This window comes from Canis lupus, chromosome 26 (assembly GCF_048164855.1).
Source record: "Canis lupus baileyi chromosome 26, mCanLup2.hap1, whole genome shotgun sequence".
Lineage (NCBI taxonomy): Eukaryota > Metazoa > Chordata > Mammalia > Carnivora > Canidae > Canis > Canis lupus.
Genome location: NC_132863.1, coordinates 28,121,333 through 28,264,066, shown reverse-complemented (window position 1 = coordinate 28,264,066; position 142,734 = coordinate 28,121,333). Strand labels below are relative to the sequence as shown.

The window sequence follows — 142,734 nt, the reverse complement described above, 5'->3', positions numbered from 1 at the left end:
GAGCAAGGACTGGGAAATGGATGAGTCTGTTTATGAAGCCCATAATGTTGCCAGCAAAACAAGGCACTCAGCAGAGCAGCTCGGCGCCTCTAATGGGATATTATTTATGTCATTTTCCTCCTGGCGCTGGAGCCATTACCGTCCTGGATGGCGTCCCGTCACCCTCCACTCCCCCAGCAATGCTCCAATGTCACGCTGAAGGATGTGCGCTGCTGTCCTCACGGCTGGACCTGCGGGAAGGGGTGCTGGGGGGAGCCAGTAGGGCAGCCCCCGACCTCGCCAGTCAGAGCTCACTGGGCCCACTCCCCCAGCGGGACCTAGCATGTCCTGAGTCACGGTGGGCGCGGGTCATCCTGCCAGGCGGTAAGAATCCTCCCATGGCTCCCCACTGCCCTGCAGATGAGGTCCCCCCTCCAGTCAGTCAATAGGCCTCTCTGGGCTTGGGTCCACGCCCACCTAGCCAACCTCAGCTCCGGCCACTGCTCAGGAACTTCTGGAATCAGACACACACCACGCACCAGACCCAATTTAGGCATCTTCACAGGCTGACTCGGTCCTACCTGCCCCCTCTTGCTCAGGGCCGAGCCTGGCCTCTGCCTTGTGTCTCATCCTCCAACCCCACGGCCTCAGCCTCCCCAGGGTGAAGACCAGCCTTCAGCGTGGCCTCCATCAGGCTGAGCTGCGGCAGCTGACCCTTGGGTCCAACCTAATCCAAGGGAGGCTCTGGCTCCTTCTGTCATTTTCGAGTTCAGATAAAGCACCAGCTGTAGGGCTTGGGGTCCAGATGTCCCGGGGGCTTCTGGGAGGTGCCCAGTAGTGGCACCCATGGAGCAAGCTGAGAATCCTCAAGTCAGGAGAGAGGGAGAGCCGTGTCCTCAAGGACTGTTCCAAAGGATGGAGGGTCCGTGAGGCTGGTGCAGGTGCCACCCACATGATCCAGCACCCCACTTCGCTGGAGGGGGATGCCCAGTCCTCAGCTCCCATGAGAGCTGCTGAGGTGGGTGGGGCTCTTAGGTGTCCCCAGGCCACACTGGGCAGGCTCCCAGCTTCATACCCACATGGGGCCAACAGCCTGCAGGGGGAGAGGTCGGCTTAGGGCTGGTCTATGGGGGTTCAACTAGAGGTGGAAATAAACCAGGAGAGGCTTCAGGGATGCTCACTGTCAGGCAGCAGCAGTCAGTGCTGGACTCCGAGGCACTCAGCAATACAGGGCTTGGGCGCCTGAAGGGAAGCTCAGCTGAGGCTCAGACCCAGTACACAGTTAACGAGAGTTAACTGGGAACTCGGAACAGCATTTAAGAGCCTTTGCTTGACAGAAAGGATGCTCAGGATCCTGAGATAGTAGGATGTGCCATTTTACAATGCAAAAAGCATTGGCACATACGATCACGTTGTTAGAACCACCCCCTCCCACCTCTGTGTCTCTCTCGCACACACACACGAGCACAAGCAAAACTGGGGAAATCTGTGTAAGATCAGTGAATTGCATGTCAAATCCTCATTATGATATTGTGCTATAATTGTATAAGATGTTATCATCTGGGAAAACTGGAGAGAGGGTATATGTGATCTCTCTATATTATTTCTCACAACTGCATTTGAATGTACGAGTATCTCAAAATAAAAGGTTTAATTAAAAACAGATGAGAGAGACTGGACCCTGGACTCCTAGGCTCAGATCCCAGCCCTGCTGCCCTTTCTCATGTTCTGGTCTTGGGCAGGTCCCTTCGCCCCTTTGACCCCCAGTTTCTTTATTTGTAAAATATGGATAAAATATGAGCCACTTAGAACTGAAAGGTAATGACAGTATGTCTTATTCAAACTGGTGGCAAGCAGACACGATAGTATTCATAGGAAAATGTTTAGCCTTTAATGCATTTGTTAGAAAGCAGGATTTTTAAAAACCCTCATTAAAATGTCAATTTAAGATGCTAGAGCTGTAACAAAATAAATCCAAAGAAGGAAGGAATTAAAAAGGTAAAAGCAGCAAAGGACAGATCAGCAAATCTGATGGAGATGATAATCCTTATAATCCAGGGTGACAGCAAGAATTAAATCAGCTAATCATTCATTTACTCAAGAAAAGGAAGTGCCCTCACTATCTGCATACCACATACCCTATTCCAGGCACTTCACTGAGTACTAGTGCATTTAAGGGGAGCACAACCCACAGCCCTGCCCTCGGGAAGTTTTAGGTCTGGCAGGAGAGGTGAACGGTGCAGTGAAATCAGGGAGGAAGCCAAGAAGACCAAGAAGATGGGGAATCCAGAAGAGAGCCCAGGATGGGGGGGGCGGAGCAGAGAGTCCTCCCCAGGAGACCACACCAAAGGTCAACATGAAGGACCAATGGAGATGTTTAGAGTGCTCCCAGCAGGGAAAACAGCATGAGCCAGTGTCTGCTCCCAGGAAGTGGGGCCCCAGCCCGGGCAATGCAAGCTCTCCGATGCTGCCACAATCCTCCAGTTATAGTTGAGGAACTGAGGCTCGGAGAGGTTCCTTAACTTGTCCCAGGTCCTTCAGCAAGATGAAAGGAAGTTGCAGTTGAATCCAAAGGCAGAAGCAAAGTTTTCGAACTTTCTGGGGGTGCAATCCTAGGGCCACAGGAATGAAGGGGAGATGGAAGTGAGCTGGGGAGGAGGGTAATACAAGGTGGCATGTTCCTGAACTGCCCAGATGTGAGCCATGCAGCAGGGTGCTGGGTTGTGTGGGTGACACCTGCACCAGCCTCACGGAGCCTCTATCCTTTGGAACAGTCTGTGAGGACGCGGCTCTCCTTCTCTCCTGACTTAAGGATTCCCAGTTTGCTCCATGGGTGCCACTACTGGGCACCTCCCAGAAGCCCCCGGGACATCTGGACCCCAAGCCCTACAGCTGGTGCTTTATCTGAACTCAAAAATGACAGAAGGAGCCAGAGCCTCCCTTGGATTAGGTTGGACCCAAGGGTCAGCTGCCGCAGCTCAGCCTGATGGAGGCCACGTTGAAGGCTGGTCTTCACCCTGGGGAGGCTGAGGCCGTGGGGTTGGAGGATGAGACACAAGGCAGAGGCCAGGCTCGGCCCTGAGCAAGAGGGGACAGGTAGGACCGAGTCAGCCTGTGAAGATGCCTAAATTGGGTCTGGTGCGTGGTGTGTGTCTGATTCCAGAAGTTCCTGAGCAGTGGCCGGAGCTGAGGTTGGCTAGGTGGGCGTGGACCCAAGCCCAGAGAGGCCTATTGACTGACTGGAGAGGAGGGCAGAGACTCCAGGTTTTCTTTCCCCTTCCCTTGCCTGGTATCCTCTTGCGGAATAGGGGCAGGGGCCGGTGACATCCCAGGATGTATGAGGCAGGAATGTGGGTCTGAGTGTCCCAGACCCCGGCTGCCTCGCTGGCATTCTGCAGAGCTTCAGCTTCTCCCACCTGGAATATCAGCCCCTGGTTTAGAAGCCCTCTCCGCCATCTGTCCCACTGTCCCATGCCCCCAACCTCATATAGATGTTTAAAATCCCAGAATCTGCCATGTTCCACCCCTGCTCAAACCCCTTCAGTAGCTCCCACACCCCTGGGATAGGGTCCAAACTCCTCCTCTCAGCATTCAAGGATCCCTGATGTCACTCCCCTCCCCTGCCTCCTCCACCTGACCTCCCCGCACTGGCACACACATACCCCAGGAGCCCACAGCTCCTCTGACACCTCTCTGCCTCTGTTCCTGCTGTTTCCTCCACCCAGAACACAGGGACACAGAGCTTCTGGACCCCCTGTTTACATGCTGCTTCCTCAGGGACTGCATCCTGGACCTCCCCCATCAGGATCACTAGCTGCAGGAATTCCTAGCAGCCCCACAGCACATGGTTTCTTCTGTCATCAGAGCACACGTAGCAGTCATCGTAGGGCAGTATCCACTGTTTGCTGAGCCATTCTGGTAGCTGGTGCTATGCTAAAGCACATTTGAATACATCCCTCATTGATGCCTTATACCTCTGGCCATCCCCAATTTTACAGATGAAGAAACCGAGGCTCAGAGGTATAGGAAATCCTCCCAAGGCCGGCCAATTTAAGGCCAGGCATTCTGAGTCCAGAATGAGTAATCATACCTCTTCTGCTGTGCCGCTTTGCTATGAGTGCCCCAACTTCATGGGGGGGAGGGGGAGAGGACTGCGTGGTCCACTGAGATTCCACCAGCATTTAACCCCGGGCTCAGGAGTGGTAAGTGCATTTATCAGCATCAAGGTGCTTCGAATGGGGGCACCTGGGTGGCTCAGTGGGTTAGGCACCTGCCTTCGGCTCAGGTCAGGATCCCAGTGTCCCGGGATTGAGCCCCATGTCTGGCTCCTGGCTCAGCGAGGAGTCTGCTTCGTCCTCTCCCTCTATCCCTCCCCCTGCTCTTGCTTGCCCTCTCTCGTGCTCACTCTCTCTCTCTCAAATAAATAAAATCTTATGAAAAAAAAAGGTGGTTTGATGGAGTAGGAGATAAAAAGTGGCTGAGTCAATGCATTCTGCACTTTCGTGAGCACCTACTACGTGCGGGGCACTGTTCTAGGTGCTAGGAATAGGGTCATAAGCAAAACACAAAATTCTCTGCTCTTGGGGAGTCTGGTGACGGGGGACAGCCTGCTGGAGAGAAGCAGGCCCCAGCAAAAATAAGCGACTAAGGGCTGGAGCTCGTCAGATGGCCAAGGGGTAAGGAGAAGGGTAGCAGCATGATCAGGGCTGTGTCCCCAGCGGAGGGGTGAGGCAAGAGAGCAGCTGGGAGGGATGGAAGGAGGAAGGGTGGGTGGGCCCGCGCCCCTCCCCCACCCCTGCCCTGCACCCTTCACCTCCCTGCCTGGCATCCAACAAGCTCCGAACAAGAACAAACCACGGAGGAGCCGTCCCACCGCCCCCGCCGCAGCCTCGCCAGTGACGCTCGCAGCACTAAAAGTAGCAGCGTGACGGGAAATGGTTGCCGGATTACTGCTTCCTCGTTGGTTGGCGTTATTTATGGCCCTGGCTGCCTTTGCTCCTGCCCTTCAGCCCCAGCCCACAGGGACAGAGGGCGGGCCTGCTCTGACCTGCCTGGTGACCTTGGGGACGCTGTCCCGAGGAGCGGTGGGTTTGGGGACCTGGGTGACTGCGGTCAGCCCCGGTGCTAAATAAGGTCACTTCCATCAGGAAGCCTCAGATGTCTCAGTTTTACTCAGGAGGGGAGCCCAGAGGGGCCGGCCCTTTGTCGAGACCTCTGTGCCAGGCGCTTCGTGCATCCTATTGCTTTATTTTAGAAATGAGGAAACTGAGGCTCAGAGAGGGTAATGGATGGGCCCCAAGTCACACAGCAGGTAAAAGGCAGATCAGGATTGGAACTCAGGGTCTGATTCAAAGACTTTCAGTTTTCCCTCTAGAACTCTGGGTTCCAAGGTCACTTTTTCTGTCTCTTGCAGCTCCTAGCAAAGGCCAATGCAAATCATGAGCGGGCTGCTGACGGGTATAGAGGGGTCTCATCGCAGCGTGGGCTGTGAGACGAAACAAGCCTCAAGTTCTGGTCTGGACTGTGCACATCATGGCCCTGACACCCCAGGCCAGTCTCTTTCCTTCTCTGGGCCTTCCTCCACCTGTAAAGCGGACGTGATAATATCCTTCCTCTTGACCTGTTGCTAAGGGTGGACGAGATGCCAGGCAGGAAAGTCTTTGGAGAAGGCGCCACCTGGAAACAGTGCAGTCATGGCACCATCTCAATCCAGGAGAGAGTTAAAAAAAAAAAAAAAAAGAGGAGCTTTTATTGTTCGAGCAGCGGTGGCAGCATCTTTGCGGCAAACTTCACCTGTTTACAGTCCATTAGAAGCCATTATTGCTGTGTCTGGGGCAGATGCACACCCTGACCTTGACGCGTGTCTGACAGCCGCAGGCAGCAATCTGGGGAGCAGGAGTCATTTTGGCAGCATTTAAAGGGCCACAGGGGCCCGAGGCCTTTTCCAGCGCCCTTGCCTCCCCCCAGGTCCTGGGCCCCAACCTCTGCCGGCAGAGAGCTAAGGAAGGGGCCCACCTGGGCTCCAGCTGTTCAGGTGCCCCCAGCCCCCCTGAGGGGCCTCCAGGTCACCAGCTTGAATTTGTGACCCTAGCGGGGCAACAGGGAGGGAGGGAGGAACAAATATCGAGGACTGCCAGGACCTCAGAAGAGTCGGGTCCAACTCCCTCCTGTGTGCAAGAAAGGAAGGGGCAGGGACGTGCCCAAGGTCAGAAGGAGAGAGCCAGAGGGAGCTCCTGGGACTCCCAGCCCAGGCTTTGAGGTGCCAATGGGGGGAATCTGGGGCGGTGGCATGTTGGCAGCAGGATGGGGCAGAGAGGAGGCTTCCATATCATGTTGCATAAGCAGCTGCCACCTCTGGCTTCCAGAAAGGCAGACCAAGCTTCTTCCCACCAGCTTCCATGGCCTGTGAGAGAGAGGAAGAGAGGCCACGAGAGAAGGTTGGCAGCTGCTGCAAGATGCAGAATCAGCACATTTTTCTCAAAACTCTTACTTTCCTTTTCTGCCCAGCTCCCCCCTTCTACTTTTTTAAAAAATAACTTTTCTCCAAAGTATTCAGTCCCCCCAAGAGTTTCTCTTCATTCCCCTTCAACAAACTCTTTTCTCAGAAAAGAATTTTAAATTTCATTCATACTCCAGTGTAAATGACTGACAATGGCTCTAAGGCCGTGGCTCTCCCTTATATTGCAGCAGAACTATAAGAAAGAAGTAGGAAGGGCAGCCCCGGTGGCTCAGCGGTTTAGCGCCGACTTCAGCCCAGGGCGTGATCCTGGAGTCCCGGGATCGAGTCCCGCATCGGGCTCCCTGCGTGGAGCCTGCTTCTCCCTCTGCCTGTGTCTCTACCTCTCTCTCTCTCTCTCTCTCTCTCTCTGTGTGTGTCTCTCATGAATAAATAAATAAAATCTTTAAAAAAAAAAAAAAAAAGGAAGAAGTAGGAAGAGAGCCACACATCTCCCCTACCCCACCTAATCACAAACCTATCTTTCACTGGTAACCTCTCATCCTTCAGACCTATACTCAGAAGTCCCTCCTCCAGAAAGCCTTCCTTAACTCCACAGGTGGAGCTTGGTCCCTCTGTTACACACCCTCACAAAGCTGAGTTCCTTCTCTTCAGGGACCTCTGTCTTTTTGTGTGACTATTGGATGAGCATTGTCACCTGCGCTAGACTATGAGATCCCTAAGGGCACCTTTTTTGCTCTCCAGTGCATCTCTAGGGCTTAGTAAAGCCCCCAAAACACAGGAGATGCTCAATCAATATCTTCTGAATGACTAAATGAATTACCAAATGAGTGAAACTTGAGGCAGCTACGAAGTCTGGACCCTGCCTTCATTCCGTGAAGAAGAACCTCTCAGCCTCCTGAAAGTATGACACTGTGGTAGGTTCTGCTGTGCCCCATCCAGACCCTTCCTCCCAGGCAGGCACACCTCCCCCGCTGCTCCTGAAGGGTTGATGCCTCCTCGAAAGCTACTCCCTTCTCTGCAAAATTGCCCTTGCTGACCAGGGCCACCTCCCCTGGGGGTTATAGCCTCCATCTCGTACCCTGGGGCAGCCCACGGCAATGATGGCTGACAATGCTGCGCAAAAGGTTGGCCCCCTTGTCTTAAGTCAGGGACAACAGTGAGGTGCCCACTGTGGGCCAGGCCAAGGGTAGACCTTATCTGGGGTAGCATCTCTGCCTGTCCCCTTCCCCTTCTCTCTCCTGCCTCCCTCCCTCCTTTACTGATTTTTTTCAAAGAGCCCTTTGTCAGTCAATCCCATGTACCAAATCCCTCTCAGGCTCTGCCTCTAGGACGGCCTGAGACAGGCACTTCCTAAGTCTTCCATGCACTCTAGGTTAATGACATGTCCCGACTAGGAATTGATATTCATTGAGCACCCACTGTGTGCTTGAATCTGTGCTGGACACTTTATATTTATCAGGTAATCCTCACAACCAGGTAATTATCATGCCCATATGATAGGAAAAAAAAACTGAGGGTCGGACCACGTACATGACTTGTTCAAGTTCATACAGTTGACAAATTGTAGAATAGGGATTTGAACCCCATTCTGGCTGGTGGGGTAATGACAGCTACTTATTGCACTCTAGGGTGACTACGGTTGTAATAGCGTGCACACACGTGCACACACACACAAGAAACCAACACTCTCAGGAATCAGGGAGGGTGGTGAGGAAGGTTTCTCAAAAGAGAAAACCTCTGAGTCTGGGGGAATGAACAGGTGCTCTTCGGGTGGGTGAAGCAGAGGGAGCACACAAGACAGAGGGAACAGGTGTACAAGAGCAAGGATGCAGAGAGAAGCATGTCTTCTGTGTGGTTCCAGCAGAGTGTGTAGTACATGGAGGGAAGTGCTGTGGGCATAGGCTGGGATCAGATCTGGAGAGGCTTTGGGTGTTCAGATAAGGAATCCGGACTTAGTCCTACCGGAAGTTGGATGCCACTGTTGGCTTTTAAGAAGCAGAGTAACATGGTGTCTTTCTGTTTAGGAAAATCACTCGTATCCAGGAGCGTTGTATTTTAGGGCTATGGGCATAAAGAAGAGAGAGTGATAGAGGAGATAAAAATGGCAGGTTTGGGGGGCTGGACATGGGAGGTGAGGGAGAAGGAGGGGTCAGGGTAACGATGCCCAGCTGTCTGTCGGGGTGGGGCCACTCACTGAAGTGAGCAAATAAAGGTGGGTTGAGGAGGAGGATGGGGAGCTCAGTTTGGAACCTGCCCAACCAGAGGGTTCCTCAGGGGGACTGCTCAGGAGGCAGTGGGTAAGTGGCCCATCTCCCCCGTCGCTCAGGACAGAGCTGGAAGTTGAGGTTAGTATCAAAACCTCTGATACACTTTGTGAGGTTGTAGACACGGAGGGGGCGGGCAGCAGAGGAAACCTTGGTCATAAGTATATTGAGGGCCACCAGTCTTACCCAATCTTTGCTGTTGAACTTTTCTGTCTCAGGTGAGCTGGCCAGAGTTGAATGCTTTCAAATTCAGCTCTTTGGACTTCTCCAAATTCTTTAGGATCATAGCTTCCTGCTGCCTGGTGCCACCCGGAGCTCCCTACGCTGCCCCCATCCTTTCTCCACCCCTCTCCCACGTCGCTTTTCCAAAAAAAGAAAGGAAAAGGGGGGGAAAAAAACCCAACCCGGTGGAATGGATGATTTGGGAGCTGAAAACCTCCAAATGGGGAGGTTATATCCTGGAGACAGCAGCATCAATCACCACATTTTCATTATTAAGTAACATCGCGGTATGCTGGGCTGATTCTGCACCTTATCTGAACCTCGCAGCTGTGCCCTAAATTCCAGCCGCGGCGCCTGTCTGCAGGAATTCAGTTGCCTGTGTTTAAAATGAGTGTTAGCATCTATCATTTCCCCACACCAAATGGTTTTGTGTCGGTGGTTGGCAGGGCTAATCTGTCACTGGGGTACTCCATTGCCCGGCTCGATACCCTTTTGGTCGCTGTTGGTGGGGAGAGGACCGGGAGGCCCCCAGGATGGGAGAAATGTCACTGTGAGGACAATTGCAACATTTGGGACTCTTTTACAAAATAAGTTGAGATGGGGGAGGAAAGCCATCTGTGTCTACTGCAGGCTCTGACTTCTATCCCACTGATTCTGGGCACTCCGAGATCTTCCATCCTCCATTCTTCGGGTCAGTATAGAAGTGGTGGGATTTTGTTGCAGAAGGCTTCAGGTCTTGGCTCCGTCCAGGGTTCTTCAGCTCCCAAGGGTGCAGAATTCCAGCATGTGTGTGCTGAAGAGAACCACAGACCATTCTGGTCTGGTATGTCTCAACCTCTTTTGGGAGTCAAAACTCTTTAGGACCCTCTAACCCAGAAAAATATGCAAACCTTGCTAATCCATACCAAAATTAGCCCATTATTTTATGGGGTTCACGTACCCCTGCTTAAGAATCTCAGAGGTAGTTTAACCTCCTCTTTTTACAAGTGGAGAGGCCTAACCTCATGGCGAGGAAGCTATCTGTCAATGTCTTCAGAGTGAATAGTTAAAATTTGGGGCAGGGTGAATGACTCTAAGGCAGTGAGGTAGAGTTGAAAATATGAGGCCTTAACAGCCAAAAGGACCCGGGGTTTGAATCAGCTCCACATCTGTTCCGTTACCGGTTGTGTAGCTGGGGGTAAGTGAGGCACCCTCCGAAATGCAGTTTTCTCGTCTGTGAAACTGGCTAAGGGCATCTAGAGTGCAGGATGCATTGAGGATTCACGTCCATGGAGGCAGCATGCTGTGGCAGATGCTCTGATGCACACCCACAGCCCCCTTCAGAACTGAAGGGTTTATCTCGCCAATGGGGGTGCCATTGACAGCAAGCCACTGGCTCTTGGTCCCCGCTGGGGATCAGCTAAAGAGAGCTACTTCACTCAAGGTGGGCAGCCTGCATCCAATAACTGGTTCATACGGCAGCGTATGAAGGACTCACCCCAGCTCTGGACCACTCTGAAATCTTACCCCTGCTCAGAACCATCCAGAGAGTTGGCTGGGGCCTCCGTGGAGGCAGTATGGCAGCTCAGTCTTCCCTCTGCCCGGTCCCCATTCCATCCACAAGGGCTGACTGTCACAGAGCTCCCCAGCAAGCACCCGGCAGGCATGCCGATCTCCATTTCAGAGGCTGCCTCCCTGGGAGCTCATCTCTGGGTCTCGTGATCCATCTGTGACCTATCTGAGTATATGTGTGATCTACGACTAGATAAGATCCTTTGGTCAGAAGGCTCTTGGTATTTTCCTGACATTCTTGCTGTGATTGGAATTTAGAAGCCAGGACTCCTGACTCCCGTTTAAGTGCTCTACTGGACCAAAAAGCTATTAGTTCCAGTCTTTGCACCACTCCTGTCCTCTTCTCTCCCAGTCCACTGGCTTGGCGGCTGGTAGAAGAAGATGATACATGAGCTACTGTCAGATTTTCAGTTCAACCCTCTGCCTCCAGGCATCAGAATGCCTTAAAGTGACCAGGCAGAGATGCCTGAGCTACTTGGCCAAGTGTCAGTAGGGTGGCCTCCTCACTTTGTTCCCTTCCCCCTTGCATATCCACTAGGTTCTCAAGCGATATGTGAGCAGTCAGAGCAAAATCTGCAGCCAGAAAACTCACATATTCCACATTCAGCCAATGGGTGATGAGCACATGCTGTGCGTAAGGCTCTGCGCTCCGGGGAAAACTGTGTCTAGTCTTTCTCAGGGGCGCCAGGAATACATACACTCATTCATTAAGTTAGTTGCTCAACCAATGTGTCACGAGTCAAGCCCTCTGTTGGGCCCTGGGGAGATACGGTGAACAAAAAATGATGTGATCCCTTGGGGTGTCTGGTTCAGTCGATGGGGCATGTGACTTTTGTCCTCGGGGTCATGAGTTCCAGCCCCACATTGGGTGTAGAGCTCATTATAAATAAATTAAATAAACACATTTAAAAAGAAAGAAAGAAAGAAGAAAGGAAGAAAGAAGAAGAAAGAAAGAAAGAAAGAAAGAAAGAAAGAAAGAAAGAAAGAAAGAAAAGAAAAGAAAGAAAAGAAAAGAAAAGAAAAAAAAGAAAGAAAGAAAGAAAGAAAGAAAGAAAGAAAGAAAGAAAGAAAGAAAGAAAGAAAGAAAGATGTGATCCCTGCCCTAAAGAGATCATAGCCTAGGACCTCCTATTCCAATAGGATTTTTCCCACCAGCTTTTTCCCCTTAGGTGTCAAGGACTCTTCCTTCTGCTAATCACAGTCCCTCTGACTCTAGCTTAAACTTGTCCTATGATTATTTTCCCATCCACTGTGGCTCTTATCTCACTTTTGAAGAACCAACTCCCCACCAAGCCCTTACATATCTCTCAGCTACTCCTGTTTTTAAAACCTGGTTAGGATAACTCTAGGCTGAATCAGGCTGAAAGAGGCCAAGGTCAGGGGGGAAAAAAAGAGGCCAAGGTCAAAAGACCATTCACCACGGTTGCTTTATTGGCATCACTTGGTGACCAGATGGTGCCTACTCTTAATCTGTGCCCACCCTCCAGGTTGAACCCAGAGGGCAGGAGAGGCTGCCCATCACTGGTGGGAAGCATCATTTTCCATTATGAAGGGCTGTCTTGCTCTGCTTGCAGTGTCCCTCTGCAAGGAGTAATTATACTTCTATTATGAAGATTGGAAACCCAAAACACAATGTTGAAAAACGACTTGACCAAGGTCATACTACTCTCCTGAGGTTCAGATTCTTCTAGTGAAGCAAAAATGAGAAATTGACACACGATAGCACACAGACAAGAAGTGCAAGCGACGGACCAGAAAAGAAGCAAAGACAGGAGTGGGGGGGGGGTGGAGGTAGAGAGAAATGTGGATGAGGGGCAGAATGAGGTGGAGGCAGAGGATATAAGAGAGAATTCAGCTCCCATGATGACTTCTTTGCTTTCCAGAGGCATTTATCTTTCATTTGACCTTATAAGAGTCTATTTGTGTTGAGATTTTAAATTGAGAATTTCTTCTTTTCAAAAAACATCCCTGTGCAGTTAGCACGGCTCTATATTAATTTCTATTCATGCCAGTGGCTTCAGTATTTATTCTCCTCCAAAATCATTGAGTTGGAAGGGACAGAGTGAAAGTCATTTGGCTTGTGTTTGTTTGGATTCAGAGCCTGAGGCCCAAGGGGCGGGGATGAGGTGGGGTGGGGGTTGGAGTCAGTGCCTCAGCCTGAAAATCTAAGGGCTATGCCCACAGTGTCCTCTGGCACCTGACTTCTGTCCAAACCATATCACATCCTGCATTGTCAGCTCTGAAGTCCCAGGGCAAGGGGGCTGGTGGATAGGCCAGAGCTCCGAATCCCCCAGGATTCAGCCATTCAGCATCCTGGAGGTGTTTTTTGAATTGGATCTTAAAGCTTTTGGAACCTGAAAGTCACTGTAACCAAAAGGTTGAGTTTGGGCCTGGGCCTCTGACTGCCTGGGCGAGTGTGTGTCCTCATGTCACCCCACTTACTGGCTGCATGATTTTCACTTCACTTCTCTGGGCCTCAGTTGTCCTCGTTCGCAAAATGGGCTCAGTAAGAATGCTGACCTCCTAGAGGATTCAGGAAGTGATTGTTCATGAAGACCCTGGCACAGTGCCTGGCACCCCAAACATTTGTGCATTGAATGAATATAGTTCATGCACTTGCATAGGAATCCTGCAAGCAGAGAGGCTTGGAGAGGTGACTAGGAACATGGGCTCTGGAAACAGACCTGTGTCCAAACCTATTGTCTCTTTCCCTAGTGGCTGAGAGTCAAACTGCCTGGATTTGTGTCCTGGCTTCACCACTTACTGGCTGTATAACCTGAGACCAGTCGACTTACTTCTCTGAGTCTCAGTTTATTCATAATTAAAATGAAGAGGATAATGCCCACTCTGTGGTGTTGCTGGGAAGACAAAATTAGAACATACATATGCAGAGAAACGCGATGGCAGACTTGGAAAACAGATGGAATCATAAGTGCAAAGGCCCAGAGGCATGAACAGGCACAGTATGATAAGGAGACTGGAAATAATAAGACTTGACTAAGCGCAAAGAGTGATGGCAGGAGGTGAGCTGTCCATGTAGGCAGGGGTGGCCATGAAGGGCCTTGAATGCCAGTCTAGGGGGCTCTGAGTCCTTCCTAAAGGCCACGGGGAGCCACGGACGGTTAAGCAGGGAGAGAACATGATTCTGTTTGGATAAACTGAGTTCTTAGTCCCTGTGGTTGTTGCCAATATGGCTAGGAGGGCTTTAGCAACCAGGGTGAGATGTCTCACTACATGGATGGGAAAACCAAAGACCCATATGGGAAAGGGTTTACCCAATTCCTAGAGGGCAGCCTCAGTGGATCCAGAATCCTGGGCTTCAGCCCAATCATTTCTCTTCCCACACTCCTGGGCTTGGGTAAGGCCAGAAAGGCCCAGCATCCAGGGACACCGTTAGAGCAAGGGACTGGGTGCTGCATAACAAACAGCCAGAAAAATCTCAGTGGTAAACAACAAGGAACATTTAATTAGCTTGCAAATCCATGGGTCAGCTGGGGTGGCTGTGCTCTGCTCTTTCCTCCTCTCGGGACCAGCAGGCCAGGCTGGGGATGCTCTTGTGGCGATGGCAGGGGTACAGCAGGCAAGCCCGACCACAGGAGCGCTTTTCAAGCCTCTGCTTGCAGCACCGCTGCTAGCATCCCACTGGCCAAATCAAGTCAGACAGCTGAACAATGTCACATCAAGTCACAGTGGCCACACGGCAAAGTGGCCAAGGGTGTAGACATCTAACTGCGTGTGTACTTGGGAGGGTAGCAAATAGTTGAAGCCTAATCCAGTCTACCACAGGTGCTTTGGGAGGCTGTCTAGGGCTCCGGGGCCCCTTCCTGCCCTCAGACGCCCATTTCAACACCCCAGCCACAGCCTTGAGAACAAGTGCAGGGAAGGCCACAGCATTTTCTGACCATGCATGCCGAGTGCCGTGGTATGTGCTCTGCAAGCGGGTGTTTCATGATGCCCACCACCCTCCCCCCAGCCTCTCACGCCACGCCTCCCTCCTCTGCCTGTCGCTCTCTAGCTTCCCTGCTACTCCAATGTGCCAAGCTCTCTATGTGCCTTCGCACTGTAGGACCTCTGCCCACACCGCCCCCTCTGCCTCCTGGCCCCTGCCCCTTCCAAGGCTAACTGCCTCCGGTTTCCTCTGAGATACCTTCCTGACTCCCCTGTCGGAGTCTCTGGTTATTATCCGTCACTGAAGCTTGTTTATTTTCTTTACAGCTCTATCCATTGTCTGCAAGGTGTATTAATTTATTGGTTTTGATCCACATCTCTCTCTCAAGACTGTAAGCTCCTTGAGGGACCCTATCTCTAGGACCTTGTAGAGGACCTTCCACAGAGTAGATGTTCAATGAATATCTAAAGGAAGGAAAAAAGGGGGGAGGGAGAGAGGAAAGAGATAGATCATGAGGTAAGAGTTCTTTGTGGCCATTTTACAGATCTAAAGACTGATCCAGCAAGTGAGGGCCCTTGTCCATAGCCCACAGCCATACCACTAGGAGGCTGTGACAGAAACCCTGGCCTAACATTCCCTCAATCTTCCTTCTAGACTGGTGACCAAAAATGATCTTGACCATACAAATTACATAATCAATTATGTAGTGAATGTCCATGTGTCCAGGCTGTAGCTTAAACAATAGGACATCATGCAGAACTTTGAGATCCCCTGAGTTTTCCTCCTGCATCCCATCCCTTCCTCCCTGCCTCCCCAGAGGTAACCACCATCCAAAACCAGCTGTTGAGGGCACCTGGGCGGCTCAGTGGTTGAGCATCTGCCTTTGGCTCAGGGCGTGATCCTGGAGTCCTGGGATTGAGTCCCACATCGGGCTCCCCGCAGGGAGCCTGCTTCTCCCTCTGCCTATGTCTCTGCCTCTCTCTCTCTCTGTGTGTCTCTTATGAATAAATAAGAAAAATCCAAAAAAAAAAAACAAAAAACAAAAAAACTGGCTGTTGAGTATTCATGTGCATGTTTTTATACTTTGACTCTGGTGTGTATGTTCAAGCAGTTCAAGTATTGCTGGATTTTTTTGTTTTTGTTTTTGTTTTCTTGAAGGCCACTGACTTTACTGATTTTACAAACTTTATAAAGGCAGTGACCGTTCTGCTAAAAAAAGGAGGCAAATGGCACAGAACAGACCAGAGGTGAGGTGAGGGTGAGGGAGGCGGCCAGGAATCCACTCAGAAAAGCTAGTAAGTGTTGACAGAAACTGGCAGGGGAAGGAGAGGAGAGATGCATGTAAGACTGAGAATCCCAAAGAAGCTGGAATGGTGAGAGGAGAGATCACCCCCAAGACCTGGGAGGCCAGTGGAGGCCAGGACACCAGCAATCTTCCCTTAGAGAGACGGCGGAGGAGACCCCCTCGCTGCACACTCCGGAGACTCAGTGCCGGGCCTGGGATCGGGGGCCTACAGGACGGTGTGGCACTGCGCTCCGGGCACCTGAAGTGGCCTGGGGTCTGCCTGCCGTTGGCACTGTGTGTGCCTCAGCCATTTCTGAAAGAGGTCTCCAGCTCTCGTGAGCACCAGACACTGGCCAAGGACCACAGAGGACTTGTCAAAGCCTGCTTCCCCCAGCTTCGCCTGGGACTTCACCACCCCTGGGGCAGGCTTTTCCCAGCGTGGGCTCCACCACGAGGTGCCTTTGGGAGGCTGTCATCCTGCCCAGGCTAAGTCCCCTCTCTGGTTCCCCCGAGGGCTGCTCCCACCCATCCCCCCTCAAACAGTATTGCTTTACATTTTTAGACTTTATATAAACAGTATCATCCTCTGTGTATCTTTCTGCAACCTATTATTTTTTAACAATGTTAGGCTGTGAACTTCATCCCCGAGTCTCTATTTCATTCATTTTCACTGCTGTGTATGGTTCCCTGTATGAGTAACCCATGGTTTATTTATCTCTTCTCCACATTGATGGACACGTAGGTTGATCTCAGCTCAATGCAATGTGTGAAACCTTCTTCAAAAGAAGTCTTTTGTGGAAACTAAACATAAAAAAGCAAATAAAAGCAGAGCTGCCCCGTTTGCATTGGAAAAGCCTGCCCAGGCCCACAGTGGAGATCTCCATCCACCCACCCAGGAGGCCTGCCAATATTCCAAGGACCTGCCTTCCCGGCGGTCAGTCACAGGCAGTAGGCCGGAGGCGAGGCAAGGTGAGGTGAGAGAGGCAGGATGGTAAGAAAGAGGCTGACACTGCCTCCGATTTGAGTCTGCAGATTCAGAGGAGGGCCAGACATTCGTTGTTGAGTCTTTTCTGGGTCAATACACAGATACACACAGACGGACACACACACGCAGGCAGACACAGGTGCACGCACATGCACGCACATGCTCATTTCCTGCAGAGACTTTGTCATTGTCTAATTATGTACTTCTCTCGTTTATTAATATCAGCTTCCTGAGGGCAGGGGCTTCTGTCTGCCTTACTCACTGCTGTATACACGGAACCTAGAACAGTGCCTGGCCCCAGAAAGAGCTCGATATATATCTGTTGAATAGATGGCTTTCAATGTCTTCATCTGTCAACTGGAAACACCTCCCTAGGGACACCTGGGTGGCTCAGTGGTTGAGTGTCTGCCTTTGGTTCAGGGGGTAATTCTGAAGTCCCGGGATCGAGTCCTGCATCAGGCTCCCCTCAAGCAGCCTGCTTCTCCCTCTGCCTATGTCTCTGCCTCTCTGTGTCTCTCATGAATAAATAAATAAAATCTTTTTAAAATAATACAAAGAAATACCTCCCTAAATCATGGAGCTATTATGAGGATCACATGAGTTAACAAAAGTAAAACGGTTCTTGATCAATGCCCCCTCCACTTCATCTAGTTCCCTGCGGACTCAGAGATTCTACGAGAGGTCTATAAGGACTATAAGGAGTTGGTCTATTGTGAGTCGCTACCCTTGCAGTGGCTGCTGTCCTAGTGGCAGCTGTGGGAATTACAGGCACAGCGCCCTGGAAGCACTAACCTGTTGTTGGGAAGAAGCCCAGGAAATCCTCTCTTAAAGCTAGCAAACACACCCAGAACTCCTGGGCAGGGCTCCCGGGAGCAGAGCAGCCACCGAGTGTCTCTCTCTCCCACGTCTCTCTGCCGTGGGCTCCACTCTCCCCAGCACCTGCCTCTCATTCCTGGGTCTGGTTTTTAATTCCGTCTCGCTGTCTGCCTTTGCCTTCATTATCCTCTGCCTGCCATGGAGGGGTTAGTTAAAGTGTCGGAGCGATGTCATTTACAGCCTCCTGTTGCTAAGCAACGGACCCAGGTGAGCCCTTGAACTTCTTTCTTAGCAGCTGAAATGTATCTGGTGGAGTGATGGGGTCCCTGGTTGAACTATTTCATCACCTGGGACAAGCTGCCAGCCCGGCGGCCCTATCCCTTTTGGGACCCAGACAAGACTGACCCAGGTCTCTGGGCCCCACAATCCTCAGCACCCCCTAATTAACCAGCACTGCTAGGGCCTCCTGGGTATCCAGCCCCAGGGTGTACATTCCCAGCAGAGATGCCTTCCAGGCCTCCTTGTCTCATCGCAGAGAGAGATCCCCAAAGAGGTCACTTCAATCCGGGGTGGGGCATCATCTGAGGGAGTCAGACTCACTCTGCCTGCCTGGGATGCTCTAGAGAAAGTGACTTTGTTTGGGTCTCAAAGGATGAACAGGAGTTGGCCTGGGACAGTCAAAGGGAAGGCTCCCTCCACGGGAGGACACCGTCTATACATGTAGCCAGAAGTAGAAAAAGCTTTTGGGCTGCTTTGGGCCCAGGCTCACACCCCAGAGTAGTGGGAACAGGAGAGTGTCAGGACTCTGGGATCCAGCACTGGCTCTGCAGCTGACTCTCTATGTGACTTCAGCTCTGTCCTTGGTCTTCTCTGGACCTCAATTTCCAAAGGGACCTGGCAGGGGCGCCTGGGTGGCTCCTAAGTGTCTGCCTTCAGGTCTGCTCATGGTCCCCGGGTCCTGCTCAGCAGAGAGTCTGCTTCTCCCTTCCGCTCTGCTCTTCCCACTGCCCCCCCCCCATCCCTGGCTTGCGCACCCTCTCACTCTCTCTCTCTCTCTCTCTCGAATAAATAAATGAAATTTAAAAAAAAATACAATCCGACCTGGCAGGGGCAGAGACAGGATAAGATCAGCATTGTGTGCGTGCTGCTAGGGGGTACACGTTAGGTGTTGTGTATTTGGGGATCAGACCTTTTTATTTGCACAGCTTTGAATTTACTCTACAGTGTTAGAAAAATATACAACTAGTACATCAGACAAGTGATGTGACATGATTCCTCTAAAATAATTTTAAGTTTTTTGCAAGCACATTATTTTAAAGAACAATATGAAGTAGCGGTGCAGGTGATACCTAATGGGAACCACCGGGAGCTCCGGGAATGCTCAAGATTTCAGAAACACTACAGCAATCTTCGGAGGGTCTTTCCTGCTCTGCCCGCCACAGGAGCACTCGTGCTGCCCAGTGTTCTCTGTTAGTCCTAAACCACAGCCCCTGGGGCATGCCAGCCGAGATTATCACCAGCATTTCCCAGGGGGATCCCATAGGCCCAGAGGGGTTACTCAGCAAGTGTGTGGCTTGGAGAGCTGGGCCCTGAGCCTGTGCTCATTCTCCACGCCACCCTGACGTCACTCACTGGTCTCGTCCAGCCTGCACTCCCAGCACAGGCATACACTGTGCATTTTCACTGAAGGTATCCAGAAGCACATCTGCAAAGTCAACCAGGCTGGAGACAGGCTGCCATGAGACCTTGAGCCTGTTGTTTCTCTCTGGACCTTTGTTTTGCCATCTGTACAATGTGAGCATGCTCAGTGAGATTGGGTGGTGGTCAGAGTCTTTTCTAGCTACATGTTTGTAGAGTCAGAGTTTGTAAGAGCCCCTAAATGTCTAGAGAACTGAGGGAGGCAGCTCAGCACCTCAGGCCTCATTTCTGTGCAAATTGCTCTGAACTGTAAAGGGCCTAAAGACCCAGAAAGATGTTTCCCATCACTGTCTTGTCTAGACTCCTCCATCTCCCTGGGAGATCTGGCTTATTTGGGCCTGATTTATGGGGTCTTCTGAGGATACTTCTCCCCCCCCCCCGCCCCCGCTGCAGATATGGGTGCTCCCTGATAGGACTGTCCAGTTTGCCTGGATCCTACAGATTCCTGAGGAGTGAGACTTTAAGTTTTAAAACCAGGATGCTCCTAGGACAAGTTATCTCCCTACTGCCTCATGCCAGGCTCTGTGCTGAGAGCCTGACTCTCATCTCCTCCTGGAGTTCTTGTTTTCCAGATGAAAAGAGCAGAGGCTCAGAGGGGAAATGACTTGCCAGGCCAGGCTCAGAGCTGCTAGTGAGGGAGCTGATTTTCAAATCCAGGTCTGGGGTCACAGGGGTAGAAGCGCCTGAGTCTAAGCATTAGTGCACAGGTCAGGATGAGGTCAGGAAGAGGTCAGTGACTCTGAGTCAATATCAAGTCCCTGCTTTCTGGGACTCTCTGTGTCCAAAATGACACTGTCCTCTTTTCCATGAAGGTCAGAGACCTTGGCTGTGGTGCCAGCCCCATCCTTAACTCGTTGGGTAAGCTTGAATAAATTACTTACCTCTCTGGGTCTCAGGTGCTCCTTAGTAAAAATGGAAAAGTTATCTTGGACCCTCTTTTTTCCTTTAAGATTTTATTTATTCATTCGTGAGAGACACACACAGAGAGGCAGAGACATAGGCAGAGGGAGAAGCAGGCTCCACGCAGGCAGGGAGCCGGACGTGGGACTCGATCCCAGGTCTCCAGGATCACACCCTGGGGTGAAGGCAGCACTAAACCACTAAGCCACCAGGGCTGCCCATCTTGGACCCTCTTTAAGACTATAAGGCTATAAAAGAGGCTTAGAGATCACAAGGTTGAATTGCCTCTCCATTTTATAAATAAGGGAAATTGAGGCCCCAAAAGACTAAGTCTTGTAATTGCCCTTGCCTGTGGTAGGGGAAAATCTGATCAAAACTCCAGAAGAAGCAGAGTCGACATGAAGAGAGAGTAACAGAGTGAGAGAGAGGGGAAACGGGAAAAGGGAGAGAAGAGAGAGAAAAAGAGAAGGAGAGAGAGAAGCTAGAATTAGGAGATGACCTTATTTGGTTTCTGGATCCAGCTGTACCTGAAGTCCATAGGGCATCTTAATGATTAAGTCAAGAAAATGCCTTCTTTTCCTCAAGTCACCTTGAGATGTGTTTCTCTCATTTATAACACAAAGAGTCCTAAGCAATTTATACCAGTTCCTATATCCTTCCATTCAGGGATCTGGGGATGCATGTTTTAAATAATTAATTCACTCACCCATTCAACAGATGTTTATTAGTACCCACCATCTCATAGGTACTGTGCAAGGTACATAGTGTGGATATAGCCGTAAATAAGATATGGTGGGAGGGGGTGCTCAAAGGACTCACAATCCAGCTGGGAGGGGCATATAGAAATAAATTAGTGTGATAACATGTAATGGAAATCTGCAGAGAGAAAGAGACCATGAGCAGAGAGGGAGAGGCCGAGGCACCACGGTCGCCCAATGCAGGCAGGCAAGGAGATGGAAACCATGGTATGCCCTGTGGGAATGATGTAAAATGGTTAGGGAGGTAAAAAGGGGTGAGAGGGACCAAGGGAAGAAGAGCCTTCTGTGCATGGAGGCGATTTAAACACAGATGAGCCCTTGCTCTGTTACTTAGGCCTGGGTGGACCTGGGGGTTTCCAAGATGAGTAAGATATGATCCCTCCCGGGGTGGTAGGGGAGCCAGAAGCCCGAAAATCAGGGCACTGGGATGTTAGAGTGTGGCCAACTCTAGCTGGGGGAAAGGGCGGCAGACAGATGGGCTTATAAAAATGATCTAAGCTGGGTCATTTAAAGGAAGGTGAGGTAAGCACGGTTGGAGTGTATTCCAGAAAGGGCTTCAGGGGCTGGATGGGCAGGGGCATGGAGCTGGGAAACAGGCAGCCCTGCAAGCAGCCCCAGACAGGCAGACAGTGCAAATCCCACTCTGCTGCTGCTCCGTGTGGGTTTTCCTCCAAGTAGATCCTGAGACAAGGGTTTGGGCACAAGCGGTGTCTCCAGGAGGTGATCCCAGCACAGCAGGGGGCATGGGGATGTGAGACACCCCGCCCCCCCCCAGAGGAGAAGGAAGCCAGTACAGGGTGTGTTCATGGGTGGACCACTGCTGTGGATGCCCGGAGTTCAGCTCTGCTGAGACCTCACCGAGTGTGCAGAACGCGTTGGGATCATCCCTGGGAGGGGGCGAGGAGGCTGGAATCTTTCCTTCATTGATTGAGGGCTGCCCCTGGGGCTTTAACTCCCCGCATGTCCTTCCTGGCCCTGATGTCTCAGCACCCTCCAGGAGGCCAGACAATACTTTTGGGCAAGGCCAGAAGATACCTTGGATCTGTCTCCAGGTAACCTCGCCCCCACCACCGGGGCAGGGCACTAAAGCACCTGTCTCCACCATGCACCAGCTGTATGAACTCAGCCTCTCTGTGCCTGCTTTTCTCACCTGTAAACTGGGCTGATAATGATACTTCCTGCACAGACATCCTGAGGCTGTAAATGCTTAGTCTAGGGACATGGAAGTGGCTCAGAACATGATAACTATTTAAAAAAAATATTTTAGTTATTTATTCAAGAGAAACACAGACAGAGAGGCAGAGACAGAGGCAGAGGGAGAAGCAGGCTCCCTGCGGGGAGCCCAACTCGGAACTCGATCCCAGGACCCTACCTGAGACAAAGGCAGACGCTCAACCACTGAGCCACCCAGGTGCCCCAGAACATGGTAACTATTAGCATTTTTAGGGAACTGAGAATAGCTCTGCGTGTCTGGGATAGAGAGGGGGCAGCAGAAACATCAAGAAACGGGTGGCAAGGGGGAAGCTGAGGTGAACAGGATGGGCCTTAACTGTCAGCACAGGTGACAATGTTTGAACTAGAACAGTAGCTGAGGAGATCTAGGGAGGGGGATGAGCAGGCCTTGGGGGCAGATGGCAGGGAGAGAGTTCAGGATGGCTCCCTGGACAATCACCTGGGCCAGGCCTAGGCCTTTGTTCATCCACAAAGGATCTCCTGTGATTTGTCTGTATGAAGCACTCGCCTGGGAGGTGAATTCTGGCCTGTAAAGAGCTCTTCGCACAGGCAGGGAGAGAACACTTGAGCAGAAATAATGAGAAGTTGGGTAAAAGCCGTCAGAACAACCATCGGAGCAGGACCCAGGGGCTGAGGGTGCTCAGGGGGAGGGACGCATCACTTCTGGGTGGAGAGGTCAGAAGGGGCTTCTTTCAGTCGAGAGAGTTGGGTAATATAGGATCTCGGCCTTATGGGAAGGGACACACACAGACAGGTGAAGTAGGGGGAAGGTGCAACTGAGGACAGAGAGGTGGGAGTTCTCAGGGGTACTGACCAAGGGGCAAGTGAGCAAGTGTGACTGTAGCTCCAAAATGCTACACCTCACTGTGGAACCCTCTTTGGAATCCTTTATCTTGATATGTCTTGTTTAAGATTTGTTATATGAGCAAGGCTGTGGCCAGGAGCCTAAGTACTGGCCTCCAAAGAAGGTGAGAGGTGTGACCTATTAGAGTCAAAGCTCACAGGGGCACCTGGGTGGCTCAGCAGTTGAGCGGCTGCCTTTGGCTCTGGTCATGATCGTGGGGTCCTGGGATCGAGTCCTGCATTGGGCTCCCCATGGGGAGCCTGCTTCCCCCTCTGTGTATGTCTCTGTCCATTTCTGTGTCTCTCACGAATAAATAAATGATCTTTAAAAAAAAAGCCCTGGGCAGCCCGGGTGGCTCAGTGGTTTAGCGCCGCCTTCGGCCCAGGGCATGATCCTGGAGACCTGGGATCGAGTCCCATGTTGGGCTTCCTGCATGGAGCCTGCTTCTCCCTCTGCCAGCGTCTCTGCCCCTCTCTCTCTCTCTCTCTGTGTCTCTCATGAATAAGTAAATAATTTTTAAAAATTATTTTAAAAAAAAAGCCCACAGTAGTTGTGGGGACACATGCTCAACCAGGAAAAGCGATCCAGCAGGATCATAGTGAAGCTCTCACAGTGTCCCCTACTCGGGGGTGTTTGAGAAACATTTGTCAACATAAATAATGTCAGAACCCTTTATCCTTCAGTCTCACTTCTAGAAATTTCTCCTACAGACACACTAAAGAATCAGCCTACTTTTCAGTGGGGTCTGCATTATGGTCCATTGTGGTCATTCATATACTGGATTATTACACAGCTGTTAGAACTGATATGAAAAGATCTCCCAGGTATAACATTAAGTGAAAAAAGCAGGTGTAAAATATTGACTGTGTGGGCGAGGAAGGAATTATTTGTATATGCCTGTACTCGCAAAGGGATGGAAATTTCCAGGTAAGATAAATTATTATCAGTGAAAAGGGAACTGGGAGCCTGGGGCGGGGGCAGGGAGACTTTTCATTCTGTCTTTGGTAATAATTGAATATTTAATTGTGTGCATATGTTACTTTTGTAATAATTTCTAAACTGATTTTCAAACAAAAGAGACTGAATCTGGTAACTCAAGTCCCTGGAAACCACACATATGTTTGTGACTCTTCCAAGCGCCTGACCCCCACGCTCTGAGGACCCAGCGGAAGTGGTTTCTCATCCAGCCCAGAGGTCGTCATTGGGAAAATTTTAGTTTGGTTCAATGACATTGTTTCATCTGTCTCATTTGTTTCTGCTTCGTGCTTTATAATTTACTCTGAAGATTAGATTGTATTTTATATCTCACTCTAAAATTTTTATAATAGCCATTGGCCAAAAGCATTAACGATCTGATTTTGACAGCTGTGTAAATTACCAGCCTGCACCAGCCTGTCCCTGTCTGGCCCCATCTGGGTCGTCCTCCCCACCACCACCCCTGGAGCTGTAAAGAGCAAGTCCAACCCCAGGACCCCCACTGCTGCTGAAATCTCCCCAGGATTGTCACTTTGAGTTTTCACGAAAGTCCTGGGAGGCAGATCATCTAAGCCCTTTTAAAAATGAGGAAACGGAGTCACAGAGAGGTGAAGTTGTTTTCCAATTTCATACAGCCAAGATCTGGCTGAGCCCAAATCCAAAATCCTATTTGGTGCAAAGGGCTAGATCTGTGTTGAGAAAGCACAAACAAGGCTGGGGAGGTCAGTAGGACCAGCCCAGGAAGTGCCTTGAATGCCAAGGCTGAGGATTACAGGAAGCAAGGAAAGTTTTATTCTGTCTCCTCTATTCTCTGTTTAGAAGGAACTTAGGTGTCCTCTTAAGACCTTCATGGTCTGGGACACCTGGGTGGCTCAGGGGTTAAGTGTCTGCCTTTGGCTCAGGGCGTGAGCCTGGGGTCATCAGGCTCCCTGCATGGAACCTGCTTCTCCCTCTGCCTGTGTCTCTGCCTTGCTCTCGTGTCTCTCATGAATTAAAAAAAAAAAAAAAAAAAACTTAAAAAATAGTGTTTCTTGGTTGTCTAGCCTATGAGTAAGGATTCATTCATTCATTCAACAAATGCTAGAAATTGTGGAGTCTAGGGACACAGGCCCACATCACCCATGATCCCACTCCCCAAGGGTTCTCAGTGTCAACCAGCAGTGACAACTCAAAGATCCATGTTTTGAGCTGGAGGAAGCTCAGGGAGTCATAGGAACACAAAGGAAATAGCTAAACAGTCTGGGGAGAGGGTAGTCAAAGAAACGACTGAGGGGTTTTAATTTGGGGAGCAAAGGAAGTTCCTTGGTTTGATTGGTTTTAAAAGACCCCCAGACATACCATGTGGACAGTTAACTGGAGAGGACAAAGAGGAGGCCACAGACCAGTGAGGAGGCTGATGCTGTCATCCAGATAAGAAAAGATGACTTAGAATCTGACCTTCTAACCAGCTACCACACTGTGCACCTGCCCACTCAGGATTCCTGAGAACCCCAGAACCTTGCCCAGTTCAGTTCCATCCTCCAGGTTGACTTCAACTGGCACAGAGGAAATCCAGATATCACCCTCCCAGATCCAGGCCCTGGACCCCTAGTAATGCAACCAAAGATGGCACTCGTGTGCAAGTGAGCATGAGGTCTTCTTCATACCTTTCGAACTAACCGAGCTACACAGCACATCAGTTATTGTCCAGAGAAGCAGAAACTAGATATTTCAAACAGAGAGAAATTGAATGCATGAAATTTACAACAAAGATGTCAGGGAGCAGAGGCAAGATAAGACCCACTTATCCAAAAGCTGCTACCCCTGGGGCAGGGCTCACAGGCCAGTGCTCACTGCTGAGTGGCCGAGGGCTGCCATCGGTAGGAGCCACCTCTCTGGCCACTACTGGAGTAACCGCTGGAACTCACGTTTACCGTGGTCAGCTGAAGCTGTCTGTTGCTGCCACGACTATATTTAATCTCCTGCTAGGACCTCCCCTTGGCAGGACCTACTCCCCCTGGCTGAGGAGCTGATCTGGGAAATGTATGTGCAGGCTTCTAGCCCCAGCCGTAACAGGAGAGTAGAGAAGAGTGAGGGGGGCTGAGAGCCCTCCACAAATAACTGGCCCACAAGACCTCCCGATGCATTGAAGCAAATAACAGAAGAGCCCCTTTGATGACATCAAACAGAAGCAGAAGGATTTATGTCACTTGAAGCACTAGAGTGGGAGCCAGACAAAACTTTGAGCTGGATGAGTCCTTAGGACTACGTTTTGTGTTGTTTTGTTTTGTTTTTTTAAGGAGCAGGAAAACTCTTTTCCCTGATGTGGCGGCTGCATGTATTTCAGAAAGCAGCTCTGGTGGAGGCCAGGGAGGAGACCTGAAGCACCCCCTCGAGCCCCCTGTCTGCAGCTGGCCCCTCCTTGCGTGGCTCCCCTGGCAGCCCTAGGGGACTTCCCATAACCACCTGACTCCGAGGGACTGGCTTGTGGCTGAGGGACTGGCTTGTGGTCTTAATTTATAAAGATGACTGGGTGACAACACAGAGAGGTTAATGCCCCTGAAAGAAGAATTTATTACTCGTGGCTCCTGATGGAAGGGAACATGCCATGCCACACGGGGCCACATGAGGAAGCACCAGGGTTAGCAAGAGGCAGGAGGAGTGAGGGGGAGGCATAAGCCATGGCCATTACTGGAGTTTCCACAGGCAGGGCAAGGCAGGCCAGAGTAGACAGCTCAGGACGGGTTAGTCTGCATAATTCCAGTGGGCTTGGGCCACAGGGGCTGTCCTTCGTTGTCTGGTAGCCGGTCCTGGCTAATTTAGGGCAGGGGAAATACTGGCTTGGTGCGTGTGACAGCTGGATGTAGGAGGTGCTTCAGAGCATGGGCTCTGGACCCCACAGCAGACGTAAAGAACATTGGCCATTAGTTTGGTTCTGTGACTGATGGATGCCAAATAGACAAATTCAGAATCTAAGAAAACAGAGTTAGAACAAGAGCCCAGTGGGAAACCACTGATCTTGTCTTACTCTCACACATATACCCATTTTACAGTTGGGACAGGGAAAAGGACCTCCCCTAAGTTCTACACTGAGTTTGGGTGGAGACAAGAACTGAAGCTACCTCCTGTCTCTGCCCAAGCCGCCTTTCCCTGACTCCCGCAGGCTGTTAAGCGTGGGGGGGTGTGGGTGGGGAGGTGGTATCTATAGGGCGAGGTAGATCTTCTTGCACCTTTTGTGGCCCTCCCCTCCCCACGCCAGCTGTCTGCACTGAGCCTCCAGCCTTACCAGCTTTCTTGCCCCTCTGCAAACTAGCCAAGTCCCACTTGGCAGTCTGCAAGAAATCACCTGTCCAGTGGGGGTTCTGTATCAACATGGCTCATCCATCCCAGGAACATGTGAGTCCAACAGAGCCAGCTGCAGAATGACATGCACAATAGGGGACCACTGTCCAGCAAGACTCTTTCTGCCCACCTCCCCTCCTTGGAGAGGAGGCCTTCCCTTGCCCCTTTCACACACACACCACCACCACCACCACCACCACCCCCCCCAGTGTATCTCCTCCCTCAGGCCTCAGCTCCCAAGTCCCTTGCCCAGACAGCCCCTGGAGGTGTGATCTCCCACACATCTCTGGGAGATGTCTCTCTGGGCACCTCTCTAGTAGTTGCATTTGTTGGTTTTCTCCCCTCTGGCTGCTCGGTTCCTGAGGTCGGGACCGTGCCTGCCGATCGCAACTCTTCAACTCCATCCCCGTGCCCGACATACAGAAGGCCCTCAATAAATGAGTGTTGAGAGTCCGTGCGGGAGTGTGGGAGTGAGCGGAGAGAATGGGACTTGCGGGGGAGAACTGCAGGGCCTGCGAAGGCTGCACGGCCAGGGCAGGGCCAGGGCAGATGCGGGGCTGCTTCTCCCCGAGCTCACCTCACGCACCGGGGCGGGGATTCAATCGCGGGGCTCCCCGTGCCCCCCACCCCCGCCTGCGGTCTCCCATCCCTGAGAAATAGGAGGGTCCAAGGGTCCTCCCCGCGACACCTGCCCCTGGAGAGCCCCCACCCATACACACACAGAAAGGGGGGAGAGGGAGAGCGCGCAGCGCCCCCCCCCCCCCCCGCGGGGAGGCCCCGCAGCCGCAGCCCGACCGCAATTAGCCCGGGGCCCACGCGCGCCAATTACCGCGTCAATCACCGCGCGGGAGGCAGGGAGGCCGGCGGCGGGGGAGCGCCGAGGGCAGGGGGGGCCCGGCCGGAGCAGCCCCGCGGGCCCTGGACGGGCTGAAACCGGTCGGGACTCCCCGGGAAGAGCTGCCGGGGCCCTCCTCCGTGCAGCCCTCAAGCTCCAGCGGCCTCTCTCACCGCTGATCTGGGCCCCTCTGAGATGATGGAGCCCGGGGGCTTCCCCCACCCAAGCGCACCCACCGCCTCGTGCCCCACGCCTTGCAACGCCTTTATAAGCCTCAGTTTCCCCATCCGGGAGTGGTAAGCTCAGTTAACGAGAGCCAATGTCTTGCCCGTCTTGCACACCCTAGACACTCAAGAGTGAATAGTGACAAATAAAAGGGCAAATCTGTTAATATAACAATTAAAATAATAGCACAGAAGGCAGTTGTTCATATTGTTAAAAAGAAAACCATAAATAAATAAAATCTTAAACAACAAAAAAGGGGTGCCTGGAAGGCTCAGTGGTGGAGCACCTGCCTGTGGCTCAAGTGGTGATCCCGGGGTCCTGGGATGGGTCCTGCATAGGTTCCCCAAAGGGAGCCTGCTTCTCCCTCTGCCTATGTCTCTGCCTCTCTCTGTGTGCCTCTCGTGAATAAATAAATAAAATCTTAAAAAAAAAAAAAAAAAAAAGGAAAAAAGAACCTTACAGGCCCAAAACGGAGTTACTTGGGCTTGGCCCACATCACCGAAGTGGTCTTAATACCTAACCTAATTGCAGTTTCCACCTTCCCCAGGACTGTGATCTTAACCAGTCACTCTGGAACTGTTCGTCGTCGTGGCATCAGTGAGGTAATCCGCATAATAAAACCCTTTTATCCCCCAAATGGAGATGACCCTACCCGAAATAATCCTTTTTGCTTGTGTGTTTATGACTTCCTCCTTCTGCTTTTTCACACCTTTTCCCTTTCTGTAGCCCTTTGGAGCTCTTTTCTATTGCTAGATGGGATGCTGCCCAATTCATGAATCTTTGAATAAAGCCGATTAGATCTTCAAATTTACTTGGTTGAATCTTTGTTATTTAACAGGATAAAGCAAGATGTCTAGAGAATTATAGAGAATTGGCCCACAGTGAGTGCTCGAGAAATGCTGTTATCATTTCTATCCATTTAGTCAAATAACAGCTAATAGCACCTTCTTTGCACCAGGCTCTGGGCCGGATGCTGGGGCTGCAGCCAGGCTAGCCTGATATACGCAGGACTTCATGGTCTGCTAGTTTTGACTAGACTGTTAAGGTTTGTATTCTCCACATGATGCCTCTTTTTCAAGCCCCAAATCTTTTTTGACCTTGAAAAATATGAGGTGGAGGCACAAAGGGCGGGATAGAGAAATAAGACAGGCAGGTTAGACGGCACCAAGGAGATAAAGCATTTGCCACCCCACAGGGCAGACAGCACACAAGGTCCCCTAAAGTTGTCTCCCCAGCATTCTTTTTGTCTTCCTTTTTCTGGTTCCTTTGGGGAACCCCTTCCCTCCCCAACTCTAGGCTTCTGGAGGAGTTGTAGTCGAGATACTGCTCCAGCCCATGACCAGGCTGGCCACTCAGAATCCCCATCAGCCTAGCCATGGTTATGGGTCCAAAGGCAACAGGTAACCTGAGCACAGCCAGTCAGAGTTTGCCAGGGCGTTGCCATAGAGCCCTGGTAGAAAGGCTCTCAGCTAACTTTGCTGAAATGGGGCTTACATCTAGAGTTGCTAGTAGCCATAGTATTGGCCAAGGAGAGAGCCTTTTTGCATAGACAAAGCCACACCTGGGAAAGATGAGAAAGAGAGAGAGAGAGACATTGTTTGAGTCCCTCGTTCTATCAGTTACCTGAGCCAACACATTGAGTCTTGCTCAAGCCAGCTGAAGTTGGGTTTCTGTCAACTGCAACCAAGGGTCTTTTGTTTTCGAATTTCCACAATGGGCATGTCTCATTATTATAATAAAAAAAATTTGAGAGGATCCTCTTAGAAGTACTCAGGTACAAAGTTGATAGCTATTGCTTTCTTTTCTGTTCATTTGTGTTTTGTAACGTTTCTCTAATGGCAAGTGTTACTTCTGTGTTAAGGAAAAAAAAGGCAATTATTTAAGGACAGATAATTTGCCTCTAATATTGAAACACAATAATGAATGAAAGAAGGCAGGCCCAGAAGTTCATACTGTATGATTCCATTCATGTAAGATTCAAGAATAGGCAAACTGTGTCTATGGTAGTGTACCAGAGGTCAAGAAGAGGGGTTACTCCTGGGAGGATATGGACTAGGTAGGGCACAAGGGAACCTTCTAAAGTGATGGAAACATTCTCTATGTTGATCTGGGTATTGGTTACATGGATGTGTACATATGCAAAAAGTTCCTGAGCTGTGCATTTAGAGGCTTCTGTATTTTACTGGGTGTATATTAGACCTCAATAAAAATGTGTGGTTTATTATTTTTTTTTAGATCTTATTTACTTATTTTTTTTAAAAAGATTTATTTATTTATTTATTTATTTATTTATTTATTTATTTATTTATGATAGACACAGAGAGAAAGAGGCAGAGACACGGGCAGAGGGAGAAGCAGGCTCCATGCCAGGAGCCCGACGCAGGACTCTATCCCGGGACTCCAGGATCACGCCCTGGGCCAAAGGCAGGCGCCAAACTGCTGAGCCACCCAGGGATCCCCCTACTTACTTATTTTTTTAGGTAATCTTTACCCTCAATGTGGGGCTCAAACTCGCGACCCTGAGATCAGGAGTTACATGCTCTACTAGCTGAGCCAGCCAGGTGCCCCAAATAAAAATATTTAAATAGGCAAATAACATGTGTTTATATCTCAGAGCACTTAACAGCTCTACAAGCTTCCCTTACCACACAAGCCCACTGTAATTTTATATGGAAAATAAGTCTTTTCTTCATTGGGATTCTGAAATACAAGGACAATTTAGGTTAAACATTAAAATAATTAAAGACACTATCACGCGGGCCCTAACCTTCTCTCATCACCTCTGGAAAGCCTTTCTCCCCTCCTGAGCCCTCCAGGTATTCTCATCGCCCCTGAGGTACTATCTCAGAGGAAGATGTGAATAAGAGGCTAGCAGAGGCAACAGCATGCATCCTCTTAGAACAAAGAACAGCCTGGCATTTGAAACAGAAGAGCCTTGCTTCCCCAGCAACTTGGCAAAAGTGATTTCTAGCATTAATGGGTGGAACCTTCTCCTGGATTGATCCCCCTTTTCACAGGACTAATTATAGATTTATTAATATTTATGGGCCTCTCGTCACAGCCGATAGCTCTTGTTTGAGGACATTAAGCCTTATCTCACTACCTCCAGGAAGGGGCATGTGAAGCCAGCTCTAATTGGGTGACCCGCAATCAAGATAGAAGGGAAAAATGACAATAGCTCGCCTGTTGCCATATATTAAAATACGATCCGCCCAGCTTAATGATTATCTTTAGAATTAATAATCTTGCTAGCCCAGGTTTGGGCCCTAATAGTGGGAAACCGTATTAAATACTTTGCTAAGAGCAATCAGCTTTTTGATAAGGCTAATGGCCCTGCCTCTGGATGTTTCTCATCTCTGAGCTCTCTGTTTTCCTTCCCCAGTGGAAGGCCACTTTGTCCATATCACTTGTCATCTAAGTCAGCATCACCTGGTGCTGTCTCCTGATGGGGCTCCTGCTGCCTCTCACCCCTGTCCAATCCATCTTAGGTGCTACAATAAGATTTATCATTGGACACTGCAGCTCTGGCCCTGCCCATGCCCCTACTCTACAATCTTTAGTGACTCCCCATTGCCTACCATATGAACATCCTGAAAGGGCATTCGGCCCTCGGCAATCCAGCCCCGAATGCTCTATATTTTGTTCCCTCAAGGATCCAAATCTTTAGCCACACTGGCTAATCACTTCTCTGTTCCCAGGCCACACCCCTGGTGTCAGAGATATGACATGGGTTTGGGAATCGGAACACCTAGAGCACTAACGCTACCACTTTCTAGCTGTCTGACCTTGTGCAAGATGCTCCACTGCTTCGGGCCTCGGTTACCACACCTGAAAAATGGAGAGAAAATGTCAATCTCACATGGTTAGTTACGAGGATTGCATGTGATCGAGTGGGGTCCGGCATACCTCCAGAACTGGTGCGCAGCCTATGTTGTGTGCCCACCCTCTCTTCCTACTTCTGCCACTTTAGATCCTTCTCCTCAGAGTGCAGAAGACTGCGGGGCTTCAGAGCTGAAGTAATTGAGAATTCAAATTCCCGCTCCCGTGATCTTGGCATGTGTCTTAATTTCTTTCAGCCTCAGTTTCTTTATCCACAAAACCAGTATAATTGTCCCTACTACCTACTGCTAGTGTGAGTTTTATTTTATTTTTTTAAAGATTTTATTTATTTATTCATGATAGACATAGAGAGAGAGAGAGAGAGAGGCAGAGACACAGGCAGAGGGAGAAGCAGGCTCCATGCAGGGAGCCCTACAGGGGACTTGATCCCAGGACTCCAGGATCGCGCCCTGGGCCAAAGGCAGGCGTTAAACCGCTGAGCCACCCAGGGATCCCCTAGTGTGAGTTTTAAATGACAATGCAGACAACTTACCTACAATGCCTAGCACAGAGGGAGTTCCTGATAACAATTATCATCCTATTTTTGCATTCCAGGTCATCAAGGTATCTGTCAAAGGGAGCCCTTGAACACCTCACTTTTTTCTGACCATCTTGTAATGTTTGGTACTTTCCATGGAGTCGTTTGTTTGGATGGTTCCAGCCCCACCCTCCGCCAGCCCCCAACTGGGCCCTGAGTGCTTAAGGACCAGAGCATGCCCAGTTCTGAACTCCCTGAGGCCCTCAGTGTCTGGGATGAAGTTTGGCACAGGGCAGACACGGAAATGTTGGTTCAATACGACAGCGATTACAGCTAAGTACTGAGCGCTCACTGTGTACCAGGCACTGTGGTGGGTCCTTTACAGATATTAATTCTTAGAGCAATTGATTTTTAACATTCATAGCAATGAACAAATAATTCACTCCTATGGCAATTGATAACAATTCATTCTTACGAACAACCCCACGAGGTGGGTTCTATTAGTATTTCTGGTTTCTAGGCCAGAAAACCAAGCTATAGAGAAGTGAAATGACTTGCTCAGGATCACACCGGAAGTAAAGGAGTCAGGGGTCAAGTGTAGGCTAGGGGTTACAGGAGCCCTTGCCAGTATGAGTTCAATGAGCAGAAGAGGGACCCCAAAGCCCTGGAGGGAAGGGAGTAGGAAGTGCAGGGAAGCATAAGCAAGTGGGGTTGGGGGAGGGTGGTGAGGCCAGAGACAAAGCCTCTGAGATCAATCCACTAAGGTGGAGTGGGGAGGGGTCTGTGGTTCCAGATGTACAGGAACCAGGGCTCCCCCTTCCATGTAGAGGTGTCAAGGAGCAGTGGAGGGAAGAGCCCTGGGCCCCAAGAACAGCTGCCCCACATCACCTTCTCCCTCCCCCCTAGCAGCCGTCACCAGGACAGCGATTAGGTGCTGCCGACAGGTGCCAGGCAAGCTCCCGCTATCACTGGCAAGGCCCCTGACAGCTGCTCCAGCTGTCTCTCATCAGAGAGAACACACATCTGAGACCAGACTGATGAGGTTGTCTCCAGAGAGGCAACCGTGGAGGGAGAGGGAGATGAGCGCTATTACAGTGTACACCCTGCCCATCTCCCCAGTAGCACCCAACAGGAGGCTCTCAATCACCAGAGAGCATCAGGGCCCTGCCTGGACCCCCTTGACCTCACTGGCACATGCATGTGCATAAACATGTCCTTAAACAGTTCTGAGAGCCCATCTGGGCACCACAGGACAAATATATACATGCACATAGACACTGGTGTGCATGAGTGCCCAACAGATGCATCTGCATCAGTGTAAGTGCGCACAAGTGGGTTAATGACATGTACCTTCACACCGATTCTCTATATTCACACCAATTCTCTAACAGAAGGGCTCCCACAAAGTGCAGCATTCATGCTTTGATTCCTTCACATTCAGGGTCATGAACATGTGTGCACCCACTTTCACACATGTACACACAGCATCTAGATCTGTGTTCTCTCAAAGGAAGACTCTAAGACGGGGATTAATTTATTTCTTTTTTGTTTATTTATTTATTCATGAAAGACGCAGAGAGAGAGAGAGAGAGGCACAGAGACATGGGTAGAGAGAGAAGCAGGCTCCATGCAGGGAGCCCGATGTGGGACTCCATCCCAGGTCTCCAGCATCACGCCCTGGACCAAAGGTGGTGCTAGACCGCAGAGCCACCCGGGCTGCCCTAAGACGGGGATTTAGATGCAAGTAGTTGCTTTGAGATCCCAGAAAGCACAGTAAGGAAGACAGGAGAGGAGGGTGTGTTAGTGAGTGTGTTGTCACTGGGGGAACTTGGGGTGCAGGCCTGCTAGACAAGGCTCTGGGAGACTGTGTGGCATGCACTTTGATGTTATGCCACTGAAGGGCGAAGAATTCAGGTCGGTTCTCTGAAATTATTGACCCTCATTGGTTGAATGTGGCTCCTGGGCATTAACTCTCCTGCACTTCTAGGCTGAGCACCCCAGGAAATGTGGTTCGAGGAGACACAGAAAACCATAGCATGTGCGAGAGCTCTTCATAGGGCACCTACAAGGTAGGCCAGGAATACTAGTGGGATGCTCAGGGTGTCCACCACCCACAGCATATACCCCAGTTGCTTTCAAAACCATGTACAAAAAGGGGTGAAAGGGCAACCTGGGTGGCTCAGCGGTTTAGCACCTGCCTTCAGCCCAGGGCCTGATCCTAGAGACCCGGGATCCAGTCCCATGTCGGGCTCCCTGCATGGAGTCTGCTTCTCCCTCTGCTTGTGTCTCTGCCTCTCTCTCTCTCTCAATCTCTCTCTGTGTCTCTCATGAATAAATAAATAAAATCTTTTAAAAAAGGGGGGGGGGTTAAAAAAAAAAAAAACACCTCATGAAACAATGAGATATCCCTTCCTGCCTGTTAGAATGGCCATCAGCAAAAAAATAAGAGAAGGGCACATGGGTGGTTCAGATGGTTAAGTGTCCAACTCTTGATCTCAGCTCAGGTCATGATTCCAGCATTGTGAGTTCAAGCCCTGCATTACTGGTGTGGATGTGAAAAAAAAAAGGGACCCTTCTCCACTATTGGTGGGAATGTCAATTTGTGCAGCTATCCTAGAAAACAATATGGAGAGGCACCTGGGTGGCTCAGTGGTTGAGTGTCTGCCTTCAACTCAGGGTGTGATGCGGGGGTCCTGGGATCGAGTCTCGCGTCGGACTTCCCACAAGGGAGCCTGCTTCTCCTTCTGCCTATGTCTCTGCCTCTCTCTCTGTGTCTCTCATGAATAAAATAAAATCTTAAAAAAAAAAAAAAAGAAAACAACATGGAAGATCCTCAAAGAATGAAGAATAGAAATAACATATGATCCAGCAATTCCATTTCTGGGAATATATCCAAAGGAAATAAAAACACTAACCCCAAAATATATTTGTACCGCCGTGCTCACAGCAGCATTATTTGCAGTAACTGGATACAACCTAAGTGTCCATTGATGGCAGACTGGGTAAGAAAGTTGTGGTATATAGATACAATGGAGTACTCTTCAGCCATACAAAAGAGGAAATCCTGCCTTTGCAACAACATGGATTGGTTTTTAGGGCATTGTGGTAAGTGAAATAAGTCAGAATAAAAAGACAAATACTGTATGATCTTACCTATATGTGGACTTAAAAAACACACACACACACAAAACAAAAAAAAAAATCATAGAAAAAGAGAACAGAGGGGCATCTGGGTGGCTCAGCAGTTGAGCATCTGCCTTTGGCTCAGAGCATGATCCCAGGGTCCTGGGATCATCCCGCAGGGAGCCTGCTTCTCTCTATGCCTGTGTCTTTGCCTTTCCCTGTGTCTTTCATGAATAAATGAATAGTCTTTAAAAAAAAAAAAAGAAAATAAAAGAAAAAGAGAAAGGGAACTTATTTGTGGTTACCAGAGGGATTGGGGGGGGGGGAGAAACTGGAAAAAATGGTCAAAAGGTAGACTTCCAGTTTCAAAATAAATAAGCACTAGGGATGTGATGTACAGTGTGATGACTGTAATTAACGCTGCTGTATGACATAGGAAAGTTGTTAAGATTAAATACTAAGAGTTTTCATCACAAGGAAAAGAAGAATGTTTTCTTTCTTTTTTTGCTTTCTCTTTTTATTGTATCCTTAGGAGTCGATGGATGCTAACTAAAACTTATTGTGGTAATCATTTCACACTACATGTAAGTCAAGCCATTGTGCTGTATACCTTAAACTTATACGGTGACATATGTCAATTATATCTCAATAAAACTGAAAAAGAATAAAAAGACCGAGAAATCATTAAAGTTGAAAAACATGAAAAAGACACACTGTATGCCCTGCATCTAAGAGGTGCATTTTAAGCATGCTAATGCCTTCCAGTAAAAAGAAGCAGGAATTTTCAGATTGCTTTCTGGTACATAAAATGTTGTTATATGCCATCGTTGACAGAGTCTTAATATTTATTGGAATATGATATATTCATATGTGCTGCCATGTGCCTAGAGTATCTTTTGAATGATACACAAAAACCTAGGGAAATGGCATAAGAGGGACACCAATGTGTTTTATAACAGCTTTATGGAGATGGAGTTCACTTGTCATAAAATTCATTCTTCCAAAGTAGACGTTCAGTGTTTTCAGTGTATTCACAAAGTTGGGCAACCATCAGTATTATCTAATTCCAGAACAGTTTCATCCTCTGTCCCAAAGAAACCCCATACAAATGATTCAGTCCCTCTCTGCTCGCAGCCCCGGGCAATCACTAACCTACTTGCTGTTTCCAGAAATTTGCTTATTCTGGATATTTCATGTGAAAGTAAACATATGGTATGTAGCCTTTCGTGTCTGGCATTTCACTTAGCGTAAGGTTTTAAGGTTCATTTGTGTTGTAACATGTGTCAATACTCCGTTCCTTTTTGTGGCTTAATAATATTTCACTGTATGGACACACCACCTTTTGTTTATCTGTTGATGGATATTTGTGCTGTTCCCCTTTTTTATGTCATGAATTATACTGCTATGAGCATACAAGAACAAGTTTTTGTAGGGACATATGTTTTCATATGTCTTGGATATCTACCTATGAATGGAATCATTGAACCATATGGTAACTTTAGAGTTAACCTTTTGAGAAACTGCCAAATTGTTTTCCAAAAGATTGCTCCATTTTACATTCCTATTAACGACATATGAATGTTTCCATTTCTTCAAATCCTGGCCAACACCTTTTATTATTCTTCTAAAATTATTATTACTATTATCCTAATGAGTATGAAGTGATAGCTCATTTATTTCCTCTCTAGTTTTATTATTTACTTCCTTCTGCTTGCTTTGGGTTTACCTTTTCTTCTCTTGCTAGTTTCTTATGATGTAAGGTTAGGTTTTTGATTTGTGAGCTCTTTTTCAATAGACGTGTTTACAGCTATAAATTTCCCTCTAGGCACTGCCTTAGCAGCATCCCATAAGTTTCGTTATGTTGTTTTTTCATTTTCATTCACCTAAAAACATTTTCCTAATTCTTCTTGTGATTTATTCTTTGACCTATTGATTATTCAGTAGTGTGTTATTCAATTTCAGTGCTTGTGATCTCCCTAAGTTTTTCCATTATTAATTTCTAATTTAATTCCCTGTGGTCAGAAAATATATATTGGGGCAGCCTGGGTGGCTCAGTGGTTTAGTGCCTGCCTTCGGCCCGGGGCATAGTCCTGGAGACCCGGGATCCAGTCCCGCGTCAGGCTCCTTGCGTGGAGCCTGTTTCTCCCTCTGCCTGTGTCTCTGCCCCTCTCTCTCTCTGTCTCATGAATAGATAAATAAAATCTTTTAAATATATATATATATATATATATATATATATGTTGCATGATGTAGATTCTTTTAAATTCATTGAGATTTGTTTTGTGACCTAACATTGTGTCTCCTAAAGAATATTCCATGTGCACTTGAGAAAAATGCTGTTGCTGAGGGCAGTATTCTATAAATGTCTGTTAGATCACTTTAGTTTACAGAATTGTTCAAGACTTTTTTTTTTAAGATTTATTTATTTATTTATGATAGACATAGAGAGAGAGAGAGAGAGAGAGAGAGAGTGAGGCAGGCAGAGACACAGGCAGAGGGAGAAGCAGGCTCCATGCCGGGAGCCCGACGTGGGACTCGATCCGGGGACTCCAGGATCGCACCCTTGCACCCTGGGCCAAAGGCAGGCGCTAAACCGCTGAGCCACCCAGGGATCCCCTGCTCAAGACTTTTATTTCTTTGTTGATCTTCTGCACAGTTGTTCTACCCATTATTGAAAGCAGAATACAGAAATTTTCATCTATTACAGTTGAGTTGTATATTTCTACCTTTAGCTCTGCTTTTTATCTTCATATATTTTGGGGCTCTACTGTTAGGTACATACGTGTTTATAATTGTTATGCATTCCTGATAAATTGAGCCTTTTACCATTATAAAATGTCCTTTTTGTCTCTAGTAACAATTTTTCTCCTAAAGTTTATCTATGAAAGCCTCTCCAACTCTCTATTGGTTCCTGCTTGCATGTTATATATATATATATTTTTTTTACTTTTTACTTTTTACTGATAAACTAGGATATATATCTGCTATTTTGCTTTGTTTTCTGTATGTCACATATCTTATTGTTCCTCTATTCCTCAAATACTGCCTTCTTTTGTGTTAAACAGATAATTTCCAGTATAACACTTCAATCCTCTTGTTTCTTTTATTACTTTTTAAAATTCTTCTTCAGTGGTTTCCCTGGTGATTACACTTAACATCTTAAAAACAATTTAGTTTGGATTAATACCAATTTAATTTCCATGGTGTACAAAACTTTGCTCAGTGTAGCTCCATTCTGTCACTTCTTCTTTATACTATTGTCATACAAATTATGTCTTTATACATTATAAGCCCATCAACATAGTTTTATAATTATTGCTTTACATAGTTGTCTTTAAATCAAGTAAGAGAAGAAAAAAGTTACAGATAAAATTACATTTATATTGTTATATACAGTTGATCCTTGAACAACATGCAGGTTAGGGGTGCTGACCACCCCCCCATAGATGAAAATCTGGGTGTAATTTTTACTTCCCCAAAACTTAACTACTAGTAGCCTACTATTACCTGAAAGCCTTAGCAATAGAATAGTCAGTTAACATGTATTTTATATGTTACATGTATATATACTATATTCTTACAATAAAGTAAGCTAGAGAAAAAAATGTTACTAAGAAAGTCATAAGGAAGAGAAATATATTTCTAGTACTGTACTGTGGAAAATCCACATATAATGGTCCATGCAGTTCAAACCCATGTTGTGCAAAGGTCAGCCGTGTTTACCTATATACTTATCATTCTTTGTTTCTTCATACAGACTTGAGTTACTGCTTAATAACTTCATTTCATTTCAGCCTAAAGGACTCTTTTTAGTATTTCTTGTAAAGCAGGTCTGCTACTGATAACTTCTCTATTTTTTTTTTTTTTAAATCTGAGGATGTCTTAATTCCTTCTACTTTTTTGAAGGATAGATTTACTAGATAGAGAACTCTGAAAATCGTATCTCCCCTCCCAGGGCTTTAAGTTGCTGCTGCTGTTGTTTGCTTGCTTAATGACTCTCCTGGACTAATTCTGTAAAGTATCCTTTGTCATTTATGGCCAATGAAGTCTCTGCTCAGTTAGCTCAGTGGTCTGCTCATGATTGGACAAAGGTTTTCTTAAATGCCCTGAACCAATAAGTCTCACAGCCTTTGCCAAGGGGCTTTGTGTATATGTTGGGGGAATTTAAATTCTGCCTTGGCCTTCACTTCTATACCAAGCCTTGAGTCAGCCAGAGATGAAAAATTATGGCCTTGTCATGTCTTTCCTAGGCATGCACAAGCACATAGCATAGAAATGCATAGATTCCTAGGAATATGTAAGCACTTTCAAAATCCCTTATTCATTCCCTCAGTTTCAAGATTTTTGGTTAGTCTCCTCTTTGTTCCAACTGGTAATGCAGCATCAGGCAGCTGTGACATTAAACAATTGCCTCCAATTGTTGTCAACAAATGTCCTTGGACATAGACCTTTTGCACAGAGAAAGCCCTAATTCAGATAAAATAAAGCAAGCCCTGAAAACGAAACTTTTGAGTAAGCTGCCAGACTGGTCAAATAATGAAAGTTTTCTGAGGATAGGGGTACTGGGGAGCTCCAAACCCCCTCTGTCCCCTCTAATGGGTGCTAGGCTGCTGGTTAACAGTTACTGTGTTTGCAAGGCCCTTGGTTTTCAAGTGTACTGTGTAGCTGGGGAGAAGGGATGAGATTAAGGCAAATTAAAACATAAAACTCACTATTCTTTTCAAGATTCAGCCATTTTTCTTGAACAAACACTCCTTGGATTGTTTTAAGTCTTTAGTTAATTTCCAAAATAACAAAAAAAGTGTTTCTGTGTACTTCCAATGTTCTTGGGGCTTTCATGCAGGAGTAGCTTTTTGCAAGTCCTTCCTCTACCATTCCAGAAGTCAGCCATTTAAGACACTGGCTTTTCCTATGCATCTTTTTGCATTGTATGAAGTTTTTACCATGTGCAGGTGTACCAAATCAAATAGTAAAAAATATATATATGTAAAGGCAAAAAAGCATATGCATACACATAAACATGTGCACACACATTGGTGCAGAAACCCACATGCATAAGCATATTAATCTATGATAGATATTTATTCAGTCATGTAGGGGAGTGACAGCATCAATTCTGTGCTTCAGAAAGATCTACCCCCCTTCTGCTTGTAGAATGGAGCCCAGAGAGAATGAGATGGGAGACAGAGAAGCCAGGAAGAGGCTAGGAGTCATTCAGCAACAGTGTGGCCTGGACTAGGTCCAGGAGAAGCTGCACATGTCCATAACTAATTATCTCTGGATAATGGAGAGGACTCCATGTGAACACAGGTCCAGGCACATGCATATGTAGGTACATGGTCCATGTGTTCAGGTATGCATGCATCCTAGAACATGCTATTGATATTAAGAGAGATGTGGTACATACATGTCTCAGAGGGCTGGAAGACTGGACTGTGAACCATAGAGGACTTGATGAAAAAATAAAATTCTGGAAGGGAAAGGACCAGAGAGGTGTGGCTTTCCAGGCCTGCTGCTCTGGGTCTACCAGCCTCCCCTCTGTCAGGCAGGACTTATACCACATTCTGCTCTGGGACACCTTTTTCCTCTATGCAGACCCCATCTGGGTCCTTCTAGAAATCTATCTCTAGGGCACAGCTTTAACAGCCACTAGGAATCCTTTCTTGCCCCCTCTCCTGACTTGTTATCAACTCTCCCTATATCATCCTAGGTCACCTCCATCCCTGTGAGCAATTTCTACAGATGAGGGTTATGTTTGTTTCTTGACCTGATTGACCCTTGAGTTCATCTTGTCTTCAGCTCTGGGCCACCCCACTGTAGAGAGTACACAAACAGAGGCTAGAAGCCATCTGGGTGAGCTCTCGGGTATAGACACACTACATCATCTCAAACCTTCCTGACACCAAAGATCACAGGTCTTCTAAGTCCAAGATGCTACAACTCAGGATTTTTTAAAATACAATTTCTCTCTATTACAAATTATTTCAAACATTGAAAGAATAATATAATGAAAACAATGTACTCACTACCCAGTTTAACTTCTATCAAAACCATGCCTGACTTGCTTTAGTTCTGACCTTTTATTTTTGCAAATTTCTTTCATCAGCAAATGAATATATTCATCCACTGTCAGGCTGGTGAGCATTGGAGTTGTTTCCAGGCTTTTGCTATTGTAGGTAGAAAAAGCTACAAGCGTTCTTATCATGTGTCCTGTTGTGTATGTGCAAGTTTTTGGGGGGTATACATATGCCTGAGTATCCAGCTTTATAAGAGACTGCCAAACTGTTTTCCAAAGTAGTTGTATCAATTTGCACTCCACCAGCAGTGTCTGAGAGGTCTTGGGGATCTGCAACCTCTGGCATCTTTACACAACAGAATGCTATCCAGCAGCTAAAATGAATGAACAAAAGCAGCAAGCTACAATAAATATGAGCCTCAGCAACTCAGAGTGAGCGAGAGAAGGATACATAGAGCATGCCACTCTTTAAACAGCTTTATAAACAACTTACATACACAAACATTCTGTATATATTTACATATATATGCATTTTATTAGTTATATTTTTAAAAGATTTTTATTTATTTATTTGACACACACAGAACACACAAGCAGGGTGAGAGGCAGGCAGAGGGAGAGGGAGAAACAGGCTCCCTGCTGAGCAGAGAGCCCCAACCTCAATCCCAGAACCCTGGGATCATGACCTAAACTGATGGCAGATGGTTAACCCGAATGAGCCACCCAGGCACCCCTAGTCATTACCTTTTAAAAGAAATGAAGTGTCACAACTACAATTGAGGGGCCTGCATATACCAGCTCCCAAGTCATTTCCTTTCTCTTTCTCCCCAGCCCAGAGGGAGAGGTGTGTAGCCTTCCCATCCCCATTTTTAAATTTTTTTTTAAGATTCTATTTTTAAGTAATCTCTACACCCAATGTGGGGCTCAAACTCACAACCCTGAGATCAAAAGTCACATGTTCCACCCACTGAGCCAGCCAGGTCCCCTCCTTGTTTTTAGACTTTATGGCTTATGAATACATCTACACTTTGGGGGAGATATTTACATAAGTGGTATCAAATCATAAGCAGTCTTCTGCCATTTGCTTTTTTCCTTCTATTCATCATCATAGCTTTGAGATTCAACCGGGTCAATACATGGATACGGGTAGATTCAATTTACGAATTTGCCATGCTTGATATATCCATCCTCCCATAGATGGGAATTAAGTAATACTTAGGTTTTGTGAATTTTTTTTTAAGATTTTATTTATTTATGAGAGACACACAGAGAGAGGCAGAGACACAGGCAGAGAGAGAAGCAGGCTCCATACAGGGAGCCCAACGTGGGACTAGATCCCGGGTCTCCAGGATCACGCCCTGGGCTGAAGGTGGTGCTAAACAGCTGAGCCACCCCGGGATCCCCCTGGTTTTGTGATTTTTAAGATTCTGAGATCTCCAAACTGTATCCTTCTAATATTTCAATGCCATCAAATGTTCCTTTTCCAAAATATGAATCCATTTTCTTATCTTTTTATCCTTATTCTTCCCACCATCCCCCCCCAACCCCCACCCCCACTTCCATTGTCCAGTTGGTTTCCTCTTGGTCTTGAGTTTGCAAAGCCACAGCCCTGAGGGGAAGAGGAGGGATTGGAATTGAAGACAGTTGGGGTAGGAGGGAGACCCACCCACAGTATAGGGAGTGACCAGGCCCTCAGTCAGCCTGGGTGATTCTAACACAGTCCCCTCATCAGGACTTTGGGAGAAGAGTCAGAGGGAAACCAAAAGCCCTAGAGACTGCAGGCCTCTGAGAAAGGAGTCTCATCCTGGTTCTAAGGTTGAGGGTGATGATAGAACCCACAGCCGGGCCTAGAAAACCTGAGAGCAGTGGCTATATGTGCCCCGCTCCAGGCTGAGCCCCAGAGAAGAAAAGTCTGGGTCCAGAGGCCTGAAATGGCCTCACAGAGACCCCTGTGGCCGGTGTGTACAGAAGCGTAGGGAAGACTCGCCAGACCCAGAGGAACCTGGAACACAGCAGCTCACCGTGGTGACCAGCCACAGAGGGGTTGTGTGTCCAATGAGTGGGCAATGACTGAGGGCCACCTAGTCCCCCCATGACCTGTGTCAGTCCCAAAATGTACTCCAAACCCATGAAAGTGGGACCCCAATCTGCCTGGGTTTCTTCCACTGTGGCAGAACAGGGCCTCCAAATGGAAATGACATTGTATTACAGAAATGCAAAGGAAGCGATGTTCCTTGCACACCTGGGTGGGGGTGGAGAATTATACCCACTGCACTCAGATTCGAGGAATCTGGGTCTCTAAGATAATAAACTTTTCAGGTTCTAAGATTCCAACCTTTCCAAACATTAAGGCCTAAGGATGATTTGGAAGTAGGGAAAATCTAGCTTTGGGACTCCCGAGGCCTCTGCCAGGGTTGTGTCCACTTTCCTGACCCTCTAGGCCCCTTCAGGACAGCTAAAGAATCAAGAGGCTGGGCGGGGAGGCCCCTGATCTTCTTGCCCCAACATTTTGCCAGGCCTCAATAAGGCAGGGCCAGAGACCCTGGTCAGTCAAGCTCTAGAGCCTTTCCTTACAGAGTTCCTGGTCTGCTCACCTGCCAGAGGGGAAACTGAGGCCCAGAGAGGGCCTGATTTGTCCTGGTCACACAGCAGCACAGATCCTTACACGCACATCCCTCCCCTCCCACCATCACTCCTTCCCAGTCCCAGCTGCCACCTGGGGTGGGAGTTGGAGGTTGGGCTGGGGATGTGCTCCCCGCTGCCCGGGCCTCCATGGCCGCTCCCCTGGCCCCGGGCCCTCTCACTGCCGAAGGTTGCCATCCATTTTCTGTCCACCTCATTTGTCTGCAAACCATGAAGAAAAATCACTCCCATCTCTCCGCCTCAGCTGCTGCTGTGATATATGGCCTCCATCAGAGCCCCCTTCCCCAGCTGGCACCCTCCTTTCCCCCAAACTCCCCAAGGCTGAGGGTTGGGGGGACGGAGCGAGATTGGGCCAGCTAGCAGGGCACGCTTTCAGAGACTATTCAGGAGATGAGGCCCCTGCCTTGTCTTTGTGGAGGAAAGGCAGTGTAGACATCACTGATCATTGGTGTGTGGCCTTCGGCAGTTCATGTCACCTCTCTGTACAATAACTCTCTCTCCCCACTGCACCACCTCCACAAGCCACGTGAGACTGTATACAACTCCTGCTCCATTTGCTCTTTCCACCATCTCTGCAGGGTACCAGATGAGAATAATCTTAGTTTCTGTTTACCCTTTGTGCCAAGCCCCACACTGGGCGCTGGGGACCCACGGCCACTGCCCTTGATGAACTTTGGCATCTCACGAAACAGTCAGACATGTAAAAACTAAAAGCATCACCCCAGTGCAGAAATGCAATAATCAAAGTTTTCCTGAATACACAGATGCCTGAGATGAGGAAGGGGGTCTCTGCCACGAAGCCAGGGTTATGAGAATGGAGAATCATGTGTGTAGCTGGCAGGGAGCTCCGAGGAGGTGCTCTCTGAGCCAGATTCTGAGGCTCTGAGATTAGGATCAGAGGCTCTCCAATTGGGCTGCCTTTACTGGCACCCTGCTGTGTGACCCTGGGCAATTCGCTGGGCTTCTCTGAGCATATGCTGCTTTCTGGATTGCTGGTAATGGGAATGAGTAGAAAGGGTCTCTATTAGGAGAGTGGCAAGGTCACATTGAGTGTTGGAAAGACTCCAGGGATGGGGGTGGGGAAGAGAAGTTGAAGGGGTCAAGCTGGGATGCCTCTGCACATTCCCAGTTAGATGTCAAATCCTTTGTGTCAACCAGAGCCTGATCTTCCTGAAGGCCCCAGGCACTGGCAAGGTTCCCATCTCAGATATGCATGTTAGGGTGGGGGTAGTGGAGGAGTCCGGCCCCCAGCAGGAGGGATTGGAGTCCATGAGGGGGTGGGGGGCTGGGCAGCCTCCAGCTCAGCTGGCCCCTCCAGTGCTGCAGGCACGGCAGGCAAGCACCGGTCAAGCGTTCCTCCTTAGGAGCAGCAGCGGTGGCTGTCAGGCGTGTCCAAACCGCGCTCCTGGCTGCCTCAATTTCGCATCCCCTAGGTAGCGCAGACACCGTGAATGGACCGGAAATTGAATGCAAAATCAAAATGCAGCAAATAAATGGATGCAAAAGTCATTTGGAGCCAATAATAAGAACCACCTCCGGACTCGAAAGCTGAGAAACTTCCGCAGAGGCTGAGCTGGCCTGGCTGAGAGGGCGCAGGAGATGGGGCACCTCCGCCCCACATCTTCCCTGGCCCCAGCTCTCCTCCCACTGACCCACGTTGCTGGGGGAATCTCAAGGTCACCCGTGTGCTCCTCAGCTGTACAAACAAGGACACACTGAGGCTTGGGAAGAGGACAGGTCACTTTCAAGGTCCCCAGATAATCAGGGTCCTGGTGTCGGACAGCGCTGGGTTGTTTTTTTTTTTTTTGTTTTGTTTTTTATTTATGATAGTCGCACAGAGAGAGAGAGAGAGAGAGAGGCAGAGACACAGGCAGAGGGAGAAGCAGGCTCCATGCACCGGGAGCCCGACGTGGGATTCGATCCCAGGTCTCCAGGATCGCGCCCTGGGCCAAAGGCAGGCGCTAAACCGCTGCGCCACCCAGGGATCCCGGCGCTGGGTTTTGATCTGGCTCGTCCACTTTCTAGCACACGTGACCGTGAGCGGGTCACCTGATCCTCAGTGTTCTCATCAAACAAATGGGGAGAAGAAAGCCCTCCTGGGTTCTGGAGGCCAGATTGAAGGAGCGATGCTGCGTGTGGAAGAGCAGCCAGCTGGGAACTGAAATGGACCACTGAATGTGAGCCCCCTGGAGGGTGCTGTCCTGCTGGCCTCGTCCACTGTGTGCCCAGCACCCAGTAGGTGCTCACAGCAAATCTGTCGAGTGCTCGGATGCCGGATGGTGGAAGGGCTGCCAGGGAAACTGGAAGCAGTGTTCTGCTTGCTTTGCTCCTATACTCCCCGAATCTTGAACAGCACCTGGCACATAATAGGTGCTTAATGATGCACACATGGATGGATTTAATTTTAAACTTCAATTTCTTCCGCCTCTCAATTCCCCACACTGAAGAGCGCCAGCACCCCGAGTCCCTGAGCCTGAGCTCCCTGGCCAATGCAAACTGACTTTTTCATTCCCCCAGGGCTCAGCTCTGGGGGGGGGGGGTGGGGATGCAGGGAGTGCTGCCCTAAAATCTCATAGGCACAGACGCCAGCGAGGCATTTAACCGATTACAGGGCATGCTCCTATGGCATGCATCAGGCCCCTGCCAGCTTCATAGATGGAGAAGGAGAAACTCCGAGGACCTGCAGACGTGACTTGCTCAGGGACACACGATGTTGAGCAGGGATGGCAGGGATTAGTATGCCAAATTCCTTTCTCTGTGTCCCTCACTCCTTCAGCAAAGGTACAATAAGAACCTGCTGGCTGGGTCAGGCTTAGGACTTGGGAGCATCATGCAGACCCTGATCTCTGCCCTAGGGGCTGCGAGGGTCCCAGGTCTGCAGGCTGAGGGCCACAGCCCACCCCGGAGCCACCAGGAGCTGTTGGAAAGGAGGAGTGAGGGACAGCCTCTTGCTGGGGCACCACCTAGCCAGGACTCAGCAGGAAGAGGAGGAGGGGCAGAGCAAAAGGCATTTATACCAGAAACACCCACTGCATCCCAGGCCCAGGCAGCCAGGCTACAGCAGTGAGCACAATAAATGAGACAAAAGCAGGCACAGAGCTTACGCTCTGGTGAGGAGACTGACTTTAAATGATCCCTCTGATTTGTAGTCGTACCTCACACATAGAGGTGAGAGTTCTCAAGGGAAGGAACATGGCTCTAGGAGTGACACAGGGACATAAGCTGGGCCTGGGGTGGGGGTTTGGGAGGGCTTCCTAGAGGAGGAGGTAGTGCTTGGGCTGAGAGGTGGAGAATGAGAAGAGAGGGAAAGAGGAAGGGAAAGAGAGGCAGAGACAGAAGAGGGGGGACAGAGGAGAGAACCAGAGAGCCAAGAGTGGGAAAGACAGTCAGAGGAAGAGTTTGAGAGAAGGGGTGGGAAATGAGAGAGGCACGTAGACAGCGACACAGGGAGAGGTGAGCCAGACTCAGCCAGCTGGACAGACTGACAGGGAGACAGAGAGCTGGGGAGTGAGTGGGCTCACAGAGAGACAAGAAAGCCGAGAGGAAGGGGGGCGAAGGGAGAAACATGCGAGCTCCCCATCCACTGGCGCCTGGACTTTCATCTCTGACATGAGGGGAGCCTGAGCACCCCTCGGGGAAGAGTGGGGCGTTTAGGCTGGGGCTGAATAATGCATTTCACGTTCCAGTACTGTTTCATCTTTCCCTTTGTAAGCTGGGACTCTGGAGTGGAGCTCAGCTTGGCTGCAGCCAGGGCGGCTGTGGGGTGGGCGGAGGGGTGCTGCTGAGGGGGGGGGGGCGGGGGGGGCGGGCTGGCGGACCAGGCCTCCAGGGCAGAGCCGGGCCTGAGCATCCTCCCCTTCCTCAGCACCCTCAGAAAGCACCTCGTCGTCCTGAGTCTCCTCTGCGTTTGAGTTCCTGCCAAAAAAGTGGCTGTCGACTGAGGTGCTCGTTGCTAAGTAGCGTTAACTGTTAATAAAGGAGTTGACTGTTAAGTAGGATGTGTTCACTGTTGACTGGAGCGTTCATTGTCAATCAAGGTGTTTGTTAAGCAGCACATGTGAGGTTTACCGGGATGTTAGCTGTTCATAAAATGTATGCCGTTAACCTGAGTGCTCACTGTTAACTAGGATGTTCAACATCAATGAAGGTGGTTGTCAGTGGGGGGTTGCTTCAGCCCCAGCTTTGGTGCTTGCACGGACAGAGCCCTCTCTCCTCCTCACCCCTCCAGACACTGGAGTGCCTCCCTTCTCCCAGGCTGGGGCTCCTCGGTACCAAGGCAAGGACTGGCTGGCCCTCAGGGTGCCCCTGCCTGCCCACACCTTGAACTGGTTCCATAAAGAGTCCCAGCCACTCCCTGGTTCTAATCTTTTTTTTTTTTTTTTTTTTTAAGATTTTATTTACTTGAGAGAGAGAGAGAGCACACGCACTAGTGGGCAGAGGGGCAGAGGGACGGGGACAAGCTAACTCTCCACTGAGCCCGAAGCCAGATGCGATGCCAGGCGGGACCCCAGGACTCAGAGATCAGAACCTGAGCCAAAGGCAGACATTTAACGGGCTGAGCCACCCAGGCACCCCTCCCTGGTCCTGATCTTACTTGACAACCAAGAATGGAAAGTAGAACACTTCCTGGGAAGACCTACATTTTCTTAAAGGAACACCTGAAATACACACATAGCCAAGTGACTCAATAATAGTGGAGTGACGGGAGAGTGGAAAAACTGTTTCTCGGCCCTGGAATTCCAGAGAATGGACAGGCTGTGAGATGGAGTGGTGGGACTTCTATGTCATTTCAGGCTTGGAGGCATACCTGTGGATCTGCCAGGACACCAGGAGGCATTATCTATCGGTCTTATCCCAGCCTGAAGGGCTGGAATATTCTGTTGGGTGATGCCCAGAGAACGGGAGCCTCGTGCTGATGTTCCAGGATTCCTGAGAGGCCCTGGGTCAGGCGCCAGAGGAGGTCTGAGCTCTGACCTCTGAGCAGTCACTCGCCTGCTGGGCAATACTCCTCCGGTCACTGCCCTTGTTGGGCCTTGGGTATACAGTGGGGTTTGAACCAGCAGATGTTTGGAGGGTCCAGCCAACTTCATCTTATGGGGCTGCTCACAAAGGCCCATTTCACAGATACAGAAATAAAGGCCCAAGGAGACGGCTTTGTTCTTGGTGTGTACTTGGCTCCCTCTAGACCCATCCAGCTCTAGTCACCATCCTTGATCCCCCCAGCCAGGCAGCTCTCTAGACCCTGAGAGCTCCCCCGCTCCCAGGACAATGGTGATGATGGGATGGACTCTGTAGTCACCAGCCCTCTTCCTCGGTCAGGAAATCAGCCATCTTGAGTGGAGGCTGGACGGGTTGCTAAGGCCGCCCCATCAGGCTGCTGCCCAGGCCCTCCAGCCCCTCTGCCACCCTAGCCTTCTGGATTTGGGCCAGACACACCCACACATTTGGAAACACACACTGAGACTCTTGGGGCAAAGACCAAACCCTGCCAACTTCCCCACCTCAGTCCACTCCCCATCTCCCCAACTCATCAGCCACACCAGCCTCCTCATAGAGTCTCTTGAGATCCACACTTCTCCAGCCCCAGGGCCTTGGCACATGCTGTTCCCTGGCTTAAACATATATCCTGGGGATCCCCGGGTGGCTCAGTGGTTTAGCTCCTGCCTTTGGCCCAGGACGTGATCCTGGAATCCTGGGATCCAGTCCCACATTAGGCTCCCTGCATGGAACCTGCTTCTCCCTCTGCCTCTCTCTCTCTCTCTCTCTCTCTCTCTCTCTGTCTCTCATGAATAAATAAATAAAATCTTAAAAGAAAAAACATATATCCCTCCCCACCCTCTTCTTTGCCTCTTGACTAACTCCTACTCAACTCAAATGTCAGTTCTCTGGGAAGCTCTCCTTGAGCCCTGGTCCAGCTCAGCTCTTTGTTTTATGCTCTCCTTGGAAGCACTGAGTAGGGTTGAAATGACTAGTGATGTGATATGGGCTGTTTTCCTCTCATCTCCATTAGAGACAGTGTCATTCTGGGTCTCCTTTACATCCCCAGGCGGAAGGGCATAAGGCATGGCATGGGGGGGCACTTCATACTCACTTAAGCAATGAGTGAATGGATAAAGGAAGGAATGAATGATGGTCAAGTATTCCTTACACACACCCAGAGAGAGAAGGAGAGAAATGAGCAAACACACACGCAGGGCTTGGAATTAGGACACTTGAAATCAAACCCTGCTTGCTCCTTCCTGACTTGGTGACACAGAAATGACTTCACTGCTCCGAGCCTCAGTTTCCCCATTTGTAAGATTGGGATAAATAAATAACCCCCACAGTGAAGTGGGGAATGAAAGACACCAGTGAATGGGATGTGCACCCAGAGCTGGTCTCATCACAGGGGCGCTGCCCATTATACACACACACACACACACACACACACGCACACACACACAAGGACGCAGGCGCGTGCGGGGCTAGGACAGCCTCATTCCCAGGCCAGAGGCAGAGCTCACATCTGGCACCCCAGCTGGTGCCTCTTGGCCAGCCAGAGAGAACAGCTGTGATTGTCAGTCCTCACTGTGGGCCACCCCGGACCAAACACTTGATGGACACTTTCTTATTTAACTTTCTCAACAGCATCATGAGGGAACAGGTACCCCAACTCACCCCATTTCACAGGGAAAAAGACTGAGACTCAGAGAACTGGCCTAGGATGTTTAGGGGAGGGGAGAGGGCCCTGCATGAGCCCCTCCCCTGCAAACCCACTCTCATACTTCCTTTATGCTCCTTTCTCTTTCCTTCTCCCTCCTCTCTTTCTCCTTCTCTCCCTCTCTCTCTCTACTTCAATTACCTTCCTCCCTGTCCAAACAGATCTCTCAGCCTTCTCTCATCCTACAGCCACCACCCTGCTGCTGCCAGCTCCCCCTACCTTCGGCCACCCTTCCCGTACCCCATCAGGCACCATCTTCCCTTCCTCCCAGAAGAGATCATGGGAGCTGAGTCCAGGCCTCAGCGTGGCCAGGGCTCTGTCCAGCTCTGACATTCACTAGCTGTGTGATGCTGGGCACATTGTGCCTCATTGTCCCCTTCTGCAAAGTGGGGGTGATAATACCACCTACAGTTGTTGTAGAGAATAACTAGGCCATTGCCAGCGGAGTGGACACTCTTGATGCCCACCCCAGGCCCCTTTAACTTGTTTTGGTGCCCGTATCCCTCCTCCTATGGGTTTGCTGCTAATAAGCAAAGCTTTTCAGAGGCCTGACCTCAGAGCGTGCCCTCTGAAGGCCCTGAGAGTCTCTGTAGTCCTAGAGCGGCCACAGCCAATAACTGACAGGTGCTGTGGTGGGAAAGCTGACTCTGGAGCGCTTTTTATATTCCAGGGGTCCCCAAAGGATCAGGATGCTCCCTTACCAGTCCCTAGATCCAGGTACACCTTCTTAATAAATCTCTGGCATGGGAGTCTTTATCTCCAGGTCAGCTTCTGGGAACCCTGGCCTAAGCACCAAGGCAAGCTCTTTAACATGGGCCTGGCTCGGAGTAAAGGCTCTGGCCATATTAGCTACTATCATCTTAGTTGCGGGTAACTGGAAACAAACAGCTTTGCCTCTCTAGGTCTTAATTTCCTCATCTGTAAAATAGGCACAATGATAAATCTACATAAATGTCTACATAAATCTTCAGTGACTATCTGAGTGAAGAAATGGACATGTCTCACCATAGCTGAGGTCTTGGGTGAAAGAACAGTTTCTGTCCTTCCTCACCACCCCTACCTCCCAGCTGCCTTCCCATCCCCGCAGCTAGGAATACCCGCCTCAGCCCCGTCATGCTTCCCTAGCTTAGAGGAGGAAACGCAGCTCTCTGATCCCCTCCCACACAAGCAGGGAAGCTTCATCAGACTCCAGATATTATGTCAAGATCAGCCATTGGCCATTGTGGGAATATTTACACCATGGAAACCAACAAATGCTACAAATCAGGCTTTTATTGGAGAGCTGGTTTATCAGCATGCAACTGAATCCATCCCTTTATCAGACCCCTATCCAAGCCCCAGTCCTATCTGGACATTTAAAGCATTTTGTATTTTTCTTTTTCTTTTCTCTTTTTTTCAAATGTTTTTTTTTAATTTTTGAAAGATTTTTATTTATTTATTAGAGAGAGAGAGAGCACACAAAGGCAGGGGGAGCTGAAGGCAGAGGGAGAGGGAGAAGCAGGCTCTCCACTGAGCAGGGAGCCCAAAGTGGGGCTCAATTCCAAGACCCTGGGATCATGACCTGAGCCAAAGACAGACACTTAACTAACTGAGCCACCCACGCACCCTGTATTTTCTAAATTAAAAAAGCTAAATCACTTTGCTTTCTGTATGTGCTCTCTTCTGACCATGTGGGACACAATTCTTTTCTGTGGGTAGATGGTTCATTTTAAGAACAAATAAAAAGATTTCATACCCACTTCTCAGCATCTCAACCCCCAACAGACATTCCTCATAGGAAAGCCCATCTTGACCTTCTTCTTAAAGATTTCCTATCTCACAGAATCTTAGATATGTTGACTCCCAGAAATGTCAAGTTCTAGAAACTTTAGATTCTGGAATCCTGAACCTTAGACTCCTGGATCTTCGTCTCTGAGCATCCCAATAAGGGAGTCATAGTCTATTTGGAGATTTGATTCTAGAGTTAGCAGGTTAGCAAATATTCTAACCTAGTGCAGTCACAATCCTCCTTGCCCCCATCCCCAGTGAATCCTTCAGAGAGAGACCCTTTGCTGGAGACAGCCATTGCTCAGTGAATCCAGGAATGAAATGATCTCTGCCTCTTAAGCTGAGCAGAAGATCAAGGATTTGGTATGAGTTTAGGGGCTGTGATACAGTAAAATATGGCATTTCAAAAAAAAATAAATAAATAAAATAAAATAAAATATGGCATTTCACTCAAGATGGCAAGATGCCTATGCCCACACACCCTCCACGAGAAGGACCTGGAAGGCAAACTACATACCTGCCATTTTACATTCTCTCAATATACACAGAAACCCAAACTGCTGGCTCTCTCTCTCCTACTCTTCCATCTCTGTTACAGTTGAAGTCCTATATAGCCTTCCATCGTAGAAAATTAAAATCACAGGAATTTGGGGTTGGAAGGCACCTCACAGCCAGACCCTGTCAAATGCTGAAATCTCCCTTATGGTATTCCCCCAAAGAGTTCATTTGGCCTCGGTTTGAATTCCTTCAGTGGCAAGGAGCTCATCACCTAGCAAGACAACCCATGTCACTTCTGATCACCTTTATTTCTATCTTTGGGACAAGTTGTATCTTCCTGTGTCTCTGATCATTAACAAACATCTCAAAATGCCTCCCCTGCAGGAGTTGGGACATAGAGGAAATCAGGCTCTGCCTGGGTGGGGAGTCCTAAAGTGCCAGTGCTGAGACAGAAATAAATGTTCTGGACACTCAGAGAAAAACTAGTCATTCTAATGAGCCTGACAACCCCTCTGACCCCACCAATTCTGTATGTAATTTCTAAGCCTTCATGGACCCCAAAATCCCATGATCTGGCCCAAATCTTTTATAGTATAGATGAAAAAAATGGCAGCCCAGAGACCAAGAGACTTCCCAAGGTCAAGGTCACACAGCATCTAAGAGACAGAGTCAGGATCTAAACCAACACTTTCTGCCTGGCAGATCCCACCCTCCTCCCATACCCACATCAGGCCCTTCTTCCCTGCCAAGCTGAGACCAGCCCAGAGCCTGCGTTCTGAAGCTGAACCCCCCTCCCAAGCCTCCCCCACCATCCCTGGGGTTGAGGGGGTGTCAGATTTGCCTGGCAATCCCAACCATTCTGAGCCACAGGAGACCTGGGTACGTACCCAGGCCACAGAAGGGGGCGGACAGCTGGGCAGGGTGATGGGTGGTTTTAATATTTAAACACAGTTTGCTGCTGCACAGCCAAAGGCAAAAGCGGCTGTCTCCTTTTTCTTCTCCTTCCTCTCCTTCCTTCCTTCCCTTTTTTTAAATCTTTAATGTCTCCCGCCAGCCGCCAGTGGGGGAGGTGTTGTTCGAGTGTCATATTTCAAAGGGTTGCCACAGCTGGAGGGATATTCAGAGCATTTCGAGCCAATCCATTGTGTATAAATATATAGATATATATATATATAGGTTTCATTATCCCCTTCAGGGCTGCCAGAGAATATATTCTTTTAATATGTATAATATATTTGAGCTGCTACATGACTCGCAGAGGGGGAGGGAGGGAGGGTGGCCCACAATTGACATTTCAGAGGCATTTCCAGGGACAGAGAAACAGCTGACTTTGGGAATGGGGAGGGCTCGGTTCAGCTGAGGTTGGCCTCTGGGGTCGTGTCTCCAGGAGAGCGTGGGGTCTATAGCATAGTCCTTACCTCGTGCCTGGACCCAGCACTGATATTTATTTGGTCTTTTGAGATGGTTCATTTGATCCTTTTGGGTATCCCGAGCTCTCCTTTGTTAGTGGTGTTCAGCTATAACAAAGGATTTGGGGGCAACGTTTCCTGGATCTACTGCAGCCACAGAAGTTCAAGGCTGTCTGCCAGCTGTGTGACCTCGGACAAGCTGCTTAAACTCTCTGAACCTTAGCATCTTCATCTGTAAAAGGCGCCGGCAGGCCTGCCTTGTTGGGTGAAAGCTGATCATGTATGTGAATATGGAGAAAGTGCCAAGTGGGTGCTCACAATTGGCGATGTGACCCAGTTATGGGGGGGGGGGGGTGAGGGAGGGCTTCCCTGGAGCAATGCCACTTGTGCTGAGACCTAAGTAAGGGATGACCCCAGACGAAGAGGGACAAGGAGAGAGAATGTTCTGCGTACCTCCCAAGCCTGCCACGGCAAGGGACAATTCGGTCATTTGAAACCTACTAGTGGAATGGGTCTGGAATGAACGGGGATGCCCGCAGCCCACAGACTTAGCTTGGAGTGAACCCAGGGCCCCAGTGGCCTTTGGGGCCTCAGCCTTGTCTGCCTTCACCTCTGCGGGTGCATGGTGCAAGGACTCCAGCCTCTGCCTCCTGTTTGGCTTGCCAGGTCCTCTTGGTTTCCCAATCACTTCCCAGGAAGCAAATTCATGTCTTCCTTGGTAGCTGGAGCTATTTAAAAACAAGGTCAAAATTAAAAGGTGGTTTGTTCTTCCCTGACATTCCTTGGCATCTCTGACTCTCAGTAGCCTCTGATCATTTGTCTCTCAGAGGCCCCTTCCTGACTCTTTGGACACTGCCTCTCAGGGGCCTGGCCACTTGGGAAAGGGACAGAGGTCACCAGAGTCCCAGGGGCAACAGGAACCCTAAGTTCTGAGGCAGGGGCCCCCATACATGGGCCCAGACCAGCAAAATTGGCACCACCTGGGAGCTCTTGAGTAGATTTGGGGCCTAGGAATCCTACGTCCCAGTGCTCCAGGGTGATGCTGAGGCCAGGCAGGAGGTTAGGAACCACCAGGTCAGAACTGCAAGCCACCCCCAAAGGCAGGGGAACATGGAGGGAGGGCTGAACTCTAATTTGAGATCCCCAAGCTTCTTAAACTCTGTGACCCTCTCGACCTGCTTTTCACCCACCCTTCCCCATCTCAGTAAGGGCCCCTTCCAGCCACCTAAGTTCAAAGACATCATCCTGGTTTCTTCCCTGTCCCTTTCCTCTCATCTGACAAAAGATCCATTAATCCCACTTTAAAAACGTCCAGAATCCACCACCTCCTCAGCTGCCACCCCGGGTCTGAGCCACCAGCATTTCTCCCCTGAATTACTACAACAGCTTCCTCTCTGGTCTCTGGCTTCCATTCATGCCCTGCCCCAGCCCATTCTCCACCCAGCAGTCAGAAGGATCTTTTAAAAATATGAATCTGATCATTTTCCTTGCCCTATTTCACCCTTTCTACTTGCCTCGCCTTTGCATGGCTGGCTCCATCTCATCTTTCAGCTCCTGGTTTAAATGCTGCCTCATTAGAGGCCCTCCCCTGACAGCGCCAGCTAACCGGCAGCCTCCCTCCTCAGTGATTCTTTGTGCCCTTTCTGGGTTTACTTCACAGCATTTATCACAATTTGTAATTGTTTGTTTGTTTGTTTGTTGTTTACTTATTTGACAGCCTGTCTCCCCCCTCTGGATGGCCAGGTCCCAGGAGGCAGGGCCTTAGTTTTTCTGCTTACTGTTCTATCCCAAAGACCCAGCAACAAGCCTGGTGCATGGTGGGGGTGCTCAATATAAATTTCTGGAAGAACAGGAGGGTGATTTTTGATTGACCCAATCCATCATGTTGAGTCAGGCTGTGTGAGTAATGAAAATGCACCCTGTTGGGTCAGATGACCATCCTGTTATCCAGGGAGCAGTGTTCAGGAATGAGCCGTGGTCTCTTCTGGAAGTGGCTCTGGCTGTGTCTGTGCAAGGATGGAGTCCCCAGGACGCTGGCCCAGCAACTTCTGAAGCCTCCAGCCCGAGTGAGGATGAAGCTACAAAGAACTAGAGAGAACTGGTTGTGCTGGTTCCCTACATACCCATTCTGCCCCTGAGTAAATGGGGCCTTCGGCTCCTCCCTCCCATTAGGCAACTTCCAGAGGCTGCAAATCCCCCCTTGCCTTGCCCTCCAGACCTCACCCCTGGGCTCACGGACTTCCCAACAGCTAATGAAGGTGCCTGAGGGGACTGAGAGGTCGAGGCCACCCCCTGCCTTGCAGCCAGCTTGAGCAGTGCAGAGGACAGGACTCCCACCCTATTGCCCAAGGAGGCCCTCTGTTCCGCACACTAAATCTGGAGGGGGGTGTGGTGCGCTGGGATTTGGGACTGGAGTTTAGGAGATCTGGTAACCTCCTTCTCCCTTCTGGTGCCTCAGTTTCTCTCTCTGAACAAGCGACGGGACTAGAGGCTCTCAGAGTCTCGGATCGGCTGAGCACAGCGGCAAGCGCGCCCTCCACCCCAGCTGCAGAGCCGAGCGGCGGCGTCTCTTCTCGGCGGAGCGCTGGCGCCCCCTGCTGGAGCGAGGCGGGAGGGCAGCGCCTGTACCATCCATCCTGGGGGGTAGGATTGCTACCCCTGGTTGCTGCGGCGCCAGGGGCCTGGGACAGCGGCTGGAGAGAGGGCCACAGGCACACAGAAGGGAACACAAGTACCCGCCGGCACCCGTAAACATGGACACGTACCACTTGGGCCCTTCCGATGGTCTCAGGAGCCCAGACGGGCAAGGCTGGTGGCAAGGTGTTCACACAGAGCTTGGACACATGTGCCCGGGTGTCCACACGCGTGTCCTGGAGCCCCCCCCCCCCCACACACACACCATGGTGTGGGGCAAAGGGAAAGAGGGAGAGCTCACATAAATACGCCACGAGCCAAAGGCACCCTGTCACCCGGTGGTGGGAAGTGTCACCTACAAAGGGCAAATGGATTCCTAAGGGAGAAGAGGCCAAGACTCCCTGGCTGCATCTCAGCACTACAGGAAACCCTCAGGAAAATTCTGGGTGCAGGGTTCGAGACCCCAGGCAAGACATGTCATGATCTCCCCTCCCCTGAGGCCGTCGTGCCTCCGCAGAGAGTGTCAGGATCCTCCAGGAACCTCACAGCAGCAACCTGCGGCTGGGACGGCAGACCAGGAGGTGGGCAGCTCTCTAGCTTGGAGCCCTTCCATTTGGAAATCAGGCTCGCTGGCTTGTTATTCCTTCATTCAGCATAGACTTGCTGAGCACCCACCACATGCCGGATGCTGGCTGGGCCCCATGAGGATCCAGAGGTGAGCCAAGTCCCCACCCTCATGAAGCTGAGTGGGGAAGGTGGACCACAGAGAAAAACCATGTGGGAACCAAGATGCCAGGTGGTAATGCAACAATCCCACTGCCAGGTATACCCAAGAAAAATGATAGCATATGCCCGTATGTCCACACAAAGACCTGGACGGGAGTGTTCGTAGCAGCCTCAGTCCTGACAGGTGAAACTGAAGCTGCCCAGGTATCCATCAGCCTGAGAGCAGCTACCAGCGGGAGGTACATCCATGCAGGGGGAGCAGCTCGGCAATAAGACCAAGTGAGACAACTGATACTTGCAGCGATGTGCGTGCATCTCAGAAACATTATGCGGCGCAAAAGCATTCAAACTCAGAAGAGTATATGGCAAATCAGTCCATGTACAAGAAATGCTAGAAAAAGAACAGCGAGGCCACAGTAACAGAAAGCAGATGGGTGAGCGAAATTTTCAGGGTAATGGAAACGTTGATTTGTGGTGGTTACCAGGTTATAGGTATTGGTCAAAATTCACTTTAAACAAGTGTATTTTGTTGTATGTAACTTATACCTCAATAAAGTTGATTTCCAAAAAAGATATAATGCAAGAGCTACAGAGACAATAAAATGAAGGGGGAAGAGGTAGATTTTGGATAGCGTGGTCGGAGATGCCTCTCTGTGGAGATGATATTGAGCCGAGACCTAAGGAAGAGGAGCTGGAGCTGGGGGTATGGGGAAGCACCCCAGGTGGCAGGACCAGAAAATGCAAAGGCCCTGAGACCACAAGACACCAAATAACTGAAACAAAGCTTATGCTGCTAATTGCTGACCTCATCAAACCAATATAAAAGGGGGTTTGCTCCTCCCTCACCCCAATCCTGGTTTCCTGGTCATGCCCACAAAGACCGCCAGGAGTGGTAGACTTACTTCAGCTCTGGGTTGCAATTGGACAAATAAAACCTGCAGCTCCGGGCGACGTTGAGGAAGTAGGGGTCACTCTGGTACTTCTTGTTTTTCGGTCTCCCTCTGGGGTTCTCATGAAAGCAGAGCCCAAGACAAAGATTTGGGTGCCGGTGGTTTCTTTGGAAGGTGGCTCCAGGAAGCCACAATTTGAGAGTGAGGAAGCAAGTCAGGGAAGGGAAGGGAGCCAATACAGGGTTGTTAATGGGGGGTTCATGGCGTGGGCTGCTGAGGCTCAGTCCAGCTGGGGGCCCTCTGGGACCCGTGGAACACAAGTCAAAGCTGTCCCACTGGTCGAGGGCATGGACTCCTTGGCCCATCTCACTGCCGTGTGTGAGTTGAGTGGCTCTGGCCAGAGAATGCTCAGCACAAACAGACGCAGGAAGATGTTAGTGGAGGCGTCACTACGTGCTGGCCACCTCCATGGGGGCTGAGGGTCGAGTATGGGCAGGACCCTAGCCACTTCTGCTATAGCATCTGACTGGGGGTTTGGGGAAAGAAACTTTTGGCCATATAGAGAATTTTGCCAAAATTCTGCACATTTTGTTTCATTGCAGTAAATAAGAATGTGGATCTTATAGAAAGAGGTGCAGCCTCTCTACTTGGCCAGCTCTGGCATCCTGTTAGAAGCAGCCTGGTCCCTTCAAGCTCCAAACCAGGGCTTCTCCCCACTCCTGACCCCCTTACCCTCACATCCAATCAGACCCCAGGCCTATGGATTCTGCAGGCCCACGTCTCATGCCCTCCTGCCTACCTCTCCTCAGTCGATGGCCAGTGAGAGCGAGCATTTAAAGCCCAGCGTTGCCATGTGCCTCCCTTGCTCTGTCCGTGCTCTGGCCTCCACCATCCTGTGGCATTTGCCAAACTTCCTTCCTGAATCCACTTCTATTTATTTACTTAATATTTTTCTTTCAGGTGACTTCCTGTGATTTTGAGTTCAATTTACATATTTTTATCTTCAAAGGAAACTACTAAAATTATATACTATTTTTAAATCCTTGTGAAATCATGAGCTTGATGTCCCACTTCAAATCATCCAGGCAGCTGGCCAACCCCTCCAGTGACACTGATGTCATACTAAAGGAAATACCACAGGTCAGAACCAATCCAATCTCCTAAGCTGGGTGTTAGAAACCTTTCATATCCAGGGCTCCACCTGCATCTCCAGATTCACATCCTACCACCCTAAATACACACACACACACACACACACACACACACACACACAGGAATCACAGCAGCACTTACCTGCTTCTAAATTTTTAGCTATGCTATTCCCTCTGCCTGGCATTTTCTTCCCTTATCCATATATCCCTGATACTCTCCTATTCATCCTTCAAAAGCCAACTCAAATGGTATTTGCTATCTACATTTTATCTCCTCTCTGAGCTCCCAGAATTAATTTCTCCCTCCTCTGGCTTCCCACACCCCTCTGCTCACCTACCTATAATAGTAGGGACCATCTGGTGACATAGATGCCTGCCCAGACACCTCCCTCCCTACTTGGCTAGGAGTGCTTGTTCGGAGGAGCAGAGCCTGGGCTTTATTCATAAAGCATCTGACAAACATTTACTGAATATCTTCTAAATTCCAGGCACAGTGAAAGGTATGGTAGATATAGCCATGAGCAAGATGGATCCAAACCCTCTTTCCTCAATCTGACACCTTGCTGGGGAAGAAAGACACTCAGTACATAGACAAACAAATGAATATATAATTTCCAAATTGTGATAAGTGCTATTAATAAAGCATCCTGGGTACTTCAAGAAAGAACAATGGGGAACCCATTTGGGTGGGGCAAGAAGAGAAGACCTCTGTAAGGAGGTGACATTTGAAGTGAGTCCTGAAGGATGAGAAGGAGCCAGCAAGAAGAAGAAAGGCTGGGGACAGTGCTCAGAGCAGAGGAAACAGTCTGTGCCATGGCCCCGAAGTGGGAAAGTGGTGTGTTCTTTGAAGAAAACCAAGGCCAGGATGGCTGGGGCAGCATGAGCATGATTAGGGGGAGGAGAGGAGGGGAGTTTACAGGGTCGACAGTGGCCTGATAAGCCGGGGTGTAGCAGACAGTGATGGTGCTGGCCATCAGACCCACACATCCTCATGGCTTCCTGTGTCTATGTACCTGAGGGAGTCGTCTGTCCACAGCATTAAGCTTGACTGGATGCAGGCGACAAGCCAGGAGACTTAGACCCCAGGCATGACCCTCCATCCATGAGGCTCAGAATATAGAGGATAAATACTCCATCTTCTACCAGGACCAGGACCAGGGTACAGAAGGACACAAAATCTGAGGCCCTCACTCTCAGGGTCATGCAAGTGTAGAGTCAGCACCTGAAAGTGAGGGCCTTCTTAAAGGTTTTTATAACCACTTTATGGAGAGATAACTCACATACCATAAAGTTCACCCTCATAAAGTATACAATTCAGTAATTTTTGGTACATTCACAAAATTGTACGACCATCACAATCACATCTCCCCTAATTCCAGAACATTTTCATCAACACCAAAAGAAACCCTGTGCCCATTAGTCATCCCTTATCTCACCTCACCCACTCACTCCCAGGACCCAACAGCCTCTTGTTTACTTTCCATCTCCAGGGAGAGACAAACTGCGGTGGCCGTGAGAGGGTAGCCCAGCTTCTTGGAAGCTTGTCAGAGGCTACAAAGTGCCAGACGGACTTTCCATAATGAAAAATGAGGCTGGGGCTGGTGAGGGGGGGCTCAGGTGCCAGCCCCAAGTGTGTGGGCTTGATCTCAAGGGCTCGGAGCAGGGGAGGGTCAGGATCAGGGGTAAAGTTGGAGGTGGCAAGGGCAGGTAGGAAGTTGGTATTGGCACTAGACTGGGGCCCTCGGGTTGCAGCGAGCAGAGTATGGGGGTGAGGGGTTATTTGGGAATAGGTTGGAGGGAAACTGGGATTGATCACACAGGAATTACTTTGTGTTGGGCTCTTTAAGATGTCAAACTTCTGGACCACTGAGATTTGTTTTTGGTATCCCTGTGTACTATTTATCATTCTAATGTATTAGATATCTTTGTTATTCAAATGAATCATCACTACATACCAATCAGAATGGTTAAAGTATAAAAAGTTGACCATACGGGATCCCTGGGTGGCGCAGTGGTTTGGCGCCTGCCTTTGGCCCAGGGCGCGATCCTGAAGACCCGGGATCGAATCCCACGTCGGGCTCCTGGTGCATGGAGCCTGCTTCTCCCTCTGCCTGTGTCTCTGCCTCTCTCTCTCTGTGTGTGTGTGTGCCTATCATAAATAAGTAAAAATTTTTAAAAAAAGTTGACCATACCAAATTTTAGGAAAGATGAACAACGGGAGTTCTCCTAGCTAGCAGGTGGGAATGTCAAATGATGCCACCCGTTTGGAAAACATTTGAGGAGTTTCTAATAAAGTTAAACTGGCCACATGATCTACTCACTCCCATTCCAGATATTTATACCCAGGAGAAAATGGAAACAAATGTCCATGAAATGACTTATATAAAAATTTTCATAGCAGCTTTCCTTGTAATAGCTCCAAACTGGAAAGAATTCAAATGTCCATCAACTTGATAAACTAACAGTGGTGTGTTTATATGGTGAAATACTGCTCAGCAATGGAAAGGAATGAACTGTTGCCACATTTAGTCACGTCCATGAATTTCAAAAACATTACTGCAGGTGAAAAATGTCACACAAAAGACTACATTTGATGTGATTCTGTTCATTAAGGTTCTAGAACAGCAAAAGGAATCTATGGTAACATGAATCAGATCAGTGGTTACCTCTAAGAACTCTGCCTGGCTTCAGACCTTGAAGAGATCCTTTGGGGGGGGGGCGCTAAAAGTTTTGTACTTTTACATTTTACATTTACGTTTATTAACTCCATTTTGAGTTAATTTTTCTATGATATGTGAGGTTTTGGTGATGTTCTTTTTCCTTCCTTCTTTCCTTCCTTCTTTCCTTCCTCCTCCCTCCCTCCCTCCCTCCCTCCCTTCCTTCCTTCCTTCCTTCCTTCCTTCCTTTGCCCATGGATGCCCAATATTTCCACACCGTGTATTTAAAGAGTTATCTTTCCTTCATTGCATTGCTTTAACATCTTTATCAAATATCAATTAGGCATATTTGTATAATTCTAATTTTGAGTTCCCTATTCCCTCCTCTGCCAGAACCACATAGTCGAAATTTCTGTAGCTAATCAATATCTTAATATCAGGTGGAGTAATTCCTCCTTTATTCTTCTAATTCATGATTGTTTTACTATTCTAGGGCTTGTGCCTTTCTATATAAATTTTAGGATAAATTTATCTAGGTTTACAAAAAACCTTTTTGGGACTTTGACAGTAACTGCACTAAATCAATAGATCAATTAAAAAAGTGACATCTGTAGTATGTTGACTCTTCCAATCCATGAACACAGTATGTCTCTCCTTTGGTTTCTCTCCTCAACATTCTGTAATTACCAGCAAACAGATCCTGCACATGTTTTGTTAAGGTTGTAACTTAATATTTCATATTCATTGGAGAGTCCGTAAATAGTACGATAGACCACCCAGCTGGTGTCCTCAGAGAATTCGAGAATTCCTTGTTGTATGGGAAAACCTATACTTTAGGTGTCGGAAGTAAAGTACTATGCACAGTAGTAGGAGTAGACAGAGTGTTTTCCTTTTTACAACTCCTAAATATTTTATGGTTTATAGTGCTATTTTATTTTATTTTTTTAAAGATATTTTTATTTATTTACTCATGAGAGACATACAGAGAGAATCAGAGACACAGGCAGAGGGAGAAGCAGGCTCCCTGCAGGGAACTCGATCCCGGGGCCCGGGATCACAACCTGAGCCAAAGGCAGACGCTCAATCACTGAGCCGCCCAGGTGACCCTATAGTGCTATTTTAAATTGAATTTCAAAAAACTCATTTCCAATTATTTGCTCCTAGTATATATGATTTTATTTATTCACTTTTTAATTATTCAACATATTTAAACATTCTTTATTGTGGTAAAATACACATAAGTATTTCTACTCTTTTTGATGCTATTATAAAGGCAATTGTTTTTGCCATTTCCTTTTACATTGTTCATTGTTTGTGTATAGAAACACAACTGATTTATGTAAGTTGACTTTGTATACTACTTTGTATACATACTTTGTATGCTACTTTGTATAGCATATTTTGTATGCTACTTTGCTGAATTCATTTATTAATCCTAAAGTTTTTTCGTGTAATAAGCTAATAAATATTTGGTAGAAGTCACCAATGAGGCTATCAGGCCCAGGGCTTTTATTTGTTGGGAGATTTCTGATTACTGATTCAATCTCCTTACTAGTTATAGATCTGTTCGGATTTTGTATTTCTTCCCGATTTAGCTTGGAAGGTTTTGTGTTTCTAGGAATTTGTTCATTTCATCTATACTATCCAATCTGTTCACAGTACTCATAATCCTTGGCACTTCTCTCAAATCAGTAGTAATGCCCACTTTTATTTCTAATTTTAGTAATTTGAGTCTTTTCTCTTTTTCTCCTAGTCCATCTAACTAAGGCTTGTCAATTTTGTTAATCTTTTCAAAGAATCAACTTTTGGCTTCATTGATTTTTTTCTCTACTGTTTTTCTGTTGTCTATGTCATTTATCTCTACTTTAATCTTTATTATTTCCTTCCTTCTGCTAGCTTTAGGTTTAAGTTGTAAACTTAAATTGTTGACTTGAGATCTTTCTTGTTTTTTAGTATAAGCATTTATAGCTATAAATTTACCTATTAACACTGCTTTTGCTGAGTCCCATAAGTTTTGGTATATGTGTTTTCATTTTCATTTGTCTCTAAGTATTTTCTCATTCCCTTTGTGATTTGATCATTATTTAAGAAGTTGCTGTCTAACTCCCACAAACTTGTGAACATTTTCCAGTTTTACTTCTGTTGAGCAACTCATTTTTTAAAACTTGAGAGGATAGCATATGAGTGCATACACTCCTCAGTATAGAGAAAGGAGTATTTAAGATCAGTTAGAATAAGCCCTTCACTTCAGTGCTGCTTGGTTTTGGATGAAGATGAAATTCTAAACAATAAATTAATTACATCATTCTCATTTTTTTAAAAATCAAGCAGTGAGAATCCCTATTTATACTCAGAAGGTCCTCAGGTTCATTCATTCAACAAACACCATTTCACCAAGCATTCTGCTAGAAAAAAGGGTTACACCAATGAATGAAACAGGCAAATATCCCTGTCCACATGAAATTTCTATTACAGAGGGAAAAGACAGATAATAAACAATAAATATACTAAATAAATAAATTATAAAATATGTGACAGGCGGCAAGTGCCATGGGGAAAAAATAGAACAGGGTGAGAAGAATTTGAATGTAGAGGTAGGTTGCAGTTTCAGATAGGATGATCAGGGTCAGCCTTGTTCCATAGGTCATACCTGAATAAATATTTACAGAATATGAGGAGGTAAGCCATGAAAATATCTAAAGGAAGAGCATTCCAGCAGTGGAACAGCTAGTGAAAAAATCAAAGGGGGGAGGGGCAGATGTCTGGAATCTTTCAGGAACAACTATGAGTCTGGAAAACTATGGAAGTGATATCAGAAGGGTAGCGGGAGGTAACTTATAGAAAGCTTTATAGGATCTAGAATTCAACTCTGGGAGAAATAAAGGGACAACAAGGATTTTGAAGAGAGTAGTAACAAGTTATTTTTAACAAAATCACTTTGGCTGCTGAGTATTGACTATAGTAGAGCATGGATAGTACAAGAGACCACTAGGGAGGCTTCTACAGTAATCCAGGTGAGAGGGATGGTACCTTGGATCAGGATATTAGTGGTAGAAATGGTGAGAAGAGGTTGGATTCTGGAGATATTTCAAAAGTAGAGTCACAGAGATTGACCAGTTGTAGAGAAATAATCAAGGATGACTCTAAGATTTTTGGTCTTAGAAAATGGAAGAATGGTATTGCCATTGGCTGAGATAGGAAAGTGCACAAGATAGAGTCGATTTGGGGTGGGGGAAGGGTTAAGACTTCTGTTTGGGACACAATGAGTTTGAGAGGCCTGTTAGGCATCCAAGTGATGGTACCCAGTAAATAGTTCTGGAATTCAGAAGAGTGACACAAACTCCCTCTCTGATAGGGTTGGACAGTAACATTTCATTCCTTATCAAAATGAAGTCATTACTTTTGTACAATAAACTTTTGTTTCTGGAAGCCATCTGAAGCAATCTCCAGAATCTATCCTTCCATTGAGTGTGTCAAGTTATTTATCCATGTCTGCAAAGTGATGGGAGAAGGGTTCTTATCCACTCATGGCTGCCTTCTGGCTTGGGAAAATACTCACAATGGTCTTTTAATTCAATTTTTAAGTGTCTCTTCATCTTGTGCAAAATACTTTCAGTAAGTTCTTTTTCTGAGTTTATAACCAGACTATTGACACCACAAAAATGATTTTCAGCATTTGTCTTATAGTTGACAGACTGTGTGGGATTGGCGTGCTCCCTCCTAGGGAACAGGGGCTTGTGTGGGATCGCAGAGGTCGCAGGGAAACTACTGCTTCCTGAGTGCTTACTGCATACCATGCCACGAACTGTGCCAACTGCTGTATCTACACCGACACACTGAGGTGTCACGACCGTGCCAGGAGAGAAGAACTATAATTATACCCATAGATCTGGGAACCTGAGGCTCCAAGAGATAGAGCGCTTTGCCCAAGTTCACATAGAATGCTTTGAGGGACCCTGGAGATGTCTTTGAAGCAGCTGGGGTCTGCTGGTTCAGTGTGCTGAGGGCTGACTTCGGGTCAGGGGGTTTGGAGGCTCTTGTTCCCTGCTCTGAGCTGTGGAGGAGGGCTGGGCCACCCCAGCACTCTGGACCTTGGAACCACTCTGTCCTCCTGGGTCTACTTCAGGATCTATGCCCCTGCTAGTCTATAGTCCCCATGGAAGGGCCACAGGATGTGTGGGAAGACACGAATGGTCAAAAAATGAGGACATCACAACCCCCCACCTTGTCTCCCTTCATTCTGCACACCTTCCCTGCACTACCTACAATGCCCTCTTCTCCATTTCTGAGAATGGTAGACAGAGTAAAAGTAGGGTGTGGGGACACATGGGATATTATTAACCATTTGCCCGCTTGAGAAATCATCTCTTCCCTGTCTGTAGCCTTGATAATCCTTGAGATTCCCTCCACCCTCCTCCCCTAGTCTCCAGCCTCATTAATAGGAGGTGACAAGTGGAAAGAGGTCAAGGTGATCTGGAATTAGAGTAGGGCTCAGGGAAGATGGGGGAGGTGGCTTCTGACAGGGACCTTTCTGTTGGAGGATGATGCAACTACCACCCCACCCCACCCTCACTCCCCGCCCTCTTAACTATTTATGCTTGGGACTGGGGATTCATCTCTGGAATGTCATTAACTGTCAAGCAGGTTGCAGACTCTACAAGGGCACTCAGCCAGGGGTGAGAAACTGAAACCCAGCCCTTGCCTCCCTCACTGTGGAGCAAATCCACCTAGCAGAAGGGGTGGCTTTTTCTAATTCACACAAAGACGTTGTATGGGCTAGAGGTTAGTCTCTTAATTAAAGAAAAGGTCTTAAAATGTTACATGCAAAGCTTAAGTGTTTTATTCTAACTTTAAACATATAAATGTGTATTCGCTCTCCAATCTTTTGATATAGGTCCAAGGCTTTTCCTTTGAGGAGTCCACTGGTGGGAATTCCAGTTCATTATCTACGCCTATAATTTCCAATTTTGGTGTCTTGAAAGTGGAAATGGCCACTTAAGACTCTTATGAAGTGACCTGAAGGCAGAAGTCTTGTGGATTTCTCTCTCACAGCTGTCCTACTCTTATCTAATTAGAAAGCAGTATTTTTACGACATGCCATTATTGGGGCTCCACAGACTCCTGCCTAGAGCCCAAAGTTCCTGCAAAAGTGCCTTTGTCCATGGACAGCTGCAAGTTACTGCTGCTGAAGGGGGTACAAGCAGAGGACCACCCATGCTACCACCTTACTGCCGTCTTCCTTTACCAGTTTTTTAAGCTGGCATTTATCAAGCATTTACTCTGTGCCAGCCTGATACTGGATATTTCTCATGCATCTTCTGCTACACTAAGAGGTCAGATTTATCAGCCCCATTTTACAGATGAGGATACTGAGGCATAGGGAGAGGAAATGCTTTGCCTTGCTTTCTGATCATGCTTCCTTTTTTAAAAGATTTTATTTATTTATTTTAGAGAGAAAGAGAGAGCAGGAGAATGAGTGGATGGGGTAGAGGCAGAGGGAGAGGGAGAAGACTCCCTGCCGAGCAGGGAGCCCACAAGGAGCTGGATTCCAGGACTCTGTGACCATGACCTGAGCCAAAGGCAGATGCTTAACCGACTGAACCACCCAGGCGCCCCTGATCACACAACTTCTGTGTTTATTCAATTCTTTTTTGTTTGTTTATTTGTTTATTCAATTATAAGACACATTTTTTCACATTGCTAAAATTAGGATTTTGATGAAATACAGAACAAATGAAGAAGTCATGATTTGTAAGCATATTTTTAAAAATTTTAAACTTTTAGTCTGAAATCATTTCAAACTTACAGAAAGTCACAAGATTAGTGCAAAGATTTCCCTTATGCCCTTGACTCAGAATCTCCTGTTGTTAACATTTTGCCACATTTACTTCAAAATTCTATTTTTTCTCTATTCTTTTATATATATATATGTATATATACATATATATATTTAGAGAGAGAAAAATATATATATTTGAATCATTTGAAAGCAAGTTATAGGAGCACCTAGGTGGCTCAGTCAGTTAAATGTCTGCCTTCAGCTTAGGTCATGATCCGGGGACTCTGGGGTCAAGCCCTGCATCAGGCTCTTTGCTCCCTCTCTTTGCTGCTCTCCTTACTTGTGCTTTCTCTCTCTCTCCATCAAATAAATAAATAAAATCTTTTTTAAAAAAGTAAGTCAATTAGAGATGTCATGCCTCTTTCCCCCTAAATATTGTCCAAGAACAAGGAAATGCTCTTCCATAATCACAGCATAACTATTAAAATCAAATATTTGACATTGAACAATGTACTATTATCTGGTTCATAGCTCACATCTGGATTTTGCCAACTTTTCCAAGAACATCCGTGATAGCAGATTTTTCTAATTCCAAATTCAACTCAGATTCACATGCTACATTTTGATGTTCTATCTCTGTAGTCCTCTTTAAATTCCTTTCTTTCTCTTTCTTGCCATTGACATTTTTGGAGAGTTGGGTCAATCATTGTGCAGAATGTCCCAAATTTGAATTTGTATGATTGTGTTCTCATGATTTGATCCAGGTTACACACTTTTGACGGGAAGACCAGGGATGTGATGACCTCTCCAGTGCATCCCATCCAGAGGCACATGTGTTGGCTTGTCCCACCACTGTGATGTTACACTTGATCACTGAGCTAAGGTCGGGGTGTATCAGGTCTCTGCTATACCAATCGCTTTTCTTTTGTAATTAAAAAGCTATTTGGAAGGAGAAATTCAGACTGAATATTGCTCTCCTCAGCAAACTTCCAATAGTTTCAGGATCTGTGGATGTTTCTCATGCCCATTTATTGCTATTATAGTTGCAAAACCATGCTTTTCTTATGCCGTCACCCCTTCTATATTTCTTAGCTGGCATTCTGCTGCAAGAGCTCTCTCTCTCCTTTCCCATGTATTTCTTTATTAACAGCATAGACTCATGGATTCTTACCTTATTCAGTGAGAAATAATGCACTACTGTCATTATTTGTGCTGATATTTTATTGTCACAGAGGCAGGATATGAACCCACGTCTCTCTAATTCCAAAGCCTATATTCCCAACCACTCTTCTATGCTCCATGCTGCTTACTAGCTGTTACCTTGAGCAAATTGCTTCAACTCTCTGAAAACCCAGCTTTAACACTGGAAGGATCTCAGAGCCATGTGTAATGCCTGACCAAGATTCTAAAGGGTAAGTCTGCAGTGTTCCCCTTCAGCTGAGTCCTAGGACAATTCCTGTTCCCTGCTGGGACCCCAGCACCATTCTGCTCAATCAAGGTCAAGTTGTACCAACATTTGGCCTGGTCTTCTGCTAGGGACTGAGACCTGGCCCCTTGCCTTACTGAGGCTGCTCCACACCACTGGGTTCCAGAGAAACACAATAGAGAATAGAGCCATAGTGGGCATGTAGCATGAATGAGAAACAAATTTTAGTGGTCATCAGCTACTGAGATTCTGGGTTGGTTTGTCCCTGCAGTATATCTTGTCTATAATCCCCCATCCTAGGTTCTGGAAGTATACCAGGGCCCGAGACAGACTTAGTCTCTGTGGTCTTAGAGCTCACAGTCTACCTGGGAAGACAGATGCTGACCAAATGAATAATTCTTTGGTACAACTATATTAATAGTTACAAATGAAAACAAACAAACAAACCAAAAAAAGAGCTTTTCCTTTGAAAAGCACTTGGTATTGGGACAGAATCTACCAAGGACATCCGACTTCATTTGGAAAACTAGAGGAATGTTCCCAAAGAATCAGCCGTAAAACTAAGTCCTTAAGAAAGGAGTCTGAGTGGGCCTGGTGAAGAAAGGCAAGCGAGGTATTCCTGCAGAGGGAACAGCACAGGCAAAGGACCTGGGGAAGGGAGCCTCCTGGTTTCCTACACTTTGCAAGCTTCTTCGAGTGCCTCTCAATTTTCTGAGCCCAGAAATCCCATGGAGACATTGCCTTTTTATTTAAACTAGCTGAAATTTTCCTGCTTTCCACCAAAGGAATATACACTTTGTACTTTAGGCAGGAATTTTCCGCTCAGAGTCACATCAAACCATGTGTCTCAAATAAACTCCCACCTCAATGGACTCATTGGCCGGAAAGAAGTTCCTATGCTAAAGCATGTGTGGGCCCATCTGGTTTCTCCTAGGAAAAGTCAAGAGTATCCTTTTGCGCAACTAAAGATTGAAAAGCCATATGATTTCCTTTGTTTGTTCTGTTTTGTTGTTGTTGTTGATTCTTCAGTATGAGGCACTGATGCTGATCTACACAGTGGCAGTGCCACAGAGTCCAGCAGAGGCTCCCAGCAACACTCTGGCACCCATCGCCTCCTCCCATCTCCTTGTCAGGGGAATCTCCTGGCATCACCAGAGGTAAAAAGAAGAAAAAAAGAATCTCTACCTTCTGGAGTAGATGTGAACTCCAGAGAGGCTCCCCAAGTCTGCTCTTCTCTCAATCTTACCCATTTCAATAACCCCATCTACATGTGGGGTTTTTTTTTTAAGATTTTATTTATTTATTCATGAAAGACACAGATGGAGAGGCAGAGACAGACGCAGAGGGAGAAGCAAGGTCCCTGTGAGGAGCTTGATGCAGGACTTGATCCCAGGATCCTAGGATCAGGACATAAGCCAAAGGCGATGCTCAACCACTGAGCCACCCAGGTGCCAATTGCCATCCAGATTTAAAAGCCAAAATCCCAGGAATCATTCTCAATTCTTTTCCTTAACCCTTCACATTTAAGCAATCATCAAGTGCTGATGGCCCTGTCTGCAAAATACATCACAACTTAGCCCTCTTCCCTATATCACCACTGTCTCCACCCAGAGCCAAGCTACCACCACCCTGACACTTACCTAGCCGCCTCCACCACTCTCCCTACCTCCCCTCTTGCTCTCCAGTCCATTTAATTAGCAGCTAGAGTGAGTAGTCTTTTAAAGAGGCAAATCTGTAGCTTGAAGCCTCCAGGGGCTCTCCATTGCTTTAGGATTGTTTGAACTCCTCTCCTTGCCCTTTAAGACTCTGTGTGAGGGACACCTGGGTGGCTCCGTGGGTGAGGGCGTGATCCCGGAGTTCCAGGATTGAGTCCGGCTTAGGGTTCCCTGCCAGGAGCCTGCTTCTCTCTCTGCCTATGACTCTGTCTTCTCTCTGTGTCTCTCATGAATAAAGAAATAAAATCTTAAAAAAAAAAAAAAAAGACCCTGTGTGATTTGATCACGACACAGGTCACTCCCCTCTCACCCTCAGAGATCCAGCCACACTGACCTGCTTGTGGTCTGTGGTACACCCCTGACCTCTCACCTCCAGACTGTCTCAAATTCTATTCTCTTTGCCTCTAATACTGGCACCCATATTCATGATCCAGAAAACTCCTTCTTCACCTCAGAGTTGAGGTTGAATATTTTTACCTTCCGGTGGACCTCCTTGGCCAGCCCCAGACTAACCTAGTCCCCTTGTTTATGATTCTCCTCCACCATACAGTGACATGCTTGTAATTTGTGTTCTACATCTGGCTCTCTTGTCATTGGACTGTGAGCTCATTGAAATCAGGGACTCTCTTGTTCACCACTGTATCCTTAGAGCCTAGAGTAAAGCCTGGCTCAGGCTCATACCAGGTACTCAACAAGTGTTTGCTGTAGGGATGAATGAATGAATAAATGAATGGCAAGTGGGATTCTGTAATCTAGCCTTCATAGCTAGCCTGTGGCAGGATCCCAAAATCTTCTGGGATGAACTTGGTCTCTTGAGAAGGAAAAGTCTCTTTAGGTCCTGAATTCTTAAAGGGATACTAGGGAGACATTTTATAATTTATCTGAGGACAAGAACCTAAGCCTCATTTATTCTCTCTAAAATAGTTATATTCTATAGAGGCAGGAATATGCATTTTTCATGTTTTTCCAGGACTCATCCACAGGCCTGACACAGAGAGGTTAAAAATGAAGACTTCAGGTCCTTGTGGCCTGGAATCAGATCTTGCTCTGTCAGCTACAACTGGGTAGGTAGCCTTAGGCAATTGACTTCATCTCCCTGAATCTTCTTTTCCTCACTTTTTTTTTTAAAAAAAAAGATTTTATCTATTTATCTGAGAGAAAGATAGAGAGAACAAGCAAGAGGAGGGACAGAAGGAGAGGGAGAAGCCAATTCCCTGCCGAGCAGGGAGCCCTGCTGAGGACTCCATCCCAGGACCCTGGGATCAAGACCTGAGCCAAAGGCAGACGCTTAACTGACTGAGCCACCCAGGTGCCCTTCATCATCTTTAAAATAAATATAATACAATCTTTTTTTATAGAATTACACTGAAGGTTAACTAAGTTCATGTAACAGTTTCTAGCACATAGGAAGAGCTTAATATACCATTATTGTTCCAATCATTAACCGCTAGATAAGAATATTGGGCATTTCCCTCAAATTACCACTGGATGTCGCCACAGACTTGGCTAAAATAGTGGCACAGTTGCCCAAGTGTACATGCCTCCAAGTCTGGAGCAAAAAGACCTTAGAGAGAAATTGAGGACAAAACCAGCAGGGACTGCTCAAGGTCATGAAAGCAGATCCAGGGTTTGAACCCACTGGTCCTGCTCCCTTAAGGATGGCAAACTCCTCACCAGGGCTCCCACAGTTCATCCTACCCCTGGGATAACTGGTATGATCCACTTGAACCAATAGCTAACCATGAGTGTTAATTATGTGACAGGCACTACTGTACGCATTTACAACATGAACTCATTGAATTGGCAGAAACAACCATAAGGGATAGATTCTAATGTTTTCCTCATTTTATGGATGGGAAAAGTGAGGCTCAGGAAGGGTAAGTAAGTTGCTCAAGGACACACAACTAAAAAAAAATGCAGGGGGATTAAAACCCTGGCATTCTGGCTGCAGTCTGTGCTATCCCAGAGCCTACTTCTTTGGTCACTTTGGTAATCATGTGTCTTATCAAATTTTAAATCTTTTGGTAATACATGGCTTCTTTGATGATTTAATAAATCACTGTCGTTCTGTCACAAGTTACATTTCCCATATCTTGTCTTGCTAAAGAAATAATGTTGATTTTCAGAAAAAGTAATTGTCAAATGGAATGATGACATAGGAAGGTAGGTAGTGTGGTTTCACAAAACACTGCACTATAAATAACATAATCTTTTGCTTATTCTTTATCATTTAACCCCAAGTTTGCTATCCAGTGCCAACAGAATACCATGGACCCAGTTACCAGCTCAACTGGAGGCTTGGAGGACAAATGGGAAAGAAAAGAGCTTTGGCTAGGTCTTTCATCCATTTCCTCACTCCTTCACCCTTTCATTTATTCCACAGTGACTGCCTCCTCCTCCTCTTCCTCCTCCCTGTCAGGCCTGGTACTAGGCTCTGAAGCTAAGAAATGACCCCCACATTAGCTCTGCCCTCAAGGAGCTCACAGTCCAGTGAGAGTTAACAAGAAGTACGTACACACTGGCACTGCTCTATTGACCATCTCCCAAGACTCCTTAGACGGCATTTGTCTATTCTTCTCTCTATCCTCCATTCCTAGCATAGTGCCTAGCACACGTTAGGTACTCAATAAATGTTTGCTAAATGAATACAAAGTCTTCGTGGAGGAGGCGGCATTTGATCTGGGACTTTGACAACTAGAAATTTCTTTTTTTTTATGTTTTATTTATTTATTCATGAGAGACACAGACAGAGAGAGAGAGAGAGAGAGAGAGAGGCAGAGACACAGACAGAGGGTGAAGCAGGCTCTATGCAGGGAGCCCGATGTGGGGCTCGATCCCAGGACTCCAGGATCACAACCTGGACCGAAGGCAGGCGCTAAACTGCTGAGCCACCCAGGGATCCCCTAGAAATTTCTTGACAGGTGAAAACAGAGAAGAGGAGACACCCACTCAAGAGGAAGAATGACAGGGTCATTTGAGAAAGATCATCCTGGCTTCTATGAAGAGGATGATGGCTTTGGCTGAGATGTGGAGCAAGGAGACTAGTGAGAGGCTGCTTCAAGGGTGAGTGGGTGGTAGTTTGGACCAAGGTTTTGGAGGTGGAGACAGAAAAGCCTGAAGCAGGATGCAGAAAAGATGGGCAAGACTTGGAGAGCATGAAGCAGGAGAGAGAAGTCACAAGTGAGTTTGGATGTCTGGTGGAACAAGGCAGGTTGGAGAGGTCTTGGCAGGAAGTTGAGGTCTGTTGAGCAAAATATTAGGGCAGAAAGACCTTCCAGGTCCCTCAAGTCAGACCCCGGTTTTGGTGTCATTTCTTTTTTTTTTTTTTTAATTTCTATTTATTTATGATAGTCACAGAGAGAGAGAGAGAGAGAGGCAGAGATATAGGCAGAGTGAGAACCAGGCTCCATGCACCGGGAGCCTGACGTGGGATTCGATCCCGGGTCTCCAGGATCGCGCCCTGGGCCAAAGGCAGGCACCAAACCGCTGCGCCACCCAGGGATCCCTTTGGTGTCATTTCTACCACCAGAACTGAGCTTGGAGAGGAGAGCAGTCCTGTGTGTACAGAGGAAGCAAGCCAGCTGGCCGGGAGCCAGCCCCATGTGAGTGAGAGCCCTGTCTTACCTTCTCCAGTTTTCTGGGGCCCCAGAATAAATGAATGGCAAGTGGGAAGAAGGTTGGCCACAGAGGCCTTGTCAATGCCCAGACCTGGCATCAAGAAGGTTACTGGAAGGCAGAGTCTCTCCAAAAAAGTACCTTCTGATTCTTGCTCAACAGCACAAACCACTACCATGGATTGGCAGGATACCTCCCTCTATTATATCTTCTTTCTCTTGGGGTATAACATACATAAAGTACATAAAATCCCCTAATCTTAAGGTATAGCTTGATGAATTTGTGCCAATGTAATCACCAAGCAGATTAAGATACAGACTTTTTCCAGCATCCCAGAAAATTCTCTCTTGTTCCTTTCCCACCTCTACTCCTCTCCCACCAACACAGGAAAGTACTATTTTGATTTCTATCACCACAGATAGAACTTTATATGTGAATGGAATCATACAATATGTACTGCTTTTGTGTCTGGATCCTTTTAGTACACATACTGTATGTGACATTAATCCACATATCACATATATCAGTTTATTATATTTTTATATGTATAACATAGTATTCCTTTGGATGAATGCGCCATAATTTATCAGTTCTCCTGTTGATGGACATTGAGCTATTTCTAGTTTAAGCTATAAATAAATCTGCTATGAAAATTCTTGCACGAGTCTTTTTGTGAACATAGGCACTCATTTCTCTCAGATTGAATACCTAGGAGTGGAAATTCTAGGTCACAGCTTAGGTGTATGTTCAGATTTCGTAGGAACTGCAGGTCTTCAGAAATGGCTGTATCCTCTTTCACCAGCTATATGCAAGAATTTCAGTTGCTTCACGTCCTTGCCTCCACTATGAGACTCTTCTTTTCTTCCAGTGTTATTTTGGGTGTACCTGGCATGGGTGCATTGATCCCTCAGTCCGCAGGCAGCAAAATAGAGAGAGGCCACATCCAGTTTGTTTCTAAGCTGGAGGAGGAATGGACATATTGACTTGAATGTGACCTAGGAACTGGACTGGCCATCTTATGACCATGAGCATGAAACCATCATAAGGACAGCAGAACAGAGATGAAATAAACCTGGCAGATGGAATGTCCCTTGATGACACTGCCAAGCCACTCAATTAATCTGCCATTGGGTGGCAGCCTACTTATTTTTTAAGCTAATTGATTTGTTTTTTTTGTTTGTTTGTTTGTTTGTTTGTTTTTGTGGACGTACAAAATAAAGAATACAATTCATAAACTCTCCTTGTAACCAAACCCAATGGTGTCATTTCTGTTGTCTACAGCAGTCAGCCCCACTAAGCACTTTCTCTTTCTTGAAACCTCCTCTCTGGGATCCCATGCTCACCTGGTTTTCCTCCTATCCCTCTGGTCATTGCTTCTCAGCCTCCTTTCTTGGCTCCTCCTCCTCTGTTCCTCAAAAATCTACCTTCCCTTCCTTGGGAACTCATCCAGCTCCGTGATCTCATCCATTACATATGTGCCGATGCTACCCAAATATGAATCTCCAGCACAGACCTCTCTTCTGAGCTCATCTCATATAAAAATGCCTATTGACCCTTTCCACCTAGACATTGCCCAGGCATTTCAAACTTGCCTTCTCAGAGCCAAGCTCTGTATCTTCCCCCTCAATCTGATTCTTCTTCAGGCTTCATCACTTTAGTGAAGGGTTCTTGACTCCTACTCAAGGCAAAAACCTAGATGTTCTTGCCATTGCCCCTTAGCACACATCCACATCCAATCTTCCATCCTTTACTTCTCCATCTCTCCGAACCACCAGCCTGAGTCATCATTACTTTGTAGCTGGAAAGCTGCAATAACCTTCTAACTGGTTCCCTCCCCGCCCCCCCACATCTGCTCCCAAGTGTTTTCCAAGCCATGCAACCAGGATTGCCTTTCAGAAATCCAAATTTGTTATCGTTCCCCTGATGAAAAGGGCTTCTCGTTACTGTCAAGATAGAAATCCAAATTCGTTTGGTAGCACTACCTGCACTACGCCTTGCTCACCTCTCACCCACACCCTGCTCCTTCCCACCTTATCTGGGACAAGTGGTTCTTGCTGCCTGGAACATTTCCCGTCTCTCTTGCCCTGCACAACTCCTAATTGTCCTTGGTGTCTCAATCTAAATACCAGCTTCTCAAGGAGGATCCACCTCCACCTCGTGCCCCATATTAGGACCTCATTCACTTTCCATAACCCTCCTTACTTTCCCCCACTGCCCTCTCCATGCTGTATACTTACATATCGATTTGGTTAATATTACTAACACAGTGATTCTCTGCTGACCTTCGTTCCTCTCCCCCCCTCCGCCCCCACACTTTCCCCCACTAGACTGTCAGAGCCTTGTGATTACAGCAATGTCTATGCCACACTCTTCGCCTTTAGCACTGCACTAAGAGAGTAAGCCCTCGAGGAACTCAATTAGCTAATAAATGAATCCTGACTCATTCACTCCCCGTAACAACTCTGTGAAGAAGGCATTTCATCAGACCCGGGGAAGCCGAGAGTCGGGGTAGACCAGTTGCCCGGGGTAGAGGGACCGGGGAGGAGTCGGGTCCTGACCCTAATCAGGTCCTTAGTTCTGAACCCGATTTCTCCGCTCCTGAACTTTGGCCCCTCGGTGAAAGGGCCAGGGAGGGGGCGGACTTTGAGCCACGAGGTCCTGCCCGGATGACACGGGGGATCCGCGCAGGGAACCAGAATCCCGAGCTCACCTACGGAGCCTAAGGTACGCCCCCTCGGCGCTCAGCGAGCGAGGATCACAATCTGCTGCATATGCATGAGGGGACCATGAGGCCGTGGTGCTGGGCTGTCCGGGGCGCGCCTGATTAAAAATTCTTCAGGCTTGAAGACTTGCGAGTCCCCTGAGTTACTCACACACGCACAGAAAACTTTTCAAAGGCCCGTCTGAGGCGCACATTGGGGGACATCGGGAGAGGACGACCCCAAATTGTGCTTTATGATCAGGCGTCTGCCAGAGGCAGCCCGACACCCGAAGGGGTCCTCGGCCTGCTCCACTAGAAGACGAAGGGGGCGTCTCCCCGGCTTCCTGCGGCGTCGGTGGCGAGCTGAGGTGGAGGCTGGCTGCGGCAGCGAGGGCGACAGTGGCGGCGGCGCCATGGCAGGGCTCGCAGGTACCGTGGCGTCGGCCCCCTGGGGACGGGATGAGAGGCCCTCGGTGCGGCGGCGGCGCCATGTTGTCCCTTCGGGGTCACCTTAGGCGTCGCCTGGTCCCTTTCGGGGGGTTTCCTTCCGCGCACCCTGGGGGAGCCACCCCTGTGTGGGGTCACGTGATTGCCCTGTGTGGGCCCCCGTCCCCCTCCCCCCCCGGGCCGCGGGGGTTCTTTCCCGGTCTGAGGGCGAGGCCCCGGACCCCTGGGTCTCGTTCCGGCCTCCAAGGTCAGTCAGTGCTCGCCTGTCTGTTCCCGGGACGCGACAGGCAGAGTCGGGGGGCGCGGGGCTGAGGGAGCGCGACTCCCCGCTCCGCGCCCCGGGGGGGCCCTGGCAGGGGGCCCAGTTTCTGAGAGTCCTGCTAACTTGTCCCCGCCACTTCAGTCGCATTTTTCCTAGAAGGGCCGCGGGTGAGAGGGGGCGAAAGTGGTCTCCACCCCAGGCACCCGCTGTGGTGTCCGAGGTGACGGGGTAATAGGCTGACGCTCTGCTTTGAGTCGCGGGTGCCTCCTCCTCTCATAACTTTGTCAAGTCTGTACACCCGATCCCTTTTCTCCAGCATATGTGGGGAGTGGCCCTCAAGGGCAGCCGAGGGAACGGAATGCCCGGCACTCCAGTGGCCTACAAAGAAGAAAGGGGGATGGGGAACAGTTGCTTTGTCGCTACCCCTTCCAAACCTGTGAGTTCTGCCAGGCCTCCACGTCCCTTTTCAACGCTAAACGTTGGGACAGACCGGGGTCTGTCCTAGGGAGGAAATGATCTTTCTGTTTATAGGTTCGGATCGTGCTTTATCCCTTTCAGGGAGCTGGTGTGTTGGGAACAGCTTCTGTTTGCCCTGCCTGACATGGTCCAACCATCCCCTCAGCCTTCTGGACGGCAACACCAAAGCCAGGACCAAAAAACAAAACAAAAACAAACAAACAAACAAAAAAAGTTCCAGCTTAAGTGCTAATGCCAAGTGTTAGATCTTATTTATTTGTTTGTTTTAGATCAGAGACTAATTAATGTCAAACAAATCTGTTAAAAGATTCAGAGCCCTGGTCAGTTTCCAGTGACCGGATCAATTCTCTGTCTGTCATTGGTCTTGTTAGAACTGCTGCCAAAAACAGTTTAACCTTTTATCTGTAATATGTTGTTTCAAAGAGGAATCTGGAAGTCTGGGTTTGGCTGTCTTTTTTTTGTTGTTGTTCTCTTATCTTTGAGACATGCATTCCATTTCAAGCCTGTCACTGTGCTATACCGAGGACCATGTGTTGCCTGCCTCTCTGACTTCCTGTTCTGGGAATGCTCAGGAATCTGGATCCTGCTGGGGTATGGGCCCTGTGGGAGGGAGAAGGGGTGGAGGGGAGGGTGAACGGAATCATTCCCAGAGAAGATGGTGACATGTCTCTGGGGCATATAGAGGAAGTCAGAGGCCACCAGGGAAAAAGTGACTGTTGTTAGGCTAATGTTTTGTGTGTTGTGTGCGAGTTTGTGCACGTTTAAATCTCTGGGGATAATACTGCAAATTCAGAATCTCACTTTAGGTTACTGGCTCCTGAGTAGATACAAGTTTGACAATAGATATCTAGCAAATGGCTCACAGCAAACCTGTTCCCTCATCCAACCCAGGTGTAATAAGCTGCTGTTGCAGCTGAAGCTTAAGAAACTTGTCCCCTCACCCCTTCCTTCAGTCACAGTTCAAATACTCCACAGAGATAGTGTCACAGCAGCCCACACCTTTGAAAGTCATGTTACCTAATTCCCTCTCCCCTCCACCCCCAGCTTAACTGGTTAGGCTAAGACACTAACTAACATCCTTCTTGGGGCATTAGTGCAAGAGTCTTGCCTGTTGGTTGAGTCCTGCAAAGCCATCCCAGTAGCCTCACAACTCATCTGCTGTATGCTTGGTCTTAATGAGGGCAAAGCCTTTTTGGGAGTAGTAGAAACAGTTTAGGAAGAAGGGAGGCCTGTGAACTAAGGGCCCTGCAATAAAACTCTAGTCATTTTCAACTTCTACCATTGCTCACTATCAGAATAAAATGTTTTAACGGTATTGCTTCTGGAAAAATTTTTATAAACAGGATATGTTTGGACCAGACTTCTAGGCACCACACAGGAATAGAAAGTGTGGACACATTCCTTCTCCCTTTTCCAGTGGGTTGTGTTTGCTGCCAGAACATGAGGGTTTGGGGCTGAGGGATGAAGTTGGGGGAGTGGACATTGCACACTCAAGCCCACCCATGTGGGATGTAGGCCACCAGGACAGCCCTTGCCTGGAAGTCTGTCATCTCACCATGCCACGCTCGCTGATGGATGGATGGAGAAGTCCCACAGATGGGCTTCACCAAGATTATCTGGAAAGCCATAGAGCTGCCAGCAGCCTCCCGCCTTTCAAAGGGGGTACAAAAAGCTAAAGGGAGCATGCTCTGTCCGAAACAGCCAGACCCTTCTTTCCATCCCTGTCTATCTGAACCCAGCCACTTTATAACTGGGCTGAGGTTAGAGTATCTGGGACAGTGGGACTGTGGGCACACCTCTTGAAGGCTCTGAGGTGAGGCAGTCTTCACTGAGAACACATGTTGAAATGTTCATAGTTATGTAGGTTTAGTGTGGAAAACCACAGCAACTTCCAGTCTTGAGGCCTGCCAAGATAATGGCTTCAGAAGGGAGGTGTGGGCATTGCCTGCAGATGAGTCACCCTGGGGCAAGAGGAGACCTGCCTCACCTTCAGGCTATAGTGGAAGCTGGAGCCACCCAGCCTAAGGAAGATGGGAGTTTCTGATTATACATCTCCATGGGTCCTGATTGCCACTTTGATGGCAGAATTTTTTTTTTTTTTTCTTTTTTAAGATTTTATTTGAGAGAGGGAGACAGCACAAGCGGGGAGGAAAGGGAGAAGCATGCTCCTCCCTACCAGGGACCCTGGGATCAAGACCTGATCCGAAGGCAGACGCTTAACCCACTGAGCCACCCAGGCGCCCCGGCAGAATGTTTCTAGTATCCTGGAGTTCACTGGGATCTTAACAGCCCATTTACAGGGGGGAACTGAAGGTGAGGGGTTGGTAGGAGTTGACCTGGCCAGGTTGCCTGGGCTGATTGATGACAGCCCAGTACCAGAGCCAAGGTCTGTACCCTCTACCCCTATAATTCTCTGATGCTGTACTGAAGTTCCAGATGCCTCTAAAAGTGCTGACACTGGGTTTTGAAACTTAAGGGGTTGCTTAGAGGAGGGAAAATATCAGGCTCAGGGGGCAAGGTGCTTTGTGCTCCAGAAGTGTTTGTGACAACTGTGACTAAGGGATTTGAGGAAGTGGCAAAAAGGGAAATTTATGGCCCTCCAAATCCTCCCTTGGTGTTGACCCAGGAACAGGTGTGTAGTGACAGGGACACATTAAGCCAGAGACGAGGCTGAACAGGCAGCAGGGCCATTTGGCGAGGCAGTCAGCTGACCATGTGAAAGGAGTCCTGGCTCATTTAAGAGTGAAAGAACAGAGAAAGAGGTTGGGAGCCAAACTGCCAGCCCACCTGCCCACGTACCCTGGACATGGCAGGGGAGAGCCCAGGGCCAGGGACCTGGTAAGCACCCCTAAGAATATAGAGGCTAATGCCAGAAGTGGAGAACTCACTAATGGGGAGAGCTAGAGAGAGGTTCTTGGGGTGTTGGGAAGGAGACCTGGAGAGTAGCAAGGCAGGGCAGAATGCTCTTGTAGTGGTCCTGGTAGGAGTTATAGGGCTTGGAGGCCAGGGGAGGCACCATATTACACCTTTTTCCCAATTCTCAGTGTCTAAGCCAGTGCCCGCCGTGTCCAGTGCTCATTTCCTTGGGGCTTCTGGTTGGAGATAAAGCTTTGTGTTCTGAAGTCCTGATCATCCCCTTGGTCTCTCGTACCCCATCTTGAGGGCTACTCTCACCTTACGCCATCTTTCCTAGTAATTACCTGCTAAGGCCCCTTATTCCAGGACAAGTGAAGGCATCCACCCCCCCTGGGGAGGGGAAGCAGTCCTTTATTCTGAGACCATAAGTAAAGATGTAGACCTTTCTTTTTGGGGTGGGGGAAGTGTTTCTTTATCTCAGAACAGTGTTAAGATGGAACTGGGTGTGTGAGGGTCCCAGCTTATTCCCCTTTTGTTGCCTTCCCTCCCTCTCCCAAGTAGTGTACCCCCTCCACAATAGTGCATTAGCCCAATCTTAGGAGTACGTATTGAAGCCGCAAAAGAAGTCACAAGAGACGACTTTTTGGTGCACCTCCACCACCCCGCAGGGTCTTGGAACACTGTGCGAGATGGGGGAGGTACTGGTTTTTTATTTTTTGTAGAGGTGGTCCCTGTCCTCCAGGAGCTTACAATCTAGCTGGGGAGACACAACTAATGCACACTTATACAATCAGTACAATTAGCGATTACCACGATATTGACCACAACTGCGTGAGACCAGGGAAAGCAAGATCAGTGAGGGGCTGGGGGCTCGGAGAAGGTGTTTTAGTAAAGATGGCATTCATTTACTGGTTGAATAGGTCCAAATTGAGTGACACATTTCTTTGGGGTAGGCTTAAGAGGCAGTGAGGGGGGAAAGGGTACTGAGGGAGCAAAGACAGCAAGGCTGGAATGCACGTGTTGTAGGCAAGGGACAGTGAGAGGGCCTCACTCTGTTTCTTAACCCTCCTCCCTCACTCCTGCCCTCCAGTCCCGCCACACAGGCACGCGGTTGGTGCCTTGTCTGCTGCATCAAGATTCAGGGCTTCGGCTGGTGATGCTGGAATGTCCATTCTGCTGGCTGGTGCAGTTGTCTGGATCTCTGTGGTGGGGCCTGCTGGCACGGCCATGGCTGCGGGGCTGGGATGGCACTGTCCCAACTTGGTCCAGATTAGAATGCATTGCCTGTGCCCAGATCTCGGGGGTATGCTCCCCCCACCCCCCCTTCCCTCTACCCCGCCCAGCAGTCGGAGGGGTGCAAAGGGGTTTGGAAGGGATCTGGTATTGTCATCATTGTCGGTTCTGCTTCTCCGGGGGCCTACCGGCCCCTCACTGACCTTGGCAAATGCTCCTCTGGCGAGAGAGCACAGGGGACTCCCCATTCCTGTGCGGCACTGGCTCCCATGCTGGCTGAGAAGCACAGGAGCACCTGGTGACGAGGCCGCCCAGGGCTGGGGGCTGGGGCCTCAGTTGGGGGCTCGCTGCCGGCGCTCTCCCAACACCTGCCGCCCGGTCCTCGACACCGTGTATGCCAGCTTCTGCAGGGAGTACCTGAACACCTACAGCAAGAGACCCAGGACCAGCCCTTAGAGGCAGGCACCAGCAGCTAGTCTGCAGCACTGCCTGCCCGCCCCCGCCCCACCCCCTACCCCGCCCGCCTGTCGGACTTAGAGAGGCAGGCGCGGGTGCAGCTTGTCCACGAGTCAGGGCAGCTGGAGCTTTTCCAACTGTGCTGAAGGCTGCATGGCAGCAAGCTGATTGGACCCACAACTTAGGTATACCTCACTTCTCGCAATGGGCTGTGTCCCTGGAGGATTTCGAAAAGCGAATCCTACCCAGTAAATGCAGCATTCCAGGAACACCTTAAAGGAAATATGCGATTCCTTTGGCAAAGGATTCCTTTAGCAGGGAATTCTTCCTGCAAGGGGTGCTTTTAGGGTAAATGATTTTATGGGCAAAGTGCTTTCTTTTGATTTTTTTTTTTCATTTTTACAAAGCACTTTGCCTCTATTTGATTTGTTTTTTTAAATAAAGCAAATTGCCCTTTTTTGGAAGTGCTTTTTTTCTTCTCCCATTTTTCCTGCAAAGAACCGTTTCTAATTGTTTGCTTCAGAGCGCTTTTATCCGATTTTTCTCTGTTAGTTCCTTTGTCTGATTTTTTCTGCAATGCGCTTTTTATCTAAATGCATTTTTTCTTCCAAGTGCTTTTGCCTGATTTCTTTTCCTGCAATGCGCATTTTCTCGAATTCATTTTTTCCCGCGAATTACTTTTTTCTAATTCGTTGTGGGTTTTTAGGAAGTGCTTTTTTTTCCCTGAGACGTGCCTTTTTCTAACTTATTTTTGGTTCCACCTTCGCAAGCGCTATATTTTTTTTAAAAATTTCCCTGCAATGCGCAATTTTTTAAGGCGGAAAATTTTTGCTATACGATCGTAAAGTCTCTTCGCAAAACAGAAGTGCCCCGCCTCCCTCCTGGGGTCGAGTTTGGATGTAGCGGGTTTTTCTTACCGCGTTGGTCGCTAAGAGCCTCGGCGATCGTCAGCGGCTGGCGCCCGCCGCGCCCCAACTCTTTGTTCCCGGTCGGGCGCGGGCGCACTGGGAAGGGTCTGCGCGAGGAGGAGGGCGCAGGGAACGCGCAGGGGCACGCGGTGCCAGCCGCGGCACTCGGGCAAGCAGGGACCGCGGCAATAAGGGTAGGATGGGTCCCGGAGGCGGCAATTAAGACGTGGGCCTGCCGGTTAGGGGGCGCGCATCGGGACCCCTCTCCCGCCCAGAAACTGGGCACACTTACCTGCAGCAGCACACGGAATATGTACCAGCCGATGATGAGCAGCTCAGCCGAGGCTGCCGCTACTGCCGCCATGGTTCCGAGAGCGGTGGGTTGAGAGCGAGCGCGGTTCGCCGACGTTCGCCGATCTCTCGGAGTCCGCTGTTGGGCGCACTGCTGCAGCCGCGGTGGCCGCGCCTTAAGTATCCGCCTGCCATCCAAATGCGCATGCGCGGGTTTTTTTGGGGGGGGGGGGGGTGGTCCATGAGGAGGGGTGGCCGGGGGCGCTCCTCATTCGCCAGGAGAGGAAAAAATAATCCATCTGCTCTTTCCACACCGACCCCCGCCTCCTGAGTTCCATCTTAGCCCCTTTCCAGAAGATTCCGCTATGCCCGTTTTTAAATTTTAGTGTAAAATGGAGGGGAACTACAACTCCTGAGTAGTAGCGCAAAAGGCTGGAGTAGGGGATGCACGCCTTTTGGCACGGAACTCCTCGGAGCTGTGGCCTGCAAATTTGAGCCCAGTGTCCAGTGACGCGCCAGGACCCACCTTGAGCATGAGTGGAAAACCTAACTTAGGTATCCTCTACTCCGCAGAGGGGAAAAAAAGAAGATGCCCCTTCCCCTTCCCGGAGTCTTGGCTTCATAGGCCCCTGATCAGTGTACTCTTATTCTGATATTTGATATGCCTGTAAGCCCGTGTCCTCTGCTTCACTAGAGTCCCTGAGCACGGAACTTTTCCCTGATTTCTTTGCATCCCCCTTCTTACGGTTACTACAACAGTGACGATTGAAAGGAACTGAACCAGGGCACTGAACTCTAGGCGCAAAAGTGATAGTCCCCGGAATCTACCCTGTGGGAAGGATGTGGGAGGGATTGGCGCCTTTGTGTGCGCGCAAGGGATGAGATGAGCTCTCCGAGAAGTGGTCGGAAAATGCTCCGGGATCATTTCTGCTGGACAGATCTTCTCAACCTCTCTCTTCTGCTCCCCCCGCCACCCCCCCCCCCTCGCCCCAGGCCCTGATAGGTTTTAACACAGCCAGTGAGGCTCTTTGTACCCGTTGCGCTGGGCGGCTGGAGCTAGGAATGGGGTTTTGCTGCCGCCACCAGAGGGTTGTGGCTGCTGCAGGTCCATTTCCAGGCACAGCGGGAAGACCGCGGTCTGCAAGTTCAGCTCCGGCGCACTGGTGGCCGGCCACTGGAGAGCACCTCTCCAGCAAGCTGCCTAGCCTAGCTCAGGGGCCAACTGGCATTTGCCCCTGTGTGAATAGAAAGTTAATTTCAATTAAAAGCTCACAGAGGTCAGGGTCTATACAGCACCAGCAGCAGATGGAAAGTGTAAGTGATCCAAACGAGGTCAGTTTGGACGACTAAATAGCATGGTGATTTTTTTTTTCTATGTTGACTTTCAAAGAAGTTGGCTGGTTTTGGCAAAATGATGCCGGGCTGCCATCTTAAAACAAGATATTTGGTAGTGTTGCCGCTGCAGCTTCGCAGAGAATTCAAAAATCCAGTCTCTGTGAACTCCAGCAGTGTGGTGCTTTAACTCTCCCCTGAGCACCTGCTGTTGCAGACACTAGATTCAGAACTGAACCCTGTTCTTATCTCGTGGGGGCACAGCACGGAGCCCGTGGCCATCCAGTGGTAACCACAGGGCGGTATTGTGAGGTCTGGGCCCCTTGAGGACGGGCTGCAGCCCCAGGAGGCGATACATGATCTCTGCTGGGCAGGGCCCAGGCAAAGCCAGTCCACTGTGCCAGACCTGCCCGAAGAGCCCTCTGGCCCAACTCCCCAGCAAGCCCAGGGGAGATACCCCAGGAGCTTCCTGAAACGGTGATGTGGAGAGTAGACTTCATGGGTGGGCAGGGAGGAAAGGGCATTCACATTTACTGTTGTTAACCATGATCCATTTTCCCAAATAAGTATACATTCTGTTCCTGTTTTTTTTTTTTTTTTTCTGTGTGTGTGTGTGTGTGTCTGTCTGTCTGTTTTTTGTCTGTCTGTCTGTTATGTTGACTTTTCTCTTCAGGATCCCTGCTGCCTTGGTGATCCCGGGCTGACAGCCAGAGAGCACAGCGGCTCAGCTCCTGGAGAGTGAGGGTTGAAGAAAGCGGAGGGCAGCTGCCTGCGCCCGCTGGCTCCCATTAGGTCGGTTCCTGCAGCGGTGCCCGGTGGCCTTGGTGAAGGCCCTGCCCAGCAGAGATCATGTATTGCCTCCAGTGGCTGCTGCCCGTCCTCCTCATCCCCAAGCCCCTCAACCCCGCCCTGTGGTTCAGCCACTCCATGTTCATGGGCTTCTACCTGCTCAGCTTCCTCCTGGAGCGGAAGCCTTGCACAATCTGTGCCTTGGTTTTCCTGGCAGCACTGTTTCTCATCTGCTATAGCTGCTGGGGAAACTGTTTCCTGTACCACTGCTCTGATTCCCCGCTTCCGGAATCGGCGCACGACCCCGGCGTTGTGGGCACCTAACAGCCTGCTCAGTTAGCTTTCCAAGGAAGCAGAAGATGGGAGGGGAGGCATTGACATAGGTCATAAAGCATTGGAGTTTCAAATCCCGCAGCCCCGCGGGTGCCACATTCCTGACGGCGCCTTTCTTGGCCTGTGATGTTTTATCCTTATAATGTGAATAATGGCACTGACCGGTGCTTTTATTGTAGAGTCCTGTAGTCGTGGGTGGTCTTGTGATTGTGTGTGTTCTGTCCCCATCTCGATTCCCCCCCCACCCTAAGGCTGGCAGGATGGTCACCCCCCTCGCCTCATTCCTGCGAGGAGTCTGCACCCATCCTGGTCAACCGTCCCAGCATGACCTGGGCAGATAAAATGCCAGTCTCATCACCTCTGTGACCCCTCCTTATCAGGGTCTCTTCCCTTCCCAGAATGTTACCCCCTTCAGTCCCTCTCCTGGTTTCCCTTTAGTTCTCTTCTACTCCTTTCCTTTTTGGGGGAGCACCTGTCCAAGACAGGGCTCATTTTTGCACTTATCTCGAATTTAAAAGAGATTGCTGACGCCCGAGAGCCTCGCTTTTTCATCCTCCTTTCCCCAGTCGGCAGCCCAGACAAAAATGTGTCTTGACTGTTTGTTGTCCACAAATTTCCAGTATTTTCTCCACGTCGTTTTTAAGAAAGAAGTAACATACCTGTTGCTCTTTCACCTGGGTGTCTGGGTTCATGCTTACCAGCCCAGGCTCACTTTCTTTGCCCTTCCTCCTGCCTTTCTCAACTGTCCTGAGGAGGGGGGGCCTCCCTCTGTCTCCTGTGCATGCTCTGCAGGATTGAGGTGTGGTGTGTCCACGTAGATGTAGCAGTCCCCAGCCGAGTGAATGGGAGAGTCCTTGTGTGTTTCATAACAGCCATGATCCCCTTGATAGGTGTTTGGGTATTTTTTGGTGTGCCGTGAGTGTGTGTGTGTGTGTGTGTGTGTGTGTATACAGATACATGTGTATATTCCTTTTAAAGAAGCTTTATTGAACGTGTTCTGATTTTGAGGTTTAGCAATAGCTAGCTATAGTAGGTGCCGCTACAGTTTTTATTTAGCATGGGGATTGCAGGGTGACCAGCACACTGGACTCCAAGGTGGTTCAGACAAGACAGAGAGGAGCAGTGGCCATCGTCCTCGTGCCAGGAGCTCCTTCAGTCCTGCGCATATAGACTGTATGTTACGAAGAATACACAGGAAGACTTTGTGACTGTCACTTGCTTTTTTGCTTTTTCTGCGCTTCAGTAACAAGTGTTGGCAAACGAGACTTTCTCCTGGCCCCTGCCCACTGGGGACCGGCATGGTTGTCCGTCCAGTCTAAATCATCCATCTTTCTCTTGCCTGAGTGGGAAAGGCGGTGGGCCAGGCAGAGGACAGAACTGGAGGCAGTCCATCTAGGGAATGGGACTATGAGGCCACACTTGTGGAACATTTGGACTGCTATTCTGGAGCTTTTATTTTTGGTGTGTTCGTTGCACAGCTGTTTGAAATGTTTAATAAAGCTTTATAAACTTTACTTTGTGGTTTTATATGGCTGCAGTCCATTTGGGTTGTGGTGTTGGATTTCTACATTGGTGGGGGGCAGGGGATAGCGTGGAGGGGCTGAGTCCTTGGCGCCAGAGTACCTTAGCCCGAAAATTTGATCTGCTCTCTGGAGAGCAGATGGTGGGGTTGGGGGAGGGGGAGCAGGGGGCAGGCCAGGCGGTGAACAGGAGGGAGTCTGAAAGTTTTTAGAGATGAGACATTTGTGTTTCTCAGCTCCCATGGCCTCGCCTGAAACTGTTTCCCTCCATAGGAGATTTGAGTAACCGATCCCTTGACAAACAACTTAGGACAGCTGGAGCTCTAATCGTCAAGGATTTTTTTGGTGCTGCTTTTGAAGTAAAAATAAAGTGAAACCCCTTATGGCATTTCAAGTGGAAAAATAAATAAGGATGGCTTCCAACCAAGGGGCTTAAGGTGATGGCTGGAAGTGCGAGAGTGTGGCAGGTACTGTGGCTGTGACCTTTGAGACAAAGCGAGTAGCTTGTCAGGGATCTGTGCTGAGTGTCCACCTCTCAATCTCTTTTCCTTCTAGAAAACCTCAGTGAGCACTGCTGTCCAAAGCACAGTGCTGTTGTAAGGGTTTATGGAGGTAACCGTTGCGAAAGGGCTTTGGTGATTTCATAGGTCACATGTCTTATCTAGATTTTTAATTTATTGCCATAAAGGTTTGTATTTTCTCCTTCCCCTTTTAAATTTCCCCATTGTCAGTTTGTCCCTTTTTTTCATTCCTAGCATTGCTTGTCCATGCTTTCTTTTTTCTTGACCAAAACTTGCCAAAGATTTATCTATCTTAAAGATATTTTCAAAGACTTGAACTTGTATTGATTATATATGCTGAATATTTTCTGTCTGGTCCTCTTGTGCTTTTACCTCTGAATTCTTCTTTTCTGGATATATTTCATGGTTCAACAAAGTCTTGACAAGCTGCAGAGTCCTACACATGGAAAGGAAGATATATTCAGCAAAAACTGAGCCCTTGTATGAGGCTTGCCGGGGATTTCGGGGCAAGACCCAGGCCTGACCCTCCAGGAGCGCATGATTCTAGCCTAGTGGGGAAGACTTAAGAAAATAGACAATTGCAAATTCCAAAAACAAAACAAGCAAACAAACAGGGCTTTTGTGGCCCCACTCTCCCGTGGAGGCACCTGGATGATAAATGAAGCCAAGATTATTGTTTATTTTGCTCTTCCTCAGAAAGCAGCTTTCTGTTGTAGGTCAAGCCCGCTTAAAAGTTACAAACAGGCCTCCCTCTGAAAGATTTGTGGCCCTTTCCCACAGGGAGCCTGCAGCCCACTCCCCCCCCAAGGTGACTGCCAAATCAGCATTCTGTCTCTGAGGCAGCGCTGCTTTCTACCTTGGCAAGGCAGCACCGGCAAGCACCCTGCCTTCTCTTTCTGAAACACCTTTCAGGAAAATGAAAAGTAGATACCTCTTGGGAAAAGAACAGGGGCACTGGGCCTTCGAAAATCATGCTGTGCGATCCCTCTGGTTGCTGTGGCTTCCAGTGTGAAATGGTTGCTCACAGGGTACCTGGTAACCACAAGACCCCTTGAGGCTTCTGTCAGAACTGCTCTGTGCGCTGCTCTGGACCTCACCTTCCTTATAGATAAAATGTGGTATTTGGAACAAACAGTTCCTAACCCTAAATACTGGGAATCCTTCATAAGGTTCTTAAAGTGCTCCTGGATGCACTTGAGGAAGGTGACTGAGCTCTGGAAAGGTGGCAGTTCCCTTGCAGGACAGCCTGCATCTGCTTTATGATTAAGTGTACCCTGTGAACCTAGATATGCCTCTGTCAGGAAGCCTTCCTGAACTTCATCCCTCTGCCTGAAGATCACTTGCCTAGAGCTCTTTGCTCAACCCTCTGTTGAGTGGCAGTGCTAGTGCTTCTGCTCATCAGATGTCCGCTAAGCAGTGACTCGGTTTCTCCCACCCCTCAGGGGAACCTGCACTGTTATTCATTCAGTCAGGGGATAGGAGTGGGCCTGAGGGCCACACAGAGTAGACAGTGCCTGCCATTAAGGAGTCATCCAGGCTAATGGAAAAGGGTGGGATATTGGGTAAATAATCCCACCAATACATATAAAACTATGAATGGCGGCAGGTGCTATAACAGGAGTCCAAAGGGGGATCTGATGCAAGCCAGGGAGGATTGATGTTCAGGCTGAGACCTGAGGACAAATAAATGTTTGGGCAGTGAACTAATAAATGAGATGTTATTTCTCAGCATCTCATCAAGCATCTTTGTTCTTGAAGATAAAGAAATGGGGCTGAAAGTCAAATGAAGGGCCACCAGTAGCTGGCTGCCCTAGAATCAAAGCCCCAGAAAGCTTTTGGGGATAGAAGTCAGGCTATTCAAAGCTTCAAGAACTGTACTGGAAGATACTGAGGGGCCTGAGGCTGACATGCTAGTGGCGGGCCCCCAAACAGTGCCGAGGAACTCTTCGATTTCCAGCTGACTTGGAAGCATCACAAACAGGGATCTGGTGGGAATAGGGGATGACCCAATCCGAACAGCATTTTTAAGGTGAGATTCTTTCAGCAAGGAACAGGACAGCTAACATTTGAGTTGTGAAGGCTATAGGGCTGTTGAGAAGGCCATTGTCCTGTCTGGCTCCTGAGAAACAAGGAAAAGTGGATCTAAGTAGTGATGGTGGTTGGAGAGATGAAGGGAGGAGAAAGTAAGCTGGGGAGGGAGGAGGATGGAGAAAGGTGATGGAAGGAAAGTTGCCTCCCATGGAACAGCTTCAGGAAAGGAGGCCAGAGAAAGGTTATCACCGGTGTCTAGTCCCCTGCATCCAGTGCAAAGCTCACCCCTCACCCTCTACCCACCCCATAATGGGTGAGAGGGTCACCACTCTGAAAAGAGGGAAGAGCAAAGAAGTGCTCTTCCCAACAAGTACTGTAAGGTGATCCTGACTCAGAGGGGTTTATCCAGCCTCTGCCCAGTACTTTGCCTCACCACTGTCTTCCCAAAAGCCAGAAGAGGGGTAAGTTTGGTCTGCCAAACTTCAGAGAAAGAAGTCAGTATCTTGAGAAAAACTTTAATGATAGAGTGGGCTTGGGGAAGGGAGAAACCTGGCCCACCAATGGCTGAAGACTTCATATGGAAGCCATTGGTCTCCCTTTAACGTATTGGGACTCAAACAGTGGGTGGGAGTAGACTTGGGGAACAGTTTAGGACCAACAGACCTTGAGAGGTGAGCTTCAGGGAGCCCTGGACCCTATGCCCCCGCCTTTGTGACCACACCTCCTGGAGCCTGTTTCCTCACCTGTAAAATGGACATCTTAACATCCACCGTAGCCTGGCTCAAGATGCAGTCTTCACAAATGTTATTCCCTTTCTTCTTTGGCCGTCCACCTCTAACCCTTATTGGGCTCAAGCCTCTTAGGGATGTGATCTGATCATCCAACTCTCCTGCTCATTTGTTCATGCTAAAGCATTTGTCAGGCCCTGTGCCAAGCTTTGAGAAGCTGATGCAGAACAAGACCATGCTGTCCTTGAGCTCAGCCCAGCAGGAAGGAGGCACCCTAGCAGCCCAATAGGCAGATCTTTGGAGTGCCAGATCTGGCCTCTCACCTCTTTTCTTGGGCAGCTGTGGGGAGTCTACACTTGGCCAGCTTAGCACTTCTGCCAAAGCTAAACCCTCAGCCAATTCCCTGCCCCACACTGGTGGTTGCAGCCCTCTAAGGAGGCCCGACCCCCACCCACTTTCATTTCCCATGTGACTTTGTTCTCTTCTGCTCACTCTTCCCAAGGCGTCTGTTCCCTGTATATATGCCAAGGAGGGGACTGCACCAGACCGGAAGTCTTTAACATTTCCAGAGCCATCAGTGAACTTCACCCTTGTTATTTCACTACTCTTGTTACTTCTTAGAGATACAGGGTGAAAGTGTGTTACAATAAGCAAGTGTTTCATGAAAGGATTTTTTTGCATTAAAGACTAAACTTCAAATCTATTGGGTGCAGGATCTGAGAGTCAGGGCACACTTGGGAAGATCCCTGAGGGAAGAAGGCAAACAAAGCCCATCAGTGACTCCCTGTTGCCTGTGCTCCCAACTCAGGTTGGCCATCAAAACCCTGTACAACCCTTGAGGGTGGGCACTTGGTCTTCATCTCTTGACCAGGCATCGCCTGACCAGACCTGGCCGGGAACCTGCTGATTAGCTGGCCAGGGGAGTGGATGGAGGGATGGCTCTAATCTGGGACTTTCTAAGGACTTAGGTGGCCCAGTCCTTCCTACAAGTAAGAAAATTCAGTTTGTGTCCCAGTGTCTCCTTAGCTACTCTGAAGTGACAATATTTTCCAGCCTCCAGATGAATAGTTCATGCACAGAAATCACGGAGACTACTATTTCTCAGATATGTGAGAATAACCTTGTAAAAGGCTCTACAGCCTGGCATGCTCCTGCCAACAGGTGGCTATGAGTCACATGTTCTCTCTGGGCCTCAATTTCCCCATGTGCACAATGAGGCAGTTGGACTAGGTAATCTCGAGTTGCTTTCCAGTTCTAGCATCGCCTTCAGATGCCCTGGTACCTAAGCAGTCATTGGACAGAAGGCGTGGTGACTCCAGGGTCTGGGTCAAGTCCACATCTTGGAACATGGATGAATCTTGGTGATGGCTGCAGCCTCCAGAAGATGAGCTTGGCAGAACTGGCTGGGAGATTTTTCTGCCACTGGCAACATGTCCTGGCAGAGTTGATGCAGGTAGGTTGATGCAGATGAGGGGCAGGGTTGGGCTCTCCCTTCTCTTGTGATCCCTGTATCATGCTTATTTGCAGGATCAGAAGCCTCCAGAACTGGTGGGTGCTGGCTAGATTCAGCCATTCATATTGGCAAAGCGGGTAAACGGTCTTTTCACACACTGTCCTGGGAGGGCTTCCAGAAAGGTTTTCTGCTTCCATTCCTTGAAGTCCTCTCTCTATTTCATTGTCTGTGCCTGGAATCATACTTTCTCATAGCCTTCCAATTCCCCATCCAGGTGGCATGTTCTGTGAGAAGATTGTGGCTCTGATGCCATAACCAGTCAGGAATGGTTTAGCTCAGAGTCAGAGCCATGAGAGTAATTCTTGTCCAAAATTGGGGCTCTGACTATTGAAAGAAAAATATTAATCCATTTCCAGTGTCACCTCAGAACACACACCCAAGTTCAAAACCTATTTTAAAAAGTCAAAAAGGAGATATGAGCCCATTAAAAGCCAGGGAAGAAATGAATTGGATAATTAATGAGTGAATGGAGAACCCCACTAGGGTAAAAAGCAACAAAATGACATCAAGCAGGCAAAGACCAGCCAATCTGACTACATAAAACTAAGTATTTCCAAAGTCAAACCATACCACAAACAGAACCAAAAAGTAATGGGTAAACTATTTGCAGATCCATATGTGTAAAAGGACACAAGCAAACCTTAACAGTAAAAATGCAACCAAGAAGTGTATACCTAAATTGACCTTACAGAAGAGGAAATAGAACTGATTAAAAGTTTTTTTGAGAAAATAATCCACTAATAACCAAAGATCAACAATAAAAAACAATAAAGAGTGATGCCTGGATGGCTCAGATGTTAAACTTCCAACTCATGGTATCGGCTCAAGTCATGATCTCAGGGTTGTGGGACTGAGCCCTGCATCAGGCTCCATGCTAAGCATGGAGCCTGCTTAAGATTCTCTCTCTCCCTCTCCCTTTGCTCCTCTCTTGGAAAAAAAAAAAGGAAATATGAGTTTTCACCAACAAATTAAGGGGGAAAGTTTGAGGATACCAAATGCTGATGAGGATACAGTGGGCCAGGCACTATTATTCAGTGCTAAGGGGACTGTGAATTGGTGTAAACTTTTTGAAAAGTAGTATGAGAGTCAAAGAGAAGGAGCAAGATGAAAGTTTCAAGAAAGGGCAAGTGGCCTATATATTTACACATTTATTGTCTACTTTGTGTCAGGCATGGTGCTAGGTGTTAAAATATGAAAATAAATGAGATATAGCATATCTTGGGCATATAATCAAAGAGGTAAGATACACAGATACTAAAATGATGTGTACTAAGAAGGCCAGAGATGTGCTTGGGACATGAGCAAAGCATGGAGCAGCTAGGATGGGTGGTGCAAATGTGAGGCTTTATAGGAGTATCTGGGGGGTTCTTAGAAGAGATGCCCAAATGAGCAAGAGTCACAGAGACAGAAGTCAGCATCATGAATGAGCTCGTAGATAGTTCAGGGTTGCCAGAGCATGAAGTAAGAAGTAGGGGATGGAGAAGCTGGGACCAGATCACACAGTGCCATGTCTGTCCAGTTGAAGAGCTGGGTCATCTTCCTCTTGACAAGAGGGACCCTTTGAAACACTTTGAGCAGCCAGGTCCCAAGGTGTAAGATTTATGTTTTAGGGTGACTACTCTGGTTGCTTGGAGACATTTGGAGGGGCAAAGACTAATGAGATGATTGTGTTGGTCCAAGTAGAAAGGGCAAGGCCTGAATTAGGGCAGGGGCCAAGAGGATGGAGAGAAGGTAAAGTTAGAAAAACCTAAAAAACAAAACAAAAACAGAAACAAACCTGCTGGCTGACTAATGGGTTAAAGAAAGTCAAGGGTGCCTTCCCTGTTTCTGTCTTGGGTGACTGGGTGGATGAAAGAATACCCAAGAGAAAGGACAGACTTAGGGGCTGGAGGAAGATTGTTGAGCTCAATTTAGGACAGGTTGAATGAAAGGTGGGCATCCAGGTGGAGGTGGCCCACAAGGAGCTAGGAAGAGGGTTTGGATCCAGCGGGAGATTTGAACAAAAGATTTGGTTTATAACTGATTGCGATTGTAGCTGTGGGCTTTGATGAGGAGGATAGCTGGAGAACTAGGGATGAGCTTGAAGGAGAAGGTGCAGAATTCCCAGAGCAGGGCCAGATACTGAGCTGTGATGGGCATTTTAAGAATGGATGCAGGAGAGGACCTGCCAAGGAGACTGAGCAAGAAGGGCTAGAGGAGAAGACCAGAAAAGTGGGCATCCCAGAAACCCAGGGAGGTGAGATTTTCCATGGGTCAGTGTGGCTACTGGTGGGCCCGATGCACAGAGGTCAGGGGAGAGAAGGGCATCTCCCACACCTGGTTTTGGGGTCCTTCGCCACAGCAACTCTGGGGGAGGGATGACCTGGAGTCTGGCCGAGAAAGCAAGAGAGGAAAGGGAGAGCTGGGGCGGGGGGGACAGCAGGGCCCAGGAAGGTGCTGTGTCTTACCCACTGACATTTGGAGGGTGGAGGGCTGTGGGAGCCAAGTTTGAGGAGCAGGAACGGGTCACACAAGGGGCCCCGGGAATCGTGAGATTAAGTGTGGAGGTGAAGGGATTAGCCTTGTTGGTGGAAAGAGGCAAAATTAAATCATGTACATCTTACGAGGTAACTTGATCTCCATGTTCTTCTGGAGGCTTTTTCTCTGCCCTCTGGGCACCGACTACAGCTCTAATTAGCAGTAGTTTCATCCTGCCTCATGTCTGGGGCCATGTCTTCCTCGTTTCTTGTACCTTTTGGCACCTAGCAACAGACAGCGAGCTAGGTAGAGGCAGAATAATTATCTTCTGCTTGAAATCAAATGCCTGAAATGGAGGTTCAGAATTCTGTTTCATCACAAAGGTTTTATGACAATTCCCAGGGAATCAGTGAACAAGGAAATAAAATTCAAGGTTGGGGCTGCCTTGGATGTGAGGCTGTCTGCATCTCAGGAGATACAACCTGTAATCCTCTGTGGGCAGAACTCTACAGTTTACATGGTGGATCATTATGTTTGTCTCATAACCCCATCCTCCCACCCCAGGTGAGGCACACAACTACCACCAGCCCCATTTCACAGGTTAGGAAACAGAGACTGAGGGTGGGGGGGCAGGAGGGAAGGAGAGAGTGATGGACAGTGAAGTGGGTGAAGACCCAGCACAATCTGAAATGCTACATTCAGGGTCTGCTAACACATAGTATCTCCTAGACATTGAATAATTCTCTTCCTTTCATGTTGGAATAGAAGTCAAAGTCAAAAGAGAGCTTTGGTCTAACTGGCTCAGCTCAAGCCTGGTGCCACCCCAATGGGACCTGGGTGGTAAGAAGCAGGAGCTGGAGGAGGAGCCTCTAGCTTCTGTGTGCAAGAGCAGCCCAGATCTCATCACAGCCACATAAAATAGAGAACAGGAAACTACCGTAAATATAACAAGGGGCCTTAGGAGGAATGAGAGATCCTAGAAAGCCTAAACCCTAAGACATCCATCACAAGAAGTAACCAGCCCAGGGGCAGAGAGATATAATAGGAAACCAAGCTCCAGATAAGAGAGGGAGGGGCCTGAATTATACCAGTAGAGATGAAGAGAAATAGATCAGAAACTTGTAGTAGCTAAAAACCAAAAATAATTGTGTGAGTCACTGTCAGGTAAGAGAGGCTAAAGATGAGGGTGACTCCCATGTGCCTTGGTTGGCCCTGGGTTGGTGGCAGGAAGGCCCCTGTGATGAGAAACACAGCATGGGGAGCCAGTGTGAGGAGTGCGGCAGTGTACTCAGATATAGCCAAGGGATCAGGGCCACAGCCAAGTGGAGCCCAGCAGGCACTTGGATCTGGGCTCTGGGGCTCAGGGAGAGATTGGACTGGAAGTACTGGCCCAGGGCCAAGGCCACTTTGAGAGTAAAAGGGAAGCCCAAGAATGAGTAAGATCCCCAGAAAGAGAATGGGACAGGGCCCAAGGTAGAATCATGAGTTACAGTGTCATGTGAGGAGCCAATCAAGGTGAGAGCAGGTGACAAAAGGGAAGGACCTCAGAGATGCGACAAACAACTAGGAGAGGGGTTGCCAGGGCAACCAAGGGAGTGAAACATTCCAAGGAGAAAGTAATCAACTGTTGTCAAATGCAGCAGAGAACTCCGATAAATAAAGTTAGAATATTTTCTTTGGATTTCATGATTAGTAAGTTTTGGGTGACCTTAATAAGAACATTTGGTGGGGAGGGGGGTAATGGAGCATAAACTGAAATAACCATGTGAAGGGGAGGCGATTTTGTCACTAAGTCCTTTGAGGAGTCTGGAAGGAGGACTCGGAGAGGTCAAAGATTAGAGGTGTACGAAAGATACGAGCAGGTTTATAGGAAGACATCAGCTCCCAAGTGCAATAAGCATTGTTGAATGACAAAAGTTTATTCATTCTACATGTTCTAACTCAGTGCCTATTATGTGCCTGGCAGTGTGCCTAACAGCGGGGATATAGGCAGAATCCCTGTTCCCGTGGAGCCTGCGGAGTAGAAGAAGAGAAAGAGACGAATGAAATAGTGGCGCTTATTGGTCCACAACAGGGGCAGGCACTCTAAAGGAAGGAGCCATGTGACAGGCGGACCTGTCCTAGGCTGACTCCAGGAGGCTTCCCTGAGGAGGTGACACTTGAACCAAGTTGTTAAGAAGGGAAAGGAGTTAATTAGAGAAAATTGGGGAAAAGCATTTTGGACGAAAGGAACAGCCTGTGCAAAAGGAGATGAAGCGAGACTAGAAAGGCAGGCAGTGCTGGCTGTGCGGGCCCATGGAGGCCAGGGCTGAGCTCCTGCCCACATCCTGGAGCAAGGGGAGCAGGGCCAAGACCTACTCTGGTATGTCACGGTCATCTGAGACTCTCTGTGCTATGGAGAAATCAGAAGAAGCACAGGGAGACTTAGGGAGACCAGTTAAGGAGTTTTTGTGGTCATGGTAGACAGGATTTAGACACAGTCAACATAGTCTGGTTAGTCTTGGTGCTGATGGAATGAAGTCGGGCAGGGAGAGGAGGTATTCAGAATGACCCCTACATTTCTGGCTTGCCTTACTGGTGAGGTGGCAATGCCATTCTCAGAACTGGAAAGCCCTGGAAAGGGACTAAGTCTGAGAGGCAGACTCCAAGGCTGGTGGTACAGAGCTGAGACATCCAAATGGAGATGGGAAGGGAGTGGCTGAATACAGATATCCAGAGCTCAAAGTAAGAAATTACAGAGATGGGCTCAGAGTTCCTGAGGGATCCCAAATGTGAATTAAAGTAGTGTTAGGTTTCTGGAATATACTGAGGCTATGAAGGGTGGCTGAGGAAGAAGAGGCCAGAAATGGAGCCCAAGAAGCACCAACACTTGGGAGCTGTAAAAGAAAAGAAGGATCTTCCTAGGACACTGAAGAGAAAGGGCCAGAGAGGTCTTTTGGCAGAAGGATGAAGTGATCAGCAGTGAGTATCAGGGGGGTCAGAGTATCAGAGTATGCAGAGAGGTCAGGGGGACAGGGCTGATCTGCGGGCCCCTCCCATGTACAACTGCCCAGGTACCATGGTGGCCCTGCTGATTGGCACCCACCAGGGCCCATGTTCTGAGACCTTTTGGGGACTTTGACCGAGGCAGCTTGGGTGGGGGTCGATTAAAGAGAGAAAGGAAGAGGGAGCAAAGTCTAAGGTTTTTAAATTTTAATGTTAAAGGAAAGAGCAATGATGGCATAAGAATTCTGAGGGAAGCAAGCCTGAGTGATGAAGTGATTAAGGATGGAGACAATTAGTGTGAAATTAGCTCCCAAAGGGGTTGGGATCAAGTACAGAGGTGGATAAACTCGTTTGGGGCAATGTGTATCGGACTGAATTAGGCAAAATTAAATTATATACCTTTCAGAGAGTAACTTATCTCCATGTTCTTTTGGGAGCTTTTATTTGACCTGTGTACTGACTACAGTGTTAATTAGACCCATTGTATTCTGTCTTGTGGCCAGGATTGTGTCTTATTTTTTGTGTTTCTCAGCACCTAGCAACAGGCAGTAAGCTCTTTGGGTGCCAAATTGGTATTTTCTGCCTTGGAATCAAATATCTGAAGTCATTGGTCAAACTTTTTGACCAAAAATAATCCAGGACTTCTCCAGAAGTTACAATGCAGGAAAGAATTGGGGCATTGTCATGAGTGGCAGGGGTTTGGGTGGGTGGATGGGTGCAGAAAAAGTAGAGGAGCAAGCTCCCCTCCCATCCTTGTAAGCTCCATGACTTATGCATGTTTATATTCATCATCCCAAGTGACCTTCATATCCCCACCCCACCCCCAGCCATGAGACAGAGCATTACCCAATTTAACAGAGGAGGAAACCGAAGCCAGAGGAGGAAGTGCCTTACTGACACAGCACACGTGGCGGGAACTAGGTTCAGACCTCAGTCATCTAGTGTAACAGTCCTTCCTAGGACCAGGCTAAGCTGGAGAGAAAGAGGAAGAGAGGGGGCCCATGAGGTGCAGGTGGAGATTCTCTGCAGGTACTTGCAGAAGAGTGGAGGTGTGGTCCAACTCCAGACCTACCGGATATTAAAGCATCGAACCAAACCACAGCGATGAAATCCACAGTGCTAGCACAAAAGCAGGTAGCACTCTTGCGTAAGCACCCCCGCTGCATGAATGATAAGTACATTCTCTCTTTGAATCTAAAACTTATGTATTTTTTAAAATTTTAAGTCTTTAACCCATCCGAAATGTATTATCATGTATGGTATGACACAGAGATCTGATCTGATCTTTTTCCAGATGGATAACCAGCTTGCTAAGCACCATTTATTATCCCAACACCATCTTTTCTCCCAGTTCCCTATGTCTAGACTATTCAGATCTGTTGATCTGTCTACTTCTGGGCCAATACCAGACTTTAATGAGCAGAGCTTTCTTTTACTGCCTGATAAGGTAAGTACCCCCTCTCCTTGGCCCTTGTTCTTTTTAAAAATTACCGTGGTCATATTGCACATTTACTTTTTCATATACATTTCAGAATCAACTTACCAAAGTTCCAGGATAAAAATCTTATTGGAATTTTGAATGGGATTGCATTGAAGGGAAAAGGAACACCTCTAGGATGCCAGTTCTCATCTGTGAACATGATATCTGTCTCTATTTAATCAGAGTCTTATCTCTTGGATTTGATTTTTAATGCCTTTTAATAAAGGTCACCCACCTTTGCCATAAAGGTTTTTCACACTCTTTAACTCAGGTTTATTCCTGAGTACCTTATCTGTTCTGTTGCTTTTGCAAGTGGGAAGAGTTTTCCTTTTCCTCTTCTGGCTTTCCAAATTCTAGTCAATTTACTAATCACTCTGCTTCATTCACAGACACACTCAAAGTAAATGTGCTTTGTCCTTGGGCACATAAATGAGAATACAGCACACATGTAAAGCAGAGCTAATTGGCTAGAAATGAATTAGAATTTTTGAATTAAATTTTAATTATACAAGTAATACATGAATACATTTTCCTTTAAATAAAATTAGAGTGTTACAGAGAAAGTCTCTGCTGGACTCCCCCCCCCCCCCCCGCCCCGCCCCATGCCCCCAATCTCTGCCCCAGGCCCCTCCTCTCCTTTAGAGGTTGCTGCTGCTCTTAGCTATTTACTTAAAATATTTTCTTATGCCCATTGAAAGACGTCTTCTGTTCTCTTTTTGTGTGTGTTTCTTTGCACAGACATGGTGTGTACACACTGGAGGTGTTGCTCTCAGGTTAGTGTACCCTGCAAGATTCCTAGTGTAGCTTGTTGCAGCTGGTGACTGGTGGCCATAACCGATTACACCACGTTTGATTTCCTTGCTTCCTGTTAATTGACTGTTAAAATGTTCCCAGTTCCATTCCATTAAGACAAATCTGTGAGAGCATCCTTGTACATTGCCTGTTTTGCACATGTACAAGTGTTTCTCTGGGACAGATACTTGAAAATGGAATTGATGGGTCATAGGGTACATACATCTTGAATTCTAATAGGAACCGCTAAAATGTTCTCCGAAGTACCTTACTAATGTAATCTCCTGCCAGCTGCATATGAGCATCCATTTCCCAGGCTGTTTCCAAGTTTTACATGTATAACCAGTCTGATGAGTGAAAAATAGTATCTTGTTTCCATTTGAATTTTTCTGATTTACCTACAAGACTGAAGTCTTCATCTATTTACTGTCCATATTTATATTTCCTCCTCTGGATTGCTTGTCCACATCCTTTGCCTATTTTTTTAAAGTTTTTTTCTTTTGTCTTTTTGCTATTGACCTTTAGGAGTTCTTTATGTATTTTGAATACTAATACTTTGTTATGTATATTGCAAATGTTTTCTACACTGTGATTCTTGTTACTTAATTATATGGTATCTTTTGTCTCAGAAATTTAAAATTTGATAAATCAAATTTATCAATCTTACTTTTATGTCTTTTTTACAGTCTTATTTAAGAACACCTTTGCTATATGAAGGCCATAAGCATTTCCTATGTTTTCTCTAAAAATTATAGTTTACATATAAATATATATTTAAGCCTTTGTACTATATACACAAACTAAATTCTATATGCATGGATCTTAAGATCTGACTTTAAACTCCCCATTCCCAAATAGATAGGTAATTGTCCTAACACCATTTATGTAATAATATATCATGTCTCCACTGATTTAAAATTGCTACCTTCACCTGACACTAAATTCCAATGCGAGTCTATGTCAGAGCTCTTTCTGGTCCACTGATCTATTTGTCTACTCCTGAGCTTGATAATATGCTTTACCAACTGGCGGGACAAATCCCACCCTCTTTGTTGTTTTTGCAAAATTGCCTTGGTCATCCTTGCATATTTGTCCCACCACATGAATTTTTAAATCAGTCTGCCGGGTTTCAGGAAAAATTTCATTGGGATTACTTTGAGTTTACGGGTAAGTTTGAAGAAAATTGGCATCTCTGGCATATTTGGTCTTCCTACCAGTACACAGTGCCAGGCTACCTCTCTTAGGCCTGGTCTTATATGTCTTCCTGGGAAGTTTTACATGTTCCTCTGGTCAAAGTCTTGAATATTTCTTGATAAATTTATTCCTGGATTTATCTTAGGTTTGGCTGTCACCTGAGAATAGACCTCTCCTTTGTTTGTTTGGCCCTTGTTTTTCTTTATTCCATTTCAACCTGTTTACTAATCACTGTGCTTGGTTTGCAGACACACACACAAAGTAACTGTTCTTTCTCCCTGGCACAAACATATGAGCATAACCAAACACATGGAGCTGGCATAATTGGCTGAAAACAAATTAGAACCTTTTTAAATTATACTTTAATTAAACACGCAGAGCATGAATACATTCTCCTTTTTAAAAGTAGAACAATACCAATATAGCTAAAGTTTCCTTTGGCCACCCTCTGAAACCCTGGTTTCCTACCCCCTCCACAACTTTATGTGTCTCCTTTCATAGAAATGTATAGTAGTCATGTAGATATTTTGAATGGATCATCCCACTTTATGAGGATTTTACTGTAATTATTTCACTCAATCATATATTTTTAGAATATACTCATACAAATGGCTCTTGCTGGTTCCTTTTAGTAGCTGTATTGTATTCATTCCTCTGATAATACCACATTTTCTCTTCTCTAAGATCCTTGGACAAACGCAGTTGCTTTCTTTTCTTTCCTCCATCATAAGCAGCACTGCAGAAAACAGCCTTGCACATGCTTGCTCTGTAATTTTTTTCTGGGATTGAGAATGGAATTTGGGGTCCCAAGGTGTCCACATTTTTAGTTTTAACAGATACTACCAATGTGTCCTCCGTAATTTCTGTATCGTTTAAACTTCCAGTAAGAGGATATGAGAGGACTCAAATCCTCATACCATAAGCAGCTGTTTTAAATATTTGCCAATCTGATGGGTGAAGAATGGAAGCATTTTTTATATGTCGGTAGATATGTTTGCAAGTGAGATTTTCATGGGCACTGACATTTGTATTTTCCTTTTTCTGAATTATCTGTTTATTTTTGCTCATTAAAATAGATGGTTTGTCTTTATCTTATTGACTTGTGGAATTTCCTAATATAACCCAGATATTAATCTCTTATATATACATGGCGAGTATTTTCTTCTGGCTCATCTGTTGCCTTTAACTCTTTGTAGGCTCTTTTAGAAGTTATCAGTTTTGACCTAACCAGATTTATCAGTCTTTTCCTTTATTCCTTTTATGGATATATCACACTTAAGCCTTTCTCACACCTATGGCTTAAATATATTCTGTATTCTTGTCTAATAAATTTGTCTTTATTTGGGTCTTTCATGAATGTGGAATACATTTTTAAGGTCGAAGTGAGGTATGATCTAACCACTCCCCAAATGTACAACTGACTGTTGCCACTCAAGAAACTAACCAGTTCATCCTTTCTCCACGGATCCAGAGTGAAGCTGCCTCACACACTGAGTGACAGCATCTAGGTTGGTGTGAAGCCCCTGTTCTGTTCCACCAGTCTATATATTCCTATTTTATCTGCTAGGGCTTTATGCTACCTTTTGATATCTTTTAAGTAAAATGCCCCCTTTCACTGTGCTTCTTTTTCAATTATCTAAGTGAACTATCACTCTGCACATTAACTCCTCCACATGAATTTTTAAAATGGCTTGTCAAGTTCTGTGAATTTCAAGATTAATTATGGGAAATTGACATCAATACAATAGTGAGCCTTTTGATCTGCGAGTTCAGTAGAACCCTGCATTTATTCTGATTGCCTTGTATCTCTTCAGTTACAATACTTTTCTCCATCAGGAACCTACCCATTTCCTAATGGGTTTATTCCTGTATTTTTATTGCTGTGAACAAGTTCTGCACTTTTTTTTTTTTTTTTTTTTTTGCTCTTGCTTGCTACATTTTCTAAAAATCTACTTACTAATCACTGTAGTTCATTCACACACACACACAAAATAGACGTTCTTCCTCCCTGGACACAAACATGCAAACGCTGCCAAACACACGGAGCTGACATAATTGGCTGAAAATGAATGGGAATTTTTTCAAATTAAAGTTTAATAACACAAGCGGAACATGAATACATTCTCCTTTTTAAAAAATAGAACATTGCAGATGATGCCGAAGTCCCTTTTGGCCACCCACTGCCATCCCATTTCCTCCCTCCTCCCCAGAGGTAACCACCGTAATGGGTTCACTGTGCACTTTGCTAGACTTTCTAAAAACTTCTAAATTCACGGGTAGGTACCCACAGGAAATATATGTGATAGCTGTCTCAAATAATGAGAATTGTGTCTTTTTCTTTCCAGTTTTCATTGATATTCAATTTTTGTAGTGACCTGGATTTTATTATGGTGAAGGAATAAAATGTCAGTGTTATCACCTGTCACAATGTGAAAGGAAAGATGTAGAAGTCAGAAGACAGCCCTGGAGGGGGACCTGGGGGTGAGGGCTGATGGGGATGATGAGGGGAGGCAAGAGCTTCTGTGGGCATGCAGTGGATCAAGGCGTGAAGGGGCACGTGGATTTCTCAAAATTGAAAAGATAACTAGTAGAGGTACTTTAAAATTGTTGGGAGAATCAGGGATGGAAGGAGTATTCTCCAAGTGTCCTAAAGCCTAATCTTCCAGTTGGGACATCAGTGGATCTCATGAACTAGAAATAGAGGGTAGCAGATGCTGTTCAGAGAACTCCTGTGACCCAATTTTGTCTAGGGTCTTAAAAGGAAACTTTTTCTGGTAGTGTCAAGGAAGCATTTTATTCTCTGATTAAGGTGATGCACCAGAGAGCTTTCTTGGCCCTGCCCCTTCCCTTCTGCCTAGGTGATGTTGGGTGAAACTGTGATGCATGGAGGGGCACCTTGAGTGCTCAGTCACTTAAGCGTCCAACTCTTGATTTTGGCTGAGATCATGATCTCAGGGTAATGAGGTTGAGCCCTGCATCATTGGACTCCATGCTGAGGGGAGCCAGCTTGAGATTCTCTCTCTCCCTCTACCCCTCCTCTCCCTCTCTCCCCCCTTCCCCTCTCCCCCTCTCTAGAAAGAAAAGAAAGAAGAAAGAAAGAGAAAGAAAAAAGAAAGAAAGAAAGAAATAGAAAGAGAAAGAAAGAAAGAAAGAAAGAAAGAAAGAAAGAAAGAAAGAAAGAGAAAGAAAGAAAGAAAGAAAGAAAGAAAGAAAGAAAGAAAGAAAGAAAGAGAAAAGAAGGAAGGAAGGAAGGAAGGAAGGAAGGAAGGAAGGAAGGAAGGAAGGAAGGAAGGAAAGAAAGAAAAAGATGGATAATGTGATGCATGGAGCTCGGACAGTCATCTTGTGACCAGGAGGGGAAGGCGAGGAGTTGAAGCTCTCTACTGACTCAGAGCCTGGTCACTTGGAACCATTGATTTCTATCTGGGCTTTTCATTCTCTGAAATAAATAAATGATCTTACTCTTTAAGCCACTTTTAGGTGTTCTGTTAGATGCTGGTGAAAGCATCCTTCCTAATTCAAGAGATCTAAGAGCTTTTTAGAGTTGGGGAAGTGATCTCAAGGAGCAGATCACATAGTCTAGGGTGGGAGTTTAGGGGTAGGGAAAATATGGAGAAGGCTGCTCTTCATCAAAGTCTTGCTATTCTCTTGGATTTTTTAAAAAAAGACTATGTGTTGTGTTACATGGAAATAAATAGAAAAATATTTTTTTAAACAATTCTGATAAGTGTGTCAAAATGTAACCAGTGGCTGCCCCTGGTTACCTTGGGTATGCAGTAACCTTCTAAGATGTCCTCAAATTATTTCTGTAGTTAAAAAAAAAAAAAAGTCCAAGACCCAGGTTTTTAAGAGATGGCACATGAAAGAGGTGAATTTTGAGGCAGGAAAAGGAAGGAACAGAGGTGAAATCCTAAACAAAGACCTCTCACCTGGCCCCACAAGGACCGCCATGGGCTCAGGGCATGCGTGGTGCAGGAGATTTGTGACAGATCTGGCTGGCCAGCACACGCAGGGCATCATACCAATGAATCTGAGCTTTTATCCTAAGGGTAATGAATCAGGGATGTGCTAGAGCAGGGAGGCAGGTGTGAGCTTGTTCTCATGCAGTCACGGTTCTCCTGTGGCAGTGAGGGAAGCTCCACTCAAATCCACTTGGGCAGAAGGAGAACTCAGTTGACTTCTATAACCAAACCACAGGCCAGGTTGGGCCTCTAGGTCACCTGGAGCTATGGACTTGGCCATCAGACCCTCTCTCTCGTCTCCGGGCTGCCCCATCTCCTGGCCTGCCAGCCTCACTCTCTGGAGCCCGCTTCTTCCACATACTAGCATCTTGGCTAGGAGCGCCTCACTTCCTTCAAGTTGTGACCAAAAAGAGACCCAGGGGGAAGCTCAGGAGTTCGGTTAGCAGGCCTCCCTCACTTGAGTCGTGCTCCTTGTTACTTACTGTCTAACTGCTCTATCCTCAGCGCCCTCATCTTCAGACCACATTTCATAATAACAGCACCAGCCTCATTAACACTAGTCTTATGAGGGTCAAAGGAGATGATGTCTGTGAAGGGCTCAACCAGAGCCTGGTGTGTAGTGAGTGTTCTATAAATGTTAGGAGCTCTCTCTGCCCCCAAGTTAAAAAATCTGGGGACAGGCTCTGATTGGCCCAACCTAGGTCAGGGGCTCGATCACCCTTGGCCAATCAGTGATGGCCAATAAAGTGTAATAAGGTGAATCCCATTCAAAACAGATAGGTTGGAATGCAGAGTGACTAACCAGGAGAGTTGGTGCTGGTCTAGGTAAAGAAAACAATGAATATGCCCTGTTATTCCTCTGCTGTCTGCAGAAAAGTGTTTGAAGAGGGCCTCAGAAGCCTAGAGGGACAGAGGATACCTAAGAGGCCACCACGGTTGTCCCTGAGAAGTGTTGCAGGCCTAAGCTAAAGAGTGGATGGAGAGCAGGTGGATTCAAGAGAGGTTTTGGAGGTAGAACTAGGGAGCATGGTGCCAAGCAAGCACAAGAGATGAGAGAGAATGAGAGGTTGCTGACCCAGAAACCACCACAAACAGAGGCTGGCCAAAGTATAGCTTCTTTATTTCTCCAAGATTGAAGTTCACTCTACCACCACCCCTGCCCCTTTCTAATCAGCAGCAAAAACAATCTTAGTTCAAGGTAAATGCAATCACTTCTGGACTTGACCTAAGTCTCCCTTAAGCAAATTCTTGGTCTGCTTCCAGCTTTTCTGCTTCCCACTACTTCCCTTCTCCTCAAGGGTGGTCTTTTTTCTGAGATCTCCTATTTTGCCCTGGCACTGGGGTGTACATCTGATCCATTCGCTGAGCCAAGGCATCCCCGCTGAGTCCTTGTCTTGACCACAAAGCATGTGCAAGTCCGCCAGCTACACTCTCCCACTTCCCTAAACCCTCACCATCAGCACCTTGCTATGGGGATATACAGGACTCCAGGGGGAACCCCTAAGCCCATTTGTCAGATACTTCTTCCCATCAGGGCTCTCCAGCCCAAGCTGGGTTGAGGAGGGCAGCTGGTCTTCTGGTCAACACCATTAAAAGCCAGGCAACAGCTCTTTCTATTCTTTTACTTCTTTTGGGAGATCTAGTATTTACTATTACTGATGTCTCCATATGATTCCCCTTCTCACTAGCTAGCGAAACCTTTATTTCCCTTCAGGCTGAAAGACAGTTTCTGCATTCTACCCTATTTGCTGTTCATGACATCAATTTCAAGTTCTGAGTCCATTGGGTTCTTTCCTCTTTACAAAAAGCCAGCAACCACAACTAAATGTCCTGTCTCTTTGTAGGTTTCAAGAGACTATTTGAAACCATTGACCATCTTGCTGCATTCATGCTGTAATAACCCCTGTTCTCCCCCAAAGCTTTGTATCAGGAGAAAGTGACCATGGCCACCATCATTTCCTGCCTCCCTATATATACATACTATTCCTCACATCAAGTAGTAGAGACTACTTTTCCTGCCCATGAATCTGAGCTGACTTTAGTGATTTTCTTGGGCAAAGGAATATAGCAGAAGGGATGTTATGAGACTTGTGAGACTAGATCATCAGAAGCTTTGTAGCTTCTCCACGGGACTCTTGAAATACTTGGTCTTGGGACATTTCCTCTTGCAACCGAACTGCCACTATGTGAGAAGTCCATCCTGTGTGGTAAATCCACTTATGGGCACTCCAGTCAACAGCTTCAGCTGAGCTCCCAGCTGGCGGCCAGCTGTGTAAAGGCACCTTCCTGCCCAGCAAGCCCAGCTGAGCCTTGATGACTCAAGTCCGGCTGCCATCTGACTGCAGCTGCAGGGAGACTTTAAGCAGGAACCACCCAGCAGAGCCCTGTCAACCCCCAGAACCATGAGGACTATTAAATTGCATTTTTAAGCCACTAGAGTTTGGGGTCATTTCTTAGGCAAAACAGTGACCGGCAAGGAAGTGGGAGGGAAGCACATTAAGTGGGAGGGAAGCACATTAAATAGTATATAAAAAATTCTATTACAGTATGGTAAATGCAATAATGGAACATAGGTACGTACAGAGTTTTCCAGTGGAGGTGACCAATGGTCTGACTTCTTAAAGATGAGCAGGAATGAGCAAGGTAGAAGGGACAAGAAGGACATTTCAAGTAAAGGAAGCAGCACAAGCAAAGCCCCACAAGTGAGAAGTAGCGAGAGTGAGCTTGCAGGCATCTAGGCATCTGGTATGCCTGAAATATAAAGGAAGGAGGGAATAGGAAGAATGAGACAGGAAGTGGACAGAGATCAAGCCCTTCAGGGCCTTGGGTGCCCCCCACATCAAGGAGATTGGACACCATCCTGCAGTCAGTGAGTACTATTGAATGCTTTTACATCAGTGACATTTCAGATTTATCTGGGACAATCACTGGTAGCCAGCATGAAGCCTAGATTTGGAAGGTGACAGTGTCTAGGTAGGGAGATGAATCAAGAGACTGTGGTCATGGTCTAGATAAGATAGGATGAGGCCTACCTGAAACCATGATGGGGTGGGGTGGGGGAGGGTTTGGACAGGACCCGGAAACCTTTAGAAAACAAAGCCAGAAATACAGGATGATTGTTGGCTATTGGGGTGAGAGCAAGGGTAGAGTGAAGGGTGACTTCTGTGTGTCTTAGGTGGGGATGGTAGAGAGGTTCTTGGAATGGGGAACATGGTACGGAGGCCAATGGGCTCAGTCTCAGGTAGAGCTGAGGGGCTGGGGGGACTGCCAGGTGACCTAGAATCTGAGGCTCAGGAAGAAATTCAATTGGAAGGGCCAACCCAGGGATAGAGGGTAATGGGAACCTCAGGAATTGTGAGATGGCCAGGGAAAGAGTGTAGCAAGAGAACAGGTGAGGGCCCAGGGCAGAATTGTGAGCTACAGGGAGATTTGAGGGGCCCCAGGGATGTGGGCAGGCAACAAAGGAGAAAGAGAAGGAAGGACCTGGGAGATGCGACAACTCAGAGAGGAGTTGCCATGGCAACCAAGGTAGTGAAGAGTTTCGAGGAGAAACTAATCAACTTGCTATATGGCCTGAGTCTTAGAAAAGCAAGAAGCAAACTCTTTTGAATTTAGCAATCGGAGGCTATTGTGAACCTTGGCATGAAGAATGAGGGGTAATAGCTAGTTTACAGGGGGCAATGAAGGGAATGGGTGGAGGAGATGCAACCCCCGGTCCTTAGAGAAAGCTTGAATGACTAGGGCAGGAGTTGGGTGGCAATGGGATGATTGTGGGTGATCACAGGAGGATTTTTCAAAACAAGAAACACTAGAATTTTCTCATCTTGAAAGGGCACCAGCAAAGAGGGAGAGGATGAAAAGAAGAACGATTTGTTGGGATTCATCCTCTGAGCTCACCTGAAAGGAAAACAAGTAGATATGATTGGAGATGTCTCAAGAGGAGAGGGCGAGACCTGAAAAGACTCCCTTTTGTGCCCTTTCCAATCCTGACAACTTGGAGGGAAGATTGTCTACACTGGCCAGTTCTGTAGGGTAGTTGAGATTACTAAGGGAAAAAGTTGCGTTGCAGTAGCTAGGGGGTCATTTGGTGACTGTTGTGGATGTTCCTCACTGGCTCCTTGAGCCTTTCTCTTTCTCCATCCTCTTCTGTGCCCTGGATGGCTGATCTCTACACCCCCAGGCTCCTTGCTCCCTGGCTTCTCACTGAGTTTGGCAAATGGAGGAACCAGTGGGGAGAGTGGAGGGAGGGAAGAAAAAGGTTCCCCTGGGTGACTTTCTATGGGATGTGGGTTGGCAGTGATTGCATTCTTTTACTTATGGCCACAGGTAGGGTCCCCTTCTTAAAGGCACCGCCTTCTCTATGTGTTCTGAGAACCCACATCCTCTTCTCATCTCTTCAGTCCTGGAAGTGGTGATGGTTTCCAATTTTAGTATATGTACTGCCGAAGCGAGCACTGGTGATGGTTCCAACTGTTACTCCTCTGTGGGTCCTCTGTCATCACTAGAACCCTGAACCCTGCCACACTCTATGAATAGTCCTTTCACTGCACTGGTTTCAGTTAAATCCTTTTGAGCACACCACTCTCTTTCCTCCCAGGACCCTGAATGAACTGGTGGATTTGATTCTTCTAAGCACTGGGACGGACATGTAGGAGGGTGTACAATGCTGAGTAAGGACAGAGGTGGTCTTGGCCTGCATATGCTGCCAATCCATTGAGGGAGACAGATATTAATCAGGTAAATAAAGATCTCCGTAATCAAAAACTCTGATAGTGCCATGAAGAGATCTTCCTAGATCAAAGAAGTAACCTTGGATCAGAGAAATGGAAGTTCATTAGGAATGAGGAGAGTGTTGCACATAAGGAAACAGCATACACCAAGCTCCATGGTGGGAGAGTGGTGCATTCCAGAAACCAGAAGGCCACCATGGCCATGGCACTTATTGGTAAGAATGATTTTGAAACAAATGATAGAAACTCAACCCGAAAACATTTAAACAATAAGAGATTTATTGCCACACATAATGAGAAGTTCCACGGGAGGCAACCCTAATGAAATCAAGGACCCAGGTTCTGTCCGTTCCTCAGTATGTGCGCTTCTGTTCCCATGGTCATAAGATGGCTGCAGCCACTCCAGGCATTATAATGATGTCCGTAGATGGATGAAAGGAAGTGATTCTTCCTTATACTTGTTTTTAAAGACTAAGAAACTTTTCCCAAAAGACTCCACCACCACCACCTCTCATTGGTCAGATTTGCCACAACTACTCACTCATAAACCAATCACTGTCAAGAGAAGTAGACCTGACCACTGTGACTGACATTAGATCAATCTGTGTCACATGGGGAGTGGCTTCTGTTAGCAAGAACCAAGGAGAATGACTGTCAGGAGGAGAGAGGCTGGAGAAATCAAAATTGATCTTTCTTGAAGATCACTGAATGGTTTCAATATGAAGAAGGCATAAAAAAATATGTATATTCTGAAACGGCCACTTGGGCTGTTCTGTGGGGGTTGGAAGATTGGAGGAAGAGCAGATTTGGAGAGACCGGTCAGTAGGTAACTGCAGCAAGAGATGGTGGCTTACACTATGCAATTACTGCTGCTAATGGAGACATTAAGCCTCACAATGGGATGAGGTCGGTGATGAGGAGATTCTAGGGCAACTGTTAAGTGTCTCCCACCAAAGTGGTGGTATCATCTCCTCAAAATAGGAAACACCAGATGAGGACAAACTCAGAGAAGAAAGATTAAGAATTTTAATAAAAAGAGATAATCAAGTGGAAAAAGAAAAACAGACCAGGAGTTTTATTGGGTCATGTTGGTGAAGATATCAGATATTGGTAGATGGTTGGTAGTCGAGTTCTGAGCTTGGAGTAGAGATCAGGACTGCAAATGGAAGAGCAGTCACTAAGGAGAAAGATGGGCATGTTGGTCTAGAGCTCAAATGTGGCTTGGGCTGCATTGTTGATTTGGGGAGTCAACCCCAGGAGGCAGGTACAGCTTTAGGGATGCACAAGATCAAGGGAAAGGGGACACAGTGAGAGCAAAGACCAGAGACCCATGGACATGCGAAGGGGAGTCTTTGAAAAGAGGGGAAGACAAGGAAAGGGGTTCTCAGAAGCCCAGAGGTCAGTGTGGCCACTGGTGGGCCCGATGCACAGAGGTCAGGGGAGAGAAGGGCATCTCCCACACCTGGTTTTGGGGTCCTTTGCCACAGCAACTCTGGGGGAGGGATGACCCGGAGTCTGGCTGAGAAAGCAAGAGAGGAAAGGGAGAGCTGGGGGGGACAGCAGGGCCCAGGAAGGTGCTGTGTCTTACCTGCTGATATTTGGAGGGTGGAGGGCTGTGGGAGCCAAGTTTGAGGAGCAGGGATGGGTCATGCAAGGGGCCCCGGGAATCGTGAGATTAAGTGTGGAGGTGAAGGGATTAGCTTTGTTGGTGGAAAGAGGCAAAATTAAATCATGTACATCTTACGAGGTAACTTGATCTCCATGTTCTTCTGGAGGCTTTTTCTCTGCCCTCTGGGCACCGACTACAGCTCTAATTAGCAGTAGTTTCATCCTGCCTCGTGTCTGGGGCCATGTCTTCCTCGTTTCTTGTACCTTTTGGCACCTAGCAACAGACAGCGAGCTAGGTAGAGGCAGAATAATTATCTTCTGCTTGAAATCAAATGCCTGAAATGGAGGTTCAGAAAATTTTCTTTTTAGCACAAAGACGTGAGGACTCTGAAGGAGGGAGATTACAGGCAGAAGGAGCTGTTGGGGTAGGTGAGGTGAGGGTAGAAGGCTAGGGGATGAAAAGTCACCAGGCTAGTCTGATGGCTGGGGACCAGCAGATGTTCTCGGAGGGTGGCACAGGAGAAAGGGCCAAGATCCCTCCCAACGCAAGTCCAGCTCTTCCCAGGAGGCAGCACAGCCTACTGGCCAGGCCTCCATCTCACCCGTTCACCACCACCTCGTTCTTTTCAATGACCCCATTGCCCAACCCGGCAGATACCCTTCTCTCCTGGAACTCACTCGGGCCTCATGGCCACCTCTGATACAGCCGACCGACCGCTCCTCCTAAAATCACCTCTCCTGGTCTCTATGACCCCACTGTGACACCAGATCTCCAAGTTAACCTCTACCCTCACTGGCCACTCCTCCTCAGCCTCCTCCACCCACCATCTAAGGGGTGAGTTCCCTCAAGACTCACGCCCTGGCACTTTCTATCTCCCTCTGTGTTCTCACCCTGGGTGGTCACTAACGACCCCAATTTCATGTCCCGCCTGCCAGTCCAGAGACCAGCATGCCTACCTACCCAGCCAACAGCTCTACCAGGATGTCTTTCATGACACCCCCAAACCTGCCACAACCAATCAGATTGCTCACTTCTCCCCAGAACTTCTCTCCTCCCTTGTCTTTTTTTAAAAATATTTTATTAAAAAATTAAAAAATAAAAATATTTTATTTATTCATAAGAGACACAGAGAGAGGCAGAGACATAGGCAGAGGGAGAAGCAGGCTCCTCGCAAGGAGCCCGATGTGGGACTCGATCCCAGATCCCGGGATCAGGACCTGAGCCAAAGGCAGACACCCAACTGCTGAGCCACCCAGGCATCCCTCTCTTCCCTTGTCTTTTTCCCCTTTTCTACAAAGCCCCAGCCTTCAACTCAGTTTCCCAAACCTGGCTTTTGAGTGTCATCCTTGACACTTCCCTGCCCTCCCCTCTTACCCGGTCCCAGAGAATCTGGGCAGCTCAGTCTCATCCCCAGCCCAACCGTTCCCACATCCAGTGCCACCACCTGGTTCCGCCACCTTCCACCCTCCACATTCCATCTTCTTTCGGCCATGGCCTGGCAGTATTCTCCCCACGGAGCCCTCTACTTGTCGCACAGAAGTAAAAGCAGACTTCTTAAAACCCGAGTAGTATCACATCATGGTCCTGCAAACTCGCAGCTTTCCGAGATTTCCCTTTGCCCTGAGGACAAAATCCTGTCCCTTCCTCGCAGTCCACCCGGTCTGCTGGCCATGTTGGTCCCCCTGGGATGCTCCAACTCACTGCCCTCCGGCCACAAGCGAATTCTTTCAGTTCCTCAAGTGCTCCAGCTTGTTCCTCTCCTGGAAGCTCTGCTCAGCTGTTTCTCATCCTGGGAAGGCTCTCCCCTAACTCCCTCCTCTCAGCCTCTCGGACTTACATGTCCTCTCAGAGAGGCTCTCCCCGGCCCCTTGGCCAGAGCAGGACCCCTGCCCATCCCTTCCTCCACATTCTGTTCTTTTCCCTCGGGGCCCCTGTAATCATTTCTTTGGAGTTGCCTTTTTTCACTCTGTTTTGAAGAGCGCTCCCCTAAAAGAGCACTTAGCCATAGTCACTCTCCTGGAAGCTCCCTGAAGTCCATTTCTTAGAGACCATCTCCTTCCTGCCCATTCTGGTATTTCCACACCTTGTACACAGTTATTGAGGGGAGAATAAAGCTGTGTTGATGTTCTTTACTTCACTTGACCACCCCAGACCCGTTTTACAGAAAACCGAGGTCCTGGGGACACGGTGCACAGTGGGCACAGGCACTGCTCAAACTCAGGTCTCCAGACCTCACCTTCAGACTTCAGGGCCGTGCCTGCCACTCGACTCTCTCTGTGGAGCACAATGATACAATTTGACTTCCAGGGAATAGAAATAACTAAAAATTAATTAATTAATTAATTAATTAATTAAAAATAAAAAAAATTTAAAAGTGGGTATATGAGTGAAAAAGTGGTGCCGTGAGATATCCATTGTGTGATGCCCAAACGGAGGTTCAATGTGGGCGTCAGATGCTTGGGCAGCTGAGCTGATGTGAAATAGAGCTGTCCAGGGCTCTAACCCCAACAGCTATTGCAGCGTGATATGACACAAAGTAACAGGGTTTTTTGTTGTTTTTGTTTTTAAAGAAAGACATCTCAGTGGAATAGGCTAGAAAGCCCAGACACAGATCCCTGCAATATTTCCCACTGTGGCTTATGAGAGCAGAGACATCACAAACTAATGGGGACTAGAAGGGTTTCTCATTGAGTGGGGCTAGAAAATGATTTTTATCTGGGAAACAAAAAGCAATTTTTACCTCCCTTTATACTAACACTGAAACCGATCGATGCCAGGTGATTAAGGAGCACACTTGTTGTGACGTGCACTGGCATATGGGAGAGTTGAATCACCACATTGTACACCTGAAGCTATGATCACACTGTATGTTAACTAACAGGAATTTAAATAAATAAATAAAAACCAATGCCAGGTGATTTAAAGAGTTAACCCCCCCCACACACACACACACAAAAGCGTACTACTCACTAGGAAAAAAATGGAAACGATTCATTATTCAAACTGTGATTAAGGGAGGCCATTGTAGCTTTCATAGCAATAGAGAGAATTATAATGGAAAATACAAACATAATTGACTATAGGAAATGTAAAGCTTTTCTGTGTTGAAAATTCTCATAAATAAAACATTCACAGAAGGCAGTAGGAATTTTCATAATGAAATGTTGGGGCAATAAAAGGCGGTAAGGGTCCATTTATAAAAGATGAAGTTCAAAAGGCAAATTCAGTTGCAAATGTTGAATTTAGTCATAATAAAATAACCGTAAATTAGGATGGAGAGATACCGCTTTGCGCCCGTCGAAGGAATGCTATAGAACAAGAGGCTCGCAGCGCTGGCTCTGTCCTGGTGGCATGGGGCTTCTTGTACACAGCTGGCAGGACTCTGAAGGAGCAAAACCTTTCTGGAAAGCAATTTGCTTAAGATGTGTGAAAAGCCTCGAAAAGGTTCACACTGTTTGACTTGGGAGTTCCATTTATAGGAAGCTCATCCCAAGAAAGTGATCTAAAACACTGTCCCAAGCCTGGTACGGAAAGATGTGCACTGCGGTTTGATTTATAAAGGTAAAGAAGAGAAAAGGAAAAAAAGAAAGAAAGAGAAAAAAGAAATTCTCCACAACTCCAGCCCCAGAAGAATGGTTAACAAAATTATGTTTCATTCATTAAGTGGATTATCAGACAGCCATTAAACGTAATAATTACAAAGAATGTTGACTAACATGGTGAAATGCTTAGCATATAATCAGTGTGAAGGGGTGGCACAAGATTATATATATTATAAGTATTTACTGTAAACAAATGCATTAAAAAAATTTCTGAAGTAACGTGCTCTTCACATGCATTTTCACATAGCATGGCAGTTCCTGGGATTCTTGTCAAGATTTTTCTGTTCCTCATTCTTTCGTTACGCTCCAAATTTTCCATAATGTTCACGTATCACTATTTTATGGGAACATATTTCAAAAGAACACAAGAGAACAGGAATAGTATAATGAACACAATATACAATATACTTACTATCCAAGAGCATGTATCACCTTCATAGTAGGAAAAGCAAGAAAAAAGAAAAAAAAAGAGCCAGGTCCTAAGGGACTGCTGGTACCTGCATTGGGCAAGTTTTGGAGGTGGGTGGAGGATGGGCTGGAAAGGAAAGGAAATGGTCCAGGGTCTGGAAGGCTACCCCAGCGGGTTCCTTTTTCAAAGAGTTGAGATACAAGGACCTCTGTGCTCCTAGTGACTGGTGCTCTTCATTTGAAATGCCTTTCCTAGAATATGGCAGGTTCCCTTTGGACATGGATTTGATCCTGAACTCTGAGTTGCCTAGGTCAGCATGTCTATTCCTGACCATGCTGTTGAATTGCTGTTGCTTTGTCAGATGCTACCTAGTAGGACAAATCCAGTCCTTTTACTCCTACTATGTGCCCACCACTTGTTTTTCTTTCTCAAAATTCTCTTAGTTGTTCTTGCCGATCTCCTCTTCCATATGACCTTTAGAATCAGCCTATTAAGTTCCACTTAAAAATCCTGGTGGGATTTTGATTCAGAAGGCATTGAATTTGTCCGTTAATTTGGAGAGAATTGACATCTTCAACAATATCGAGTCTTCAGGACCCTAACATTTCAAGGGTGGTTGAGTCAGAGCCTCTGATTAATGAGACTGGGAAGACAAAGTCGTCATAGAGACGGGTTAAAAACAAGGAGAGAGTGTTGTCATGGAAACCAAGAGAGCCAAGCGTTTCAAGAAGGCGAGAGTGATCAACAATATCAAGCCCTGCAGAGAATTCCAATAAACCAGGGATGGAAAAACACCCAGTGCAGTTGGTAATTAGGAGGTTATCGGAGCCCTGGGTGAGAGCAGTTTCTGGGGTGAGACAGAGCAGAACCCCAACTGCAGGGCCTGAGGGTGAGAGATAGTCAGCAAAGACGCCCCTTTTACAGAAGTTTGAATAATTAAGTTTAGATAATTAAAAAAGTTTCGAGGATTGTCTGGAAGCTAGAGAGTGAAGTGTGAAGTCAAGAGAAGGTTTTCAACTCAGTTCAACAAATATTTTTTGAGTGAGTCCTCTGTGCCAGCTGACCGTTAGGGAAATGGTAAGAGTAGGACAGACATCTCCCTGCCCGCATGAAGCTGATAGTCTAAGTTGGGAAGCAGATGTGAAGCAAGCAATCACAGGAGCACATGGATAATTACAATGATAATCACAAAGGAGAGGTGTATGGGGCTGAGAGCTTCCAGGGGGCTGGAGTCAGGGAAGAGAGGATCTGTTAATATTTCCCAGAGGAGATCTGAAAGATGAGTGAGCATCAAGCAGGGTAAGAGCATTGCAGGCAGAGGGAGCAGCATAGGCCTGGGGCCCTGCCGTAGGCAGGACAGGGTCTGTTCTGGAAAAAGGGAAAGAAGGCCAGGGAGCCCGGGGCTGGTGGATGAGGGGGAACAGGGCTGGAAATGAACTAAAAAATTGGACAGGCTTGGATGGTGTGGGGCTGTCTTCTGAGAACGATGGAGGTTGGGGAGCGGTGCTTTGGTGTTGTTTACAAATGCCAGCAGCTTGTTCCCATTTGCATGTTGAAGATCTCTGGCTGCCGGTAAGGCAAGGATTGCTGGGGTGCTAAAGGGCTGCAGGGAGACAGTCGTTCAGACTAGGGCTGGTGGTGGCTTGGGCTAGGACGTTGGTGATGCAGGTGAAGACAACTGAAAGGACCCAGGAGCCATTAAGAGGTTGAGTCTCCAAGGCTGGAGTCTGGACTGTGGATGTGGGTATATGTAAGTGAGCTGAGGAGCAAGACGCCAGGCGTTTGGCTGATGTCTTTCTAGGACATGCAAGACTCTAGGGAAGGATTGGATTTTGGACAATCTGTTGAGTGTGTTGAGTATGAAGTGCCTTTGGACTCCTGGGTTCTGGAGCCCAGAGGAGAGCTCCAGCTGGAGATAGGCACTCAGCAGCTTCAGGCACAGGCAGGGCTCAAGGGTGGAGGGGATGTCAAAGCAGCTCAGGGGAGGGGGTGATATTAAGGAATAGAGTATGAAAGGAATGAGCAGAGGACAGGGGCTGAGTCCTGCATTTAGGGGGTTGGGCAATATAGGAAAAAGAGTCTGAGAAAGAAGGTCCAGAGGGGGAAGGCAAGAGAGGCACTCTGCAGGAGCCTAGGGAGAAGTTTCCAGAAGGACAGAATGACCCCTGGCAGGCTAGGGCTGAGGAGGTCAAGAGTTCGGAGGAGGTAAAGGCTGATTGGCTTGCCTGCACTTGGCCTTTGGGGCCCTTTACCAGGTTTTTTTGCAGGGGGTAGTGATCCAGAGTCTACCTAGGAAGGGAGAAGAGCACATAGAGGGCGCAGAAGTTTTCATTTGTTTTTGGTTTTACTAAAAGAGCAATATTCACATATTAATTTTCCCAGAGGAAGGCACCGGTGGGATATGAGCCATTGCAGAACAAAGGCAATTAGCTAAATGAGGCCTCTGAGGGAAGGAGGCCATGTGGGCCAGAGGGAGCCATCTTAGGCAATAATGTGCATCCCGCCTCCCGAGAGAGAATTCAATACTTGGCCTTTTCTCGAGTAAACTCTCTCCAACTTTCTTTCAGGGAATTTGTCTGTGACCTTTGTGACTTAACTGAGTTTCCCTGTAGCAGGAATTTCATCCTGCCCATGGCCCAGACTTTGGCTTATTCATTTTGGAATCATCCCCAGACTGGGGCAATGAACCGGGCACTGAATAAATATATTCTGGGGCTTAAAATAAAATGTCAGAAACAGAAGGTCAAAATTCTTAGCCAAAAAGAGTTTGCGATCGATAAAACAATCAGACAAACACATTTAGTGTGTGTGTGAAGTCCTGCAGGTGAGAATGAATGAGGGTTAGGAGAGTTGGAAGGGGAGGGGGTTAGGTAGCTGGCAGCCTGGCCTGCAGGACTGAAGGGATATGGGGAGAGGAAATCTGCCCTTGACACAGAACCAGGACAACCCACCCCAGCATGGGCTTGGGTCTTTACAGTTTACACAGTGGGGTCCTAACCATTATTTCCGTGTGGTGGGTCGTTATACACCCCGTGAGGCAGGTAGGGTTGGGCAACCTATTTTACAGACAAGGGAAGAGGAAGCTGAGCCAGGGTCGGGGTGGGGGGTGGGGGGGGGTGGAGACCTGTGGAAGACCCTGGGGTGTGTTAATGGCCCGCTCTCCTAACTTTGGCTCCAGCGACCCAGCCCCTCTGCACCCCAGGATGAGCCCCACAGAAGCTCCTGTTCGAAAGTTGGTTGCTGCAGGAAACCAAGACCAGAGTCCGAAGCAAGAGTTAAGAAAGATGAAAGCAGTGTGTGCGTCTTTAAGAGAAGCCGTCCATCAGAGGGCTTCCTGGAGCTCGAGGTCCACCCAATCCTCCTGCATATCAACACATAACTCAAGGGGTGCCTGGGTGGCTCAGTCAGTTGGGCATCTGCCATCAGCTCAGGTCAAGATCTCAGGGTCCTGGGATCCAGCCCCATATCCGGCTCCCTGTTTATCAGGGAGTCTGCTTCTCCTTCTCCCTCTGCCCCTCTCTACCCTACTTGTGTAGAGAGGGGCTACCCTACCCTACTCGCTCTTTTGCTCTTTCTCTCTCTCTAAAATAGATAAATAAAACCTTTAAAAATATATGTATAACTCAAAATGAGGACACAGTGGCCAGGTACAGGTCCAGGCCCTAGGACTGGAACCAGCACATGGTCACAGGCAAGATAGCCATGCGGTTTAGCTATGCTGGGTAGAATCTTGCCTCTTCTGATTCCATCCTCGTGCCAACAGCCACAGCCGCTGTTCCACAAGCTCTGCATCCTCCTCAGCTTTCCCTAGCTTCCCTGGGCCTGCCAGGGAAGGCTCTCGGCAGGCACCCAGGCACCCTCAGATGCTCCATGGCCCCCACAAGACCTCTCCAGGGTGTCAGCCTGTGTCCAATTTCATGTAAGCACCAGGTTGGACTCAAGACTTCTGTTCTGAGATCCGCCAAACTTCTCTGGGACCGCATCATATTCCTCGCTGGGACTCAGCCTAGCGGCTGGGGCATGATATTCTGCTGGGGAACCAGGCAACGCCAAAGTTCTAGTCAACGCCCTTGGATTTCTCTCCGTCTACCCACAGGTTGAACATTTACCCTTTCATGAGGCCCAAGCTCTGAATGGTCTTCTCAATCTGCTTACTGTCTTTGCGTAAACTCTTTGTCCCTTCCATTAATTTTGACTCTAAGCTTAGTGACATCCAGAATCTTTCCTTTCTCAAGGCCCAACTCTAGTTCTGAAAGGCAGTGGCTCTCATAATGTAGGCTCCCCTCTGGACGAAAGTCTGCATGATCGTTGTCTGTGCTATGGACTTAACAGAAGCCCACACAGCAGCTAAAGGCCAAGCTAGGGACTCTATATAAATGTCATTACCCCCAAGAGCGGTGCATCCAGGAAGTTTGGATAGTGGGGCAGGGAGTGAGGTAAGAGGGAATTCCACCCACACACAGCATAAGAGAAAAACATTACCATACCCCACACAGTTAAAAAGGGGGTGCCCTGAAGCAGTAAGGAAAGAAGAGATTAGTCAATCAAAGGTGCTGGACAGATCACTAAGCTGTTTGGAAAAGCAAATCCACTTCATTCTTCACTTCGAGTCATACATCAACATGGAGTTCAGATGGATTAAAGATTTAAATTAAAAATCACACTCGAATAAAGCACAAGTGAATATCCATTTGAAACCCTGTGTGAGTGTTACCTTCTCAGCTTAAAAGCAAGGGAAGCATTCAAAAAGAAAAGATAAATAAAAAAGATTTTAAATTTTAGACCTTATAAGAAAGTTGAAAACAACTTGGAGGATGTCATGCAGAGGGTTAATATCCTTGGTGTTTAAGAATCCATACAAATTGAGTTTTAAAAATTCAAATCACTGCTGGATAAATGTGAAGGGATAGGAACACTCAATTAACAGAGATTAATTTTTTATGGCTCATAGGTTGAACCTATTTTCCAATATCTAATTATTTTTTAAAAAGTAAATTAAAACAACAATGAGATAACACTTTTTGCCCAGTACAGAGCAAAGAAAAAAATTTTAATGAGAATACCCCATGCTGGCTAGGGTGTGATGAAACAGACAATACTGCTGATGGGAATGTAAATTACTACAGCCTTTGACCCAGTAATCACACTTACAGCACTCCATCAAAAGGAAATAATCTCAAATTGACAAAGATTTATGTACAAAGAGATTTAGTGTGGCCTTGTTTATAACAACAACAGAAAAATTGAAACAACCAAAATAACCAATCGCTGGAAAAATGTTAAACAAATTATTTCATATCCAAATGGACTAGTATTCATCAAGGAATTGTGATTTTAAAAAAAAATCTCTGAAAAATCCTTTCTATATCAAAATGGGAAGACAAGTGAGAAACCAGGGTGCAGATGGTATGCTGGATACTATCTCAGCTATGGAAACAAAGAAACAAGAACTTTTTTTTTTTTTAATGAAAGGATATGTGCTGGGACCCTGAACCTAAGGATAACAGAGGGGGTTCAGGACAAATAAGCTTTGAGGAAGGCAGGGAAATAAGTGGTCAAGTCCTAAAAGATGCCCAAGTGGGGTCCTGGTTGTCATCTCAAATCCAAAGAATTTTATAGCTGGAGGAGAGGGGGAGGGAGAGGTTCAGCCTGCCTAAAGCTCGGAGAAAGAATTGCCTTGGGCATTGAGCTCAAGAAACTGCCATTTGTTCAGTACACACAGAGCAAAGAATGAAGAAGGATGGTGGGAAATCTGGGTGAGCAGCTCACGCAGTCTCATTGAGCCATGCCAGGGAGGTTAGGATTTTATCCCAAGGTCAGTGAGGAGCCCTGAAGATTTTTAAGCTTTCCATTTAGATAGATTACAGTATTAGCAGGAACTCTCTTTGCAGTAGCAAAAACCCAGTTGAAACTACTCAGGCACAAAAATAAAAGTAAAACACGAGCCTGAGTGGCACATTTGGTTAAGTGTCTGACTCTTGGTTTCAGCTCAGATCAGGATCTCGGGGTGGTGAGATTGAGCCCCATGTCGGCCTCTGGAGTCAGTGTGGAGTCTGCTTGAGATTCTCTCTCTTTTTTTTTAAGATGTTATTTATTTATTTATTTATTTATTTATTTATTTATTTATTTATTAGAGGCAGAGACACAGGCAGAGGGAGAAGCAGGCTCCATGCAGGGAGCCTAACATGGGACTCGATCCCAGGTCTCCAGGACCAGGCCCTGGGCTGAAGGTGGCACCAAACCACTGAGCCACCTTGGCCGCCCTACTTGAGATTCTCTTTCTCCCACTTGTGTGCTTTCTGTCTCTCTCAAATAAATAATCTTAAAAAAATAAAAGTAAAAAATTTAAAGGGTAAAATCTAAAACTAAAACTTCTAGAATAAAACATATGAGAAAATCTTTGTGATCTTGGTTTAGGCAAAGATTTCTGAGCTGTGACAACAAAAGCATGATCCAAAAAAAAAAAAAACAAAAGCGTGATCCATAAAAGAATAAATTGATAAGTTGGACTTCATCAAAGTTTTAAAAAACATGGTTTTTGAAAGACATTGGTGAGTGAATGGAAAGACCAACCACAGACTGGGAGAAAATAGTTGCAAGTTTTATATCTGACAAAGGACTCATACCTAGACTATATGAAGAAGCGGCAAAACTCAGTAATACAAATAACAAACAATCCAATAAAAAAAAGGAGCAAAGGATCTGAACAGACACTTCACCACAAAAGATCTACAAATGGTAAATAAGCACATGAAAAGATGCTCAACATAAAAAATAAAATAAAATAAAAAAGAAAGAAAAGATGCTCAACATCATTAGTCATCTGGGGAAAGGCAAATTAAAACCGCAATGGGATACCATTTCGTATCTATTAGAATGTTTAAAATTAAAAAGACCTGATCAGGGGCTCCTGGGGGACGGAATCAGTTAAACACCTGCCTCTTGATTTCAGCTCCAGTTAGGAGCTCAGGATCCCAAAATCGAGCCCTCATCAGGCTCTGCGTTCAAGAGGGAGTCTGCTTGAGGATCCTCTCCCTCTGACTTTCCACCCCGCACACTTGCTCTCCTCTCTCAAATAAATAAATAAATCTTAAAAAGACTGATCAGGGATCCCTGGGTGGCGCAGTGGTTTGGCGCCTGCCTTTGACCCGGGGCGTGATCCTGGAGACCCGGGATCGAATCCCACGTCGGGCTCCCGGTGCATGGAGCCTGCTTCTCCCTCTGCCTCTCTCTCTCTCTCTCTCTCTCTCTGTGACAATCATAAATAAATAAAAAAAATTTAAAAAAAAAAAGACTGATCAGACCAAATGTTGGTGAGGATGGAACTGGAACTCTCATACATCATGGGTGGGAATATAAAGCAGTACAAACACCTTAGAAAATAATTTGGAAATTTCTTTAAAAGTTGCATATACACCTGTCATACAACCAGCCATTCTTCTGCTAGATATTTATCCCAAAGAAATGAAAGTGTGTGTCCGTACAAAGACTACTACATGAACATTCATAGTAGTTGCATTCGTAATATCCACAAACTGGAAACAGCCCAAATATCCATCAAGAGGTGAATGGATAAATAAACTACGGTCCACCCATACAATGGAACATGAGTCAGCTTTAGAAAGGAATAAACTATCAATACACCTCATGGATGAATCTCGAAATCTGCTGAATGAAAAAAGCCAGACGAAACTGGATGGCTCCATTTGTATAAAATTCTGGGGATTACAGATTAACATATAGTGACAGAGAGTAGATCAAGGATTGCCTGGGGAATGGAAGGAGAGGGTAGGGTAGGTAGAAAGGGAAGGGAAGAGGCGATGACAAAAAAGACACAAGAAATCTTTGGAAATAATGAGTATGTTGATTATCTTGACCACCCATGGTTTCATGGGTGTATACATGTATCAAAACTTACCATGTTGCACTTCATATATGTGCAATTTATTTATATGTCAACATACTTCAATTAAACTGTTAAATAAATAAATAACAAAATAGGAATTATATTGGTCCAGCAGGGGATCAGGGACATTGCCCCAGCTGTCATCTCTATGTTCAGTTTCCCAGGAATCCAGATGAATACCTGCCCTTCCTTTTGCCTAAGTTGTTTCAAACCTGGTTTCCATTGCTTGCAACCAGAAACGTTCTGGGCTAACATAGAGATAATGCTTAGAGCATTATCAGAACACAAAAAGGGGTTTATAACCTCACCTTGGGGACTCAGAATCAGTTAGTGGGAAGGGATGCTCAGGAAAGGGTGGGCACCCCAAGAAGGTAATACCTCAGTTGACTTCTCAAGGAGTGGGGACCAGGGTAGAAGAGACCAAAGAGGTCTCACGCTGCAGAGGGAGCAGCGTGAACAAAGTCATGGAGGATAGGAGACAGGACATGAGGTGTGTGCTTGAAGGCAGCTGGGTGTTCCTGGAATTTGGGATGAGAGAGGGACTGGTGGGAAAGAGCAGGGAGTAGCTAGTGCTATGTTAAAGAGCCCGAATTAACCTTGTTGGTGATGGGGAGCCATGGAAATGTTTAGAGCAGTCAAGTGCCATGGACAGATTTTTGTTTGAAGGAGCTGTCTCTGGGACCTGGAGAAGCAGGTGGACCAGGGAGGGGTCATTGGCACAGTTGAGAGCTGACTTTGAAGGGCCTGCTGACACCTGGGAGGGATGACCGATAGGGAGGCAGGGCCAGGACTCCGGTTCTCTGGAGGACATCTCCCCTGGAGACATAGAGCTGGGGTGGTCACTGTGCCCATGGCCATGGCTGGGGAAGGCTGACAGGTAGAGCGAGCCCCGCCAAAGTCTGAGGACCTCCAACCCATCATTTCAGGGGCTGGCAGAGCCTGGGGCGCCTCCAAAAGCAGCAGAGAGAAGGAAATGTCAGTGCCACGTGGCCACGTGAGCAGAGCGGAGAGCAGGTTGTCATGGAAACTGAGCTCGTGAAGCGTTTCTAGGAGAGAGGGATCAGCAAGACCAAATGTAGCATAAAATTCCAAACTGATGAAGGCTGAAAATTTTCTTTTGATTTGGCAATTAGTAGAACATTGATGAGCTTAACAAGAGCAATTTCAGGAGCTCGCGGACCAGCAAGGGGGTGGAGATGGAGAGAGATTTAGGAGGTAAAACGGACCAGAGTTGGTGATGGAGCACATACTGGAGGAGGAGAAGCAGGAGGGTGGTGTTTAGGAAGACCCCCGGTTCTCTGGTGCTCAGAAGGGACTCGATGGCAGTGGGGAATGCTGCAGAAGGATCAGGTTTGCAAGAGGAAGATCAGGAGTTCTGTGTGGGACATTTTTATCTAACAAACACATTTTTGCTTTGACGGTATGCTTGATATTGTTCTAAGAACTTTACTTATATGAATTCATTTATACTTATAATTATCCTATAAGGTACCTGCTACCACACTTACCACCATTTAGACATAAAGAAACAGAGAGAAACTTGCTTGTAGCAAGGAAGGAGCGGTGTAGGGATGTGAAGCCAGGCAAACCAAACATGTTGGTGTGAGGTCCCCAAGATAAGCAAATGGGGCGTCAGGGGGCAGGTGGACCCAGGCTCCAGGGCTTGGCGGGGAGGTTCTGGCTGGAGGTGTAAGAGCAGCCACCATGTGGGGAAGGACCTTGACTTGCCTCAAGCCAGTGGGAGGTCCATGCTGGGGTCCCTGGGTCTAGAATAGGGTTGAAGCTTCATAGACAAGTGATACCGCGGGAGAGGGTCCAGGTGAAGGCCCAGACCATGCCAGCATTCAGAGGGGCCCACCAAGGAGATGGGAAAGACAGGACCAGAGGGCAGATGTGGGGAAGGCTGTCCCTGCAGGAGGCAGCCAATGGGAGGCCTTGTCCAGAGAGGTCAGGGGAGGTGACCGGGCCACAGACGCTTCTAAGAATCTTTGCCAGGTCAGTCTCAGGGGAAGAGACAGGAACCCCGACAAAGGAAGCAGTCAAAGGTCTGGCTGTGAAGGAAGAAGGGAGGAGGAGTGCTAGGGAGGAGAATAGAGTCCAGAAAGGTACTATTTTTAAATGAAAATGATTTTTTAATTAAAAAATGTTAATTAGAAAATGCATTCATGTGGTTCAATATTTAAAACCTACAAAAGAAGGTCCAGTGAAAAGGCTCCCTCCCACGCCTCTCCCCGTCCCCCAGGTTCCCTTCTTCAAGGCAACCAGCCTATCCTCCCAGAGACAGAGAATACAAATTCACAATTTGGGATTCTCCATTTCTGTAAATACACACAGAAAATACATTTCAGAACATTGAAGCTCTTTGGGGAAGAATGCCTTACAGAGCCAGTGATGGAACAGAGGGACCCCCAAGCTGGAGCCACGGGGGTCCCAAATGGTAGTGGAATATTAGTTTTGGACAAGAGACTGTGTTTCATTGCGTGGAACAAAATTATATCATCCTCCCGCTACCAAGTACCCAGTATGGGGAGCTCGGTGTTCCGGGCCCCCTTGGCCGCCTGGCCCGGTGGCAGCTCACACTCTGAGGAGTCTGTCCCACCCCACAGCCAGATCCGGGGTGGCCTTTGAATCACTCTCTGCCCCTGGCAACCGCCTCAATCCCGGTGGCTGCTGAAGAAGTGTCTCCTGACACAAAATGAAATGTCTGAAAGGCAGCTCAATCTTTTTTTTTTTTCTTTTTAATTATCGAAACCAACTGGAGTGTCCAGGAGACATGAATGGAGCCTCCGGGGCTGAGGGAAGGGTGGCAGGGACTGGGGGCAGCGCGGGGGTGGGCAGGGGGGCTCCGGAGCACCAGCTGCCTGTGGCTTGGGGAAAAGAAGCCGCCTGCAGGGGGGCCGTCATTCCTGGGGCGCTGGGGCCCCCTCACAGTAGGGAAGGGGAGCTCGACCCCCCTTGCCACAGTCCCTGACTACAAGGACGAGGATGCAGGCCTGGACTGAGGAGGAAGCCCAAGGGGTTATGGGCTGGGCTCGTGGTCAGGGGTCACTGTGTTCCCCGGTGCCTCTCCTCTGCCTCACTCTCTGACTCCAGGCAGACAGCACTTCTCTCTGCATCTGTTTGGCTGTAGAAATGGATGGAGGGGTCTTGGGGAGAGCTTGCATGGATGACCTGTCCTTGCTGCCACCATTTTGGGCCTTGACCACAGTGGACTCTCGGGCTCTATGGCTCACCTTCCTTATCTGTAGTGATGCCCCTGCAGCCACCCAAGACTCTGTTCACCACCCATGGGCCTGAGGGGATCCCACTGCCCAGCACACACCAGCATCATGGATCCAGATCATGGGGGCTCATGAGGTCGGTGGCACACCTGAAGACTAGCTTCTGCTATGTTGGAGGAGTTGAAGCTGGGCCCTAGGGCCCACCTGAGCCTTGGGTGGTACATCCTGGGAGAGCCAAGTGGAGGTGGCTGGGTCACAAGGTCACAGGTGGGCTGTACACAGCTCACATGTTGCGGGGGGTGTGTGTGGCCGGTGCTCCCTACTGCCTGGCCCTTCATTCCTCCTGCTTTGGAAAGTGGCCTTCGACAGCCTCGTTCAGTGCAATGACCCCTAAGCAGGGGGCACCCAGGAAACTGCTATGAGGCATTAACACTCTTAGATACATTTTTAATTGAAAATTAGTACATATATGGGGTGAATGCCTCAGTCTCCCTCCTCAGAGGCCACCTGTCACCTGGCTGTTACCAATCCTTGAGGCCTTATCGGGGATGGGTGGAGGAGAAGGACTGGGGGTGCACAGGAGAGGCTCCCCATCAGATGTGGGGGTGACAGGATGGGAGCAATGGGGGTACTTGTGCCCAGGCTCCCACCTGGGAGAGCCAGTGAGTGTTTGCAGTGCTCCCATGGGGGCAATCGGTAAGGAACATTCTCAGTGAGAGACAACTCATTGGGTTTAGGACACGTTGGACTTTGGGAGGCCCAAAAGTCAGGGAAGAAATTGCCTGGCAGAGCAGATTGGCCAGGTACATCTCACCAGCCTTCCCTGTCTCTCTAGAATCTTCCCCTGCACGGTCCCAGCAACTATTTCATACATTGTCCACTTTCTGTAGAACACTGGCCTCCTCCCCACCTGGCCCGCTTCCCACCAATTGTCCTGCCATAGGGTGGCCATAGTCTTGCCTCAGACCCTGTAGCCTCCAAAGCGGGAATCGCCCTTCCACCCAATATCAGCAGGCCTGTATTTCCCTGAGGCTCCAGATCACCCACCCCCTCCACCCCCGCCAGCCTTCCCTGAGCTCACCCCTCCCCTCTGAATCTCCAAGCCCTCACGCCCTTGCAAAGGACCCCAATCCCATCCAAAGCTGATTGAGGCCAGGCTCCCTGGACCCCATGCCCCACCAGCTCCCGTTTCTCTCAAAGTCCTGGCAAACTTCCCATTTGCCCCCCACACTGCAAGCCGGATCCACTCCCCGTGGGACCTTGAGACCGCTGGTGGCCAGGTCCTGGCAAACCCAATGCCATCTCTCAACTCTCACCTTGCTTGGTGTCTCAGTGAGGCCCCACTGAGGCCCTGAGTGGTACTGCCGACCACCGCCCCATCCACAGCCTCGCCTCGGTGCCCAATGCCACCCTCTCCTGTCTCCCCTTGATGCCCTGCCTTTCGGGGCTCCCTTTCCATGTCCCTTTCCAGGATTTCTCCTCAGCCGTCACATGCTGAAGTCCCTCACGGTGGCCCCCAGAGCCCTTGGCTCTGCTCACTCACAGCCTCTGCACCCATCGCTCTCCTTGCCGTGGCAGGCGGCAGACCAGCCTCTTCAGGTGGGAGAGTCAGAGAGGACCTCCGAGGAGGTGGCATTCCATCAGAGGCCAAAGTGACTGGAGGGAGGGAGTCAAGAGAGGACAGGGGCGGGAGGCATGCCTGGCAGAGGGAGGGCCTTAGTTTGCTGGCGCTGCTGTACCAAGTACCACAAATGTAAACAATGGGAATTCATTGGCTCACAGTCTGGAGACCAGAAGTCCAAGATCAGGTCGCCGGCGGGGTTGGTTCTGTCTGAGGGCTGATCGGGAGAGTCTGTCCCAGGCCTCTCTCTTATCTTTTGGGGGTTTGCTGGCCATCTTTGGCATTTCTTGGCCTGCAGATGCAATACCCCAATCTTCGCCTTCATCTCCACATGTTCTTCCTGTGTGAGTGTGTGTCCAAATGTCTCCTTCTTATAATGACACCAGTTTTTTGGGGTTAGGGGCTCCCCCTATTCCAGCATGACCCCATTCTAACTGAACTCATTATACCTGTAGTGACCCTATTTCCAAATAAGGCCACATTCAGAGCTACTGGGGTTATGACTCCAGTATATGAATTTGGGGGAACACAATTCAACCCATAACAGAGAGTCTCTAGAGGGAAGGCCTGGCAGTAGGAACAAGCCTGGTGTGTTCCGGGAACAGCAAAGAGGCCAGTGTGGCTGCAAGGGAGAGCAGGGGGCAGGGAGTGGTATGTGGAGGTGGGACAGGTAGGCACCTCACATGGGGCCTGGTTGGCTTTTATGCCAAGTGCAGTGGGGAGCACTGTGAGTCTGAGATACGACTTCCATTTGTACAGATCCTTCTGGCTGTCGGCTGGAGAGTAACTGGCACAGAGCGAGTCTGGACGTGGGAGTCCTTTGAACCTGAGATGTGAGGAGGCCCAGCAAGAGTGAGTGGGAGACAAGAGCGTGTTATGGAAAGGACCGGCTCCACACATCAGTGGGACAAGCCAGAGGGCCAGCAGGATTTGGGGAGCCAGTGGCTCTGAGGACAGAAGAGGAGATGCTCGAGAAAGCCTGAGCACTCTGTGTGCAGCCCAGTTGGGAGGGCGCTGAGAAGCATCTGGCATGGTCGGCAGCCAGGGGGCTTCGGTGGTCTGGTCTACAGCTCCGGGGGCAGATCTAACCCAAAACTCCAGGCAGGGATGGAAGAGACAGTCCACGAAGCTGAGGGCACTCTGTAGAGAGGGATCCAGGGGCCTGGTCAGATCCAGGCTCCGGATGCAGCAAGAGAAGCCCAGCAGGGAGACCGGGAAGGCCCAGACGGGGTGGTGGGGAGAACAGGAGAGGACAGGCTGCCAGGCGAAGGAGGAGGGCGTTTCCAGAAGGCGGGAGCGGTCACCTGTGGGCTGTGAGCACGAAGGTTAGAATGGAGATGAGAGGAAAGCCTGGGCTCAGGTGACTGCAGAACTGCCCGGGCCCTCCATGAGAGGCGGGCACAGCAGCCGGAAAGCTTCCTGAGACGGGAAGGGAAGGAGAGGAGGGAGGCAGGGCCAGTGGGACTCAGTCTCCAACATCAGATCTGGGGAAGTTAGTTTTCAGAGGGGACGCAGCAGGGACACAGCAAGTACGGGTGTGGCAACTAGTGACCGTACGGGACCAAGGGTGCAGACAGATGTGTGTTAGGCTAAACAGGATTTCATGAAACCGCCTACCTTTCCTGGGCAACCTCATCTCTCCTGTGTTCCCCTCCACGGGTGACAGCAGTCCACGTGGGTGCTAGTTCCATCCTCCTTCTAGACGGGGATAGGGTTATTGATCACCTTCTATCCCCCAGGCCACTTGCAACAGTCAGTAAAACTGACAAGTGCTGGGGCACCTGGGTGGCTCAGTGGTTGGGTGCCTGCCTTCGGCTCAGGTCGTGATCCCGGGGGTCCAGGATCGAGTCTGGCGTCGGGCTCCCCGCAGGGAGCATGCTTCTCTCCCTGCCTATGTCTCTGCCTCTCTCTGTGTCTCTCATGGATAAATAAATAAAATTTTTTTTAAAAACCTGACAAGTGCTGCATATATTTAGTTTTGCGTTAAAGCCTCATATACAAGCAGTGAAGTGTGCAGCTCAGTGATTGTCTGATTATGCATACACCCATGTAACCGCCCCCCAGATCAAGATACACAACGCTTTCATCCCCCTGGAAAGCTCTCGGGCACCCCCTCCCAGTTAGCACCCAGCCTCCAGAAGTGATTACTACCCTGACGAGCTTCACCCACGAGTGGTTTTGTTTGTTCTTGAACTTCACACGAACAGAATCAGTGTGTTCCCTGTATCTGGCTTCTTTCACTAAACATACATCTATGAGACTCACCCATGTCCGTGCATGTAGATTGACTTTGTTCTTTTTCACTGCCATCAGGTGCTCCTTTAAGTGAATATGCCGCCAATGGATCTATTTACGCATTCTCCTTTGGGTTGTTTCTGATTTTCTGTGATGACAAAGAAAAATGCATGAATGTTCTGTGCACATCTTTAGGGGGACCTACACACTACTTCCCATCGGGGTAGTCCTAGTAGCAGACTGTTTGGGTCAGAGGGCAGGGGTATGCTTCACTTTTACAGATATTGCCAGTTTTCCAAAGCGGTTGTACCAATTTACACCCAACACGGTAGGTTTTCTTAAAGGTCATGCTTATTGATACACGATTTACAGGGAATGACATTCACTGTTATTTTTGTGTGCAGTTTTGACAAATGCATATCGTAGCATAGCCCTCACCATAACTGAGATAGAAAATATTTCTATCACTGCAAAACATTCCCTCGTGCACCACCGACCACCACTGGTGTGTTCCCTGTCCCTATGTTTTTGCCTTTTCTAGAATGTCATGTAAAAGGAAATCACAGAGCATTTGGGGTCTGGCTTCTTTCACTTATGATAATGCATTTGAGATTCCCCCCATGCTGTTTCAGTACTCGTTCCTTTTTATTGCTAAGACCTGCTCTACCTTGTAGGTGTGCCACATTTTTGTTGTTGTTGTTTTTAATCTCCATGAGTTGAAAGATATTTGAATTGTTTCCAGTTGGGACAGCTGTGAATAAAATCGCTCTAAACATCCATATAGGATGTTTAAGTGGATGAAAGTTTTTTTCATTAGTTAAATGTCCAAGAAGGGATCATGTGTTCTCCAGTTTAACTCTGCAATGAACTGTCCAACGGTTTTAAAGGCTCAGCCATTTGGTGCTCCCACCAGCAATGGATGAGCGTTCAGGTGGCTCCTCATCCCTGACAGCACCTCATAGTGGGTTTTGTTGTTGTTGTTGTTTTTATTTTAGCCACTCTTGTGACTATACAGTGGTTCAGGTATCAGGCCCTTGTTTTGTGGGGCCGACTAGAGGGGTTTTGAATGAGAAAGGGCACAATCAGATGTGTGCTCAAGGGCTGGCTGGAGGCGACCAGAGCAGATGAGCCTGTACCCTGGGATCTGGAGGGAACCTGTTGCATAGTGACAAGGCCACACCAGGGGTGGCCCTGAGGATGCAGAGTGAGAGGCTATAAACATGGTTCCAAAGATGTTGGAGAGAGGCTGGTGGTCCTTGGCTGTTGTGGTCACTGCTGACTTAGGTCAGGGTCTGCAGAGGCGGTGCATCGACAAGAATTTAGGTACAGGTGGTTGGTTTATTAAAGAAGTGAACCCAAAACAAACAGGTGAGGTATGGGGAAGCAGGATGGGAAAGGAAGAGGCGGACAAGGTCCCACAGGGGGCAGCCCCGGCCTGATCCCACAGGGAGCTCTGGAGGGTCAGGCCCCTCCAAGCTGCCCTTCCTGGCAATAAGGGAGCTGGGCTCGCACCCTGCCTCACCGGTCAGCATTGGCAGGGCTGGAGGCGGCTGACATAAATCCCCATACACTTCTGATTCTCAAAACCTGTATGGAAAGAAAGTCCTGGAGCCTAAAAATAGTCCTCCATCACACAACTGTGAGTGCTAGCTGTAAGAAACTAAACATAACAAAAATGGGGTTTGGGGAGCACAGAAAACTGGCTGAAAAGATGGAGACAGAGAGTCGACATTGCCCATCACCAGTGCTGCAACCTCACACCTAGAACAGTGCCTGGCACTGAGCAGATGCTCAATAAATCCTTGTTGACAGAAGGAGTGGCAAGAGCCACTGAGGCAGGACAACCCAGAAGAAGAGCCAGTTCAGTAGGAAGGAGAGAGACTGGCTTGGGGCCTGATGACTCTGAGGTGGTGATGGGTGATGGGTCTGGCCCCTAGAAGAAGGGCCCCCGGAAGTGGGAGTAAAGAGAGGGAGGAGATGGGAGGGGAAGTCTCAGGGGCTTAGGGCCCAGGGAATAGGAGCTGCTGAAGGTGAGGAGAAGGTGCCCAGAGACAGGGAGGGAGCCCGGAGAGACAGATTTGAGGAAGAAAGGCAGTGGGTCATCCCTGACTCTGCCAAGCGAGAGGCCCTGGCAAGGACCCCACGGAACACCCCGATGTCTTCGGCCAGGGAGGCTACAGTTGCCTGAGGGCCTGGAGGGAGACCAAGAGGGGCAGCCAGAGATGGGCCTGGGAAGGAGGAGGCCTGTGGGCAGAGGAGAAAGAGAGGGTGTGTTAAGAAAGAAGAACGGGGCTGGGGGGTTGTGGGGTGGGGGGCCAGGAGGGGGTGGCCCACATTGACAGGATCCAGGCCGAGTGGAAGGATTAGATTTAAACAATACCTCAGTGTTGGGCTGAGCTGCCTGAGGTGAATTAATTAAGTCCTCAGCGGGTAACACTATCCCCGTGTCCCGGGTGAACCTCATGGGGTCCCGAACGTTCCCGGGGAAGGGCAGGTTGCATCCTGCCCTGGGGTCCCCAGCGGTTGTGCCACTTAAACTGCGGCCCACATCGGAAGCCCCCAGAAAGGTGAGCAGGCAGGCAAGATCCTGGGAGCTTTCTGGAAGCCAGATTGGAGGTGGGGTGAGGGAAGGCAGGAGGGGGGCAGGGGTAGGGGGAGCTTGGTGGAGAAGCCAGCCTCTGGAGGAGAAGAGGGAGAGGTGGAGGCAGAGGTGGTGGGTTGGGAGCAGTTGAGAATTGTTCTGGGCAGAGGAAAAAGAGCCAGCAGAGAGGGAGAAATCAGAGGAAGGAGAAGGGGGGTGAGGCCCGGGAGGAGACGGGCAAGGGACAGCTGGCCTCAGACGTGAGAAGGTGCTGGCAGCTCTCTCCGGAGCTGGGGGGCGGGGGGGACAGTGGCAGGAGCCAGCACCCCACAAAGGCCTCTGTTTTCTCTACTGAGTGGGGCCCAGGTCGCCTGCCTGGCCCAGGGGAGCGGGGGGGAGCTGTGGGGCTCAGGGGGCACAGCTGCTGTAAGAGGGGATGGGAAAGAGTTTGGGGACCACTCGAGAGGCTGCTGCACTGCATTTAAGACCCAGCTGAGGTTGAAGAAAATTAATCTGTGTTGGCGTCAATCAGCGTGGTGATGTGATTTTCTCTGGCCACACTTGGCGGCCCAGAGGCCGGATGGAGAAAACAGATGGTTTTCTGAGCTCCTGCTTGTCTACTGTTGAGTTTAGTCTACCCGGCAAAGCCAGCCTCCTCTGGCTTACAGATGAGGAAACAGGCCCAGGGCAGGGAGACCACACGCCCAGGTGTTGCAACAAGTAAGTGGCAGCTGGACTTCCTGCAAACTTTTGCTGGCACACACTGTGAAGAGCATTGTGGCTGCCCCCTGGCCCCTGACCCAAATACTTATGGAGCCCGCTGCCTTGTGTTCCCAGAATTGCTCAGCTCACCTACTCACTGAAACCTCTCCAAGAGGGACCAGGAGGAAACAGGGACACAGATATGGCACATGGCTGGTTCGGGGTCACGCAGCATTGTTAAGATGTCAATTCTCCCCAAATTGATGTAGTGATTCAACACAATTGCAGTCAGAATCCTAGTAGGCTTTCTGTAGAAATTGACTAGCCAACTCTAAAGTGGATAAAGAAATGCAAAGAACTAGAACAGCCAAAACAATTTTGAGAAAGAAGAACAAAGTAGGAGGACTTGCACTATCTAATTTCAAGACTCGCTAAAACCTACAGTAATCAAGACAATGTGGTATTGGCCTGTGGAGAAATGGAATATAATATAGAGTCTGGAAATAGAACCATGCATATATGGTCAATTGATTTTTGACAAGGATGCCAAGGCAATTCAATGGTGAAAGGATAATTTTCCTCAAACTGTGCTGGAACAATAGGAAATCCATAGGGGAGAAAAATGAACCTCAACTCTTACTGACCTCACACCATATCCAGAATATATAAAGAAGGAGTAAATACTGGGCTCAATATTCAACCTGACTTTTTTTGATTGGCAAAAATATGAGCAGATACTTCACCATAGAAGATATAGGAATGGCAGATAAACATGTGGAAAGATGCTCAACATTGTTAGTTATTTAGGAGATGCAAATTAAAACCACAATGAGATGGGATCCCTGGGTGGCGCAGTGGTTTGGCGCCTGCCTTTGGCCCAGGGTGTGATCCTGGAGATCCGGGATCGAATCCCACGTCGGGCTCCCGGTGCATGGAGCCTGCTTCTCCCTCTGCCTGTGTCTCTGCCTCTCTCTCTCTCTCTCTGTGACTATCATAAATAAATAAAAATAAAAAAAAACACAATGAGCTGCCACTGTACACCCACTAAAATGGCTAAAACTAAAAAGACTGATAATATCAAACGTTGGCAATAATGTAGAGCAACTGGAACGTTCATACATTGCTAGTGGGAGTATAAAATAGTACAACCACTTTGGAAAACATTTTGGAAGTTTCTTATAAAGTTAAACATGCACTAACCATTCAGTTCATCCAGAATAAATGAAAACACATGTCCCCACGAAAACTGGCTCTCAAACATCATAGTGGCTTTATTAATAATCGCCTAAAAATGGGGGAAAGAACAAAATATTCACCAACATGCAAAAGGGTAGAGAAATTTTTATATATTTACACAATGGAATAGTACTCAGCAATAAAAAAGAACAAATGATTGATTACGTGCAGCAACAAGGATAAAATCTCAAAAACATGATGCTGAGCAAAATTAGCCAGAAGCAAAACAATGTGTACTACGTCATTTCATTTATATGAACCCCAGGAAAGTGTCAATCTAATCCATAATGGTGGAAAAGGGATTACTAGTTACTTCAGGCAGCAAATGGTGAGAGATTACTTGTAAAGAGACATTGAGGGAAGTTTCTGGGGGAATGGAATGTTCTATATCTTGACTATAGTAGTGGTTACATTGCTATAGAGTTTGTCAAAACTCATCAAAATGGACACTTAAATTGGGTGCATTTCATTGTATATAACTTAAGCTATGATCATTTTAAAATATTATTAAAATTGTCATCATGAGAAAAACCAGAACTATGTGGACTTCCCTTATACTTTATAGTTCATCAATTGTTTTCATTTATTGTTGAGGTAGAAGGACCATAATCTTGGAGCCCCTGAAGACCTTGATCCAGTCCTGGAGGGCTAGTCAAGGCTAAATACCAGAGGGTCTTGAATGCCAGGTGTAGTGGTTTTAAGATATATCTATAAATTCTTTTACACTCCTCCCTTAGTGACTTACTTCTTACAATAGAATAAAGCAAAACTGATATATAGGATTTTGAGGACTAGGTGATAAAAGGCACTGCAACTCTTCTTTCTCTCTCCTTCTCTCTCATCACTTCCTCTGGGGGAATCCAGCTGCCATGTCCCCAAACACTTCAGGAGCCCCCTGGAGAGCCCACATGGTAAGGAACTGGGGCCTCCTGCCAACAGCCATGTCAGCATGCCATCTTGGAAGCAGATCCTCCAGCCCCAGCCAAACCTTCAGTTCACCAGAGTCCCAGCTTGACCACACCTCCTGAGAGAACCTGAGCCAGAATCACTCAACCGGGCTGCTCCTGGATTTCTGACACTCAGAAACTGTGCGAGAAAATAAATATTTGTTGTTTTACGCTGCCTGGTTTGGAGGTAATTTGTTATGTAGTAAAAGCTATGACACCAAATTAAGAAGTTTGGAATTTGTCCTAGGGACAAATTGAGGAGTTCTGGAAGGTGCTAGAGAAAGGGAGTGACATGGAAAGAGCTGAACTTAGGAAGAAGTCTCTTGGTCCCAGAGTGGAAAAGGGATTGGAAGTCACAGGGTCCAGAGAACATTAGAGGCAGAGACTCTGGAGCTGGGTCTCTGTGCCAGGTGGCTGAGTCAGGGAATTGCACTCTGGCCAGAGGAAACAGCGTGTGCTTAAGTCAAGGAGGGCAGATGTTGCCAAGTGTCAGGGGCTGTGGGTACAGATGGAAAATGAGATCGTTAGCACAGGCGTGGATAGACAGTGAGGTGCTCAGGGCTGGGTCCCACCCCTTCCCACTCTAGCCTTCATCAGGACCAGCAGTTGCTCCAGGATGTGTCGGACACTTATAGAAACCCAGCTCAACTTAAATCCCCCATGACCCCCATTGTGCTGGCCACCCACACTGGGAAATGTAGCAGTGAACAAGCAGACAAAATTTCCTGCCCTCATCAAATTTTCATGTTAGTGGAAGGAAGCAGGTAATGAGCAGAATTTAATAATAAATATATAATAAAAGAAAATACATATGGAGAGAAATGCCTAGGATTATGTGGATTATAAGTTGGGGTGGTTGTGATTCTAGGTAGGGGGCCACCTACTTAGAATTCACTGAGAAGATAACATTTGAGCAAATATGTGGCAAGTAAGCAAGTTAGCCATGTGGATATCAGCGAAAACAGTGTTCCTGGTGGAGGGAACAGCCAATGCAAAGGCTCTGAGGTGAGTTGATCTTTGAGACAAAAAGTTCAGGTAGGCAGAAGGAGTTGTAAATTGAGGGGCAGATTACCTGACTGAAAAAAGCTCTGCAGAAAACTAGTTCCAGAAATTTAGAGGGGAGTTCCCTTGAGTCATTAGTAAATGCAATGTTGTTCATGTGTAGGGTGAAACCCCACAAGGACAGGCCAAGAAAGACTGGGGAGTTTTGAGCTGAACAATTCTCAGAGCCTACATAGGGTAAGGATGTCTACAAGTGCTGACCAGCTAGAGCTTGAGTGCTTGATGATAATCTGGGCCATTCAATCATCTCTTAGCAGAGAGATAAACTATCCCATAAGTGAAGGCCACGGTGAACCCACCCTAAGAGCCTTAAAAATGAGCCTCAAGGGGCACCTGGGTGACTCAGTCAATTAAGCATCTGCCTTGGGCTCGGGTCATGACCCCGAGTCCTGGGATTGAGCCCCATGTCAGGCTTCCTGCTCAGAGGGGGATCTGCCTCTCCCTCTCCCTAAGCCCCTCCCCTCATCTCTCTCTCTCTCTCTTAAATAAGTAAATTAAATCTTTTTAAAAAACGGAGTCTCAACAGGTGCCTGAGTGGCTCAGTTAGTTGAATGTCTAACTCTTGATTTTGAAGCAGGTCATGATATCAGGGTTGTGAGATAGAGCCCTGCATTGAACTCTGTGCTCAGTGTGGAGTCTGCCTGATTTGTCTCTCTCCTTCTCCCTCTGCCCCTCCCCGCTAATCACATATACTTTCTCTAAAATAAACAAGTAAATCTTCTTTTAAAAATGAGCCTTAAAAAAAAAAATGAGCCTTAAGGCAGCCACGGTGGCCCAGTGGTTTAGCACCGCCCTCGGCCCAAGGTGTGGTCCTGGAGACCTGAGATCGAGTCCCACGTTGGGATCCCTGCGTGGAGCCTGCTTCTCCCTCTGCCTGTGTCTCTGCCTCTCTCTCTCTCTCTCTCTCTCTCTCTGTGTCTGTCATGAATGAATAAATGAAATCTTTTTAAAAAATGAGCCTTAAAATGATTAAAATAATTAGCAAGTAACTTATTTTCATGTCATTTCTTAAAGGAAAACAAACAAAAAAATCCCAGATCAGCAGTAGCATAGCATTCACAATATCCAGCACCCAATAAAAAATTTCTAGACAGGCCAAGAGACAGAAAATTATGACCTACCACTAGAAGAAAAATCAGTAAACAGAAACAGACCCAAAAACAACAGAGATGGTGTGAGAAGGCAAGAATGCTAAAGGGGCTTTTATATCCATGTATTTGAAAGAAAAAGGCGATCTATCTTCTAATCAAAAGTAACCCCAAACCAGAGCTCATGCCTAGAGGAACAGAATAAGGGCTGGATTTTGGCTTCTGCTCACATCCTCAGCAGGGCACCCTAAGCAACCTGGTATGGGTTGTTCAAGGAACCCCAAGAAGGCCAGAGCAGCATGAGCCAGGGGAAAGGAGCAGGAGATGAAGGGAGAGAGGTAACAGGGAGACAGACTACAGAGGCACATAGGCCGTGGTGAGGATATTAGCCTTTACTCTGAGTGACACAAGAGCCATGGGAAGATTTGAGCAAAGAAGATCCATGATCCCCCTGGAAGTTCATGGAGGATGAGGAGGGTGGTCAGAAGACCGGCGGAGGCCCCTGCAGTGAGCCAGACATGATGCTGGGCCTGGGCCAGAGGCCCCGGCTGAAGGGATTGGGATTAGAGGGGTCTCAGAGCGGCCCCTAGGAGGCAGATTGGGCAGGAAGTAGGGACAGATGGCCATGGGTGACAGAGCAGAAGGAGTCAGGGATGACCGGGGCCCCTGGCTGTCATAGCCCCTGGCACACAGAGGCGCTCAGTGGTAGGTGGAAAAGAAACACGTTTCAGGCTATGAGGATGAGGCAGCGGGTTTGAGGCTCCTGTGGATGGATCCGGCTCACGCTGGCTCAGAGTCTATGGCTTGAGGGAAATGAAACAAAAGACGGGGTTCTGGCTGCTGAAGCAGTTGTGAGGGGGGCGGTGAGCTTGTCTGGGGAGTGTGTGGGCAGTGAGAGAAGAGGAGGGAAAGCAAGAGACCAGACAGACAGGTAGATGCCACCCAGAGCTAACTCAGCATGCTGTGGACAGAGGGATGGACAGACAGACAGGTGAACAGTCCATGACAGTGAGAGAGACAGAGAATGTGGGAGCCACCACTGACAATGCCTCGGCGAGACGTGGCCCACCTGCATGTACACCTGTGCATCCACACCCAGACACACACAGCAGGGTACAGAGAGAGAAAGAGAGAAAAGTCCACAAAGGAGTGAAGGAAAGGTGGGCAGGCACGTCCATGTATGCGCACGCACAAATGCACACACGCAGCAAGAGTGATGCACAAACAGCATATTCAATAGGGCTCCTCTGGAGAGTGGGAAGAAGCGTGGCTGAGTGAGATGGAGACAGAGAAAACAGGAGTGGGGCGGGAAGAGGGCTCCGAGGGACAGACCCCCCAGAGGGGCAGAGACATTGATATGGCACATTTGAGGGGCACATACATAGATCCACATGCATGAACCACCCCAGCTCCAATACCTGGGAGATTCTCAGTGTCCACGGTAGCGGAGTGGTCGGGAGGACAGTGGGTGTGTAGAAGTCACCCAGCAGACGCGAACTAGGATGAGAAAAAAGATAAAGAGGAACCCACAGGTGATGGGACATGTAATGGGACACACAGACATTAGGTGTCTGACAAGTTGTGAGGATCAAATCTAGAGGGAATATGGAACATTAACTTTACCAGGAGGGCAGTGGGGTGCTGGCTGAGCTGGGTAAGCTGCCAGATGGGAGACTTGGAAAGGTGGCTTGGGCAGCTTCACCAGATGTGGATGGGAGGGGGCAAGACTGGGGACTGGCATCCAGATAAGCTGGTGGTCTGCTAGAGGCAGAGGAGGGTCCCCAGTTTTCATGGAGGGGACCCGACAGCCCTGGGTGGGACTGGGTGTGGCCAGAAAGAGTCAAGAAGATGCCTGTAACTCAGTCCACCTACACCAGGTGTGAGGAGCTAGGCAGTGGGAGGGCAATAGAGAAAATCATTGTGGAAGGGATGGAGAAGAGCCCCTGCCCCCTCCTCCCCTGCTCCTGTATACAGATGTGCAGGTTCCAGTTAGGGAGAGAGCTCTATGGCCAAGAAGGACAATGATGGCAACAGATGTCCTGGAGGAAGGGGAGCCACCCTCGGGCAGCAGGCAGAGTGGGAAGAGGAGGGCTGGGCCCTGCAGAGTATTAGCCCTGGGGAGGGGGTGAAGAAGAAAAGCCCAAGGGATGGGGCAAAGGTCAGGGCACCCAGAGTGCTACGGGAGGAGAGAGGATCTGGAAGCAAGGATGGGCACCATGTCAGGCCTCTGATGGCCAGTGGGAATGAGCAGGCGAAAGGGGCTGTAGGCTGGAAAAGCAGGAGATCAGTGGAGACCTAGCTCAAGAACCATGGTAGACTCAGGGTGACTATGGTCAGCGGCAATGGATGCGGTGATTGGGGGAGAGAACGCAACCCTCTAGCCCAGAGCTCCCTCCACAGCATTTTGGACGGACAGACAGATGGCAGAGCAAGAGAAGAAAGAATGGGTGGCAGGAGAACAGCCCTCATCATGTTAGAGGAAAGTGGACCCCAGAAGAGGGAAAAGGATAGCTGTTGCCAAGGCAACCATACTGGCCGTGGGAACAGAGAGGAGCACGAGAGACGGTGAAAGACTTTGGAGGAAGAAGTGGCGCAAACTAGGGGCACCTGGATGGCTCAGTCGGTTGAGCGTCTGACTCTTGGTTTTGGCTCAGGTCAAGATCTCAGGGTCATGAGATCGAGCCCCGCATTGGGCTATGTGCTCAATGCAGAGTTGATTCAGATTGTCTCTCCCTCTCCCTCCCATTCCCTCTCTCTTACATATAAATAAAGTCGAAGAAGAAGAAGAACAACAACAACAACAACAACAACAACAGCAACAACAACAACAAAGCTGAAGGGCAGAGGCAGGGAATGAGCTAGATTCCTGTTCCTGGGGAAGGAGCACCGGGAGTGCAGACCAGGAGTAGAGAGGGTAACGACTGGTCTAGCTCAGGGAGTCTGTGATGATGGCGGTACCTCCGAGTGGGGCTGAGCAGGGGACAACAGGTGCAGGGGACTTGAAAAGGTGGTGGGAGGGGGGAGGCCAGCACAGAAACAAGGGGACCTTCTTGTGGAGGGCATCCCTGAAGCCCTGGGGTGGCCAGTGTGGCTCAGGAGAGCACATGGAGCAGGAGGAGCAGAGGGATGAGGACACAGCCCTGGGGATCATGGCTAAGGAAGAGCAGGAGG

At 48.1% G+C, this 142,734-nt stretch overlaps 2 protein-coding genes and 1 long non-coding RNA gene across 12 annotated transcripts; 1 reads left to right on the top strand and 2 right to left on the bottom strand.

Annotated features, from left to right (window-relative positions):
- Positions 1-75,862: 75,862 nt before the first annotated feature.
- LOC140618436 (uncharacterized) lies at positions 75,863-79,017 on the bottom strand. The gene is made up of 2 exons (XR_012018567.1): positions 78,057-79,017; positions 75,863-76,305 (listed from the first exon to the last, which is right to left on the bottom strand). It is a non-coding gene; the product is annotated as an uncharacterized lncRNA (long non-coding RNA).
- On the top strand, positions 77,832-131,671 carry BLCAP (BLCAP apoptosis inducing factor). 8 transcript variants are annotated; one of them, XR_012018563.1, is made up of 7 exons: positions 77,832-78,070; positions 78,310-78,476; positions 86,983-96,765; positions 98,168-98,353; positions 100,481-100,633; positions 101,405-117,771; positions 120,143-123,707. XR_012018563.1 is itself a non-coding variant. In XM_072800978.1 (2 exons), exon 2 carries the CDS (start codon positions 87,159-87,161, stop codon positions 87,420-87,422), a length of 264 nt encoding a protein of 87 aa, XP_072657079.1. In that variant the 5' UTR covers positions 78,322-78,476; positions 86,983-87,158; the 3' UTR covers positions 87,423-88,945. The 8 variants fall into 8 exon arrangements, 1 of the variants encoding a protein (XP_072657079.1); XR_012018560.1 differs by lacking the exon at positions 98,168-98,353; XR_012018562.1 differs by lacking the exon at positions 98,168-98,353 and having other exon boundaries at positions 101,405-117,798.
- On the bottom strand, positions 82,730-85,151 carry NNAT (neuronatin). 3 transcript variants are annotated; one of them, XM_072800979.1, is made up of 3 exons: positions 84,979-85,151; positions 83,970-84,050; positions 82,730-83,747 (listed from the first exon to the last, which is right to left on the bottom strand). In XM_072800979.1, the coding sequence occupies exons 1-3, from the start codon at positions 85,048-85,050 to the stop codon at positions 83,655-83,657; spliced, it is 246 nt and encodes an 81-aa protein (XP_072657080.1). In that variant the 5' UTR covers positions 85,051-85,151; the 3' UTR covers positions 82,730-83,654. The 3 variants fall into 3 exon arrangements, with proteins under 3 accessions (XP_072657080.1, XP_072657082.1, XP_072657081.1); XM_072800981.1 differs by having other exon boundaries at positions 83,975-84,050; XM_072800980.1 differs by lacking the exon at positions 83,970-84,050 and having other exon boundaries at positions 84,979-85,149.
- Positions 131,672-142,734: the final 11,063 nt, after the last annotated feature.

What these genes read in the sequence shown, in the direction of transcription:
- NNAT (XM_072800981.1), bottom strand. Translation starts at nt 85,050, where the DNA reads ATGGCGGCAGTAGCGGCAGCCTCGGCTGAGCTGCTCATCATCGGCTGG. An exon ending in TATTCCGTGTGCTGCTGCAG is followed by an intron (nt 84,051 to 84,978) that starts GTAAGTGTGCCC and finishes ATTTCCTTTAAG; the next exon opens with GTGTTCCTGGAATGCTGCAT. An exon ending in GACACAGCCCATTGCGAGAA is followed by an intron (nt 83,748 to 83,974) that starts GTGAGGTATACC and finishes CTCTTGCTGTAG; the next exon opens with GTGTTCAGGTACTCCCTGCA.
- BLCAP (XM_072800978.1), top strand. Translation starts at nt 87,159, where the DNA reads ATGTATTGCCTCCAGTGGCTGCTGCCCGTCCTCCTCATCCCCAAGCCC.